The sequence below is a fragment of the Parambassis ranga genome, chromosome 6 (genome assembly GCF_900634625.1).
Source record: "Parambassis ranga chromosome 6, fParRan2.1, whole genome shotgun sequence".
Classification (NCBI taxonomy): Eukaryota; Metazoa; Chordata; class Actinopteri; family Ambassidae; genus Parambassis; species Parambassis ranga.
The window spans coordinates 13,447,179-13,557,533 of record NC_041027.1 but is presented as its reverse complement, the minus strand read 5'-3'; the positions used below and the strand labels follow the sequence as shown (position 1 = coordinate 13,557,533).

Genomic DNA, 110,355 nt, shown 5'->3' with positions numbered 1-110,355 from the left:
AATAATAATTAGTTTCTATTCAGTGTGATGTGTTATTGCTCTTAATGTTGTGTACTCACCTCACCACCTTCAGGAACAGAAAACAAAGCATGAGGACACCGAGGGAGAGGGAGGACGCTTTACTAACAGATTTATGCTTCTTTTTTTTTTTTTGCCTTTTTAGTGAAATAATGTGGTTTTGTTTTGCTTTGAACAAATTAACAACAACAAAAAAAGTCCATTCCATTTCTGACTCCTCGTGGATCGTGCATTGGAATTGACCTTTTGTGTGTTGCTGCATGTACGTGCTGACACTCTGTTGTGTAAACCTGCTCCTGTCACAAGCTGCAGTCTGCTGTCGAGCTACAAAAACAACACGCTTCTCCAGCCTGGACACACACACACACACACTCACACACACACACTGCTCGGATCATGTCCCCGGACCAGAGAGCAACATATGAGAATGCAAATTACTACATCTTGTGACAATCTCTGACCTCATCGGCAGCCGTCTGACTCAGAACAAAGGGCGTCCTGATACAGACACTGTAGCTGTGCTGTTGACCGTGTCACATGACCCCATCACGTCATCCTTCTGTGCGGTTTTCACCACCAAACACCTCCACCCTAGCTAGTGCTAAAGAAAGCAAGAGGAGCCGCCTGCTCTTTACTAAAATAAAAATAATTTCTTATTAAATCAAAATATGAAATTTCTTCCTGTTCTATTACCTTCATTTGTTTGTAAATTAGCTTTAAGCAGCTAATTTCCAGCAATTGTTGACAATGTAGCATTTTCACCGTTAGCCAGTTTACTAGTGTGTCGTCTCAGAAAGTACACAAACATAGACAAGCTAAACAAATGCTAACTTATGCTAAACTGTCAAAATAATGTGTCAAATGAATAAATTAGCAACCCAGAGCAGAAACATTAGCGTTAGCATTAGCAATGCACTGCAGCCTTAGAACGCCTGAGCAGAGTCTGAGTCGGCGGCTGCCGCCTCCGCATCTCGCCCACAAACGTGACGTATTGTTCTGCAGTTTCAGTATCTTTCTGTCCGGTGACATTTGAAAGCATCATGACTTTTAGTGGAGTTTTAGTGAGTAGATGATCACAGCACTAGAACCCATATCTGGTTTTGTCTCTTGCAATACAACTGTCTTCCTGTAAGCTGAGATTTAGTCAATAAAATGAGAATTCTTGTTGGAGTGAGACCAAGTTTTCTTTGTCTTTTTTTTCCTCCCACAATCCCTTTGCTTTTCATTACAGCAAGTAAGAGACACGTCTAAGATCTATGTTGTTTCAGTTATGTTTTCTTTAGCAGTAAACTAACAGGAGAAATTATGCTTTTATCATATGATGGGATCAAAGCAGGAATATTTTTACTTTAACACAAAATGATCCTCACTCGTATTATTTTGCTGTTGCTGCCATATATTAAATATAGCAGCTAAATATAAAGCTTTAAATCAAATCAAATAATAAATAATTCTACTATTGTTGTTATGGTTTCCTGTTTTATTTTGAAAATCTAGTTTCCGTGTGTGTTGTGGTTCGTTGTACTTCCTCCCGGAAGTTGTGCTTAATACACGCACCCGACGTCATCACGTTGATCACGTGTGCGCCGAGCTGACGCTAATGAGTAAATTAGCTGCACCTGCGCAGCTCCTCACTCGCAGGAGCTTCCGGTTCAGACGCCGGTTCAGTTCAAGTCTTTAAACCGCGCTCACAGGTCGCAGTTCGCGGCTTTTCAACGTGGAGCTGCAGCGTCTCCGCTGTTCAGACGTAAGATTCACCAACATTTTACATTTATCTGGTGCGAAGATGTTCTATTTTCCACCAGCTCCCTACAGCTTTGCGGGTGTTTCTCTCTCCCCCACAGGTGAGGACATGAGACGCGGGAGTTTCACGGTGTTCGGGACATTTGGACACGGCTCTGTGGTTCAGCCCAAACTACAAAATGAAGCTGAAACTCTCACTTAAAGGTCAGTGATGCATTCGTTGCTAACTACGTTAGCCGGTAATGCTAATCAGTTGTTGCCAGGTGTGTTAGCTTGTTAGGCTAATTTTAAATCACTGCTTCCAATACTGTAAACAGTCTATAGACGTCTTTATTCTGAGGTTTGAATGTGCTTTAAAGGGAGTTTCGCTGCTTTCCCTCCTCGTCTGTTAGATCATGTCACAAATGTGTCCTTTTTCCATTTTGAGAAATTAAAAGTTTGAGGTTAAAACTGCGCTCTTCTCTTACAGGAGCTGCGGGCTCTCTTGGTGCAGAGGTTTCCTTCCAAGCCATTTAAATTGTGCTCAGTGTGCACACTAGTGGCTTGTTGGAGTGGAGCTGGCAGCGTCTCTGATGTACAATGTAAGAATCACATTTTACATTTTAACTAGTAGGATGAAGTTTTGGTTCCATGAGCTTTAGCACACATGCTTAAAGGCTTTTCTCTCTACCACAGATGAGGGCGGCGATGAGACGCGGGAGCTCCACGGTGTGTGGGGGACGTTTGGACACGACAATGATTCAGTCCAAACTCCAAAAAGAAGCGGAGGCTCTCAGACAAAAGGTTGGTGATGCCTTGATTGTGAGCTACGTTAGCCATTAATGCTAATCAGCGGCAATTAGCTGTGGTCAGGTGTCCTTGTTGCTAATTTTAACCGAGTGGCATAAATGTTTTTTTTTTAATAAAGTCATAAACTAAATTTAAAGCCAACATAAATAAAACAGGAATGAAGCTGTTTTTATGGCTATAAATTGTTTGCTTCAGCCTCAACACTGAATCTCTGATTCCTGAGTTAAGGGATTACGTTATAAAAGTTACCACATTTTAAGTAAAACCCCAGATACTTTTAGACGATATTTGAAGTGATGTATTGTATTTGTGGAAAACCCAGAATCGGGAGCTTGTGCACCTATAAAATACTAAAGGTCAACCAGTAGTTTAGAAATGCATCTCTGCTTCAAGCTTTGTTTAGTTTGCATGAACATGCAGAGCAGACATTAAAAGGGAGAAACTACAGTGGCTTATATTACACTTTAAGTATCATTGCTCTGCATTGGAAGGGTTAGGGTTAATTTAATCGTCTGGTTGACAAGATATTCTGTGGTGCTTGATATTAAAAGCTTTGTTTTTGTTTTTTCCTTTTTAGTCTGAACTACAAGCAGCGACTCAACACACAGTAAGACAAATGTTTTATTTAACTCTTGGTTTTCCTTGGCTGCTGTGCCAAACCTTTTCAACAACTTTTCTCTAATTCTCTAATGGTTCTGTTGATTTTGTGAATAAAGTCATCCTAAAAATGTGTCTTTTTTTTGTACAATTTTGCTCAGATAATGATAACTAGTAGTAATTTTAATATTAAACGGTTAACCCTTTGCGTCAGCCGCCGTTTTATTTCTTAATTTGATGATCTACAAAGATGACTGCCGCCTGGAGACCTGCCCTCATCCATCCAGTGGAGCCACCAGTAGTAGTAGCAGCGTCCGTGCTTGCGTCGACTAGGTCAAATGTACGTGTGCGTTCGCCTGGTATAGTAAGTACTTGTGTTTGATTCTGTTGGGGGGTGGTGTGGGTGGGGGGGGTGTATGGCTGCCACGCCATAGCTGTGCTCTTTGGCCCGTGTGCCCCTTCGATCTATCCCTCTCTCTCCCTCACCCTGTCCCGTTAGGACATTAGTCCGTTTTTATTTATTTTTGCGCGAGTTAAATTAACCCACAGCACCAAAAATAACAGTTTTATTCTTGGTGGCAGGGGTTAATATGGCTGCCAGGCCATGACGGAAGCAGTTTGTTCTTAATTAAACTTGCGATCACCCGTGTTCACGTTTACGCTTTCGTGCGCGCTCACACATGCACTTGTTAAATTTAAACCCCAATGTAGATCAGGGCATCAGGGTTTAAGGGATCTCAAAATAAATGTTGATCTTAATTTATTGGCGGCCCATTTCACAAAGCAGGTTTAAGTGGAAACAAGCGACCAGTAAAAAGTTACATACTTCATTGTTACCTGTGCTATTTTTGAGAATACTTGACCTCCTCCCACCACTTCTCTGTCCAGAGTCGACTTAAATGTAGTTTGCTGAACCTCCTTCCTGAAGTGGGCCGCTGATCGCTTACTGTCCTCTTGTCCATCATGGCCTCTGTGCCGGTTTCTGGCTTTTCCTGCTCGAACACATACGTCTTGTTCAGTTATCTTTGAGAGCACCATGTTGTGTAGTTTACCTTTCTGATAAACGAAAACTAAACTACCCAAATTGGTTGTCATTGATTGCTGCACAAGAACACACACACCCTCACATCAGCTGTAATCAGTGTTGTTGCAATTCCTCCTAGGGAAGTCTGCGAAAGGTAAGACGAAGTTTATGTTTTTTTGTTTGTTTTTTTCTTTGTGGCTGCCGTGTCGGCCAGTGAGACTGTTACTCTGCCCAATGTGCCGTTTGTCTTTAAACCAAAGTGATTGGCAACTTAGAATTATTTATATATTCAGACGAATTTGACTTGGATTTTCATCTGACGAATTTTATTTGAATTTCACCTGAAGTTTGACGTCCCGAATTTCACCTGAAGAATTTGTCGCCTGAAGAATTTGACGTCCCGAATTTCGCCTGCAGAATTTGACGTCATGAATTTCATTTTAAACATTTCTGAACCATTTTGTGAGTGGCGGGGGCGCATAAGAAGGTGGCCAATACAAAAAGGTTTGTAATTTAAGTTCTCTTTTATTTATATATTCAGTTCAAAGTATCTGGTAACATGTGCATCTTTTGTTTCTGACCTTGTAGCCATGATGTCTGGATGCCACAGGGATCTCTTGATGGGGATATTCTAACAGGTGAGTAAGCTAACGTTGGCTAAATTACCCATCACGCATGCTCTCCAGATAAACCTAATGTTCGTATGTTCCTCTCCCTGTACTTTTGTTTTTCAGACTCAGACCAGCACATGTTGAACGTTTAGAGACCTGCTCGGTCTGCTGCAGCGAGTGATCAGGGTAAGTTTAATGCTGCAGTGAATTTGTTCACAGGGCAGCAGTGTAGGCTCGTCTGTACTTTTAATAAACAGTTTTTTTTTGTCTTTCTGTTACAGGTGGGTTGGTTCTCTAAACAAAAACATGGATGCTGAAAGAGTCATCTACTGAGACGGCTGCTTCATTCAGAGGTTTGTACATCACACAATTTAGGTTGTAAACTTCACATCAGGAATACATTCAAAGTATAGATGTATGTAAATATAAGTCCCTTTCCTGCAGACACATTAGTCACATGCACTATATGCATTATACTATTGTTTACATTAGGATGTTTGTGTTGTCTTGTATCATGTGTTTGCAGGTTCCTTCTTGGAACCTGATGGCATCAAATGATCAGCTGGAGATCCAGAAGGGAGGGCCGGCTTCAGAGAAGAGCTTAAACGTCACATGTTGCTGCCATGCTGCTAGATTTGTAGTAAGAATGTAAAGATTTTTAAAATAAGTTAAATGTAATAGGTAATAGGGAAAAAGTGGTTTAGATGATTAAGAACCTTTGTAATGCCTTTGTAACTTTCCATGTAACCCACGAGTGTAATCAAGAGTTTGGTTATTGCAGGTGACTCTAGCAAACATTAGGACAGGTAATGATTCTTAAGAACAGTGAAGTGATGTTGGTGGTTTATAAAATAAATATGAGAACTGTTAATGCACCTTTACATTTTCTTTTATCAGCACAACATCACAAAACTTGGACATTGCCGGACGTCAAATTTGCCTTAATTGCTCTCTTAAACTAAAACGTCATAACTCCACCCACTTAGTTCATCCGCCTTTTAAACAATCGTTACAAAATGAGATTTTTGGAGCAGAAGAGAATTTTTAGAAGAGCCATTTGGAGATTTTCTGCTTCCATCCAGTGTGGCCTGTATGGTGAAGATCAGAGGTCTTCAGACGGTGAGTGTTTTGGGGGTTGGGGATATCCTACATTGCTACACATCAGTTTGGATCAGTGTTGATGAAATGTAGTGTTTTCCTCCTAGGTTGATCTGCAATCTAATCCATACTGTAACATACACAGCTAATAAATACAATTGGAAGAAACTGCTGTGCATCTAGACCAGGTATGTGTTTTACTCCACAGGATATACAATGTCAACAAACTGTGCTGCTGTGATGTCACGTGTGTCTTTTGTCTTGTCTTTTTTTCTCCAAGCATGCAAATTTTTACCACGTTTTTCTGATTTTAATACAAATTGGCTCCCGTATGACCAAACCTGTAAAAGGTGGTGTCTTAAAATAAGGATTTGATATTCTCGTCTGTAAGTGCGTTCTATAAATATTCAGCAAAAAGTACCAAACTATTTAAACACAAACTTTTAGTTTTATAACTGATTTATCAAAGTAAAAACTGACGATCCCAGTGAATCATCACATGTGGTTTTAGTGCTATAGCAGATGTACTGTAAAAGACATCTGAAATACACTTGGCAGGTTTAGGAGACTCCATGTGTTTATGGTGCAGTGCATACAGCTGTGTAGCATTACTGTACATTTAGAGCCAGGCACGTTAACAGAATGTAGGCTTTATTAGGGAAAGACACAGGAGTCCAGAAAGTTGTAAATGCATAAGGTCATCAAGGTTTGTATGCACACATTATGGCATAAAATGCATCGATTGCTGTAGTGCATGTGTGAGGTTTCATTGCAGGTGCGGGCATGAGAACGCTGTGACTGAGGGGGGCAGCTGCTGGCATCAGGTGGTGAGTAACGGTAATGCACAGAGGGCTTGATGGCATGCATGCATCTGTCTTAACTGTCATTGTCACTTTATTTTCTTTTAACATTTACGTTTTGACCATTTTGGAACTTTAAAACTAAATTCCTCCAGTATCAGACATGTAAAAGCACTGGTGTCTTACAAAATTCAGATTTGATATCCTCTACTTTTTTTGTTCATTCTGGTTGCTTCTTTGTCTTTAACTCCTGGTGTGCTCTTAAACTCATGCTCAATACTAAAATAAACACTTTACACTGCTTCTCACAACTGATGCCAGTGATCGTCGCCATCCTGTGGAGGTATGAGAAGAGTTCCCAGCTTCAGATGGCTTTAAAGGTTTGTATGCACACAGCATAATGATGCATTGATTGCTATACTGTTATATAGGGACAATAAAGATTATATTCTCTTCTAAAGGATGCACTGCAGGCTGACTGTCATGGAAGAGGGCGTGGCGAACAAGGACGCTGTGACTGGTGTGTGATGGCTGCTGGCATCAGATGGTGAGTGAACGATGACACATGAATGAAAATGTAAACTTTAAACAGGTTGCTGACTGGAAGAGTAAATTAATTAAAACCCAGTAATTCAAGAAACATTTGTCCATGGTTTTTTAAGGTGTTCAAAGGTACAAGAAGGTCTTGATGGGTTAATTGAATTGTGTCATAAAATCAGGTGTTTTGCATGATTCTGTGTTGGGTTTGTTGCCACCAGAGCAACAACAGAGAAGCATCAAATGTGGTTCAAAGTGACCATTATGTGTTTAAAACACAAATGAAAGGGTGTCTGAAAACCAAGATGTTGATGATGTATGGTTCAAAAAGGTTCCTAATTCAAGAAACATGTACACAAATGGTAAAAATTCAAAGGTTCAAAAAGGTCTTGATGGGTTCATTGAGTGATGTAATGAAAACAGGTTTTTGCATGTTTCTGTTTGGTTTGTTGCCCCAAGGGTAAACGAATTGTGGTTCAAAGCAAAAATCATGAAGGTGTTTATGAAATATGGGTCCATGCAAACATGTCTGAATTTCATACAACTGGTTTTTGCAAGTGAAAGCGTGTGTGAAGTGTTGAAAGTGTCTAAAAATGAGGGTCAAGAGGGTTTACAATGTGGGTTTTGTAGCTTGGCTCCTTTCTACTTCATGCAAAGGTTGAATGTTACTGGGAGAAAAGTGCTTTTTAAAACTGAGGCAGGATGACCTCAACATCTTCCATATTGGAACAGGAAGTGGCTACTTTGTGCAACATGAGCTCCATCCAATCGGTATAACTTAATGTCTGAGGAACAGCTGGATTTTGCAAATGGAACTCATTGGTACATGCTACACCATGGTGTCTACCATCCCAGGAAGGATCCAAAACCTCACCAGTTCTCTGCTTGGAATTTATTCAATTCACACAGCAGCCTCTGGCGTTTGTGGATGTTTCACCAGACATGTCCTTTGTTTTATCTGTTGGCCAATGGGAACCTTCAGCTGAGAGCTCGGGAGTACAGACTGCACTTATTGGAGCATTTCATCCCCCAGGTGTGCTGCTCATGTGCTAAGGAAAACTACAGTGGACAAGAGATGAAGCTATCAAAACATTGTGGATGATTGAGAAGGTTTGAGTTTACAATCTTCAGCAGAAATGTGCATGTTGCCTTCCAGAATTGCACATCTGAAAGCTATTCCACAGTTGGAGTTGACTGCTGCCATCTTTGTTGCCCGAGTGGATATAACGGCTACAACTTCACTTCTGCATTCCCATAGAATTGTTGCCAACAGGATCACTGCAGATGCATTTCAAGGGCAGTTTCTTCAAAATGCAGCTTCTACAAAGCAAGAGTGCTAGATCAAAAAACAGATGTTGTAAAGGAGAGACTTTGCCTGAGGTCCACCTCCTTTGAAACGGAATGTTTTGTACTATTTATTACATGTCAAGCTAATCTGTGAAGTTAAAAAAATAAAGATTTGTTTTTTTAAAAGGAGTACCGAGTGTAATTGGGTGGATGTTGACCTTTGACCCAAAGGGCCTGAGAGATTCAAGGTTCTAAGTATTAAAACAGTGGGGGGAACAAATGGTGGCAGTGTCCATAGAATCCTAAAAATGCTTGAGTTGACATGCCTGCAACCTGCTATACCAGTTCAAAGGGTCTTGATCTGTCGACTAAAACAATTGTTGGTAACAGTGTTTATCATCCATACGAGTCTCCAGGACTAAATGGAAAGAAATGAACTTGGTGATCTGACGTGTGTGATTAACCCGTTTCTTTTCACAGAAGCTGTTGCCTCAAAGTATAAAAGAAGCTGTTGACTTTCTCTAACCATTGATTTCTAATGACTTTATTTGATGCAGGTCCTCAAAGGAGGTGTCATAGTGGTTGTTTGTGTGATTATTATGGGATCTTTGCTGGCTCTTGCATTTCTGTCCTCAGGTTCCTGATGACCTCCAGGATTGCTGCTCAGAGGGTCAGGCCTGGTGACCTTCCTTCTCACCATGTTGGCGTCCGGTGACTGAGGACCAGAGATCTGACCCAGATGTGAAAACTAATGACTGCTGGCTGACCGGAATGAAAGAATCACCTGAGGTGTACACTGAACACTGCCCCTGTTTTTACAAGAACTTAAGAGAAAAATCTGACTCTTTGGAGAAACCATTTCAGCGTTGTGGCGTGCAAGCTGAAGGCTTGTCACCACCGTGAGACCGTTGTTGGAACGACGCCTAGGTGTAGATTAGTTTTTTTTTTAACTTGTCTTTAATTTCATGCTGATAGTGAGCTTCTGTTTTGTTCCTGTAATTGTTGCTTTTTTGTGTTTACTGTAAGTGGCACACTGATCGCTCATATAAAGGGGTTGTGGGGGAATTTGTTTGGGGTGCTGGCCCCACACTTGTGTGCTGCTACAGATAAATGTCCTTCATAATTTATTTTTTCCCCCCCATCTACTGTTAGTCTTTCATATTTCTGCTGTACATAATTCGATGTATGAATTGTGTGTAATATCTTCACGTTTGTGACCCTATTGTAGTAATTATATTTTGTGAATATAACTTCATGGTTAATGGTGTTTCTTGCTTTAAGCAATTGTTTTCAAACCGTTACAGATGACTTGTGTGATAAGAAGTACATGATGAAGTCAATGACCTTTAACCTCTACTTGAGGATAGTATATTATGTTAATGATATTAGCATGTTTGGGGAATACTTGTGTTTTTTGTGAACCACTTGGAACAGACACTGGCATGGATGAAAAGATTGGACCACCTTATGCATGTCAAGTGTTAAACTGCATCTCTGTAATACTTGATGTGTCTAAACTTGTAATGACTTAACAGTTCTCTCTCCTGTGGTTATTGTTTGCTCAGTCACATCTTCAAACTGACAAAGACAAAAGGGAGCCTCAGATGCAGGGTTAGCATGTTTCCCCAACAAAATGTTTGGGAAGGTGCTTGGAGCTCAGTTTGCACTTTTTGTTCCCAGTTGCAATGCTAAGGTTACAGATTACATGCATCTACTTCATTACATATCTTACATTTTGTATATCTACTATACATGTAATTTCATGTATTATGTTATACCTTTCACATTGGTACTCAGACATGAAGAGACCTTGAAGGCAGGCGTCCCTCAGAATGATGCTGTGGAAGTGCTGCTATCTGCTTATTGACGATTGATCAGGTGTTTCGATGTCACTTTGAAACAGCACCTGATGTTTCCTGTGCCAGGAGGTGCAGCTGCAGGTAAACACCTCTGTTTAGTGCCAAATTAACTTCAAATTTCTCCACAGTCCTGAAGTAGATATTCGTGAAACTCACTGTGAGGATAGAGACGACCTTCTTTAACAATAATCCAGTGAAATATCTGCTGCAGATGTGAAGGATTATCTATAGTGATTTTTTTTTTAAAAATGCTATTTTTCAGAGACAAAGGAAGGAGGGTGGCCTAGCACTTCTGAACCTAATGAGTTATTATTGGGCAGCAAATTTGCAAAAAATTGTGTATTGGTTCCAAACTCCTGAAGCAGACTGGTGTAGTGCAGAAGCAAGAACCTGTACACAATCATCTCTGGCGGCACTAATTACCTCTAAACTTCCCCTCTCCCCCTCACGTTTTTCTTCCAGCCCAGTGGTGAGCTCCACACTGAGGATCTGGGTGCAAAGTTAAAAAAGTTAACAGACTTGTCCATATATAGTCCAATCTGTAATAATCACCTTTTCCCCCATTCCATGTAGAGGAGCTGCAGTATCTAGCAGTAGAGAGAATGCGATTGCTTTTCAACTCTTATAGCACGAAGGAGAATACTCATGGAATGGAAATCAGTGAACCCTCCAAAGGCATCTGTATGGCTTTCAGATACAATGATGTATTTAAAACTGGAGAAGACAAAACATTTCCTTAAAGGATCTAACACCCAAACATTTTATAGAACCTGGGGCCCTCTACTGTCTTATTTTGAAAAGCTAACAACGCTACCTTCCCAGTAATTAGGTGGTACAAAGTGTAGTAGTCAGTAATGGTCTTGGTCGTAATAAATGAGCCTTTAGCTTTTTTTTTTTTTTTTTTTTTCACACCCTGGCATGAATGTTTGGGGGTGGGTGGGGTGAAAGATGGTAAAAGATGGTTATATTGTACTTTCCTGTTGTATTGTACAATGATATCTTAAAATAATAAAAAATACTTGAGAAAAAAAATGCTATTTTTCAATGAGTCTATGGGAGATTAGTGCCAAATTAACTTCACATTTCTCCACAGTCCTGCAGTAGATATTCACATGTAGCTTTTCAAAAAGTATAAGCATCCTCGAGTGGTAACGACATCTCTTGTGGCCCATGGACTAAATGACACATTGCTTGAGAAGGACATCTAGTGGTGAATAAAATGAAATGCAATTGAGGTGTGTGACACTGGTTGGGATTTGGCACGCACATAGTTTGGCTGCTATAATGTTGAATAGTGTAAAGCACGCACGATATAGGGAAAGATATTTAATATGTGGCCTTGAGATGTTGTGATGTCCCCACGGGACAAAGACCACCACGAACCCACAATGCTGAACAAAATATTTAATTTGAACTCTTACATGACCTCTGATGGTCCAAGAGGTGAAGGCAGTACAAAAGAGTTGCCACAAAATGACAAAACTGTGACACAACGACTTGGCAGTCTGATGTTAAACGAAGGTACACCGCAGTGCTGACACACAGACACACGAAGGAAGAGTTGGAATGTGATGGGCACTGTCAACAGGGGGAAACAAAACAAATTTGCATCTGAGGAGATGAGCATGTCCTGCTACATGTTTCACTACTCCAGTCAAGAGGAAAAATTATCAGAATATCTGAGATTCCGCCCTGAGATTAACACACAGACAAATTATTTAAAAAAAAACTAAACAATATTAAACATGTTCCAAAAAATTCAGTATTTGGTACGACTGCTTGTAAATGAAATTTCCAGGCTCGTCTTTAAAAAGTCCATTATGCCACTGCAAATAAATACAAAATACTAAAAGTTTAACGATGGCACAGGTGGAACAGACACGGAGGGGGTTCTGGGTGTTTGTGTCCTGCTGCTGCTGCTGGTGAGACACTAAGAGGACGAAGCCTTCAGCTGCCTCTGTGTGGATATCTGAGTCATGGCTTAAGTAGACCTCTCACACCGGTCTCAGACGGCACAACGCTGCCCCTAATGGTGCTATGTAGAAGTACACAGACATGAAACACCAACACTGATCACATAAGACTCAAAAACACAAACTTCCTGGAAGGCCGCAGAGCTCCGACCTCCACACGGGATTCAACACACCGAGTTAAACTGTGTGTGTGTGCGTTTCAGCAGGGCTCGCTGCGCCTGTGTGTGTTCATAACAACAAAATGTGCAGCAGAACTAGTGCATGCAAGCTGCCTTCAGTCGTCAGGATGTCCAAAGGAACGCAAGGTACAGTACATCCACTGATTTGTCATTGCACCACAAGATAACAGAGAGACAGACTGTGTGTACCTCTGGTGTGTCAGATAAGGCTTTTTTTCCAGAAAGGTGCAGGGGCACCCCGCAGGCCCAAAGGACACCAGGAGTCTTAATACTAACGTGGCTGTCGATGTAAACCAGCACAGAATAAAGAGGGAGGGCCCTGTGTATTGGAAACAGCTTTCCGTAACTTAAAAGTTCTGTTACTATGGCAACTGATTGAAGGGCCGAGCAGGCGAACACAACGTGAGCACGTTTAAATGCTTCCACCGTGACGTGGAAGGCCAAAGTGCTTTCAGCCAAATAAACAAAAAAAAGTCTCATTCTGACGGTCGGATCCGACTCCTTTAAAGGAAGTCTCCTATGAAAATACATTCAAACACACACTGTTCCGGTGTCGTCAGTGAAAGCCGTCAGAGAAGGTTCTGAAGGATCCCTGTTGTGTTGACAGTAATCTGCTCTGAGGCCTCTTATTTTCTGGCTTGTCATGAAACCAGCATCTCACTGACTGGTTTAAAACTTTAACGTAAATCTGCTTTTCCGAAATAACTTACAAATTTAAAAAAAAAAAAACAAAACAAAACAAAAAAAAAAACACAAACACAATCAAACCTCTTCGACAACTGCAAAAGAATCCGATAAGAAAAAAGTTCAGGAATAAATAAACCAAATATAATCAAATACTTTGAAAATCTTTTAAAAAAAATTAAATAGATTTGATTGTTAAGTCATATTTAAGCCAGGGAAAAACTTCCCATATAAATAACTACACAAAAAAAAACTAATTCAGCTCTTTATGAGTATTTCTCCTCAGTCCACACTGCTGCTGCTGCTGCTGCTGCTGCTGCTGATGATGATGATGATGAGTTGTACCGTCAGACTGAGGAAGGACTCGGCGACTGGGCTCCTCCAGTCAGTGTGTTTTTTGTTTTTGTTTTTTTTTGTTGTTTTTTTAGGGAGGGGAGGAGGGGGTTAACAGTGCAGTTTGAAGAGCAGAGGGTGAAGTTAAGGTTTGTGGGTGCTGGCTGTCAGTCAGAAAAGAACCTGGTCCACTGTCACCATGGTTACCAGAAGAAGGTGAAGGGGGAGGAAACCCCGCCCCGAAGGATGCTGGAGAAGAAAATGTTTAGATTGTTAGAAGACTTTTTTCAAATCCAAAAATGCCCCAAAAGGTATGTCGATTATATTTCTGCATAAATATGATCCAAAACATCCAAACAAGTTTTCACAAAAGTCCCAACAGTAGAAAAGGAGAAGCCAATGAAACAAACGAAACAGAAATATTTCACTTCAAAGGAGTCATCAATCAATGGAAGATGTCGGTGAGTGCCTTGTTTTATTTAAACAAGTTATCCATAAAAGTCTGATCATAAAGGCTCCTCAGTCAAGCTCTGAGCTCCTCAGTCCAAATAGCTTGGACTCCACAGACGGATATAAATAGATAAATCCTCCACAGGACTATGAACAAAGATCACACAAAAACAAGTCATGTATTAGTCTGCAAGGTAATAAAGGAAGCCAGTGGAACCTCTGAGCAGCTGGAGGTCTTTCCCACATTGGCTAATGCTCATGAAACCACCCTCAGAAGAACAACCAAAACTGAGAAGCCTTGTGTCGGGATAATTAATGACACATCCTTCCAATATAAGAACTGATCCCATCTGTAAACATGGTGGTGGTAGTATCATGGTGTGGGCCTGCTTCTGAACCAGGACGACCTGGCAGCACCGATGGAACTTCTGATGGAACTTCTGATGGAACTTGATTCACTGGTGTGAATCAGAAGTTCCATCAGTGAATGACCTGCTTCATGGAAGTTCTGATTCACACCAGTGAATTTAAAAAGGAAAAGTCAGACATCAGTCCCAGAGCTCAAGACAAAGTGGATCATGCAGCAAGACAAGAACCACACACGTTGTTTCACAAAACAATGCTTCAAGAGGAACAAAGTTCATGTTCTGAAATGGTCGAATCAAGCTGTTACTGCTGCACATGAGGCCACACATGACACTAAAGGCAGTTTATATGTGGATCTTTTTTTTAAATAAGTTAAATATTTCTGTTTTATTTCTTTCCCTGGGTTTTCCGTTTCTACTGTCGGGACACTGTGCAGCACGCAGTGAAAGAAGAACAGCCTTTACTCACCTGATGGGGTTCCTGTTTCTGTCACCTGTCGTCCAGTCGGTTCCCCAGAGGAGCTTTGAATGTCTTGTTCTGAGAAAAGATGTTTTTTTTTTAATACTTTAATTTAAAACTGCTAAAAGCTTCCATTTGGCGTGGGGCTGTGTGACTGCTGCTCACCTTGTGCTTCTTACACTTCATGGAGAAATTCTCTTCAATGAGGACGCAGTCTGTGTGGACGAGAACAGAACAGAACAGGTGAAGACGGCACACTGACTCATCTGAGAGGTTCAACCCGCCCACACGGGCGGGTTCAGGCTTAAAGGAAGTTTCAGCAGCCGGCAGCGCTTCACAGAGGAGCTATTTCCAGACCGGTGCTCACAGAAACTCACATGAAACCACCCAAAGCACCATGAGTCACAGATTTATATATTCAGGATTTTAACAGGTACAAAGTGAATTTAAATAGAAGATAAGAACACAACAACAAAAAATTATGCAGGATTAAAGATGCGGTGAAGACAGACACCTCAAAAGCTCTCTCCTGCAGGACAGCAGGCTGTTAAGGTCGCGACAATGATCAGTGTTCTTGCTCTTATTGTCCTTTTGTCGAGCACTTACCCGACTCCAGAGAACATCTGTAGTGATATTTGTTGGGACAGCCTTTGAAGAAGCAGCCCAGTGTAGCGCCCGGACTGTGGCAAGCTGAACACATCTGAAAACACAGAAGACGTCATCTACACACACACACGACACCTCTGACTCACAATATGTCTGCATACACAGCAGATGATTCCAAACCACAGCAGAACACCAGTGGGCATTCACTGCACCTTCTTAAGGAAATTAAATTAAATTCCTTGTTATAATAAAATGGCATTCTTTGTGTATTCAATGGTAACAGAAGCTGGTCTTTTATAAACAAACACTAATCTCAATGTCTTGCTAACCAGCAAGCTCTCAACTGCATCGTGTGGAGTTTGCTCTGTTGTCATGGAGATCATTCTTTCAATGAGATAAAAATGGTACTTTGATCACATGACGACACGCGGCTACAAGTCATGCCCCTACTGGTCGATCCTGAAGGACATTAATTCAGAAGACATAAATGGTGGTCTATGGAGCTGCACCCTGAATTACACATGTGAGATCTGCACATTAAAGAGATTAATTCACAGATAAAGCTGTTGAAGCCGTCTAAATATGTAATTGCTGCTAGCTAGCGTTTTGGGTTGCATCTATTAATGTACAGAATTTTTCTCACATTGTTCTATTTAGCACACTCGCTTTGCTTCACATCTCTTAAATTGTCAGGCATCATGTAATCAAACCTAGATGGGACTAAAAAAAAAAAAAATCGGACAGAAACTACTTCCATACCTTTTTCTAGAAGAAAGACCAGGTCTGAAGCACATGTGCCTGAAGCTAATGTCACAAATCTCCCCTCACCAATGATGCCCAGCCCTTTTCTTTCCGTTAATGCTTCCTTAGATTAGATAAAAACATCTGAAATCCATTAGCGTGCTAAAAGGCCGACCTCAAAGCATTAACATCTACAACGTTTTGTTCAGTTTCAGCTTCATCATATCAGCCACATCTCCGTGTGTATGTTCTAACAGCTTAAAGTGCAGCTTTACCGTCTCCTGGGCCACCTTCACCGCCTCCTCCAGCCCGTACACTTTGCCCTTCACGAGGAACACGCCCGCCGACCAGATGCCACAGTCCTCGTGGAGCCAGTACTCACAGGGCTCCAGAGGCAGCACGGGAGGGCTGTACCAGTCCTCCACATCTGCAGACCCGGCATCTGACCGAGCACACTTGGCTGCAGTGCCGTCGCCTGTCCATCGCTGGCTCTCTAAGAGGCCCTTCTTCTTCAGCTGTCCTCCAGGCCGGAGAGCCCACGTGGGCGGAGCAGCACGCTTCCTCCCCCTGCCCCTCACGCTGCAGGAAGAGGAGTCAGAGTCGCTGAAGTCGTCCTCATCCTCTTTGAGGCCTGACGCACTCGCTGGGGTTTTGGTGCTAGGCTGGTACCCCTCGGGGTAGTAGGGTCCATGTAGGTCCCCCAAGTCCATGGCGTTGGCCGAGTGTCCGCAGAGGCAGCAGACGAGGGAGCGCTGGTGCTGGCTGTGCATGGACCTCCGGCCCAGCTGCAAACAGGAGGTGCTGGGTATAACGGCAGAAATAAAGACACCAATGTGAGCCGGCTGCGGCTGGCCCTTCTTGTGCTGCACCCGTACGTCCTCGGGGTAGTTGATTACAGTACACAGTGACGGAGACGACTGCTGGCGCTCCACGTGGATGAACGGAGAGAAACTGTCCACTCTTAAGTCCCTTTTCTCCTCCTTGTAGTTGACATACTTCAGTTTGATCTCAGGCTCCTTGGGAGAGAACATGGAGGAGGACTGGCCCTGTTTATGCTTCTTTCGCCTTCGTTTGGGTGTGTGAGCCGCTTTCGTCTTGGCGGTGGGGGATGTTTTGCTACCAGCAGCTTTACTTTTGGCTTTGCCTTGGCTTTTCTTTGGAGATTTGGATGGTGGTGGTTGTGAGAATCCCACCACATGAGTTTCCACTGAGGCATCAGGCTGAGCGAGCAGCTCCGGATCCTTCTGTGAGTCGTCAGGACTTGAGGAGGGTCTCCTCTTTGACTCGGCAGGGCTCGTCTGGGATGGGTGAACAACATTCACTGGTCCTTTTTTTGACTTCTCGTGCACAGCAAGCGGAGGACTTTTTGGAGGCGTGCTGCTGTGTGACGTCTTAGAATTATTGATTTCGGAATCAGAGGTAGAGTCAGTGTTAACGTTACTAGTTTTTCCCCTTTTGGCTGGAGTTTTTTCTTTTATTGTTTTCACTGAGAGACCAGCTTTCACTCTGCCCTTCTTGTTCCCTGCTGAATCATTCGTCTTGTCTGTGGTGGAATCATCTGCCGCCGATTGGGAAGCATGGGCTTTCTTATTAGTGCGTATGCATCCTGAATCTTTGTACTTGCTAGAATTTATGTTCATGACTATGGCCTCCAACCGAACTCCCCTTCCTGACCGTGAGGGCAGTTTCTTTTCTTTTAAAGTCCTCTCGAGCACCTTTGCATTCCCGTTCATGTGAGGAACGACAGGCTTGGCTTTGTTTTCCGAAACGTCCGACACGCAAACATCTTCCGTCAGATTGATTAACGGCTCTAGCACGGCCTTCCGCCTATTGGCTGGCTGCTTATTTACGTCGCTTGAATCTAACTTCGCATCACTGCTGCTGGAATTTGGCTGAATGGCTCCTTCTGTGCTCAAGCCATCACTCGCAATATCCTCAGCCGCCTCCAGATAAGAGTTGTCGCCGCTGGGCGAGCTGGAGGCCTGAGGCAGGACGAACACATCCTCCACATCGTCCAGTGAGGTAGCAGAGGGGGAGATGGGGTCTTCAAGGGGACTGATGTACTCCCTGCTCAGTGAACACAGGTCTCTGTCTGAAACAGCTGCTGGGTCTGGCTCCTTAGACATGAGGAAAAGCACCTCAGAGCCTCCTCTCTCCTGCCCTGTGACAGGAGTAAGAGACTCAGACGAGGACTCGGCACACGCTCCTGAACTTAACCAGCAAGCACCTTGACCGTTCTCCAAAGGCCGACTGTGCTCCTCTTTCTCTTGCAGAGACATTTCTGGAATGACTCCACCATTTAACTCTTGCGCCGGACATCCTTCACCTGATCCCACTTGAGCCTGAGACACTGACTGCAAAAGTTCAGTCTGTGTGGCGAGGTCCACGGGCCCCTCGCCCTGCTCCAGGCGATGCTGGTTGTGTGAAAAGGCAGCTTCCACGAGCCCTTTATCTGCGTCGCAAGGAGGGTGGAGGGAGAACTTGCTGATAGGCGGCACGCTGTACAGGGGCGAATGTCGAGATAAGGAGTCGTGGGTGGAGAAGACGTGAGACCTGCTCACATAGGAGAGGGTGACTGTAGTGTGGGACAAGGCATCGTCTGGTTGAATTTGATCCCCTGACTGGAGCGTGACGTCCGACGAGCCTGTCTCTGAGAACTGTAATCCAGGGTTGCCGGCGACGGCAGAGTTCGTGTACCAGCCAGGACTCTTGACCATCCGCAGGGCGTCGAGCGACGTAGAGCCGAGGACGCATTCCTCCCCTTTCCTGGTTAAGTCGATCACAGTGGGGACGCTGGAGGTGGAGAGGTCCTGGGGCTGTAGATCATCTACGCTCCCAGGTGGCTGCTCCATAACAACTGCAAAAGGATGGAGAGCAGAAAAAATTAAAGTTAGAACTTGCATTTTCCAGCTCCTGATATACACAGATGTGCCCATTTAGAACACAATAAACCATTAAACCATAAACAGTTCATATTTACAACTTTTAAGTGTACTTTACTGTCGTTTTTCTTTGATTTTAAGACGTCCAGCAAACGATTAAACCACGAATCATTACGGCTAAAGTCACACTGCTGACTTTTAGCTAGGAAAATTTACGTGTGCTTGATTTTCATTAACGCTGTGGAACATTAATTTACTGACACTTTACCTTTATTATTAATTTCGATTAAATTCGATCTGTATCACATCTCTGGACTGTTGTGTTGTTACGCTCAGTGGATAAGATCGCTCCAGGACACCGGCTGACTTTTTTTATCACCTCACTGACAGGTCAGGCAGCTAGCTTAGCTTAGCTTAGCTTTAGCCGCTAGCTAAGATTAGCAAGCGCTAGCTAGGCCCGGCGTAGCGCCGGTAACGTTTCCCCCTCACGTCGAACCGCGTTGGAGATTCGGAAGCTTTTAGTCTTTTTCGTTAAACACGGAAGCGCAAACAATAACCGACATTTTTTAAACAGCTTATACGAACCGACAATAATCAATCTTCTTTTCGGCGACGTGTAACTGCTAATAAAACATCACGATTCCGATCAAATGTCAACTTCTATAGCTCAGGTTTGACACCGTCCAATACGGAAGATAGTAACTTTGTCCCAAGAGAAACGGCTGAGGCGGTGTTAAAATGCCACATTTTAGTACAAAATACTGTTATTTATTGTTTTCTGTGAATTCCGAATTGGAGCCTGGGTCGTAACGATAGAAGTAATCTCACTTTTATTTCACCTAGAAGTGAATGTTACACCACAAACTTAGCGTTGGTCGATTCTGAGCCACTTTTCATGGACTTTGGCAACACGTTCTGTCCATTAGAGCGAACGGTGCGCATCGGGGCGAAGGCCCGGCTGGGTGAAACAAAGACGGAGCGCTGCGCCGCGCAGCACAACTTACCCGGACGGGAGAAGCCGCAGCGGGGTTTTTTTTTTTTTTTAACGTCCAGTTAAGAATCCGTTCCACCCGGCATCTCTTTCAACAACCACGCCGCCGTAAGAACGGATCCTCATGGAACTATAGAGAGAGGAAAAAGCCCTGAATTAAATCAAACATCCACACACACTTTCCAGGAACACACTACTACTCTGGTGGCAGCAGCGTTAAGTTGTTTACAAGGTAATCTCTGACTTCCGGGTTGCCCTTCAAAATAAAATAACGCGTTGTTTTTCCAAATGACACAAGATAAAACAGAAACTTTAATAAAACTTAAACAGTAGCAATTAGTAAAGTTGTTAAATCTAGGAATAATCAGTCTACACCTATATTTTCTATTTATCCAGCTGTTTTTTTTTTTCACAAACCCCGGACCAGTGTGTGATGATGATGAGGATGATGAGGATGAGGATGAATGTGTCTGTTCTTTTCTTGCCATTATTTGGCACTGCCTTCAGCTGTGTGGTGTGTAATTCCGGATTAAATTAAGCAGCTGTGGAACAGAGGCATCATGGGAATTGGGGTCTCAGGGGTCCTTAGGGGCCGAACACATTTACACTTTGTTTTTTTTGTGTGGTACTAAACTGGATGTTCCCAAACGTGGAGTCTGGTCCCAAAAGGTGCAGCATCTGTAGAGGGTCATGAGATGTTTAGAGACTAGAAGTGGAGGAGGAGGGGAAAAAAGACAAGAAAATTCAGACATTAAAGGGTGCAAAAATATTTATTGCTAATAAACCTGTAGTCAGTTGGTGTATATTTGCTTTATATTTACAATAGTAGAGTACAGAGGAATGTGAAAGAAAAAAAAATCCCAACCATTTAAATAAATACAAAGGGACTGCCACTGAACAAGACTACAAACATAAACCAACTCCCACATACTCCTAGACAGCTGGACCGATGATTGCAGTGAGGAAAAAAAAAACTATATAAATTTTCATATATATATATTTAAATTAACGTCAGTGACTCCTGTCCGTATGCATTCAGCTGTCGCCTTTCCTCCAGGATCTCAGATTGTTTCTGCAGAGAACATCTTTGATGTTAAGTCAGGCGATGGGTGGTGGTGGGGTTCTTTAATGCGGACGAGCACTTTTTGTTCCATAGCTTGTTTTTAATGAGCAACACTTCCATCTGTGCTGGAATGGTAGCAGAGCGGTGGAGCGTTTAACGTGCAGACCCGTTCCTACTGGGTTTGTTATGCAAGTATCACTCATCCATATGTAGCTGTGTGTTTTTAGCCTGCTGAACGTTACATTCATGCTTTTGGCTAGCAACAGTCTAAGGAGTTAAAACAGTAGCTTACACAGTCATAGTTTTAGTGTACGCATGACAGATTTAAAAACAGTATTTACATTAAGACATGGCAACAAAAAAAAAAAAAATCAACACAAACAAAAAGTCACAGTTAACTGAAGTGCATGGAATGCAAACTCTAGACATGAAATTCAAACTTCATACCATGTTTTTTTTTTCTTTTTAATAACATATGATCTGTGTTCGGTGACCAGTGTGTAGTGTTACTAGGTAAGTAATTACAGAGCTAAAATATAGTGGGCTTCTAAACATGCAGCAAGGAGGGCGGACGTGAGGGCGTCACTGTCAGAACTCCTTAGTGTCTTTATTTTCAAACAGGTGGAGTCTCTGCTCCGCCGTCAGCCCTTCCTTCAGACTCTGGAGGAAGGAGAGAACAGATGTTAGTGTGCTGAGCGGAGCTTTGTCTGGACAGATGTGCAGATGTTCCCGATGAGCAGGCAGTGACTTAAAAAACCCCCCCCCACACACACACACACACCACACCACGTTTGATAAACTGCTCCCCCATCATGCATGCTGCAGCCACAAACCCGACAAAAAGGCAGTAAAAGGTTAACACCCGATGCAGCTTTCAAATTTCAATCCTTAATTTTTGCACATCAAGGACTCTAAATCCTGCTTTCAACAAGACACTGGTTTCCTGGTGTATTGCTACATGGCTAGCTCACAGTTCTGAAGCTAAAAACACTGTAGCCTTACTGCTAGCTGCTAAGCTACAGCTAACCTAGTTTGTCATATTCTAACTGTATATTGTCTTATAATTTAAGAAACAAAACAAATGAGCTCATGCTAAGTTGGAAGTTTAGCCAGGTAGTGTCGAGTTTTGAGTCAAATGCAACTAAAAGCAGGATAAAAGGTTTCGTAGATTCAGTTAAACATGCTTAGCTGTGTTGTGTGGGTGCTAAAGTGAAAGGAAATTAGTAATCAGTCAGTCACACACTGCCAGATCAGATTTCATTCGTCCTTCACCACCATGCATGATGTGCAGTAGTCACTCCGGTAGTTTCAGGTGGAGGACAAAGTGGGTGCGCTCATTTAAATCACCCGTGGGTGCATCTGGTTTGGTTTACCTAAAGGAGGAGGAGGCCTACAGGTCCTCAGCAGCCCTAACTGTCCCAGGGCATGTCACGACTCACAGACTGAGGACAGAAGGGGGGGAAAAAAATAAACACACCAGCAGGTGTGTGTGTGTTAGACTACTGCGACACAATCCCAAGACTGCAGGTCAGGATGGAGTCACAACATGGGTCAGTAAAAAAAAATGCAGCTGGTGGGCATGCGATGCTGCATGCAACTCTGCAGGTGACCTGTAGGTGGCAGCAAGTGACTGGAGAGTGCACTGCATGTGGCCCATTATGGTGTCAATCTGGCTGACATAATGGGCGATACAGTTCAATGAAGGATCCTGAATTAGCAGCACGGGTGAATGGAGGACTGACTTCACTCATAACGCTCCTTCAGACCTACCTTTGACCTCATGGTGCGCTCCGAGCGCTTGGCTGCAGCCGCCGCCATCTTCAGAATGTCAGGGTTGCTTTTGGACTTCATGATATCTATCGCAGAAGTTTATTCATTAGAATACAACCACGACAAGGATTTTGTTGTCACACGTTTTTTTTTTTTTTTTTTTTTTAGATCTGGTACCGTATCCTCCTCGCTCCACGTCCTCCAGTGATGGCTCCCCAAGCGCCTCGTGAGCCAGCTGCAGCTGGTCCCTGAGCCGGCCCAGATCCCGCTCCGCTTTGGCCTTGACGATGCTCAGCTCTGTGTAGATGTCCTTGTACTTATCTGTTGCATATTTCTTGTCCTGAAACCACAGTGTAGCAGTTTAGATAAAGGATGTGATCACACATCCAGCAGGGGGCGCATTTAGAGGAAAAAAAAAAAGAATCCAAAGTTTACTCTTTGGGCTGCTTGGAGCTCATCTTTGAGGGAGTTAATTTCCTGCTTCAAGTACTGCACCTCCGACTCCTTCACCCTCAGCATCACCTGGAAAACAGGAAGTAAATGAGTTGAGAGCAGCTGTTTAAAACCGGTTTTATATGCAGACTTTGATTTTAAGCTGACCTCTAACTCATAGAGCTCTTTTCCCTGTATTGTAGTGTTTGTGTCTCCCACTCCGTCTTCAGATGTCATGGAGCGCATCTTTGTGATTTCTGCTGCCAGACGGTTGTTCAGCTCCTAAAAAAAGTATGTGTGAGTAAAATGGCGGCTCTGGCTGTAGTGCACTGTGTGAGCGGGCGGTTTGTTGACAGGCACCTGGTTGTGTGCGTTGAGCTCCTGGTTCTCTCTCTGACACTGCCTGAGGGCCTGCCTCTCGGCCTCCAGCGCCTGGGCCAGGTGGGCGTTTTCCAGGCACTTCTGGGAATACTGCTCCGACAGCACCTCGATCTCCCGCTGGAGGGAACACAGCTCCTCCCTGAAACACACCGCAACGCCACGCTGAGACAAAACAAAACAAAGAGCAGCAGCAGCACAGCTCAAAGAGATCCTTCAGCCTTCCATCAGCCTGTCCAAGACTGACAGGTGAGCGTCAAACACACTGCAAGCACCAGCAAGTCAGCAGTGACACCTGTGCATATTTAATACAGATCATCATGAAAAAACAGATGTAGGAGGCAGGAACAGGAACAGGTGTGTATGCAGAGCGAAACATGGACAAACACGAGGAGAACGCACTCATGCTGTCTGCGGATCTCCTCCATATCAGCGTTCTCTGCGTTGCTGTTGGCCTTGCGAGCCTTGTCCAGCTCCTTCTCCAGCTCTGTCCGGTGAGCGTTTTTCATCGCTTCAATTGCTGAGAAACACACAAAAAGCTTCATCATCAGTAACTCGTGGGATGAGATTAGAACATCCTAATGAAAATGGCACGAACCGGCGATGGTGGCCGCCGTCTCCTCGGCCAGCAGCCTCTCCTTCTCCTCCTGCAGGTTCTCCAGCTCTCTCTGGTGCTTCCTCTGCAGCTCGTCGATCACCTTCTGATGGGACTCCTCCATGGCGGCGAAGCCCCTCTCACAGGTGGCCTAGGACAAAAAGAACGAGCGAGGTGCAGCTGTGAGTTTACAGGTCATCATAAAGAGCAACCATTTTAATTCCAGCAAATTACTTGCAAGCTACAGCCTGTCAGCCATGAGCAGTTTGAGCCTGTGTGAGTACAAAAAAGGGTTAAGAGGAATGACGGGGTACACGTTACACTGAAGAGACGCGCAGACAATGACAGAGGAGGGCGTGAGGACGAAAAGCTGCCATTTCCTGTTCACAGCACAGCATCCAGAAAACCTTTCCTCCAAACAGCTAACGTACAAAAAGCTAAGCTGCCTAGTGGGCAAAGCTTTGATGGAATGTGGGGTTAAGCTGATTCTAATTCAATCACAAACGAGTGGCTGTCTGAGACACTGCAGGTACATGCACCATCAGCATGGAGGACTGTGGAGGTGAGCACCTGTGGCCGAGGAGAATAATCCTCATCCCAGCACAAGCGTCCACACGAAGGGACGGCCGAAAACGTCCTCTGTTCACTGCCACTAGTCTGAGTGGGCTGCAGTGTATCCTCTCTGGCCACACAGGGGGAAACGGAGGCCCAGTGTGTTTTCACTGGGATAAACAACCCCCGCGCAAGCTCAGAGCGACAGCCCACATGGTGCAAATGTAAACTTCCTGCTCTGACATCAGACCAGGCAGCAGCTTTATTTAGAATCTGTCAGGATATGAATCTTACATGTAAATAGATCCTAGGTCAGCGGCGAGGGCGCGCTCTTATTACTCTAAATACAGCGAGCAACAAAACACTTGAACTAATCATTGGTCTTATTCATATCCTGTCTACATTTCCATTTGTTGTCAGCCAGAGTTTTATTTTCACAGACGTACAGAATTAAGAACATTTGTCCCTGTGCGATCACATGACCTACAAAGCAGCTCAGAAATAAACACCTGACCACAAATTCCATTAAAAAAAGCAACAATCAAGTTCAGTATTCTTCCTCCTCTGCACCATCAGTGTCCTGCCAGATAATCTGAACCATATAAACACACCAAATCCACAATAATCCGCTGCTGAACCTGGTTCTTACTGAACACATAACTTCCACCTGGTGCTCACAGCTGAATGTATCATCTTTAAATCAACCTTCAAACACTATGTGATCAATTCTGGGTTGAATGTTACAGACAATGGATGAGACACATTAATGATGATTTTCTCATGAGATTTGCTACCATATAAAGTACAGAATAACACCAGCCTCACCTTCTAAATCCACTAAACTTTAAAGTTCATTCTAACCACAGCATAAAGGGTCAATTACGCAAGTTAAAAATCAAGTTGGATTTGCTGAAAAAACTGCTGAAAGGAAGCCGAGATTGACAAATATTCATCTGGCTGATCTGTCGGCTTTTGTACAGTTGACGAACACACTGTAAAAACGTACCTAGTTGCATGTTTTGTGGCCCAGATTGTGTCGTGACCCTTTACCGTGGTGAGAAGTCACTTGACAAAGCCTGGTTTTTAGCTTTTTTCTAATGGCTCAGTGGTCATGGGCACAGAGAGGGTTCAGAGTTGAGGTACGTCATGGCAACTAAGAGAAAGCTAAAGAGTGGACCAAGACTACTTTATCAAATATGATGTATTTTAAAGTGGAAATAAGGATTAAAATTAAAACTGTTAGTAGAAACAGCAAAAGGAAACGAGGTCAAACAAATCTTATGAATAAAAAAAATGTTTCTTTGATCTTAAAATGCTTCAAAAATGTTGTAAAGGTGTAAAAGGAGCCGAGTTTAGATTAGTAAGCAGACTGAACAGAAGAACTCATTTCAATGTTTCAGTTAATTGTGATGAAATGAAATGAGTTCCTCCAAACACAGCTACAGCAGCAGAGGTCAGTTTTCATGCAACACAGAGGAAACAAAGAGCACAAGAGAGGGGTGAGGATGGGGAGCAGAGGCTAAGGGGGGAGGGGGGGGAGGGTCTGGGAATGCCACAAAGGAAGACAAGGCATCACAGATGGAGGACGGTAAGGACTTCCACCTTCAGGTTTTCCAGGTCTTTCTCGTATTTCAGCCGCAGAGTGGTTATGTCTCCCTGCTCTTCGCGTCGCCGCATCTCCTGCGTCATGACCGAGACCTGGGTCACCAGCTCCTGAATGCGCTCCTTCAGGGTTGAAGAGGTGGGATGGATCGTTTCCTCGTCTGTCCCGTTCCTGTCTGGGCTGGCCGGACTCATCACGCTTCTCAGCTCTTCCATTTCTCGCTCGAACCGCTCCACGAGGCCCCTCCTCTCCGTCTCGTGCTTCTTCTTCAGGTTCTCCATGCAGTTGGTCAGCGAGTCGATCTCTTTCACGTTTTCTTCTGAACGGAGGCGAAGCGTCTCGCCAGCTTTTGCTATTTCCCGTCTCAGCTTCTCAGTTTCCTGCTCATAGACGTCTTTCATGTCTCGTAGTTCCTTCCTGTGCCTGGCTACCATGTCTTGAAGCTCAATGGTTTTTTCCACTGAATCTATGGGTTCTCCTTCAATGTGGATCTGAGTCAGGGAGGATGCTGACAGCTGATTCTGGAGGTCTGACAGTTTGGACTGAAGCTCACTGACATCCTCTCTCAGTTTAGGACAATTTGGGCAATCCGTGATATTCTGTCCTGTAGCCTGAATTTGCTTTAGGTGTTTCTCATGCTGCACTCTGAGCCTAAGGATCAGATACGACATGTACGCCTCTCTGAGAGACTCACACAGATAGTCTGGTTTCGGTTCTCCTCTATGACCAAGGCTTGCTAGAGCCAAAGACAGAAGTTTGTCGTCTTTTTCCAGCTTCAAAATGGACCCAATCTGCTTCAATCTCTGCGACTCTGCCTGCAGCGCCCCTGTTAACTCCTTAATTATCAGAGCGTTTGTTTCATCGTCCAGCCAAGTATACGCTGAACCGAAATCTACACTCTCACTTTCTGCCTGTGGACACATCCTCCTACATAGGAGCATCAAGGTCTTCTGTGCTATCATCTGTTCTGCTACTCCTCTTTCCCTGCTGAACCTGACTTCTGGTTTGATGCCCAGCAGCCGGCTCCAGAACTCCCCCTCTAACACCACACTCAAGTCTCTCGGGCTCACGCGCAGTAGTTCCTCTTTCGCTGAACCAAATAAAGTGCTTTTTAATTCACAGAGCATTCTCTCTACACTAACATCTACCTTCCCTAACATCTCTACCACCTGATTCGTCGCCTCAGACCTCAACTCAAACTCTTCTACTACATGCTTTATGTCATCGACCTCCATCTCTCCGGTCTCACCAACATTCTTCTCATCTCCACCTGTTTTAATTTCCAATTTCTCTCGTAGCATTCTTATCTCATTTTCTGCTTCTGCTAGCTTCTCTCTGCTGACTTTCTCTAATTCCTGGTTTAGTGTGACTAGCTCACTGTTCCTAGCTTCTAGTTCCATACAGCGCTGCTCTGTGTCCAATAGCTTTGCTTGTGAGGCCTCCAGAAGATCCTTGTTTTGCTCTTTTTCAGGGTGTAGCTCCTCCTCCTCATAATCTGCCTGGAAGCCCAGACCTTTCAGCGTGGCTTCTTTCAACTGTAGTTTCTTTTCAGTGTCTTTCAGGGTGCTGCCGAGTTCCTCCAAGGTGACGAGAGCTTCATGGAGCCTCAAGGACTTCTCATTCAGCTCCCTTTCGTAATACTCCCTGTCTATGGCGTTAGCTTGGTTTTCAGCCAGTTCGGCCTTCAGTCGCTTGAGCTCTTCCATCAGGAGATGATGCTGTTTCCCTCCCTGCTGATTGATGAGTTCGACTTTCAGTCTGTCTATTTCCCGGTCGGCTTCAGTTAGCTGGTTCATAATCTCCTGACATCGTTGTTTCAACGCTCCGTTCTCGCTGGTTAAAAGTTCGACGCTCTGAGAGAGCATCCCGATGGTCACATCACTGGTCTCTGAATGGTTGTCCATTTTGGAGAGGGGCCCATACGGGCTTCTTTCAAAACTTTGCTTCTGAACTTTGCCAACCATGTCCTCCATGGTTAGAAGACGGGTTTCGTATTCGCGGATGCTCTCTCCAGCTCTGGCTAAACTCTTCTTGATCGTTTCATTTTCTAGCTCCTGCTGGTACTTCCAAGTCTCCAGGAGCTTCTGAAGTTGGTGCTTGTCTGTTGTATCCTGATTACAACTATGGAATCTCAACACTTTTCCGAGCTCCTTAAGACTCAGGGGTTTCCCAGTAATCGTGTCTTCTAGTTCTTGAATAGCCTCTGTGCTGTCCAGGAGCACAACACTAATGGTTTTCTGGATGAGTTCACAGGGAGAGCTTTCCAGGATGGATGTTCTTTGGGGTTCAGAAAAGTGAGACTCCTTGATGGGAAGGTGAGAAAGCGAGAGGCCAAGCTGTGCCTGCATATTGCGCTTTTTCAGCTCTTGCAGCTTCAGGAGCTCTTTGGTCTCCTGGTACTTCTTTGTTAAACTCTGTGCTTGAGAACTAACCAGTTCGGGCCTCTTCATCTGGGGCGTCACATCAGCCTCCAGACCCAAAGGGTGCTCCAGCTTGGAAAAGGGGACCAGACAGTTGGTTAACACACAGCAGGGGAGACACAAAGCTTGCTAATAATTCTTAGCGGTAACTACCAATCACATCCCTCTAAATTTATTTTAGAAAATGACATTACGACTAGCATTCCCATGTCATATCTAAAAGGTATGCATTAATAAACAAAACAGTGATTAAAAACAAATTCAAACGTCCCTTCAGTTTGTGGAGTACAAACGAAAAGAAAAGAGATTAAAAAGCCGGGGTTAGTTAATCACAAGAGAGCATGCGCATTAAATGGTTAAAAGGTTACTTCATGTGGTCAGTAATGCAATATTAGTTTCAGCTGGATGGTTTTACTCCAGGATGGAAGGCATACCAGGTCCGACAAACACACATTTTTTGAAGTTTCTGGTCCAACCTCACCAGTGCAACTCTTCTCTGTGAGGGGATAGTCAATTATTATCTAACACTAAAATGTTTCTAAAACAAAACAAACAGAGAGAGAACACAGAAACGGCAGCAAGACGTCTAACTTAAAATAAAATATAAATGATTTCATTCAGCCTGTCTGGCAAATCCATCACACAAGCACAGACAGTCATCCATCACACACGTATGTCATCACATGGCCGTATACAACATTTGTTAACAGGAAAACACATGGATGGTCTGTGTAGCAGTTAATAGAAGATGAGAACTTGACGTCCATGCAAATAATTAGAATACAAGCCAAGAGGTTCAACAAATGAAGCTATAAAGGATGATAACACTCAAATACAAAGTTATTTGTACCCTTAAAGTTATTAGCAAGGATGCTAAAATGCTAAAAAAAAAATACTTTTATCTTCTACTCATATTTTCTCATATCTCATTCTGTGACTGCAGGCTAGCTCTTCAGCTAATAAACACGTCACATCAGCAAGCCCACAACTCTTTGGTCCATAATCAGCACTGAAAAAAAAAACTGCTGGCATGAGTTCACATACAGACCTACGACACAGAAAGACAGATCAGCTAGTAGAAGCAATGGAGTAATAGGATCTCGATGTTTTTTTTCACATGCAATGAACTCATGCAAAGGCACATATCTGAAGCCATGTCGCTGCTTCCATGTCAGTTGGTTTGATGTTTTCTTACATTAAAATGTAACATGCAAAGAATGTTACAAAATGAAGTGGAAAAATATTGCTCAGTTCAGAACATACTCATGAGATTTAATACAGGACTTCCATCAAACAGCGCAACGCAGCTGCGCGTCTACAGAGTGATAACTCACCGGAGAGATGTAACCAGTCCGGATATCCTGCTCTCTCTCCAGAGCCGTCCTCAGCTGGACCTCCAGCTCCTGCTTGTGCTTGTTGGAGTCGAGGAGCTGCTGGTGACAGCTCTCCAACTGCGTCTTCAAGTCCTCAATCTGCAGGTGCAGCAGCCACAAAGATGGATTGATGATGAATTTTGCAGTTATTTCTATGACAAAATGTGCTGATGTAAAGTGCTGATGTAAACCACAACAACAAAACACAAAACTCACCCCTTGCTTGTAATTGTCCAGCAGCAGCTCCAGCTCTGCAGTCTCTCTGGATTGTCCTGACAGCGGCACCCTCCTCTCCTCCCGCATGGGTGTCTTCTCCACCTGTCGCCAGTGTTCTTCAATCACCTCCTCCACCTTCTGCTGCCTCTCAGAAGGTGTGGGACTCAATGAGTCCATGTGTCCGACCCCCTCTCCACTCTCACAGTCTGTCCTTCCTTCTTCTTTAACAGACGACTGCTCGGAGCTTGTCACAGACTCGTACCTCTTCCTCCTCTCCTCTCTTCTCCGACTGCGCTCCAGCTCTCCCATGTCCACCTGGAGGCTCTCGGCCTCTTGCGCCCGTTGCTGTGCCAGAGCCTGGGCAATAGGCCTGAACTCAGCCCAGTCGAAAGTCTTAGAGCGCCCTTCTCGTCGGCGTTCCCGTGCTCTGCTCTTGATGACACCTGCGGTGGATTCTCTCTCGACAGACGAGGCCTCGGAGGAAGGAGAGTCCTGAGTGACGTCTGGTCTGACCAGACCCTCCAGAGGTGAGAAGGAGCCGTGATCCTCAGTGGAGCTGAGAAAAAGATGTGCCGTCATAAAGACCTCATTGCTAGCATACATTCATTATCAACACGTGATGTGACTTGTACTGACCTCGCTACATCAGGGGCGGTGGAGGGTCTGACGTTCTTCATGACTGCTTGAATCCAATTTCTCCGAATGCCTGCTGTCATGGCCGACAGTGTGTGCACTCCTTCCTGGGTCTAAACATGTTAAACGCACCATTAACTGAGTAACGCACTGTGTGGGGAGCATTCAGAGTAGAAAGAAGAAAAGCTTCTTACATGAATCTGGAAGCCATAGTTGCGCTGAGCCTGGTATTCCGTCACATTGTAGCAGGTGGACAGGTCAATCTCACCATCCAGGTCAGAGGCCTGTGACGTTATACAAGGTCAGGACATTAAGCGTCTCACACACACACACACACACACACAAAGGCGTTAGCATGAGCTAAAGGAGCTCACCTCCTCTGCTATCGAGTCCTTGTAGTATCTCAGGCTGTGGTCCGTCAATACGAACCAGTACTTCTTCCACTACAAAAAAGGAGAGAAAGCATATTGGAGAGATGAAGCAGTAAACACACTGTATGCCCAAGCAGCTGTCCCTCTGTATATAGATGTAATTTAAAGCCTGCAGGCTCCACCCTTGTCTTTTAAGTCCATTGAAGATGGAACATCAAAGTATGACCACAGCTCTGTAAAGGCCATAGACATTCAGCAGAGCTTTAGGTAGACAGTTCAGATGCTGTTTGAACTGCCTTCGACTGCCTTTTTTGGATCATTGCAACACTTTCTCCTCGTAAAAAAAACCTTCAGGATTTAGACTCTCCATTCATTCATACTTTTTTATTAATCTGTACCTGGCCTTGCTCGTCCAGCTTTACCATCCAACCTTTCTTGAAGTTAAGTAAGTCCGGCTAAAAGAGAGAGAAAGAGAAACGGACATTGAGAAGCTGAAAAATGTTCCTTTTTCTTTGTAAAGTTGCAGCAGCAGCAGCACTTACCTTAAAGCAGACTATAAAACTGACCAAAAAATTAAACTTCATAATCTTATTTTCATTGTTCAAATAAATAAAGAGCAGCAGTAACACATGCTCACACAGTCAGCTGAGGGTAGAAGTTGACCCCACCAATGGATCAGACTAATTAAGGGTTAAAGATCGAAGAAGTAGTTTGTAAACCATCGGCTAGGGCCAACTTCTGCCGGCTGCAGAACCCAAGTGCTCAACACTGCCGTACTCTGCTGTGATTCCACACAGTGGGAGAAATGCTAACACTCACCCACACATACACACACGTGAAGCAGTGTTAAGTTGTGACAAATGCTCACGCTCTCACACACACACACACACACACACACACACAGTCTCTCTTTCCCATATGACATCCAGTAAAATACACACGGCACAGAATGGAGTGCAATAGACACACTTAGCGGGCAAAATCTGCACAAAGAGGGAGCAGAATGAGGAGTATAACCTGGAGAGCAGAGGGAGAGGAAGGGGCTGCACTGCCCCCTGCAGCTTGGAGGTTTGGCCTACAACAACTGCACCACCAAGGAAGCATTAGACATAAATCACACATTGATAAAAAGGCTTCTCCAAAGAAACACACATTAAACAAGGCATCACTTCAACTGGCAACACCCTCAGAAGTCAAAACTTGTTTTCTGAGCAAAGCTGTGATGAAAATCCACTGGCATGTTGTTTGGTGACGTCCACTGACGCCTTTCCTAATGTTTAATTCTCCAATTTCCTAACCAAATCTAGCCTCTTAGCCCTCAAAAACAACCCGTCGCCCTCTTTCCTCCGAGCTTGAATGCGGCTGACCCTGGATCCTACGGCTTAGCAGAACAGGCAAGGCTTTGTTTGGGAGACCAAAGACACAGGCGAACGCACTGACCTTTCAAATATTCAAATGTTAGTACGGTATCTGATTGAATTGTATTGATTATTGATCATGCCTTTAAAAAGGGATCAGGCTCACACATGTAGGTGTGGTATTTTTAGTTATGTGAAAAACCTTTGACCTCTGGAGATCTCTAAGGCAGATGGAAAATCCCAGGTGACCAATTTCTGTGTTTACTAACTAACACCTTTCACGCCTCTTGCTTTTGACTGATCTACAGCATATTTGAAACAGGTTTGTAGAGTCTGTAAAAGTGGAAACGATAAAGGAGATGAGATGCTCGCACCAAAAGATTCGATGGTTTTCTGCCAAGGGAACATTTGTGTTTCATCATGTTCCTTTACAAATAACTATAAACCTATTATACGACAGTCCAGCTGTACCCAAACACGCATAAAAACACCTTGAGCAAACAACAGAGGCTGATCTGAGTCTTGCAAATTAGCAGGCAAGTACGGAAAAAACACACTGTGATCACACTGAAGGCTCATTTCCTTTACGGAAACATTTGGGTAATTAGTGTGACTGTATGTATGTTTACAGTCGCAGTGGATGCTGTAGAGAAGTTGGTGAGGTTCCATTTTATAGAAGGCAGAGTGGAGGAGACACTAACCGTCATGACAGAGTCAGTGGTCCTTCTGTCCAAAGACTTGGCTCTCCTCAGAGGAGGCAGGGTGGAAGGAAAATCCAGACCCTGGCCCACGTCACGCTTCTGATCCTAAACAACACACACACACACAGACACACTTAGGGTTTCACACCTGTGTGAGGAAATACATGAAGAAGAAAAGTTGTAGTCCATTATTAATGGATGGTGGAGACATGTCATGAGAACTATGTCAAACTAACAGGAGGGGAACATGGCAAAATCAAATACACAATAGAAGACGGTGTGTGAGCTTTAAATCTGTTTCAAAACAGAAGCTTGGTGTGTGCGTGCAGTACAAGGCACACGAGAGGCTTGGCAGCTTTATCTGAGTGTGTTGATATTTTCATCTGTGCATGACTGACAAAGATCTACGATTGTGTGCTGGGTCGTTCCCTCTGCTGAAGTCTGAGCCCCTCCGACTGAGCACAGGGGTGGGAAAAGGGAAGCGTAATCACCAGGGGAATCCCACCACAGAATGGAAAATGGAAATGAATACAGCACATGCTCCTGACCTCTGAACTACAACCAAAACAAAGACAGGACAAAGAGAGGGAGAGGATGGAGGGAAGAGGGCGAGGGTGAAGGGAAACAAGATAGAGGTGGAGCAAAACCAGCGCTGGTGGGCTCACATCTGTTCTGCCATGTGATTCTGGTTCAAATCACTGTTTACGAGTCTTACATTATCTATTGTAAACCGTTACACACACACACAGGCAGCAGTTACCTCTCTCTGGAAGCGTCTGTGCTCGCTTCGGCCTTGTCTGGATCCACTCCTCCCAGACTCCTCCACCTCCATTTTCTCTGGATTCTCCAGCTCCAACGCCTCCAGCTTTTCAATAACACCGGAACGACTGCACACAAACACACACACACACAGTTTAATTAGTTTCATTTTTAATCTTTATTCCCAGTTTTTCCCACTCTCCATGCTCTTGAGTGGGAAAAATGGTGACATCAAGCACTGCTACAAAATACATGTGACTAGGGGCCAAATTAAATTTTACTGGTCATTTTTATCTGTGGCAGTCTTGGTCAATTCTGGTCATAAGACCTAAATGTGGGATGTGTGTTCCCAGCTTCTGATTAGCTGTGAAAAGGTGCGTCAGAAATTAAAGAAAATGAGATCAAGCATGTGAATGCAACATGAAGGCGGCTTCAAAAACAAATATTAAGCTGATATAAAACAAAACAATTAAGTGTAGTTTATAATTCTTTACCTACCCAGACTCTCCACTGTAAATTAGTTTGAATGCTGCTATGTCAGGTTTTTGCTTATTTACTCAATGTACTTCAGACACAGTGGCTAAAACTGAGTCTGTGACGCTGCTAATAAAAGCTGCACCGACGTTACCAAGAGAAAGCTGAATTCTTTGCTTGTCTGAGGTTATTTTGGGGTGTTGCCAGGTAGGATTTGACAATTCATCGTCTTTTATTAGCTCCAAATTTAACAGGAGTTTAACTTCAGCAGCCAAAAATGTGTAGGCGGAAAAGCTACCCATGATTCCAAGCAGCATAATCTCAGTACTTGCAACAAAGCAGATGCATACTTTAGACACATTTAACTGCTGGAAAAACATGACATTCAGTGTGCGATTTTAAAGGAATTAATCAACAGAGAGCTGGAAATGTTGCAGCATTTTTCTACTCGTGCAGTAACAACAGTGGAAATGTCAAGATCTACAAGAGTTTAAATGGCTGCAGTTGTATGTTATATTAAAAAAAAAGTCCTCTAAAATGTGATGGAAAGCTACATCATCTGCTTCCTACAAAGATCCATCTCGAGGGTACAATGAGCAGATCCAAGAACAGCCCACGCTCTCCAGCGTCCATCTGTAACCTTCCTTATTCTGTGACACAGTACACCGCCTGCTCTGACACATTCCCACACAGGCCTTTTGTTCAATGACAGAGGAATCTGTATTACAGAGAGGAAGAGGGTAAGAGGCAGCGGGAAATATTGTATTACTCTTTTGCCTAAACGCTCCCTTATTTGGGGTCCCTTCAGCTAAAACTGCCGTCCTTAAAAGGGAATGAAGGAGAGGGGAGGAGGACGAGCACCCAACTGTACGGCTTTCTTTTTTGTCTGAAGCCATGTCCCAGACGTGAAGCTGCCACAGTATACATTTGATACAGGCCATCAGTACTTGCTGATTGCTGCACTGAGTTAATGAATGATTCACCTGAACCTGCCATTTACATAATGAGGTAAATGCTGGAAACTGGCTCCTTCCTGGCTGCTGTATGGGCATAGATGTGCTCACCTAATCCCCAACGGGCTCAAATGGACCAGTAAAGCAGTGTGTTTATGGGGCACTCCTATTTTCCTCTCCTCTGTTTCCTTTCACGGCTGGCATAGATGGAGAGATCTGAATGGCACAGGAAGCTGGCTCTGAGAGGAAAAAGATGACCCCCCCCTCCAACCTCCACCTAGAATTTGTTTGAAATGCTGCCGTAAGACCGGTGACCCCTGCACCAAGAGCTCCAGAACCCAGGAGGCAGATCACTGAATGGAAAGTACAGAAGCTGTGTGTTTATATAATCTGAGACTGTTGATAAAAACCTGACAGAGAGCAGTGATTATCAAGTAAAACAAGTTAATGTCATCAAATACAACCTTTTTTCCTCCCTTCCATTAAAACCACACCAGTTGTCTGAGCGAGCACATCAAAAGCTTGGTGCGTCACTGGACTCTGTGTGTGTGTGTGTGTGTGCATGTGTATATAAATGCCTTTAAAAGGATAAGCCAGAGGCTCAAGTATTTCCAGACCACGCTGCCTGCAGCATGGAGTGGAGATTCCAAGAAAACAGCCCACTAACCTGGTTCATCAGGTTAAATCAGACGCTGATTAAATGCTTCACCTGTCAGCAACATAATCACTTCTGCTGCAGTCTGACCTGCATGTTGTTCATCTTTCATAACAGACCTCCTGACTACATAGGATATTGTCAGAGACCTGTGATCACCGAATTAAAATAGAGGTGAGCATAGAGCGCAAAAGAAAAGGAGTCACTGACCTCCTGTCAGGGCTCAGCACCGCCTCCCTTTCTTGCCTCTCCGGGCTCCTGAAACGGCTCCTCTTCTCTGCCTTTCTAGCTTCCGCCTCCAGCCGCCTGGACCGCGGCGTGTCATGGTGGCTGTAGGAGTGTCCGACCCTGTGAGTGGCCGGGTGGCTGTCGGTGCTGGTCACCGTGCTGCCGCTGGCGTCCGAGTCCAGAGAGCTGACGGAGCCGCTGATGTGGGAGCCGTTTGAAAGCAGAGAGCTGCCGGAGGGGAAAGGGTCGCTGGGGGCCGGGGAGAGGCAGCGCGGTACTCCTCCCAGGCTGGAGCAGGAACCTGTCGGGGACAGCAGATCATTGGGGGGCTGGGGCGCGGAGCCATGCAGCGGCAAGCTGCCCTGATCCACGTCATCACCATTCACAGATCCTGCATCAGAGCCCTGGCCCACAGACACGGCGTCACCTGACAAGGAGGCAAGAGAAGACCATGAGACAGGTTGTTTGCGTTATGTGCTTGTGCTGATTTGATTCAATCTATTCTACAAAGAGTGAAAGTGTTATTCCTCCCTACCTGCTGGGGGCAGTGGTGATCCTGGAGGCAGATCAGCAGCAGCCCAGACTCCTGCCCCTTCAGTCTCCCTCTGGTTCAGCTCCTCCTGCCAAATGATAGAGCTTGAGTCTGGAACCTTCTCTGCTTCTGGGATACCAGAGCCTGTCACCGCTACCTTTGCCGGACCTGGCTCCTAAAGGGGAACACATGAAGAGGTAAAAACAGTGGAAATAATGTGTGACACTGAGCAATGACCCTGTGTTTGAGGAGGATTACCTGGGAGGTTGCAGGCTCCACTTTTCGCTTCTTTTTCTGGTTCTGTTTGTTGGTGCGGGGGTACACAACCAGCTGTTCGCTCCAGCTGCAAACAAACAGACCTCTGTGCATCAACATCCTACTGTCATTCAAAGCATCAGCACACACATATGAAGGCCACATACCCATTGATGATTTCTTTATTCTCTCCTCTGATGAAGTACTCCTGCTCGGGGGTGATGATGCACAGGGAGTTCTTCTGGCCCGTCTTGGGCTCTGCATCAATGACGTCCGTACAGAGATTCATGTTAACCGTGCCCTGAGGCAGCGTGCTCGGCTACAAAAGACACATGAGAGAAGAATATTAACCCACATATTAGCCTATGTGATTTAAGTCAGAATTGAAAAATGTGGACATGTGAGAAAATCATTTGCAAGAGATGCTCGAGTCCCTGGGTGACTGCCCGACTAAACACTGATATCATTCTGAATCATGTTCCAAAACTTTGAAGGAAAACAAACCGGCCACACTGTGTGTAAGGACACACCACTGTTATCACCAGGTCACCATGGTAACTAGGCAATCTTTTCAGTTGTAGCACACAAGTGAAAAGAGGAGATGACAGCAATGGGATGCCAGACTAAAGCTGCTTTGTGTTGTGATCAGTGAAGAGCGCAGCGCTGCGAAAATCACCTAAACATCTCTGAAGGAAATTCAAAACAGCCACAGATGAATGCCCGGTGTGACCTCACTGCACGTTTTGTGACTAGATTGTCATTTGAACTTGTATTGTCATGTTAACATCAGAGTGTAGAAAACCCCCTAAACCTCCTCTCTCACCCTCTCTGTCTGCTCAGAATCCTGCTTCTCTGCTATCAGGCTTTGCTGGGCTGTGCTTGCTACAGATGTAAAACAGGTGCTGGGTCTCTTTCCAGCTCCTTTTAAGGCCACTGAACACATATCCAGCTTTATTAAGATCTGCCTGTAAACCCCCAGGGGCTGCCAAATATGGCAATCACACGGCGTCATACTTCAGACGCTGTGGAAGAATTTCCTCAATTAGAAAGAAAACGATCAAGTGTGAGCAGAAGAAGTAGCGATGTCTGAAAAACGACGCGGAAATCCCACAGAGAGAGAAACTAATGTCACATTCATAATCAGAGATAAGATGAGAAAAGGCAACATCCATGCATGGGAATTCTTGTGCACTCTAGCAATCTATGACCACCCTTTCTGACTGAACAGTTCCAGGAACCACAGGATCAGAAACTAGTTTGTGTTTTGCAAATCCATTTGGTTAATAAATCAGTGGACACAAGCTCCTACTAGTAAAAAACCCACTAAAAAGCTCGCTGTGTGCAGTGGGAACGGGTACAATCTGCACAACCTTCAGTGGTCTTCAGGGTGGATGCATCAGCTCCAACTGGCAGCAACACAACATCCAAAACGGTTTTGCTAATTTTAGCTTTTTTTCAATTCAGAAACTGACTGATCTCAGCCACAAATTCCATCGTCTCCAGTTCAAGCAGCGTTCATACATGACTGACTGAAGTTAAAGATTAAAAAACTGATACCAGAACGACGTTAACATGACTCCACGGTGGTTTCTTTCCTTGTGTGAGAGAATAGTTCATGACTTTTGGACAGTTAGGACACTGAAACGCTGTTTTCTAGCATCCACTGTAAACTCTGTGTCTGGATAAATACCTTAGTAGCACAATTCAGTTCTCTGTCCGCAGCAAAGGCCCCTTTTAAGAACTGGATCATAGGATTTGCTCTACTAAACAGAGTGGTGTTTGATCCATCAGTTAAGCACGTGAGATCAAGCAGAGATGAGGGTGATGCTCACTGTGTCCGACGGCCTTTCTGTTTTATTTGCTGCTGTTGAGGTGGCGCAGGGATTACTGCAGTCCAGTCCTGATCCTGGTGCTGACAGTATAAAAGCAACTTGTTGCTTAGAAACTGCCCTCTGCTACTGGCACCAAAACAAAGGAGATGTATCTGCCAAGGCTGCCATTCAAAAGGCGAGCGAATTGTCCTGGGTTTGATTTCTACACAACTGGGCCAATTCCATATCCTGCAATTGTGTCTGCCTTCCATTGGGGGGTGGGGGGGGGGGACTAATTTTAGCTGTGCTATGAGATATTATTAAAAGCAACGTCTTTCTCACAGACTCCTCTTGAGATCCTTGCGCTAAGAGGCATGCTAAAAGATAACTACACAGAAACAATACAACCCACAAGAGGCCGACAATTAAACTGCTTTATACTATAAACAAATGTTAGCGTCTGTAAGGTAATTGTCCCATGCTAACATCTTTATGTTTTATTACAGCCAAGGCCCAACAGTAAACTGTAATAAAAAGCATGGAAAAATAAGTGGGCCAGCCTTAGAATAAAGTGGAGTACACCCACTCTATAAATGATAAATCCTCCAGGAGGCTTTTTACGGGCCGAGCCAAAGGCAAGTCCGCCACAGCAGGCTCTGGAGAGGAGACTGCTTTTTTTTTTTTATAAGCAGCATGTTCCTCCACGCAGTCCCCCTCTTAACAGACAGGACTCCACTCGGTCCACGCTAGGTCAGCCATGATGGAAAATCAACAACCAAGAAGTCTGTTATTCCAAATAAAGCATGAGTGACATCTAAAACATGATGTGAAACAGAAGCAGCTCTGGATTAAAGCGCTTCCCTCCCTATTCCTCTTCAGCATGTTCTCATGGTCATTGACCTTTTGACCTTTAAAGCTGTCAGGGTGGTCTTGATCACAACAATTTCTATTCTTCTGGAAAAATCAGTTCTTCTCAGACTGCCTGTCTCATTTTCAGTGTGAGAGTGATGCACACGCTCAACTACTGCCGTCGACCGTTTGAAGCATTACGATCGGCAGCATCAGCGGAGCTGGGTGCTTGCTGTGGCAGGTCGTGTGTGAGGAATGTCTGGGTCTGGGGCATATCTGACGTTTGCTTTGTGGTTTTTTTTTTTTTTTTTAGGGGCTAGCTCTCCCCTCTCTCCTGCTCTCCGCAAGTATACTGCAATTCACCAAATAAGGGCAGTGAGGGAGGAATGCTGCTTTCGATGGGAGAGCATCTTTCCTTCTTTTTGTGGTGAAAATAGTTCAGCTTTAAGGGGCTGCTGCTTCAGATAGACTGCTGTCTGCTTGGCAGAAAATAGCACAGAATGTCATCACTCTCCGGACCTTGTTTGATGTTCCGATACAGATGTTGAGAACATCAGTATGTACATAATCTCTAGTGAACACATACACATCCTCATCCTCGGTAAAAAGGCAAAACTGTGATCAACGTGGTGTCTTATCTAACAAACCTAATCAGCCAAGATAAGGTTATTGGTTTTTGGATCAATTATATTGGATTTAACAGTGCAACAGCACAACTGGATTGCCATGTTTGCCATCAATAGTGCATCCCCGAGATCTAGGTATGCTGTTCTTAAAGGGGAACAACGCTGTTTTTAGACAGAAAAGGTTCTGCTCACCAGTTCTACACGATTAACACTGACGGATAAAGAATTGGGGCTCTGTAGGACCCAACAAGCATAACGATAAAATGCTGCTGTTGATGTGAGAAAACACTGCAGCTATCACTCCATGCTAACTACAGCATCTGGCTATTTAAAGTTTGTGTTTAGCCATCGTCTGTTATCCAGAAGAAACTGGATGCTGCAGACAGCAACTCCACCAGCTGTCCCTGCCCGGTACCAGGTCACCTGTTATATAAATAAGTAACGAGCTACGAAAGCAAGCTAAACAGTGAGAGGAGAGCCTTTATTCATTGACACAGTCTAATGATACAAAGCTAGTTCAGATTTTCTGGTTTTACCCCCAGCTGAATCTGTAGCTGAAGGATCAGAGAAAACTCCCAGATTTCCTGGAAATCACAGAGAGACCCACTACTCATCAGGTTCTTCTTCTGGTTTTGGTAAGTGCACATGTGAGCGGAAAAGTTCCTAGATAGCGCACACAAGCCGGGAAAGAGGCCAGGAAGGTCTCAACAACAGTTGTCACCACAGGAAGAAGCAGCAAAAACAATGACCAGGTTGGAGCATGGATGTCATAAAGCAGATAAAATGTCCACCTTGCCTCAGAGTTGGATTTCAACTACAGCTCGTGTTATTAAACGTCCATCAATGAGTACAATCATTTAATCACAAGTTAACTCCAGAAGGGGGAAAATGTTTCTTTCCACTTCTGGCGTTTTTCTTCTGACATCTTGAATAAATTAGATGTTTCGAACCACAGTCAGATTCAAAAGAATTGTTTTACTCCTACTCAGCAAAAAGTAGGAACACAGAGACTTGGCTTGAACTGAAACTTCGATAGGGCCGGGTTTTACTTACATTAGCATGAACATGCTTGTTACAAGAGAGATGGTTTGTTGATGAGATCAACTGAGTAGTAAGACAAAGAGTGGGTGTGTCTTGTGTAAATCTTTCCCCTTTTTTATATAAAAGCCACAACAGGGGAATAGGAATGTATGAATGGAAACCACAATCATGGCCTCAAACACATCTTATCTGTCCTTCCACTGGTGGCTTGAGCCACTAAGTAAACAACGATGAGCATGATGAGATCACGACCATTTACGTGTAGTTATCTGCTCCAAAAGTCTCTGAGTTCCTATCCTCGGGGTCCGGAGCACAAAGCGGCCATTTCCCTGACCCACTTTTTTTTCCTGCCTTGTGGAGGCAGATGAAAAGACTAAAGGACAATGAGGCAGACAGTTTTGGAATCAATGTTACAATGAGAGGAAACCACAACTGCACAGCAGCTTGGGTGTCACTGGAAACACACACACACAGTGGAAACACGCACTCTCGCAAGTTTCCTCCCATTGTCATCACTGGCAACACACAAAGAGATTCACCAAACGTGGCTTCAAACGCCTGGCTTGTGCTGCAGAGGCACAGTCAGGCTCATCTCCTTTCCCCTCACACCGTCCGACTCGCCACCCGACGCAAAAGAACCGAGCTGAAAACACTCCTCGGGTGTTATCTGCGATTTCTTCTTCATAAGAACGTCTGTGTATGTTTCTGGTAGACTGGCTGGTAATGTGTGGCCCCCCCAGCATTTACACACAAGCAGTTTAATCTCCAGTCTGATCAGCCAGTATGGGTTTGGTCACCCGTGTCACATTCCCTCGGCGACACACTACTACCACAAACACAGGCTTACAATGGGTAGAGGTGACTTGCCAGCTTTTCTCTGTAGTTCTCTGCTTTTTAATCATCATTCGTCTCTCACTACTTTTACAAATGTAGCACCATTTAACCCTATATGTAGATAATACTCTACATATCATGACAACAGACTGCACACAAGAGAATTTTCCAAATTGGAAATGTGTGTGTGTGTGTACAAGTTCCACCGCATGTTTTTAAGTACCAGCACAATGACGTGCTTCTGCACACAAACTTTAAAGTACCCATTAGCTGCATGGTTGTCTACAATATGCACCAAGGACACTTTATACTGAGGGTTAGTAACACTGTGTGAAGTTGGGTCAATCACACTGGAGTATAATCAGGACTTTTATAAGAAGCCTGGGTTTTATATTTTAAACCACTAGCAGCAATCCCCAATTTATGTATCCAAACATCACAGTCACAACCTGGCTTCCATCCAATGAGAGGACAGTGTGTGTGTGCAACAGGGAGCACTCACCGATTCATCCAGGGCATAGCGCAGGCAGCCATGTTCATACAGCACAAAGAACCTCCGCTGCCATTTCTGTCAGAAGAAACAAATGCTGTCAGGGTTCTATTCCTATTTTCTTTTGTCTGGACATCTGTCGTCATTAAAGAGGATGTATTAATGTGTATATATATTTGCATGACGTGTCACGTCTGTGCACCTCTTTCAACACACACATATGCTCTTACCCGGGATCTCTGCATAGGATTGTCAAAGTCAGTTCCCTCGGGCGCTAAGCACAGCCATCCGCCATAAATAGGTTTAGCCTGTAAAATAAAAGAGAGGGAGAGAAGAAAAAAACAACAATTTAGGTAATTATTAAAACTTGAAGGGAGTGTGAGCTGAGGGTGGGGGGGAGGGGAAAAGTGTGTGTAAATAGGACGAAAGGAGAGAGAGAGAGAGAGGCTTTGTGGATCCAGATGTGTTTGTTCTTGCAGTACATTTTTTACCACCAATACAAACAATATACTGAGAAAGACTCAGCAGTCAGGCAGATTAAAACGGCTGCTCTTTGCCCTGCGTTGACACCGACACTCCTTCTGCTTTAAATGTTAACCATTAGCACAAATCCAACCGAAGCCGTCTCTGCTGGAAGGTGAAAGGAACCAATTATTGGCGTGCTCGTCTAATACTGGCCCCTGTTACTGCATGCCTGCCATAAATCTATACATGCCAGGTTGAACCTGTATGAACGTGCCTATGAAGGCAGATGAGCTAAAACCATTAAAAAAGGACATTTTTTAGAGAGGCAGCATGGAACAAGCAGGTAGATCAAATCAGTCTGGGGATATGACCAAAGATGATTAATGAGGTCACTTGTGTCCTGATGTCAAGCAGCATGAGGACAGAACAGTGGGAGGGAACCAGGGAGCAGCTGTTTCAGATAGGAGGAACACCATCACGCAACGCACAATTACCAAGAAAAAAAAACACAACCTCCCTCTGCTCTGAACAGCCCAGCACCACTGTTCTAACTTGGTGTGTTCAGTTTCTCTCTCTACACAAAGACAGTGGTCGCATTTAGCGGACCAGCTGATAATCTGATCAGGGTCTAATCCTAAAACGCAGCTATAAGAACACTGATTTATAGTTGTGCATTAAGGCGTTATGGCCTCACAAAAGTGCTTATGCATGTAGAATACAGTAGCGTAGATTAGTTGTGTCATCAATGGCCACAACGAGCATGGTAACGCCGACCTACACAGGCTGTGCATTCACACCATCGGGCTCACAGCTAGCCATCAATACGTTTTCAACACCAAGACTCACTGCTCTCCATCACATCAGCAAATCTTCCTACCGTCATTTGTATATCAAATCATAGAATGTCAGGTAGAACTCATAGATAGATAGAGATCTACAAATCTACACCCATGCACTAGGAGTATGAGGGAGTACGTGTAGCCTAACAGAGGGTATGTACCAAGCGGCAGCCTTCAGGGCTCAGACTTGAAGCCCATGCGGAAGTGTCAGAACTTGTAGTTCACGCTGCAACCACTGGGGGCTGGCTCCAGAAGCGAGTCCCATAGACTCCTGTGTTAAAATGGCCGACTTCACAGCAGAAATGAACATGTTTACAGCCTGGTACAAAAAAACATTCTGGTCTCAAATGATAGGTTCTCTTGTAGAGTCAATTGTATGGCCAACATGGCGGCGGTCAGAGCGTCCCGGAGCCTTCCACCGAGCCTCAAAACGGCTCTTCAGAAACAAACGGGTGATGTCATGGAAGCTCTGGCCATAGTTTTTACTGTCAATGGTATGTACTTGACGTCATGGTATGTGGAGGTCACTCCAGTTACACCCACTCAGTGGCAAAAAGCTTGTGTCGAAAACTGTGGCCCACACATCTAAACATGGGAAGAGGTGTCGTGTGATTGACTATATAAACAGATTCTAAGAGAAAACTGACATCTGTGAAATCTACAGAGAGAAGAAACAGTCAAAACAACTGGAACCCAGCAGCTGAAACACATCAGCCTGTCATACCTAACGGGCCTTTGCGTTCAGCTACATTTTTGTTTCTACTTAAGTAGAAATGTTGTCTATTATTATCATAATAATACAGGTGCTGATAATACACAAACATAAGTTCTATTTTAATCCCATTTTCAGTTTGTTTTGCCACTCTGAGTGAAGTGGGAGTGTTCCTGTGGAGAAGTGATGTCTGCACGTACCTTTTATTTAGCCTTTAAGCTCGCTCTGATCAAATGTTTTGTACACACTGTATGTGACCTCATTAACAAAGCTTTGTACTGCTAGACAAGTGCGTAACTACTCATGATCACAGCTCATAAAAAAAGCTGGGCTATGTCTGTTCTGGGCAGATTTTTAATCACTTCTGTAATTGGTCTGGCGCCTGGCAGTGTAAACATGATCATATAACTGACTGCACCGTTTGGTGCGATGCTTTATGTGACATCCAAAATGAGCCGTCGTCATGACAGATGACATTGAATGTTGCCTACTTAACTTTGCTGTTACGCAGAAGTACTCAGCTATTGGCGACTTTACGTCAGTGTCAACAAAGACCACTGTTTATCTTCATTCAATTTTCAAATCTCACCAGAATTAATGTCCAAGAACTTTCCCCAACAGGCACACCACTGTTCTTCAAAAGTAGGTTAAACCTCCAAAAGATTAGGTTAAACCCTCTGCATGACACCGACTGTAAAAACACCCATCGCTGTCCAAGCTAGTGGGTGACAAAAACAAACGCAGCTGGGTGTGACTACAGGGGACCGGTGTGAAAGTCCTCCCATTATCACAACAGTGACCCTCCACAGAAACACTCCAGCCCATTAGGCCCCGTTCACACTGGGGAAAAAATGTGGCTTAAGCAGGATTTGGCCGCATCCAGATCAATCCAGATGTGTTTTTTTCCGAGTGTGAACACCTCCAATCCGGCTGAATCCAGTTTGATTTCAAGCCGGCTAGATCCACCCTCGAGAGATGGATCTAGCAGGATTGGCTCAAATGTGGCTCAGGTGTGAACGCTAGCCACATTATTAGCCATATTACGAGGCGCCACCTAGTGGTTTGGAGGACAGCAAACACGCTGGATGAAGCCGGATTGAGTGCGGACACAACTGTGTGCTAGCCAGATTTGAAAATAGGTCTGAACGCATCCAGCTTAAAGGCTGTCTGGGTTCAATCCTACTCTAGCTGGAATGACTTTCTCCAGTGTGAACGGGGCCTAATAAGTGCAGCCTGCAGTCAGTGACTGTATTAAATCTATAGGCTGGCTCATAACCTCACATATAGTGGGACGTTCGTTAGCTGCCTCTGGGAAACTCTACTCTGATTCACAAACCCTGCACTTCCTTTCTCTCTCCCTGTGACTCCTGCTCCCACTCCTTAACTCCCATCGCAGCCTAGAGCCTGTCTTTCTCCGCCTCTCCCACGTATGTGTAAACCTTATCCTGGCCTGTATCCTCCATCACTGTCCTGCCTCCCACTGCCTCTCCCGGAGAGCGTGATGGCTTTTCTCCAGCAAGAAAGAGAGAGAGAGAGAGACGCACTCTGTGAGGGACAAACGAGTAAAAACCGTGACAACAGACAGGGAACTTGTGGGGAAATAAAAGCCGCCAATGGAGCCCACTGACTGTAATAAAAGAATTCGTTCGGGCTCCAGCAGCAGCAGCCCCTCCCCTGCAGCCCACCTTTTATCCCAGCAGTGTTGAACAGAGAGATTGTTTATATTGGACGGTGTCTTTCAGACGCTCGGCTCTCTTCCCTGTGCATGTTTCAATGCAAGCTATCTGTTTCAAAGCTGAATTTCAGCATTTAATTTAGGACTCAAACTCCCTTAACTAAATTATGTATTCATGCTGTCACTGGGTTATTGAGTTCATCCCCTCGGCCGGCCTGTATCACTTTCCAAACACTGGGAACATTTCACAAATCCTCCTCCTCTCCTTGGACAGGCTGAACACAGCTCAGAAGTTTTAACACTTGTTTATGTGGTGTTACATAACACAGCTTTAGGCCCGTAATGGTCTGGTGCTGCATAGTCCTAACTAGTTAAGAGGACTGTCCAGATACAATCCTCACAAAACCTGCTTGTGCAACTGTGTCCCTGTAAACTACTTGGATCGCTGATCGAGTGAGGCAAGCAGGGACTGACCATCATTCTCTCAATGTCAAGGCGGTAAGCCTCTCTGGGTCTGTGTGTCATCTCACCAAGGCTGTGGGAGAAACAGCCACGGGGGCGCCCAGGTCACAGAGAGAGAGAGATCAGAGGAAGTGATGCAACTGTAACCCCTTTATCCTCACTCAGGTGTCTGAAAGGTTAACCTGCGCTAAAAATCAGCAGAGAAACCAATACACACACACACACACACACACAAAAAAGACCGAAAACGTCACACTCGCAGGGGATGCTGACGTTGCCGTTTGGCTCTCAAGTCAGCGTTCAAGGGCCCATCTGGGCCTCATCATCTGGGATCAATTACAGGATACAACAGAGACTAAACTAATGATCTGAGAGAGAGAAAAATGGAGACTCAAAAAATGCGTTCCTAAAGAAATCACAGCTGAATGGAGCCTCAACATGTCCCGCTCACACTTTATGCTTCTTCATGCATGGTGGCCAGTTTGCATGGAGTGTGTGAGTGTGTGTGTGTGTGTGTGTGTACCCCACAAAAAACAAACAAACAGATAAACAACAGCTGAAGCTTACACATCAGTCACAATCACAGAGACCAAACTGCAAGGAAAGAGCAAACTGTGCAGTCAGAAGATGCTCAGATAACTGAGCCAGAGCTCAGAGGAGGTGGAGGACCCTCAGATAACTGAGCCAACATAAACACCCAGCACAGCACGGACTGTTTAATGACCTGCTGCTGGTCATTACAGCTCACCTTGGAACTATTGATAACTTTATCAAATGTAATCAGGTGTTCCAGCTGTCTACATTCCTATAATAACCTTAATCAGCTGTCACATAACCAGCAGCTGGTGTTCAATGGAAGACTTTCAGCCTATGAAAAGCAGTGTTTGTGTGTGAGCAGCCTTTTGTTTACCTGGGTTAAATCCTGATCCGTCAACAGATGCAGCTCCCGTGGTTTGAAGCAGTTCTGACATTTACTTTTGTTGAAGAAATTGGCTTGGAACTTCCTGCAGGGGTTTTCTTTCGCGGCAGACATTCTATTTTAGCTCTTTTTTTAAAAAAAAATATATATATATATATATGTATATGTGTAAGATAATTTCTCAGGGAGGACTTTCTTCTGCGTTTCTTCTCTATCCAAACTTTGAAAAAGCTCCAGCACTCCAACGCATTTTCAAGTTACAAAAACACAAACAACAACAACAACAAAAGAAAAAACAGGAGTTCAAAACTTCTTGTTTAGCTCTATCCAAATGCTGCCTCCCAATAAATAATTAGCTGCCATCAAGCCAGCCTTCTCCTCACTCAGGTCAACGATGAGTTGCTTCTCGGTCCATGGCCTGCAACCACAAAGCGGAGTGGCGAGAAGGTGGCTAATATCCTGTTAGCTTGCCAGTGGATTTCCAGATCAATAACGTTGTTGTGGCGCAAGCCACAAAAAACAACATTTGCACACTGCTTATCGCCTTCAAGCTCCGGGCCGATAGTGTCCATTAAGTAACAACAAGACTCCCATATGTGAAGGACCGAGCCCGAAAGGAAAGCTTGCAGTCCGGACAGCAGGGCTACTATCCCATTCGCAGCAGTCAGTCCATGCGAAGTTCATCCAGTGCTCCTGTGGGCTAGCCTGGTTAGCTAGCACGCAGATCGGCTAGCTAATGAAATCCTCTCCAAAACTGCCGTCTTCAACTTGACTTTAAAAAAAAACAAAAAACGAGTCGGTCCAAAAAAATCCGAACCCTTCAAGTGCTTTACTCCGAGAATGAGCCGCTGCGCGCAGAGCAGGCACTTCTGGGCCGGTCACTGACGGCAAAAGGAGTATTTAGGGTTTGGTCCCATAACTAGCCTGGTTAGCAGCAGAAGGTTTATTTTCTTCTCCTCCAAACAGAGAGAGAGGGGGAGAGAGAGAGAGAGAGGGAGAGAGGGGGAGACACGGGAAAGCGCCTGGAATTCTGTGGAATCTCGCGATAACTGCTCACTGCCGCCGCCTAAAGACAGAACACGGTTACTGAAAGGTTTTTCAATGTGTTCACAGTTTTAATCATGTTTAATCACGTTTTATATGACGTGTCATATATATATATATTAAATATATATATATTTAAAAAAAACCAATATTTTTTATTTTATATATGACACGTCATATATATTAAAAATTATAAAAAGTATGTTTTTATAAATAAAATAAAAATTAATTACAAATAAATTAAATTATATATAAAAACAAATAATATATATTATTTTATTTATAAAACCATATATTAATACATAGCCTATATATTTTTTTTTTAAAAGTATGTTGTATTTTTTATTTTGTTAAATTTTAAATTTAAACCCAGTTAATGGTTTTTGTAAATATTTAAGTTCTATATTTACAGAAAACATTAACTATATATTAAATATATATATATTTTTTTATATTTTTTATTTTTATATTTATATATGACACGTCATATATATTAAAAATAAAAAAGTAGTTTTTTTATGAATAAAATAAAAAAACATATTATAAATTAAATTATATATAAAACAAATAATATATATTATTTTATTTATAAAACCATATATTAATATATAGCCTATATATTTTTTTTAAAGTATGTTGTATTTTTTATTTTTTAAATTTTAAATTTAAACCCAGTTAATGTTTTTTGTAAATATTTTAGTTATATATTTACAAAAAACATTAACTGGGTTTATGTTTTTGTAAATATTTAAGTTATATATATATATATATATATATATATATATATATATATATATGTGTGTGTGTGTGTGTGTGTGTGTGTGTGTGTGTGTGTGTGTGTGTGTGTGTGCACTAGTTTTTGTTTTGTTTTGTTTTTTTGGCAAAACAATTTTTTAAAATTTCTTTCTAAACATTTTTATATGTATTCAACATTTTATCAATGTTATATAACTTAAACAGTGCCTACAAGATGCTGTAAAGAGAGGTATACCTCAGAGTAGATTTCCTGTTGAATGGCCTAATTAATAAAAATAAATCTATGAGTCAGCTATGGGAATGTTGTGTGTTTAAACAGGGATTTAAAATGTTCTTTCTTGTTTGTGTTTTAGTGCTCAGCTTTAAAAACGTTACTGAATATTTGGCTTTAAGATAAAATTTAAGAATTTCCCCTCGGGGATAAATAAAGTAATTCTGATTCTGATTCTGATTTAAAATAGCAGCATCTCTCCAGGCTGGCAACAAGGGAGCATGCCTCAGATACTGTGTGTGTATTAATGGCTGACTCAAGCGGGGGGCTATTATAAGCAGCAGGGTCCAGTGGACAGCAGTGGGCCAGACACACACAGACACAGAGCCGTGTGAATGGACGAGGGACACTGAGGGACAGGAGACGGACCTCTGTTACCTCACTAAACCCAGAAAACAACACCAGCCAGTCCTGCTGAAGGATTAGCTCCCTGTCCGTGGTGTAAGTGAACCAATAATAACACAGATTACAGGTCCGTGTGTGTCTGTCTGTGTCTGTTTTATCAATGTGCACTCACAGGCGGACTAACTTCAGTCAGTCCAAACATGGGGCTGAATCGGCAGCTGGATCTCAGCAGCTACCAGCAGCTTTAATGTGGATTAGAGGTTATCTTAATGTGTTTCCACCAGTAAAGTGGGACAAGTAAGGTCACTCACTGCTTATAAATGTGAGCCTTCCTAGCTTCCCCCTCTTGGGGTGTCCTATGACAATATCCTGGTGCAACAGTGCAGGCAGAATATATTTAGCTGTTCTCCTCAAAACCACTTTACATGGTGAGGCAAAGCCTGTGTTACCTCAAGAGTCTGAACACATTTGAAGACGCACTTTTATTTACCCTTTAGGTCATAAAAATACCACTCTTTAAGTGTTTTACAGTATATACCGGGCAGCAGCTAATTAGCTTAGCTTATTGACATTTTAGAAAATACATATACGTACTTGTTTTGTGCTTAGAATTAGATGCAAAGATGAAGTTTTCCTGAATCTACAGCAAGCAGGCTGTTAGCATAGCTTAGCTTAGCTTAGCTTAGCTTAGCTTAGCCTTGGCTTGACACTCTCCAAGTTAGCTACTGGTGTTAGCATAATACTGAAAGGAGTAATTTTGAGAAATTTGGCTTGAAGCTATACAGTCAGCATCCAGTTAGCCTAGCTTAGCACAAATGGCTAGCCTTAAAAATAATTGAGCAGCTAGCGTAAGGTTCAGGCTAGCCTCCAAGATAATTACACAGAACAGGCTACTACCTTTGCTAAAGCTGTATACAATTAGTGCATGTATTCTTTGGCTATAAGCTAAGCTAACTAGCTATAAACACACATGTATATAGTTGTAAAAAATAATATTTATGTATTGACATCTCTGCTTGATCTCCGTGATGAAGTCAGTTTTCACCTTTCAGATGATTTTAAAATCTAATGTTCTTTCTGTAACCAACACCGTCGAGCCAGGCTGTGGGAGGCCTAACCTGACCCGAGCCGTGCTGTCAGCAGGTCTGACCGCTCTGCCTTCTCCTTTCACAGACCATGGGCCTGCCCTCGGTGATGGTTCTGCCCCTGCTGATAGTCATAGCAGCGGGCCTGTACTACATCTACAACGAGGTCATGCAGCTCATGTCCAAGTCCCTCGTGAGAAACAAAGTGGTGGTGATCACCGATGCCGTGTCCGGGGTGGGGACTGGTAAATGATCCTCTGTGTTTTCAACGTTCTGTGTTAGCTACATGAATGTCACATATCAATAGAATGGTAGAAAACAGCAGATTAGCTTAGCATAAGCTTAGAGTCTTTAATTTGTAATCAGCTGTCCAAAAAAAAACAACCTATGGTCGTCTATTTTAGCTATGCTAATTAGCTCCAGATAATCAATACTGGTGATATATTCATGAAGCTATGATCAGTGATAATTAGATATTTTGGGAAATAAGCTTACTTGATTCATGATGAATCTCTGCCAGTTAGCATAGCTTAGCATAAAGTCTGGAAACAGCTAGCTTGACTCTATCTGAATTAGCTGCTACTGATAGGATCCATTTAAAGAACTACGTAGATATTCTGGAAAACAAGCTGACTCTTCTGCTGAGAAGCTGTGAAGGTGAACTTTCATTAAACCAGTTAGCTTAGCTTAGCTTAGCTTAGCATAAAGACTGTAGCTTGTAGCTGTGAGCATATTTCACAACCAGCTGATAAAATGTGTGTTTTTGTTTGGTTCTCTGTTCAGAGTGTGCTCAGCTCTTCCATAAGGGCGGTGCCAGACTGGTGCTGTGCGGGCCGAGCTGGGACAAGCTGGAGTCTCTGTATGACTCTCTGACGACGGACGCCGACCCCAGAGAGGTTTGGAAATGAAATATAAGAAAAGCATCTTATCTGTTTCAAACATCATACACATGCTGCCAAACTAATATCATTACTGCCTGCCAAGCAACAACTCTTTCACTACGAGTCCTCCAGCAACCACCATCTCATGTCTGTTATTAGACGCTGGAAAGCTCTGCATCCTCCCTCCGATAGCCAGCAGCAGGAATCAACATGTGACTCTGACACATGTCAAGCTGGGTTTGAAGTTTTTGAGCAGGAGAAAATCAGCTTCTGTCCTTGTTTTTAATCATAATCCTGTTCGGTCGAACCTCCCTGATCACCGCTTCCTCTGGTCGACACAATAGCAGGACATCCTGTCTGACAGCACGCTGTCCTCTGTGTGTGTGTCTGTGTGTGTCTTCAACACACAGAGGACAGAGCAGATGGCAAATACATACACACAGACAGCTGACAGCAGATCGATGTCTGTAGACATTAGGGTTGTTGTTTGGAGCATCAATGCAAAAATATATACATATACCTTAGTGCTAGATGAGAATTAGCTTAGCTTTACAGGGACTGTCTTTGTAGGATGTTGTAACCTCCTGCAGGAACAAACAGTTGCATATAATAACTCATTTTAACACTTTTTTTGGCTAACAAGCTTGCTGAGCGTCCATTTTTATGCTAAGCTAAGCTAATATTTGCATATTTAGCGTGTTCTTGTTGCTACTCTGCAGACGTTTGCCCCAAAGCTGGTGATCCTGGACTTCAGCGACATGGACAGCATGGAGGACGTGGTGGCGGAGGTGGTGGACTGTTACGGCTGCGTGGACGTGTTAATCTGCAACAGCAGCATGAAGCTGAAGGCGCCGGTTCAGAGCGTGACTCTGGAGGTGGACAGAAACATCATGGACATCAACTATTTTGCGCCCAGCACTCTGGCCAAAGGTCACACGTCAGGAAATCATCTTCAAATGTCATTAATTTGATTCTTATTGATCTCATCTGCATGTGTGTGTGTGTGTGAGACAGGTGTTCTTCCAACAATGATCTCCAGGAGATCAGGGCACATCATACTGGTGACCAGCATCCAGGGCAGGCTGGCCGTCCCCTTCAGGAGTTCATGTGAGTGTCCAAGAAACATCAGATTAATCAGCTTCGGGTGGTGACACACACAGGGCGGCTTCTACCGACGGAGACTCGCCGCGTCTCCTTTGTGGTCGTACAAACATGTGTCTTTGTGTCACACCTGTCAGACGCCGCCTCCAAGCACGCGGCGCAGGCCTTCTTCGACTGCCTGCGGGCCGAAGTGGAGGAGTACGGGATCATTGTCAGCACCATCAGTCACACCTTCATCAACGCCTCTGAGCCGCCGCTGCCGCCACCAGTGGAGGAGCCCGCCCCTAAACAAAACGCGCTGGCTGCCTGTGAGTAAAACAGCTGAATGGGTTAAAACAGCAGGAAAAAAAATGGAATGTTCCTTTTATACCCCGTTTACACTGGGGAAATCAATCCGGCTAGAGCAGGATTCGGGCCGTATCTGGATATATCCTTTTTTCTAAGTGTGAACACTGCGAATCCGGCTATATCCAGCTTGATTTCAATCCACCTCTCGTAGGTGGATCTAGCCGGATTGGCTCAAATGTGGCTCAGGTCTGAATGCAAATGCAGCTAGCGAATCCAGCTAGCGATGTGCTACTTCCGGTTAGCGATGTGCTGAATGGACTCTGTATATTACGAGGCACCACCTAGTGGTTTGGAGGACTGCAAACAAGCCGGATTAAGCTGGATTGAGTGCAGACATGCGTGTGTGATAGCCAGATTTGAAAATAGGTCTGAACGTATCCAGCTTAAAAACTATCCAGATACAATCCTACTCTAGCAGGATTAACTTTCTCCAGTGTGAATGGGGCCTTATTGAGTTTAAAGGGACCCTCTCCTCCACAGTCATCGCCAGCCAGCTGACCCACGGTGTGCGCCCATCAGTCCTGGCCAATGAGATCATGCAGACGGTGAACAGGAAGAGGAAGGAGGTGGTGCTGGCCCACCCCATCCCCAGGGTGGCCCTTTACCTCCGCTCCCTCTTCCCCCCCGTCCTCTTCGCCGTGCTGGCTGCTGGAGTAAAGGACTCAGTGCTCATCGAGCAGCTGTAGTCTGAGAAGGAGAGGCAGAGAAAGAGAGCGATGAAGATGAGTCCGCTGATCCACCCTGCTTCCAGCTCTGGTCTCCACCTGCTGTCTTCAACTTCACTCTGTAGGGATAGTTGCTAACTTTGCATTTCTGCACTCAGTTCAGATGAAAAGCTTCACATATGGATCAGACTGGAGGAAACCGTGATGACGCCTGTGGGGAAGTGCAGCAGATAAGTGGGTCTGATTAAGAGCAGCTGCTGCAGATGATTACTGAGGAAACAGCTGATTAACTGAACGTCATGAATATTCATCTGGATCAGGTTTCACAGCTAATATTACTCTAATATGTAACTACTAACTGAATAAAGCCCTGATACAATCTAATAACATAATCAATCATTAGTGACTCATCAGTGTTGAATGGACTGTCAGTCAGGAGGTGTTTTTTAACCCCAAGGTGTGCACAGCAATCTACAAATAAAACATTGCATGAAAGAGTTAATCTGTCGCCCCGTGATGATGAATCGTCTCTAATGTTCATATCATTTTGTCGCTCAGTACACAAAATATAAATAATATGTTATAATATAGTCAGAGTAATGCATGTGTTTCTGTGTGTGGCCACTAGGTGGCAGCATCATATAGATGTTGATGTCAGCGTATGGCTTGTGATGCTGGCCTCCCTACACACAATGAACTGTGTGTAGTGTGTGTGAGAGGGTGTGTGTGTGTGTGTGTCTGTGTGTGAGAGGATGTGTGTGCGTGTCTCTGTGTGTGTGTGTGTGTGTGTGTGTGCATGCGTGCGTGCGTGTCTCTGTGTGTGTGTATGTGTGTGCATGCGTGCGTGCGTGTCTCTGTGTGTGTGTGTGTGCATGTCCCTCTGTGTTTGTGTGCGTGTGCGTGTCTCTGTGTGTGTGTGTGTGAGAGGGTGTGTGTGTGCATGTCTCTCTGTGTGTGTGCGTGTCTCTGTATTTGTGTGTGTGAGAGGGTGTGTGTGTGTGTGTGTGTGTGTCTCTGTATGTGTGTGTGTGTGTGCATGTCCCTCTGTGTGTGTGTGCGTGTGTGTGTGTGTGCGTGTCTCTGTGTGTGTGCATGTCTCTCTGTGTGTGTGCGTGTCTCTGTGTGTGTGTGTGTGCATGTCTCTCTGTGTGTGTGTGTGTGTGTGTGTGTGTGTCTCTGTATGTGTGTGTGTGCATGTCCCTCTGTGTGTGTGTGTGTGTGTGCGTGTCTCTGTGTGTGTGTGTGTGCGTGTCTCTGTATGTGTGTGTGCGTGCATGTCTCTCTGTGTGTGTGCGTGTCTCTGTATGTGTGTGTGCGTGCATGTCTCTCTGTGCGTGTGTGCGTCAGGTCCAGCTGGTATGCGGGGGCCTGTCCTCCAGGTCCCTCTCCTCTGGGGACTGGTGCGTCCTTTGTCTCCGGGGCCCGGGGCCAGGAATGCAGCTCTAATGTTGACATGAATGGATGCAGCTCTGTGACATTTCCACGTGTCACACAGGAAGGATTTCTCAGCTGGACTCTCTAAATTGGCATTTTGATCGGGCACATTTACATACGTCAGGCAGAACTGGCAGATCATGTATGTTTCATTGCGTCCAAACGGAGGTCAGGTCCTCATATGAATAATGACTGAACAGGAGTTTCATATCAGCCGTTAAACTGTCAGATCTATTTCTGCTTGAAGGTGAATCACACAGAGGAGCACGGAGGTGTGCAGCCATATCTGTGAGCGATCTAAGCCTAATAGCTTCCCTCAGTCATCTGTCTGAGCGTTGTTATGTTGATAAGGCCCAAACATGGCGGCGCTGACTGTCTTGAAGCCACGCTCAGAGCGACGCCTCCTGAATGCCCGCCATGACTTATATATGAGAATCACCTCACGGGGACGTCTGCTGCTCAGAGATGGGCTTTCAATGAGCGGGCTGATCGCCTTTATCAATGTTTCAAGTCCAGGTTATTGACACTAACCTGACTTATGGAGGTTATTCGGAGGCCATGGTAATGATTCCCTGAGCCTCCACATACAGCACCGGAGGGGGGGGGGGGGGGGGGCTGCACTTATGGACTCCAATACGCTTCAATTACTGCTCCGATAAGCATCACTGGAACGTCCTCTTTGTCTTCTGGACTTATTTATTTGTATAATAATAATAATAATAATAAAGCTAAAATATAACATGAACATGTAGCAGAATAAATGTATATGTTTAGGCCTTATTGTGATTTATTACATTTAAAATGTTGAATAGTATAAATAATAAATAAATTAATCAATAAATAAACTACTGTGGATTTTTTTTCTCTGAAACCAGATAACTTTATAGTAAAATTACATAAATTAATAAATATAAACATTATTGTAAATAAACCCTCAACAAGTAAACATTTAAAGAAAGAATACGGTTGGAAATAAAATAGTAAAATGGAAAAAAATAATATATATGTGCAGTTTTTTAACAAAATAATGATCTAAAAAATTATGAAAATATTTTACAAACATAATTTGTGCATTTTAGCTAGTTAATTTAGATAATATTAATCATAAAATTCTGAGAAAAAAATCTAAAAAGTTACATAAATTTTTTTAATGTAATTTTTTAATGTAAATAAATTAAAATATTAAATAAAATATAGATAATATCACATATTTGTAACCTAAAGCAATAAATAATAAACAATCAAAAATTCAGGCAAATTTTCCTTACAATTACATAACACACACACACATTCTTTTAAAAGTGTGTGTGTGTGTAACCTGTCAGCAGCATACAGGATTAAACTTTTCTCTCAAGGTATAATCCTAACATCACATGTCAGAAGAGAAGAGACCTTTTTTTTTTAGTCATAGAAGTCTTCCTAATCCCCCAGTCTTGTTTGGTTTAAAGATTACACATATTTAATCTTAAAGGGAAAGTTTGCCTTAATCTCTCATAAATCCCAGGGTGCACTGCTCCTCGTAGTTTCTCACAGACACGGCGCTGCCAGTTACAGATTACAGACTTTTAATGTCTAATCCTTCAGTTCTCCTGCTGCTGGGTGGAAAAAGCATTATAATGTTTCTCATGACCCTCAAATCAAAGGGGGGGGGCTCAGATTTACAGTAATTATGTTACCGTGGAGACGGGACTTCATGTGCAAACAGCACCAATCTATGAGAATAGATTAGGATTAATGTGATAAGTGTGAGGCTTATGCTTCCTTCTTAGAGTTTGACCGTCAGTATCAACTCTCTGTTAGAATGTCGGCATGTTATTGATCCAGCAGGAGATGTTAATAAAGTTTGAGTGTCTCTATTGATCGTCTGCCTATTGTCAGTCAATGTATTGGGTGCTAACTCAACGCTCAATGTCAGGGAGCTGATGTGTGTGAGGTGTTGGCTTTATTGCTGTGCTTGTAAATAACTGAGCCTTACTTTCCATTACACACACACACACACACACACACAAAGGAACTTTATGTGTTATTTTATTACCCATTCAGAATGGCTCCTGAGCCTTTTACTGTAGGTAAATCATGAAAGAAAGTGTGAGGAAGAGCTGAGCAGGAGTGTAAGGCAGCTTTTATCCCACACAGCACATCGTAAATGTACATGTGACCTAGAAATATTTAAAAGGACCACTTTTTATTTTCTATTTCAAACCAAAAGTTGATTGGTTGTCATCCACCCTAAACCCTGATTTTTGGTTTTGCAGCGCCACAGTTCAGATCAATGTTCAAACATGACTTAAGAAGCTTCATCTGACACATTGCATAAGCACAGACTGCAGAATAAAGCAGATGTTGGTATCAGTGTTCTTCCTCTGGTATTGAGTTCTGTTGAGCCATCATCCCTCTCTGTGCATATTATATGAGAGCTATGGGACTCTGAATGCAACAATATTGACACTGTGCAATTAGAGTGGGGTCATTAGGTCTGCTGCTGCTTCACAGGAAGAGAGGCAGCACACACACACACAGACACACACACACACAGACACACGCACACACACACACACACACACACAGACACACACTCACACACAGACACACACACACAGACACACACTCACACAGACACGCACACACACACACACAGACACACACACACACACACAGACGCACACACACACGCACACACAGACACACACACAGACACACACACAGACACACGCACACACACAGACACACACACACACAGACACACACTCACACAGACACACACTCACACAGACACACACAGACACAGACACACACACACAGACCCACACAGACACACAGACACACAGACACACACAGACACACACAGACACACACACATACACATAGGCACACACAGACACACAGACATACACACACACGCACACAAAGACACACACACAAACGCATACACAGGCACACACACACTGACACACACGCACAAACGCACGCACACAGACACACACACACGCACACACACAGACACACAAACACGCACACAGACACACACACATACACAGACACACACACACAGACACGCACACACAGACACACACACACAGACACACACACACAAACACACACACACGCATGCACATACGCACACACACGCACTTACAGACACACACGCACACATACAGACGCACATACGCACACACACACACACACACACATTCACGCACACACAGATGCACACACAAACACACACACACAAAGAGTCAAATAATAAACTTGACAACACGCACAAACAGGCTCTACCTAACACCACCCACCCCCACCATCACCACCCCCTCCTCATCTAAATTAGAGTGGGGTGATAATGAGGAGGGGGGGGGGCGGTGGCTAATAACACAGAAGGGGCACCGGGCTTCCAGGGATTCACTGGATGCCTTGACCCGGCTATCCTGACCCAGCAAGGCTTGAAGAGAGATTAGACTCATCTCTGAGAGTCTCATCTCTGTTCATAATGCAGAAGCAGCGTGCAGCATCATCTTGCACAGGATCAGGTCTGAGTGACCCTCCAACGGCCGAGGACAGCAGCCTTACACAAAGCTGCACACATCTGTGCACACACATGCTCGCTTAAATTTAACCACGTGGCACTCAGGCACACATCACAGATCTGATTTGATCCTTGAAGACACTCTGACTGTATAAAAAAGTGGAATGACTGCATCTTATCTGTGAGACAATGCTTTGTGTCTTCTCTGCGCTGCATCACAGTCTGAAGCTAAGTGCTTCACAAACACGCTGAAAGGTGAATTATTTCCTTACACTAACATTTCTGTTCCACAATAAGTGCATCTAGAAATCACAAAAATGAACCAAGACACCAGAGGCACAGAATCACCATAATGGGTAGAGCCTGACAATATCCAGGGGCCGCGCTGTGGAGACACAGTGAAGTGTCACCGGGGGAAACATTAGGGCAAAATTGCTTCTGTAAAACACATCTTCATCAGGACTGGATGGGCTTTACAGCAACCAGACTGCCTGTCAGAGAGAATTTACACACTGCAGGGTGATTCACTTCAGCCGAAATGCTGCGTTCAGTCACATCACCGGGTCTTGTTTAACTTCTTTTTTTGTTGGTGTCTTTGCTTTGAGCTGACAACCTAAATGAGGAGGAGTTCAGGGGGTACAGAGGGGGATCAGAGGGGGACATGGGAGGACAGCAGAGAAGGCATGCATGGATGTAGACAAGAACAGAGGCAGGAATCCTAATTGTCTGTTAAGAACACTTTTGTTCTCCTGCACAGGGCTGACAGCATGTTCTTTATGTACCCGTTAAAAGGTCTGAGTGTGTGTGTGTGTGTGTGTGTGTGTGTGTGTGTCTTTTACATGGCCACTAACAGGTCTCGGATCACTGCTTATGAAAAGAGCGGCTGGTAACCGCCGTGGTTCTGCCTGTGGAACTCTGCCCTTTGATTGGCTGGCTGAGGCTGCGCCGACCGCTGCAGGCAGGACGGGTTATTCTGGATTTGTGAATGGAGGCCATGTGGGCTGTTGGGTAATCAGTGTAACATTGTGATGCGGAGTCCTGGTGTATAACAGAAGGAAGAACGTGACTTCTGTAGTGTACATGTGCTCCCATGTATGTTCCTGAGGGCCATTTTGACATATTCTGTATGAACTGTGGGTAAAGGGCAGCAGTGTGGTAGAGCAGGGTTGTCCAATAACCAGAAGGTCGGCGGTTCGACCCCAGCTCCTCCCTAGTCATTGTTGTGTGTCCTTGGGCAAGGCACTTTACCACATTGCCTCCAGTGTATGAATAAATCGGCGGTGGTCGGACAGGCCGTAGTCGCACCCTGTGGCTACATCTGTAGTTTACCACTGTGTGAATGTGGTGTGAATGAATAATGCATCTGTAAAGGGTCTTTGAGTGTCCTAAAAAGCGCTATATAAGTTCGATGTATTATTATTATTATTATAATGATAATAATGAAACGTAACATTGTGGTTCTTCAGCATTTCAGGCTGTCCGAGTTACTGCTGCATCTGTGTAGTGTTGTTGGGATTATGAAGAATAAACAGTGTGTATAAATCTAACATGCCCCTGTGGTTGGCCACTGTGTCTCCCCAGGACACAGGACATGTGTCTCTACGGATGGCAGCTGAAAATGGTGACCAGCCTTTTAAAATGTGTCTAATATTATGAAGTTGTACGTTTTAAGATGATCTCTAACCCTCTTTTTTTTATTTAACTTCAACCACAACTCAACACTAAACTTAACACAGGGCGAAAACAGAACAGCTCGCGGTGTCAGGGGGGACTGCGACCTCAGACTCCCTCACAAGTTCACGCAGGCCTCCACATTCCCAAACCTGCCTCCTTACTCAGACTTTTTTCATGGCTGTTTGTTCCGTTACCATAAATGTGACATAACGTCCAATGGTCCGATGTGTTAATTGGGGAAAGGATGGTATACATGGGAGGCGTGGCCTAATTTAGTTGAAAATCCATGTTTATGTTAGCCTTTAGCGTAGCATTTTCCAAACATTTCCCCTGAATAAATATGTAATAACTGTGTCAGGACACGCTGTATGAGCATTTGATGAATTCGGGGTTGTTATCAGTCCTGATGGAGGCCCCACTCTAGTGGTCACCACGGGGACGTTGGTGGAAGCAGCATCAGACTCAGGGGACGAAGAGGATCGATGGAGGGCCTGCCGGCTGTGATCGCCTCTGCTCAGCTGAAATAATGGCAAGAGGCTGCGGTCTCTGTGGGAGTATTAGAGTATGTAGATGATGGCGCGGCTGTTTCCGAGCAGCTTAGATGAGTCCAGACACAGAGTATTTTTCTACGCATACACTGTAATTAAAATGTTTTCCTTTGGATCTCCAGTTATTGACTCTGAAGGTAAATATTGGGATTTGGATCTCAGATCTGCACACGTTTGTTTGACAGGAGTCATTTTAGTTCGTTTGAATTGTGTGTTTGTTTTTCCACTAAATCCACGAGAAGCGACTGCAAGGTGCTCAAATGTCTGCAGTGATTCTCTCCTGCAGCTGAAGACGAGCGCTCCGGGTCTGTGCTGCCTCTCACTGCCAAGTCCTAACCAGCCCAGCTGCTCTCCGTGTCTGTGACGTCATAAAGTCGTCTTTTTTTGATCAAATTAATCAATTTCATGCCTCATTTCTATACATATACAAATGAAACAGATGTATGTGTGCATACATCAGACAGTTGATGCTGGTGTTGCATTCAGGTGTCCGAGCCTTCCAGTGTTTACTTTGAGGAACAAATGAGGCGAAGAAGAAGAAGCCATGACTCATGTCAACATTCTCACAGTGCTGTCCTCAATGACCTTCTGTCACTGATGGCTCCTCATGAAGACAATAGAGAGAGAGACGTCAGGCTGTGTGTGTGTGTGTTCATTGTCTGCTCATTGTGCACGTACAAGTGTCTGTATGTGCGGGTCCATTAGATGAGAGCAGCATATGTCACAGCTCAGACTGACGAGCCGGCGTCTCAGTGGGAATACACACAACGTACAGCTGGTAGTCACACACACACACAGGACAATTTTCACTGTGTAATCTATCTATCTATCTATCTATCTATCTATCTATCTATCTATCTATCTATCTATCTATCTATCTATCTATCTATCTATCTATCTATCTATCTATCTATCTATCTATCTATCTATCTATCTATCTATCTATCTATCTATCTATCTATCTATCTATCTATCTATCTGCTGATCATGTGTGTGTCTTATTAGGGCCAATGACATGTGGGCCTCAGGGGGCCTGCTAGATGAACACGGTGATCAGTCTCAGCCTGCTTGCTGCTGTCAGGGCCGACATTCAGGGAGGGAGGGAGGGAGGGACAAAGGGGGGAAATTTGGGGGACGATGTTTGGGATGGAGGTGTAATAACAGGGTGAAATGAAATGAATCTCCTGAGTGGATTTCAGAGTTTCTGTGACTGAGGCGTCGACACTTGTAAGGCGGGAGGTTTTGATGGATGTCAAAGGTGGCAGTAATCCAGTGATATGAGATGCAACAGGGAATAAAATTTAATCTCTGGTTCAGTCATGCACGATTAATTTTTACTTAACGTATCCCGTTCATGACCCATAAATACGGGCTAATATATGACACGATCTGTTATGAGAAAAACACAGTCAGATGGAGCGCCAACGGGTCAGACGAACACATGAATAATAAGTCAATAAAAGGCCTATTGTTTGATGATTGACAGATAATTATCCCGTTAATGTGTCTCTTTAGAAAAGATACACAAACTGTGCTTGTTGATTTAATAAAAACACACTTTACATCAGGTGAAAACAGGAAGCTGGATGGGATTATTCCCATATTGCCGTGCTCTCTCTGTCTTTAATCCCCCTTGCAGAGAGTATCCCTGTACAAGCCCGGGATAACAGATTTATCTGGGATAACGTCCATGTCGCTACACGGCCTCGCCTCCTCTCAGAGGCCAAGGGGAGCAATAATCTGTCTCCTTTTTTTTACAACGGGGATGTTAAACAATGCTAGCAGATGTGTCTGCGGAAATGAGGACAGGCTTTCCAGCAGGTAGTCCTAATCTCTTCTCTGTGCCCTGATCTGCCTCTCTCTCTCTCCTACGCACTCACACGCTTTATCTCTGCAGCCTCTCCCCTCTCTCTGAGTGCCACGGCATTAACCTGTTGTCTCTGGCAGTTAGAGCTCAGCGGCTGGATGTGTGTGTGTGTGTGCTGAGCATTCATGCATGTGTGCAGAGAAAACACCAAGGAAAAATACATCACATGTTTTTTTTTTTGTAAATCAATACGGAATGCGAGGTGTTCATGCTTCAGCTGACTGCAGACCGGTCAATACCAAAAATGCATCAAGACCCAGAGAGAGAGAGAGAGAGAGAGAGAGAAGCTCTCAGCAATTACAATTCATTATGATTCCATTAGGATCCATAGAGGAACACTGCAGTCGATACAGGCAGCACCTGCAGGCTTGCTCCGGCCTCTGAAAGAACTGTAAATGTTCCGTCCGTCCATGCAGAACAAAAAGAAGAAAAAAGGCTTCATCCCTTCAGCCGTGTTAATCTTGTTACTTAGCGGGGTTAGAGGGTGTGGCTCTGCTGATTAGCTGTGGAGACGCGGCCGTGCTGCTGATAGTGGCGTTGGCGCTAGCAGCAGGGCATTAAGGGCAGATTAAGGACGGCCTATCAAGCCCATTAAACCCCGCTGACTCTTCTTGAGCTCTAGAAGCACGGAAACCCCAAACCAAAGTCAAGATATCAGCTGAACGGCTCGGCCTCACACCCTGTTTACACCTGGACTAACCAGGTGACCTCGATCTGGATGATGATGATGATGATGTCACAGAAAAAACAGGAAGTCACGATAAAATGAGCTCATTCACAAATCTTTTGGTAATAAACAAAACAAGCCCTAATAAACAAAATGCTAACTAGCCTAGCTTAGCTAAGTATCTCTGAAAAAGCTAGTTAGCCTAGCTTAGCAGAGAAGTCTGTATATCTTAAGTGATACTCTAAAAATTAAAGTAGCCCTAAAACACAAGGGCTAACTAGCTTAGCTCATGAAATGATACAATAATAAACAAAAGTAGCCCTAATAAACTAAACGCTAACTAGCCTAGCTTAGTTGAGTAGCTACCTCAAATTAGCTGTAATAAACTAGCAGCTACTTAGCCTAGCTTAGCTATAGCCTCCAAGTGATACTGTATACAAAACTAGCTAACTAGCCTAGCCAAGCTGCTATAAAAGCTATTGTGGCATCGAAGCTAAAACTAGCCCCAATAAACTGAACGTTAACTAGCTTAGCTTTGCCGCATAGCCTCAGCTAGTCAGAGTCTGTAGTGCCATGGTAAAAAAAATGGCTACCTCCTATAGATGTAAATGAAGCAGCTCAGTGGACCATGATCTGTTTTTAATAACTACACAACAACCTCATCAGTGCGACAACATGAAGAGGTCAAAGAAGCACATTGCTCATTAAAGTCCAAACCATATAGCCTACACATGAAAAGGCCCAAGGGTTCTCACAAAGGAGCCACACACACACACAGACACACACACACACACCCTCCCCAAAGCAGCCTAAGTAGAGCTCATCCTTTCTTGGAGAGCTCTGATCTGATCTGGCATCTACCTCTGATCCCTGTTCACCCTATGGGTCAAACGCACAATCACACACACACACATACACACTCTCAGTGGCTGCTCACCGTGGGGCTGTGTGGCTTCTTGGCCAGTGTGTGATCAATGACAGGTGGAGAAGGTGCTGGGTGAGCAGGAGGTGCAGCCCTCTGATCAGGGTGTGGTTCTGGCAGGACTGTGAGTGAGCCAGCAGGCCTCCAATTCAGGAGCATAAGCAGGACATGGACGGACAGAAGAGATGTAGACAGTTCAGATGTAAAGTGTGTGTGTAACACAAATAACATAATAAAGGTAGTGTACATTGACCATGGGTCTGAGCTGCTCACAGGCATTCAGAGTGGGTCGTCCTGACCTGCACTGATACAAACAGCAGAACACATGCTGCTGGTGTCAGGCTGGTTTTAAAAGGTCAGATCAACCAAATCATGGAAAAAAACAAAACATATTTTGGTCATTTGGGTGAAGCGACCTTATAAGTGCTGCAGTAAACCCAGTCCAGCGCGGGCTGCGCTGCAGAGACATGCTAACTCCAGGTCCTTATGTTGGAAATGGATGCTGAGGTCAGCGGTCAGAGAGCGAGGCTCATTAGTCTATGAGTGGCTCGCAGGTATGAGGCTCTCTGCTGAGTGACTTATGGCTGTAATTTAGCCTTGATTACATACACCATTACTTTACCTCTAATTAGGCTGTCAGTCAGAGCAGGGATGAGGGATGCAGCCACACACTGGCTGTGAGGGATTCGGACGACAAATATATTTAGAGACTAAAATACAGCTGAGGATTCATATTGTAATAAGTAAACACTTCATTTCATGCACTGTGATGCAGGACTGTATTAATCATTTCTCACCCCGTCCTCCATGTTGGATAATGAATCACTGCCACCGCTCCGGCCCTGACCCCGGGGGGTCACATGTTTATAGGCGACCACTTCATCACAGAACAATCTGCCGGGGCGACTGCAGACAAAAGACTCACAGCCTCACCTGATGACCTCGCCTCGTGATCCATGGAGGGAGGTCAGAGGATCAAATAAACAGGGAATAATAAGGATATGCAATCTATAGCTGCAGACCGTCAGACTTCCACCAGAAATGATGGAAAGAAGCAGATGTACTGAGTGGCTTTGGTGGGATCGAGTCTTTTGGGCAGGTAATGGTTTCCTTATTTCGGGCTCAGTTGAGCATCGCATAGACTGACACATGAGAAGCTTTAGACATATCTGAGTATGTTTACCACCCTCCACGCTCCACCATCATCATCATCATCCTCATTTTTTACACAGTGTCAGGTCTAAAGGATACAGGGACCAGTTTCTGAGGACTTTATTCCCAGACTCTGGATATCTGGATATCTACGTGATGAGGAGTGGTGTAAAATGACTCAATAACAAGGAAATATAAAGTTTGATCTTCTGAGTCACTGCAGGACAATGCAGTAGTTTTATAGCACGGGTCACATCTGCTGTGGGATAATGACAGGAGGGGGGGGGGGGGGTAAGCCAAATGGACCAGCAAGTAAGTATTTGTGAGCAAATGTGTGTGTGTGTGTGTGTGTGTGTGCATCCGCTGGTGCACGTGTGGTTGGGGGGAGGGCGGGGGGACTAATGAGTCTCCTATGAGCTATTATCCGTACCTTAGCTTTGCACTCGGCACTAATAAAAGCTAACATTGCAGAGCTCTCTAACATGGGGACTGCAACACACACACACACACACACACACACACACCTGGGCTCGTGCAGGTGATAAAGCAGCCTCCTCTGATGTGCTGCTCTTGAATAAAGTTTGCAGACGTTTCTGAATGAGTGCTGAACGTGGCTTCACACAGACTGTCCTGAGGGGTCCGGACCAGCCAGCTACTGGCAGCTGCACTCGGCCTAACACTGTCTGACCGCTAAGCCAATGATGCTTCAGAGTGCAGAGTGTGATAAACCCACATCCAAATGGCACAGAGCTCTGTTTACCTACTGATAGATCCACTGATCAGTGGTAGAAACAGTAGCTGGGCTGGTATGTGGCACAGAGGAACCATGCGTGATGGATAGCTGGGTATGAATCAATCTGTCAGATTAGACTGGAGTTATTATGGTCTGTGTGAGGGGGTCTGCGCACCTATCAGTTTTGTGCCCCCCCCCCCCAAAAAAAAAGAAATGATGCAGGAATGAAATGCGCCTCAGGCCATGACCCTCAATTCAGAGGTATCTGAGGAGGGAGAGAGAGAGAGAGAGAGAGAGAGAGAGAGGCAGATCCCTGGTGAAGCTCTGTGGTCACTGGTGGAGAGGCGCAGCGTAATCCCGTGGCCGAGAGAGAGAGAGAGAGAGAGAGAGAGAGAGAGGGAGGGAGCAGCGCCGCGCAGATATTACAGCTTTATTCTTCACCCCACGTTGCCATGGTGGGCAAATAAGTGGGCGCACATCCTGGATGTCACGCAAAAACTACATTTACTGAGTCGTCAGCGGGTTCGGGTGTCAGAGGAGGGGGGCTGAGTGCGCTCATGACGCGCAGCATGAAGGAAGCGGAGAGCAGCGGAGCGCGCTGAGAGCGGACTCTCCCAGAGTTAGCAGCATGTTCACGGTGTTAGGCTGTGAGTGGAACTTGTGGTAGAATGGCCCCTCATCGTGCGTGGATCTCTGAGGGATGGCAGCTTTTCACCACCACCACCATCACCACCACCATCACCACCTCCACCATCAGAGCGCGGACCTGCGGCGGCTCTTCCACCGGCTCACCATCGCGTCCTCTCTGAGCATCCTCTGCTTCTCCCTGGTCTACCTCCTCACTGGTTGCTGCGAGTCAGAGTTTACAGAAAACATCGAAATCAAAGCGTCCAGCGGAGACTTTCCTGCGTCCGGGTCAGGATGGCCGTACGAGAGAAACGGGACCGGCGTTGCCAAGGAGGCTGGCACCGGGGTTGGGGAGGGCGCGCTGGGTAGCGGACACCCCGGCCTGGAGCCGAACAGTACAGGGAAGGAATGGACGGCCACCCGGAGGCTGCCGCAGGCTCTGATCATCGGGGTTAAAAAGGGGGGCACCAGAGCTCTGCTGGAGTTTCTGCGACTCCACCCGGACATCCGCGCTCTGGGGTCCGAGCCGCACTTCTTCGACCGGCATTACGCACGAGGGCTGGACTGGTACAGGTACGCGCTCTTTACGCAGGGAAAGCAGCCGTTTCAGCATGATGGCTGCTGTTTATGTTTATTACAAACTTGGTGCTCTTTACATTTAGGAGAATCACACACGTGCTTTGTTTCATTTGAATAATAACTTAGTGTAAACACAAAGTTATTGTTTCATCAGAGTCTTCCTCCCTCTCCTTTCTGATGAAGCGGATCTTTGTGTTGTTTGCATACCCGAACACATCCGCAGCTATTCCGCGGAGGTTTAGGTGACAGTCAAAGAGACTCCGCCATCTGGCCATGCAAATCTGTGCATGCGTACATGTGTGTGTCTGCACTTCTTACTGTGTGTGTACAGTACGGAGAGAGAGAGAGAGAGAGAGAGAGAGGGAGGGAGAGAGGGAGGCCTCACAGGATGAGTTTTCACAGAGCAGCAGAGTAATCATCTCTGGAGCCGGAGCCAGATGTTACTGTTGTCATGTGGCTCTGTTCTCGGCCTGTTCCATGAAAACTTGAAAACATGAAAAGAATTTGGAACACACACACACACACACACACACAGAAGTGTTTGAGGACAATAAAAAGGTGCCTCTACAGCCACAGCTATGCTCCAAATATGACATTATACAGATTAAAAATGCATCCAAATCTGCACTGTGTGGCACGCTGTTAGCCAGCTTACAGTATATTATGGGACTCAGTGGTGGCTCAGCTCTGGGAGCCAGTTTGGCATACCAGCTGCCTATAACAGAGATGAAGATGAGAGGATGAGTATGGTCCTTCCTGGGTGGTGGTTTTACATGAATGTCACAGTAAAACAGAAAAAACCTGCCTGCCTGCCTGTGTGTGTGTGTGCCTGCTGTGTGTGTGTGTGCGACACCAGGTGATGTGTATGTGACGCCAGATTGTCACGTCCCTCCCTCGGGCCAGATGGGCCGCGCTGCATGTCGAGCCACTTGACATCACTGTCAGCTCTGTCAATTGACCTCTGACTCCGGGTCACTTTACGCTGAGAGTTAATGATGTGTTCACAGCACTTCATAACAAACAGCACACACCCAGAGCACACAGACCAACAATGGACGCACACCTCTGAGTTTTTAAAGTTAGAAAAGCAAATATTTTAGAATTTAATGGAATTTATGTCCGATTTTGAAATTTTGATATATATAATAAAAAATAAAAAATACTGTTTGCATGTATTATTAGCCAAAACAGGCAAAAAAATAACATAACATTTTTTACATGATTCAGCTGGGAGACAAAAGGCTGAACCAGTTAAATCAGTGATTTCTATCAGCTAACCTCAACTGGCAAGTGAGCTGAAAAGTAGACAGAGGTAGATGTAATTTCTACTGAAGTACTAAATAAATAAATACATTTAATAAGTATTTAGAAAGTAACAAGAACCTATTTGTTATTCAAATATGGGGATTGCCTCATTTACGAATCAAGCCCCTAGAGGCTGCAGGGTGAACTACACTTGCTGGTTCAGTTCTGGTTTGTGTTGAAACAGACCTTGTAACATTTGCAAAGCTCAAACAGCCTTCTACACTGCTTGCTGGGCTACAGCATAAAGGACCTGCACTTAGTAACTTGTCCACAGGAGGGCGCAATTTTGACAAAAAGCCACTTTAAAGGTTGTTTTCACTCATTCCTTGTGAAAAAAATTGCCACATTTGGTCGATAAAATATCAGCCAGATACAAAACACGGTTACGTTTATGCTAACAGAACATATGATCAAATTGCTGGACGTCACCCGAACATGGAACCGATGCAGCCACAGAAGCACAGGTGCAGGGTGAGGAGGTAGTTTTTGTTTTTTTGTTTTTTTTTTTGGGGGGGGGGGTACCAGCAGTGTGGTGGCCCTCAGGAGTCCAGGGTGTGAGTCCTCCCTCTCATGGACATGTAGAGATGTGGTTGGAGAAATGCGCACACATGCTCTTGTTTCTTATGCTACCTGGTGAGGACAGGCTTGGTCAGGTGTTGCTGGTAGCTTTGTGCACGCTGTGAGCTTTGTATGAATAAAAGGATCTGGTTCAGGGTCGGGTCTGGTTCCTATCACTTCAAATGAAAGAGGATGTTTATCTGTGTATCTTCCTCTGAATCACTTTTTCAGTTTCAAAGTAAAAGAACACTTAGCTTCACGGGGCCACTGACAAAGATCCACTAATGGCATCTGGGGTGGAGATTGGATCTGGAGCAGCGCAGCGATGAGCCCAGGATGGACTGGAAGCTTCCTCCTCGCTGGGCTGTCTGGGATCGATAGCGCTATCTCCTCGCTCTGACCTTGGGTTGACTCCAGCATTAGTGCGGTTAGCTTCGGTCAGCTCGGCTTCTGTTACAATTAGCAGGAAGCTTTATCCTACATTGGCATAACCGCCCCCCTCACCCCTCCCTCACCCCTTCCTCACCCCCTCCTCCCTCACATAGGCACACAGGGGTCATGTTACACACAGCTTTTCCTCTCTGTGCAGCTCCGGAGGAATCCATCCCATCTCACTCATGGTGGTGTCTACCTGAGAGGGAGGGAAAAATGAGATAAGGCTCGGATGAGCTGGAGGTTAAAGGGTTAAAGTCAGTGTTACTCCAGCCTCACACATCACTGCTGACCTTTGGTTCAACCCGAGGGACTGACATGGCGCTGGCCTCCCGTGTGTGTGTGTGTGTGTGTGTGAAGGCCGACTTCTTCTTCTGGTCTGGAGATCGTTTTTTGTCCCGGGTTGGTCGTATTTTGTTCTTGAGATTTATCAATATTTTATTGACTGTGAGTTACGGGCACAGCTTTAACCTGAGAGGCTGCATCGTCAGTTATTTCCAAGAAGTCACAATATTAATAAAAAAAAATAAAAAATCTTAGAGAGCTTGACCTTTTTTTTTTTTTGCTGATGGAAGGCTTGTGTCTGGAGGCTGGCATGCAGCTAGCTGACACGCTAATGTAAAAAAGATGCTGCTAAATGTGAAAAAAAATATATTTAGCTTAAGGTTAGCCTCGAACATCATGGCTCTTACCCCTAAACTGCTTCTTTTCATTAGAAACAAACAGAATTTGTGATAGTTTTTGACCTTGGAATTCTGAAATATCTGGAATTAGCTAATGACACGTTTGGGAAACAATGCTGGGTTATTGCGGCTGATAGCTAGCTAAGTAGCCAAAAAGGCTAATTAAGATTAGCATCGACGCAGCTGTACATTATTCAGAAACACATAATTATCTGTTTGGCTTCCACTGGGGAGGATTTTAGTCCCAAAATGTAGCGTTAGCAGCTATCACTGTGTCATTTTAAAGTTGCCATATTTGTATTGATCTATGTTTAGATTTTGAGGAGCGTTTAGAAGAATTATTCGTCCTTGTAGTTTGTTTGAATTAACCAGAGATGCCGCTCCTCTGAGGACGCACAATGACACAAACGGGCGGCTGAAATGACTCTGATGGCACCGATTCATTTGCAATTCATAGTGCAGTGGTTAAAGGAGGCTTTTAAATTCATACCCATACATCGCCGGCTTTGTCCTGCAATGACACAGCACATGGTGCTCCGTGTGTTTTTGTGTTTGTACAATGGAAAATAATTGGCATGCAAATCACAGAAGAATGGCTGCCAAAACATTTGATGTTCAGCAGGATGCGGTGGGCGGTGAAGAGGAGAGGCGGGTCGCCTGATGAAGCAGATTTGTTGATACTTTTTTTTTGTGCTAATGTGTGAAGTGAAGTATATTTGAGGCTATGATGCGGGTTTGGGTGTAAAATGGGGTTCAGGTGTCCCTCTACTGTACTGGAGGTGATCACCATAAGGCCCAGACGGGTGGGGCGATCTGGCTCTCATTAAGGCCCTCCCCTGGGGCTTGGAAAGCAAATGCAAGGGGTAGGGGTGGGGGTGTCTGGGGCCCCTCTATGATGGATGTCTCCTGGAACTGGACAGGGCACAATCACAATGGACAGACCCCTTAATGGTCCTCAGCATAACACACTCACGCATACGGACAAACACACACACACACACACCTAGATCTCATACTAATAAATAAGCAGTCAGGTGTGTATAATGATCAATAAGCTGCTGCGCTCTGATTGGCAGAGGAAGAGCAGAGTCTTCCATCTTTGATCCTGGAGCCCCCACAATCCTCTGCTGCACATTACCTGCTGTACGTCTGATGAACACTGCAATTGCTTCACATTTGTTAACACCCACCCACACACACACACACACATGACACAGCATGCCTCTGATGGGACTCCAGGCCCCCCCCACTGGCTCCCCCCAGTCTCCACCTGCCACTCTTGGCCCCAGCTGAGGCTCGGTGCTGCATTACCATCCCCTCAGACCCACACCAGCACCTCCTCACTCCATACATGTAATCCCAACTGCTCCTGGTGGTGTACACCATTCACACCCACACCTACATGCAGTTGCCCTAAGCCCCCCACAGGATCAATAGCCAGTGGCCTTGGCTGGCCCGAGGTAATCCACCAGGGAGGTGCGCCGAAACATTGGAAAATGGACGACAAAAGAGAGGTTCCTCAAAGGCAAACAGAGGCTTATTATAAGCTGCTGGATAATCCCCGTGTTCATCAGGCTGGATGTTTGATCTCACTCTCGACAGTAAACGAGGAGTGTAGGGACGCAGGTTTAAACTGACTAATTAATTCTGCGATCATTTTTTTGGGGGGATTTCCTCTGTAACACATGGTGTCTCCACCCGGGTCAGGGTTTAAGGGTCTGTGTAGGCGCCCGGTGAATCCAGCAGGAGTCACTGCTGTGGAATCTCACCGACTGACTGACCAGAGGGCCAAACATGGACATGTGGTTGCTGGCATCAGTACCCTTAGCTTAGCTTAGCTTAGCTTAGTCAATGGGGTGCTGCCCCCTAATAATGGTAGTAGGAGTAAACACTGCAACTGTGCAACTCTGGTTAAAACCCGATCGGCCTGCCGAAGGGCCGAAACCGTACAGGCACTATTACTTCAAGTTCTGATCAAATTCTGTCACGGCTGCAGCCATGTTTGTAGTTCAATGAAAGAGGACAAGCTACTGAATCGAATGGTACAAAAAATCAAAAGGACTACAATACCCAGCTGACGTAAAATCCCTGCGTAAAGACTAGACGCAACGATTGCACCTTTTGGCCTATAAAAGGGTAAAGGATGGCTGACCTGGCCATCATCATGACATGGAGCACATCTAATAACTGATAACCCTCTATTGGGCTGAGGCTGGCTTCAGTCACTGTCTTGAAATAGATTAACCTATAATATGAAAATTATAATGTATAATATAAAGTACCTCTGACAAGAGAAGATCTGCGTATCCTTCTCGTTCCTGAGGTTCATGTGTGATCCACCGAATGATGGCCTCAAACACAGCTGCCTCCTGTCTCACATTGAGGTCGTCCCTGCTGATGATGTCACTGACATCCTGGGCCAAGAGCTGCAGGAACTCTTCGCTGAAAACCACTTCCTCAAAGTGACTGAGGACATAGTGGAAAGCCTTGAGGTGCAGTTCAGGGGCGTGGTAGGTTTCTGTGAACTGCCAGATGCCAATACAGTTGTCTGGGCAGAGCGTCTTTTCAAAAAAGTTGCAGCATATTTGCACCAGCTCCACTATTTTAAGGGAATCAGCTGCCATGAAAAGCCTCCGTGCATTGGACTCTGTCACAATAATAGAGCCGGTGTATGCAAACTCAATGATGAGCTCCATCATGTCTGAGGATAGGTCAGGGATAGTGTAGACTTTCTTGTCAGGTTCAGACGAGCGTGTGAAGAGAGCTCTGAAAGAAAAAGTTCCACTGTCACTGGTGGGTTTATGGGTAACTTTATTCAAGTCTAGTTAAAGGTCTAAATCTGATTGCTGTAATCTAATTCACTTATGACTTCTAAACTATACATCAAGTTTAAGTTTAAGATAAAATAAGTTTGAGCCTATAGAGGGAGAAAACACTATTAGATGCTTTAATGTCAACATGTCAAACATGTCCTATCATCCAAGTCCCACCTGGGGCCAGCAGATTAACACACACTTGTTTACTGGTTGTTTTTATCATGTTTAAACATTAAGACTGCTGCTGCTTTCTTTATGAGGTCAGGCTGACAACATTTTCCCCTGCTTTGTATGCCTCTGTGTGTCAGCCTGTCACCATGGTAACAGCAGAGGAGACCTCAAAACCCACTCCAACTTTGAGAGCCTGGCGCGTGGAAACAATTCGGAATTAGAAAATTCTGAATACCAGTTTGATAGAGCAGCATCTAATGAGCGTTTTAAGACTAACATGGAGTCTGTAGCTTGAAATTTGTAGGAGGAGATACATTTGGCAGATGACCCTCGTTGAAGGGCTCTCTCATAGACTCCCACGTTAAAATGACACCGAAATTGCTTAAATAAAAATGAAAATGACATCTTAATACAATTAAAATGAGTGAGTTAGCAAGTCAGCAACTTTCAGAGGCAGCTAAATATTTACGCCAAATCCAACTACATTTTAAAAACAAAACTTTCACCTGGTGAAGACTAAACAGCTGGTGGTGTCAGGGGGACTCGAACCTCAGACTCCTGAGGGGCACTCCACCCTGTGGATTGTCGCCATCTAAAGTAGCCTGATGGCCTGTTAGCAGTTCTTGTTATCACTGACTGCGCTTACTCCGCTCACTCAGCTGTACCTCCACCTCTCACATTGTGTCTGGTTGCATAACTTTGCCTCCACTTTTCATTTATTCCTGCATCAAATGGACCCGGACTCGCAGATGTTTCCTCAGGACCACAGAGTTTCTAAGCTAAAAGTAGCATCAGGGCATATTTAGCTGTGTTAGCTGAGCTAACAGCTATTTGTCTGTCAAATAGTGTGTGTGCTAACCTCATAGCAGAAGCATATTTATAATAGATCTTTTCTTTTGATGGTGCTCTTAGGGGCAGTAATTAGCTCTTTGTGTATGGAGCTCTGGGCTCGGAGGCAGATCGCTAATGGAGGCGGTGTTTGTATCCAGTCCCATCATTCCTTCATCAGTCACCCGTCCTTTCATTTAAAACACTCTGACACACACACACACAGTCTTTAAAAGGTCTGGTAAAATCCACCACACCCTCTCCTTTTGTCTTCAGTTTGTGTACATATGTGTGTGTGTTTAGTTGTGAGAAATGGGTCCACTGGGAGAGCAGAAGCATGATAGCAAATGGTTGACTAATGAGTGAATAATGAGTGCACATTTGTGTTTTTTGCATTGTGTGTCTGTGTGCACGTGCATCCATGTGTGTGTGTGTGTGTGTGTGTGTAGCAGACTGTGCGGCTCCTCCTGTTCAGGGTATTGGAGTTAAAAGGGAAGTCTTCAGGCTAAGTGGTGGCGAGTACCGCCTCACACTGATCAGATCAAATGAAATCTGTGTGTGTGTGTGTGTTTGTCAGGTTTATAAAAGTGGGGCCATGGGGGGGGGGGGGGGGGGGGGTTTATTGACAGGAGGTTGTGTTGCAGGCGCATCTGTAACCTGAGCAGATACCAGAGGACAGTCAGAGCATCCTGTCCTCCCTGTTATCAGCCATGTGTGTGTGTGTGTGTGTCCCTTCTGGTCCATTCGTCCTTCTTTTATGAATGTCTCATTTCAAACTCTTTGGGAACATTTCTATTGGCTCTTTGTTTTCTGATACGTCCCCAAAATAGGAGACAATTGTAGATAAAACAAGGACAACTTACAGTGACAGTGACCGTCCGCTCCATCGAGCTTTTTAGCATTTTAGCTCATTGTTTTGGTTTTTACATGGTGTTCATACACCTTCAATAACCTGATACTCATCACCAAACATCAAATCAGACTGTTAGCAAAAGGTTGTAATGGAACATTTAGCTAATTTTTTGTGTGAAAATTGAACATTTGTGTCACAAAAGTCTTTACACTGCAGTTCCAATAAGCTTAGATGCTGTGTGTGTCTGTGTGTGTGAGGTCAGTCTGTCAGGTGTGTGGCAGGTGTGCTGGCAGATGTCCCTGAGTCCCCAGCCGGTCCTGCAGGGCCTCCTGAGTCATTTATCTCTAAATGAGTCCCATCTGCTGGGCTTCTGGCTTGGAGGTGGAGGTGAACAGAGCGAGACACATTCGAGGAAGCAGCGCTGTGTTTACGTAGCGCTGCTGTTGTCCGGCTCATTAGAGATCCACTGCTCTAATGGGGTGTGGGGTCATATGAGGACATGTGTGTGTGTGTGGTCACTGGATGCTCTAAGACAGCGTCTTTATTTCTGAATCTACCCATAATGAGCTTTAGTGCTAAGCTAATGGCTCATTTTTCTGCATGAGTTAGCTGAGAAGATCAATGAAGTTCCCTTTTAGGGCCATTTGAAGAAATTACCTGGAGATGATTAGCTTAGCATAGTGACTGGAACCAGATGTTTAATTTTCTACATCATTCACTACACTGTCAAGTTTAATGCTAAGCTAAGAGTCCATGTTTAGATCAAGGGGTGACACACACGTATTTCTGTGTTCTTGCAGGAGCATGATGCCCAAAGCTCTGGATGGCCAGATCGTTATGGAGAAGACGCCTCGTTACTTTGTCACCGTGGAAACGCCAGCCCGAGTCCACGCCATGTCGCAGGACGTGAAGCTGATTGTGGTTGTCCGTGACCCTGTGACCCGAGCCATATCCGACTACACACAGATCATCTCCAAGACCCCCGATATCCCTCCCTTCGAGAGCCTGGCCTTCAAGAACCGCTCCACAGGTACATGGTGATCAGATGCTGCTTCTGGGCTAAAAGCTACAGTACTAACTAGTTGTGTTTTCGTACCTTTATCTGCAGGTCAGATCGACTCTCAGTGGAGCCCGCTGTGGATCGGCCTGTACGCCCAGCACATGGAGCGATGGCTTGCCTGGTTCCCCAAGACTCAGATCCATCTGGTAAGCGGGGAGAGACTCATCTCAGACCCTGCTGGAGAACTGGGCAAAGTCCAGGACTTTCTGGGCCTCCAGAGGATCATCACGGACAAGCACTTCTACTTCAACAAAACCAAGGGCTTCCCCTGCCTGAAGAAGCCGGAGGGCAGCAGCAAACCTCACTGCCTGGGGAAGACAAAGGGCAGGACGCACGCCTCCATCGACCCAGAGGTGCTGCAGAGACTGAGGGACTTCTACAAGCCACACAACCACCGCTTCTATCAGATGGTGGGGCAGGACTTTGGATGGCAGTGACCCTTTGACTGAATGCGACCAGAAGCTTTTTCTTGGGTAGAAGCTGCTCATGTCAGCAATTTCCCCCTGGGATCAATAAAGTAATTCTGATTCCGATTCTGATGTCTGCTGCCTGATTAAAACAGGCTCAGAGAGAAAGCCGGGTATCTGCATCTGTGCAGCAGAACAGCAGCTCAGAGACTTGATAATGAAAGCCCAGTGTCAATACATTCAACTCTACCAATCAATCACATGTTCCAGTGCTGGAGAGGCAGCCATGTCATTTTATATACCATAGATGTTCAGTGCAGGTGGTTAGGTGAAGTCTGTCTGTGAGGCGGTGGTGCTGTAAACATGGCGTAGCTTTTAGTGTCTCTGGTCTGCAGTGTAATCCTGATGCTCAGTAGGCTGTAGTTTCTTTTCACACTCCTGAATCTCCATAACTTTCTTCTTCTACCTGTTTGTTCTCACCAGTTAAGAATTTAAGGGCAATCACTGCAGACACATTGAGCCCCGGCCTCTGAGGATCGGGGATGAATCTTTCATGTGGCGAGCAGCAGAGAGGGGGTTAGCCAGAGAATCTTTGTATGAGCTCAGATTTGACTGAGTGCTTTTGTATTCTTGAATAATGAATGTGGATAAATGGATGAGGATCACTTGCCTCTCGGCGCATTCTTGTGCCCCGCTTAGTTTAGAATCCCACTGCAAGAACCAGCCAAAGTGAAGGGACAAAGAGGGACAGCGGTAACAAGCCCAGGTCAGATGGACGACGTGGAAGGACGAGGTCTGACCTGTGGACAGTGTGACGTGTGAAACCTTCCTGCTTCTGCTTACAGGGTTGTCTGTTTTCAGTTTGCATGTATTTGCACTAGTTTGAAAGTATAAAAAAATAAAACTATTTTTAAGCAAAGACATGTACGTTTGGTGCCCTGCTTGTCATGTGTGCTTCTTTATAAAGTGATTAAATACAGATTCTATAGTCTGTGTGTGTCCCTGTGGGTCAGAGGAAGGCAACACTGCCATCTAGTGGACAACAAGGAGAACAACATGGGAAGAGACATCATGGTTAACACAAGGTCTATATTAACCTTAAATGATTAAATCTTTCGATATAAATCTTTTTATTCATATTAACACGTTAGGTTGCAAATAATTACCCACAAAAATGTTCCGTAACTAAAGGAACACTACACAAAAACTCACACAGATAAGACACAACGTTCCATGCTTCGGCACAGTCTGCAACCCGGGGTGGTAAAATAAACCTGGAACTGAACAGAGTACACCAACTGATATTTTCAAATGCACTTATATAACAACAATCTCTCTATCAGTACAAGAAATTTTATTATCAAGTAAATATCGAACATAAAAAGCTTCATATGAGGCATCGCTCCCCGCACCGATGAGTTTTGGCAGTTTGCACAGACAGCTAGAGAGCATGCTGTGTGACTGGAGGCATGCTGCTGGAGTAAAAAAGGCACTCAGCACGGCCTAAAGCATCCTCCACACACGGAACATTCTCTTTTTTTACTGTTTTTACGTTTGTTCACCTGCAGAGGGAAAAAAGCAGAATTGTCAGGTCCACATTGTGTTGTTAAAAAAACATTGGTCATCCGTCTGAGGTCTGCTTTAAACTTTAAATTGAATATCTGGATGCTGTAGTTGTATGATCACACTGATGTCACTGGGCTGACCAGCAGTGAATGTGAAAAACAGCTTTAGTGACTGAACGTCTTCCTCTATTCTCAACTATAGAGCCATAAGACGTGACACTAGAGTGTTGAGAGAGACAACACTAGAGTCTAGAGACATGACACTAGAGTGTTGAGAGAGACAACACTAGAGTCTAGAGACATGACACTAGAGTCTAAAGAGACAACACTAGAGTCTTGAGAGAGACGACACTAGAGTCTAGAGACATGACACTAGAGTGTTGAGAGAGACGACACTAGAGTGTTGAGAGAGATGACACTAGGGTCTGAAGAGAGACGACACTAGAGTGTTGAGAGACAACACTAGAGTCTTGAGAGACAACACTAGAGTCTAGAGACATGACACTAGAGTCTAGAGTCTAGAGAGAGACGACACTTCACACTCAGGTACACTTCAGGTAGTGGGCTCAAAAACAGGTTCCAACTCTAGACCATAAGGATGCTACGTGTAGCATTTAAGAATCAATAACATGGTTAAAAGCACATTAGGAGTATCGTAGTTGTAGAGTTGCACAAGTAGACATTCCAGTTCCATAAATCCAAGATAAGGCCTCATCCCAGTTCTATGAAGCCTGAATGTGCTACCTGGAGCGTGAAGACACAACACTGTGGCGCTGACATGGTGAGACATTAAGACACTGCTGAACACAGCTCGGAGGCTGTTAAAATGAGACACAGAGATGATAAGAACCAGAAATCAGCATCATCAACTGTCGACATTAGTGCAGTCGCTGCTGAGGAGAACACACATTTATCTTGTATCTTGTAATTAACATTGGTGTGACTGGCTTTGGTTTTCTCAGACAGCTTTGCAGCAGCGGGCACCGATCATTTCAGGATCTTCACTATGCTGTCCACTATAGTCTTTACCAACGTATGAGTTTGATACTGTCACAGTAGTAGGCTTACATTTTATCACTATAAAATATAATAAATGATATGAGCTAGCAACATTTTGAGATCCTAGCCTTTTGGTAAAAAGCAAAAAAAGCGATATGAAATAAAATTACTTTAATTTTATTGATCATTTTTGTGGTAATTTACCTTGGTTTAGCACAGCCTGGTTGTGCTGCATCTTTCCACTTGCTTCCTTTTGTCCTACAGTAGCTAGTTAACATGATGCTAGTTGTTGTTTTCAAGCTACTATTGATAAAACCCCAAACATGGCCTGTTTGACAGCACTACAGACCTATTGATAAAACTGTTGAAACCCAAAGCTTGTCCGGTAAAAAATATCATATCAATACCAGAGTCTGAACCACGGTGCCATTCTGTTTACAGTATTTACACCGTTGTGTCACTTTGACAACAATGAACTGATGTTACAAAACGCTCCACGCCGCTCGTCTAGCAGTACTCCTCTCCCTGTGGGTCGGGCAGGTCATTGAGGTCCAGGAAGATGGAGGTGTTGGAGACTTTGCGGCCGTTGGACGACAGGTCCAGCAGCTCCTCGGCCGTGCTCGGCACAGAACTGATGTACATGTCCCAGACCTGCTCCGGAGAGTCCAGCTCCAACAGCTTCTGCTTGATCTTCAGGTTCTTCTCAATGTTCCTGCGCTTGTGCTTGAACTCCAGGATGGTTTTGGTGTAGCGGTTTATGGTGGTGACTGAGGATGCCATGCAGGCTGTGAAGGAGCTCCACGCTAAACTAAAAGGAAGGAGACACAATGGACGGATGTATCGTCATATTAAAAAAAGGAAATGAATGAAAGCAGGACGGTTCATTTAACTGTCAATTGTCATAAAAGTTTTTGTACGTTTACATTTGTTGTGATACACAAACTTGTTTTTTAATCATAATAATAAGCCTCTGAATACAGATTGTCTTTTATATTGGAATAACTTGACAGAACAATTACCCCATGTCAGAATAAAGCTGTCAGAAATGTTTTAGACGTGATCGCACAATAATTACTGTGTGACAGCGAAACAAAGATTATATAAAAACATGCCTGTTTCTGACAAAAGTAGCGAAGGACCGCTTTCCACAGTTCAAGCTCCACTTTAAACTTTGAAGTCAACAGCGTCCGAATAAGGAAATATCTTGAATATTATTATTCTTATTATAATATGCACCTACAAGTGCACAACAACACAGCCTGTAAAAAATGAAAAGAAACGTCTCTCACATGTATGACCAGCTGTAGTCCCACGTCTGAGGCTTCCAGTCCTCTGGACCCAGACTGACAGTCAGCTGGAAGGCTGTGGTGAACATCATGTGGGCCACCATACCCAGCAGACCTGCCACACACACACACACACACACTCATTTATGTGAAGCACACGCTGCTTTTTAAACTGAAACACAGAACAATCTGTCACATGGCTGAGGGTAAACAGGTTTAATATTTTTTTTTTATTTGTTTTGATAAATTGGTGGAGCTGTATCCTTCTTCCATGACTGCTGATAGCGAGGAAAGGTGAGTCATGCCTGCTTTTCTATAAACATTTTAAGTAGCCGTAAACATTAGGATGCTAATGTAAGTGCTTCAAGCTTTTTGAACATTTACATTAGGCTAATAAATATGAGTGTTTTTTGTAGGTTTTCTTTTGTTGTGTTGACATTCGGGTTTCAGGTTTTTGTAGTGAATGAGGATTCAGAGGATGCTCGGTAGTCTGAGTACACGGAAGGTAAACAGGTTCTGTAAGACTGATGGTCCTGGATGTGAGACCCCTGGATGTAACATCCAGACTTATTTAAACACTATTTATTCAGTATGGGGAGAAATCCAGTGTTTTGCAGACTAGCTGTAAATTGGACGGCTTCAGGCCTGTCAGCTGGTCAGTGTCCACTGAAAACACAGCTGACAGCAGGTATCGGAGCGGCTGATCATCTTCTTCCGATCGGAGCTTCTCCCTGCCTCTTCCTCTCATCTGGCTCTCATCGTCTTCTCTTCTTCCATTCATTTATTTTTCCCCCCCTCACCTCATGTGCCAGATTTTGTCCGCTGAAGCTGAAGCTCGCCCTCCGGCTCTCCTCATGTTGGACATGTCATCTCTCCAAAAACAGAGCATGAATAGAAAAACCAGCCTTTAAATCCGATTACCATGTAAAGCCTGCCCAAAATCCCCGGACTGAACAAGAGTGCAGCAGATTTCACACCAAACACCTAAATTCCCATCTCATCCCTATCAATGCTCATGTTTATTCCTGAAGATATCCCAGTGCTACATTATCATAATGTCATGCAGATCAGAGGCAGCAGCTCCGTGTCAGGGCGAGCGGAGCACAGCACAGATCCGAGCCTCAGCATGACGTGTCGGGTGGAAATGATGCGACTGGTCCTAACACAGGGTCAGTAATGTCACAGCAGGTTGTTTAATGTTGATGCTAAAGCACTTAACATGGACACCAGAGATGTGACACAACGTCCTGACACAATTCAGCGGTACTACAGAGACCGGAGAATCTGTTGGTGAGCGCTACTAATCCTGCATCAGCCACTAGAGGGCAGCATGGTCACAAATAACTTCTACTGGACGTCTGGAAGCCCAGAAAGAGTTAAACACTGTCTCCCCTCCACACACTCCTCGTTTCCATCCCTGCCTCCTCATCCTCATCCTCATCGTATGACCACATGATTGACAGCTGTAATTAAGGTTAATCTGGTGCCTTCTATTGTTCTCTTGGACCTCATTACCAAAGCCACTCTCAATTTATTCACCCCATTAAAAACAGAAACACCTGCTGCTTAATTCAAATGTTTTACAAGCCTTTGCAATCTTCCAGTCCAAAACAGATGATGACAAAAACGACACTCACAGTGTGAACTTCACCTCCACCAGCAGCTCACTTCTCCAGACAAGCGAGCGAAGTATAAATAAAACATAAACACATGCAGACAGGGCGGAGATCGAAAGTTAGATGGGAACATAACTCAGTGAGGCCTCGGTGACAGCAGAGCACGCTGGGTTCATCTGCTGACAGCTCTGAGAAATAAAGAAATAAAGAAGAAGATACCCCCACAACAGCAGGACTGAAAGCGGGTCGGCAGGTCCTTCTGGTGGTGGGACAGACTGGAGACATGAAGCTGTACATTGGGCCTGTAGTGCGTCAGGAAAAAGCTTCCATGAATCTGAAGTAATCGCTTCATTGCTGCCACTAATCAATCACTTTATCTCCATGTTGTTTGGAATGTTTACAGCAACAAGAATCCTCTAAAACACATGATGAGGTGATTCAGCTACTTTCAAACTTCATCACTTTGGTTCGTTCACCACCATCACCCCGACCTCATGGTCAGCAGCAGCAGGCAGTGAGGTGAGTCTGATAGACTAACTTCAGCTGCACCAGAGAACCCACAGATAAGTTAAGCTATATGAGTGAATATATTTCACTTCATGTTTCTGTGTCTTTACAGCAGGATGACTCAGGATGTTCTTCTTAATTGTTTCTTAGTAACAACTTCAGGCTTTAAAAAAAAAGAAAGTACAAACTTAATTGCCAGTTCAGTGTACTGCAGCAGCCGATAAATGTTACGACACTAATGAGGCACCAAGCTAGAAGACTGTTTAACCAGTGCGGGCCCGGTGTGATCACTGCTCCACGTGCCAGCAGATCAAAGCAGAACCAGCTGATCCTGTAGACAGACTGGGAGAGTTCAGCTCGGACTTCACACTGATCAATACGCAGCCTGTGGCTCTAAACGGCCCATACATCTGAAAAGTGTTTGTAGGAAATACACGTCCTGCAGAATGCATCAGTAACAGAAAGCATCTTTGACTTTAATGTAGTCTTTAATGTAAGCTAAGCTAAGCTAACGGCTGCCTGAGCTCCTTCTGACGGCTGTAGCAGGAGGTGTCATTCATCAGCCCGTGGCTCTTGTGGACGCTTCCCGGGTTTGAACTGTCCTCTGAGTAAAACACTGCAAGAGTCCGCTGTCTGTTGCTCGCCGCTGATTCACAGAGTGTGGTGGTCGGGATCATTTTCACAGAGTGGATTAGAGAGAAGGTCATTGTTAATTCCTCCGCCGAGAGCAAGAGGCAGGCTGCAAACTGCCTGAGAATCTTCCCGGGAGCTGAGAGGCTGCAACTGGCCCTGTGCTTGGACAAATGCCAGCATGGAAGCAGGACTAAAGACTCAATTGTTTTAGAGTTAATCTGAAATTGAGTTAAATCGGTAAGTAAGTGAGTGTCCCTAGTGTCTGTTTTTCAGTGCACTTGACGCTACTGTCAGCGTGTCCACACACACTCTGTGCTCTATAGAGGGCAGAAAGCTTTGCTGGGGTTACACACAACGTATCAGACTTCTATCGGACCCCGTTCACACTGGGGAAATAAATCCGGCTAGAGCAGGATTCGGGCCGTATCCGGAATTATCCAGATTTTTTTTGAGTCCAAACAACGTGAATCCAGATATATCCAGATAGATCTCAATCCCCCTATCGGAGGTGGATCTAGCCGGATTGGCTCAAATGTGGCTCAGGTTTGAACGCTAATGTGGCTAGCGAATCCCACTAGCGACGTAATACTTCCGGATTGAGCGTGGACACAAGTGTGTGCTAGCCAGATTTGAAAATAGGTCTGAACGCATCCAGCTTAAAGGCTATCTGGATTCAATCCTACTCTAGCTGGACTGACTTTCTCCTGTGTGAAGTGGCCTTACTCAAGAGTCTGGGGTTAACCCGACTGACACCACAAGCTGTTTTTAAACTCAACTGGACTTAGCTAAAATGACTGGTTAAGGTTCGGGATCAGATCATCTTAAAATGTCACGTTTACCATGTGAGAGGGCGCTGGCTTAATTCCAATCTCAAGCACTTCCTGACATCATCACTTTCACAGTGCACTGATTGGTCACTGTTGTTTAGACACAAGAGCATAGGTTACAAAACACAATGCTAGCAGCATAAAGTTTATCCGCATAAAAGACAATCAGCTAATGCTAGCTACTAAGAATATGTAGCACAAACTGAGTGTTGACAGGCTAACAGCTGAAAACTTTAGCAGGTGTTATCCTCCGGTGGCTGCAGAAAAAGACATTCCTCTGTGAAACCACCGAGTCACGTCACCGTGAGCTGATCCTCACCTGAGAGCACGGTGAATATGGCAGCGAAGGCGTTGAGCTTGAGGCCGTCGATGACATTGCCAAATTGACACACTTCTATGGACATGAGGATGCCTCCGGTGGCCAGCAGCAGGATGTACAGGCACTCGGCGACGATGCACAGCCACAGCACTCCTGTGGAGGTACAGCAAAGGAATATCAAGGAGGAGGAACATTTATGTTGGGGGGGGGGGGGGGGGGTTGAGTGACTGATGGATGGGTGAGGGAGAAGAGAGATGGGGGGTTGGGGAAGTCAGAGAGAGAGAGAGAGTGAAGGGAGGAGGCAGAGATGAGGAGAAAAAAAGGAGGACGGGGGAGGAAGGATGTGTGAAGAAGGGAGGACCGGTGACCCCCATCACCCATATCATTAACCTTCACAGTCAGAGAGAAAGGATGGATGATCCACCAGGAGACGCAGAGCATCCCGAGCGTGATGGGACCAAATATCATCCCATTTAAAAACCTCCGAATGTAAGCTGTGCTGTAATTGCATATAACACCCAAGGGCAGGTAGTTATTGTGTGGTCAATTAATCACAAGGTGTGTAATAAAAGTAATGTGGCTGTTACCCAAAATATCCCTGTATGAATTATGAATACAGTTATATCCTTCAGCTGAAAAAGCCTTTTCTACCTGCTCTGAACTGAACTCCCCACTTCAGGAACTGTTATTAGAGTGCAGTTACACTCATCTTATGAAAGGTCTGGACCACCCCTCGCTTTGATGTATCTAATATGATAAGTGCAAGTAGATGGATGACGACACCGTCCTGTTAAACAGCCAGAAATCCTTCACTTCCTGCCCACACGCTGGGTTTTCTCAGCAGGTTATGTATGCTAGGTGAACATTGTCAAGTGTGTGTGCAGCCGGAGGAAGAACCAGGCTCATCACAGGTGGGTTCAAAACACGAAGGTGCTTTTTTAAAATGATTTCCTTCACAGAAAAAAACTATCCAATCGTGTGTTAGTCCGTCCTCACCAGGAAAACATGAGACTGATATTTCCGTCCTTGAAAATAAAAAATGTGTTTTAAGATGATCTTTATTTCAGCCTAACCTTAACCACCTGGTGAAAACAAACCAGCTCATGGTGTCAGGCGGGCTCTAACCCCAAACCTGCCACCTAATATGGGCCTTTGCTGCTGTTTAACAGCTTTATTGGTCCCTTGATCTGATGATGTCAGACACACGACCATGTGTTCTGTTAGCATAAATGCTACCATGTAACACCCTATATGGAACGGGTAACTAAAAATGATCACTAGAGGCATGTAAAGCAGCAACTTCCCCCTCTTTATAACACATACATCACACAAGCAGAGCTCTCTTAGGAGTATTTATGCTAAGCTATCCACCTCCCAGCTTAGAAAGGCATCCGCATTAATTAAAAAACGACAGAAAACAAAATGGCCATTGTGAATTTTAAAGCGGCAGCGCCCTCTTATGGCTGTAGCAGCAGCCAGGTTTGTTACAGGCGGAAGCAGGGTTGGATGGATGAGCTGCTGATCAAAGTGAATGTCTATGGTCCATCTACACGCTGTGTTCAGAGTGTGTTGGCCAGATTCTGTCACAGCGGCTGAAGGAGCCACTTCAGGCTAAGCTGCTTACTGAGAGCGAGGACAGAGAGAAAGTGCTTTCTTTACTGTGACTCTTTTAGACTTTAGATATCAGAACAAACAATCTTACCTCTTTCATTTGATGGAGCCACATAAATGAAATTTCTGCATTTTTCACCTGTAAAAGAAAATCAGACATTTAGAGGACGCTCAGGGACAGAAGCTGCAACATCCTGATCAGTCAGACTGCTCCTGTACTCAGAGACAGAGACCTGTCAGAGGAAGGTGAAGCTGTGATGTAAGAGAGGGAGAGAAAATGATCCAATCTGTGAAGGGATTTCCTTTCTCTGTTTGTGGATCACACACACACACACACACACACACACACTCTCTCCTTCTATTATTGTGTCACAATCTCTTGTCTCAAACACAGCTTGTCCCAAAATGCTCCTGTCAACACAACAAAGGCTTTTTTATGGTGCCCTGGAGACCGACGAGCATCCTCCCATAACCTAATATCACTGGAGGGGGGGGGGGGGGGGGGGTGAGCCCCATAAATCATCACAACAACAAACAATATATTGGTAACAAAATGAAACATCACTCACTTTGAAGTGGAGCCATGCACCTTTCAGTTTACTGTTTTATTAAGACGTCAAAATCCAGATCCATGTTGTCACATCAGTCTCACCATTTTATTCAATTTATAATTAAAGTTCTGCTTTTAGAAGAATAACTGCTCTCTATGAATCATCTCATACAGTCCTACAGCAGGATGTAATGATCTTTTGTTAATTACATCAGAGTAGAAGCAGAAGTCTGAGGTGCCGGGGCCGGACTCTCTCCGTGCGCGCACCGCCTGCGCGCCCCGCTGCGCTCCGGTCCCGCCGCCGCCTCCTCACTACACACACACACAAACTTACCGGTCATGTTGATGTTCTGCTCGCAGGAGAACCAGATGCCGGTGTGGAACTTCCTCATCACGTACTTATCCTCCCCGGTCTCCCAGATGTACTGCACCAGCCGCGTGTCGTTGATGTTGGAGCTGTTGAACCTGATGCAGAAGGACTGCCTGGTGGTGACGGGGCCGGTGCAGAACGGCTTCATCACCTTCCGCATGCCCTCGCACCAGTAGCTGGTGGTGAGCGCCGACACGGCCAGGAACAAGGCGAGGAAGTTCAAGGTGAGAGCCAGCGACGCTCTCCGCCGCCGGTCTATCCCCATAACGGCAGACCGAGAGGAGTGAAGCAGCCTAAATTAATCCCTCGTCTTGTATGACACCGGATTCCTGCGAGCTTCCCCCTCCTCAAATCCTCATAATCCGGTTATTCCCGTTAATATATCCGCGGCTAATTATCGCGGCGCGCCCGGATCCTACAGTTCTCCTCTCACATCTGCTCCTCCAGCAGCGGACTCTCTCATTTTGTAGGCCCCCCCCCCCCCCTCCCTCCCTCCCTCCCCCCCAACACCGCCCCCCTTTACGCACCTGACACCCCCCCCCCCCTCTCTCTCTCTCTCTCTCTCTTACACGCGCTCACAAAAGCACCTCCACCAACCTCATGACATGGAGGAGGTGAGCCGTGGATGCTCCACCATCCACAATCTATCTCAGTTCTACTGTTATTGTTGTTTCCAAGCCCACCTGAGATTATTTCAGGACTGCACTTATCTCACAAAACAAAAAAAGAGAAAAGATTTTTAAAAAAGAACAGTCTCTGTTTGACTTGAAGTTGGAGAAAATAAACTGATAACAGCACAGTGGAGTTTGAGATGTCGTTAAGCCTCCTGCGTTGTATCACCAGAACCCAAAACAATGGATCACACTACATTTCCCACAATGCAACCTCCATTTAATATACCTGGAAGTTCAATACATTGCAAAGTTGAATTTAGCTCTAGTGAAATCAGGAGATAGACCAGTCAGTCAACACACCTGCTAGATAGGACACATGGCCAACGTCACCTGAACATGGGACAGGGTCCGGGTAAGGAGGGTTAAGCACCACGGTGGACTGTCACTCTGGACTCCGAGGGCAGTTCAATCACGGCTGGATTTGGCCTAAAAAACAACAGGTTAAGGTGTTAGGGAGTCCGGGAAAGATCGTCCTAAACACAACACTACATGGAAAACATCCGTGTCCCCATGAACACAGATGCAGCCAGACAAATATGCTCACATGTTCTCTTTTCAAGGACGGAAACGTCGACCTCATGCTACATGTTCCTGCCTCTGTGGGACTAATGGCAGATACAGCTCCACTGTTTAAGGTTTAGACATCAACACTGCAGGTTAATGCTATAACTACTAGTACTTCAGGCTAAAACACTTTACCAGCATATTCTACAGGGCATGAGCAGATGCAGCAGGTGTGATGGCACAGCGAGCCACACAGACCGACTCAAATATATTTTTACAGTGGAGCAAAATGTCTAAAAAAAAAAATACGTGATGCATTTTCTGGGCTGTAACATCTGAGACTGAGAGAAAAATGAACTGCTGACACTAAAAGTTTATCACTCCACACAGACAGATAGCCCCCTCCATGTAATGGCTACCAGGGGAATAGCTCTGGTGCTGGGCCAGGGCGGGCAGGACAGCTTTCAATCACCAGCAGAGACTCACAGGGAGTCTCTAAAGGTGGTGTGTGTGTGTGTGTGTGTGTGTGTGAAAATGTCCTGAGTCACTAATATGTGGCAGGTTTTTATCTCTGTTTGTTTGACTCGTGGATATTCAGAACACCATGATGCCCATCAGTAATTTCCTCTGCCTCCTCTCTACATGCTGATAATAAGTAATAGTGGAATGGTGTGTGTGTGTGTGTGTGCGCGTTAGAAGGAGGTTGTCGAAGATCCACAAACGTTTGTCCCATGAGATTGAAAGTCATCATTCTTTCTTTCATGTCCTCCCCCTTCTTCTGACCTACACCACCCCATCACACACACACACACACACACACACACACACAGAATCACTCATGCCCCCAGAAGCGATACAATATGGTCATCCAGTCTCAGCCCCCTTCATATTTTTCTTCCCTGAGTCAAAGTATAATCATCATAATTAATATCAGTGATGTATGCACCGCTGCTGCTGCTTCCCATCACATCCAGCATAACCTCACTGTGTGTGTGTGTGTGTGTCCCACAGGGCCCTGCAGATAATCAATAGCGAGATGCTGTGTCCACGCACTGCACGGATGACACACACACAGTTAGACCCTGCATCTCTGTCACCTTCAGGCTGATCTATATTGTTACTGTAGCAGAAGGAGGGACAATCCAGCTGCTGGGGGTGGGGGTGAGGGGGTGGGGAGAGAGACTTATTTCCTGCCTCAAAGCCGGAGAAAAGAAAAACCTGAGAAAAAGCACGAGAGTCCCATCACCTGAGATGATGACCTTGCGGGAGGAGGACCCTGATAACAGATCTCAGGTGTCGGTCGTGCGTTCATGAATATGTGAGGCCGGCAAGGCAGGGAGATAAACACCGGAGAAGTTTGCACTGTCAGCTCAGAGGGTGAGGGCAAAACGCAGAGAGGGGAAATATGAAACTCATAACATTTGTATATATTAACATGTTTATGGAGGAAAAGCAAGGCGGGATTATCAACCAGGCGAACGCACAAACCAGATGTTCTCTATGTGAGGCTGCATTCAGCAGCTGTTTCAGCCACGTTCTGTGAATAAAGATGGACGAAACTTCTATTTTCAAATCTGGCTAGCACACACTTGTGTCCGCACTCAATCCGGCTTCATCCAGCGTGTTTGCTGTCGTCCAAACCACTAGGTGGCACCTCGTAATATACATAGTCTGTTCAGGCCGCAGTAGGACCGCGTGTGCGCATGCGTCATGCGGTTTTTTTGTCCCGTGTCTCGCCCCGTGAACCGGAAGTAGCACATCGCTAACCGGAAGTAGCATGTTGCTAACCGGAAGTAGCATGTCGCTAGCCGATTCGCTAGCCACATTTGGGTTCACACCTGAGCCACATTTGAGTCAATCCGGCTAGATCCACCTCTCGTTGGTGGATCTAGCCGGATTGAAATCAAACTGGATAAAGCCGGATTCAAGGTGTTCACACTCAGAAAAAAACACAACTGGATAGGCCCGAATCCCGCTTTAGCCAGATTTTTTCCCCCAGTGTGAATGGGGTACAAGTGGCCACCTGATGAAGTGCAGTTTCAGACACCTCTGTCTTTTCTCGACCCTGGAGTGTGTCTGTGCATAAAATGACAGGAAAACCACCATGGTGCATTAGGGCCATATGAAAAAAAAGGTGGATGAGGGTGAAATTAAGGGTCAAATTTACATGTAAAAAACACACAAAGTATTTGCTGTTGCTGTTTAAAATAAGGAAATACTGACAGTTTTATTACAGTGTCTGAGCAGGTACTGCAGTCACAGAATCAATCTGACTGTAAGTCTGAACAGCTCCCAGTCGCATTAATGGAAAGGCACGCACAAGACTACATGATGGAGGAGAGACTGTCCACCTCCAGGAGCAGAGGGACTATGTGGACAAGGTTCACAGAGAGGCAGGGACACGCAGTGCCAGGAGCTGTCCAAGGCTCCGAAACAATTTCCAATCTGGTGTAGTGCTGTCTGTGTTTGTGGACAGAGGACCAGAAGAAGAAGAAGAAGTTCACCTGCTTTGATTAAATACATCACGATGGATCATGTTCAGTTTTCAAAGCTGCACTTTGTTACATCCCATAAATCACAGGCAGCAGGTCAGATGTTTAATGGTGCGTTCAGGTGACCACGCAAGTAATCCATTCATTTTCCTCCATGTAAAATAACTACTTCAGGCCAGTCACTACCTATAGTTATATTATAATTTCATAAGCACATTTAACCAGGATACAAATTCTGACAGATTCTGTCGCCCAATAATCATCAAATATCACATTCTGAAACCACTCGTGTTCTTCAGATGAACAAATCAGGACGAACCTTAACTTTGTGCAGTGGTTAGCACTGCTGCTGCTGCAGCACAGGTCCAAGGTTCCTAGTTCCTGGTTCTGGGTTGGGGTCTGTATGATCTCCACATGGGTTTTCTATGGTACTCCTCTCACATACCAAAGACAGGCATGTTAGCTTAATTGTTGATTCTAAATTGGCTGTGAGTGGCTGTTTGTCTGTGTTAGCCCTTCAATAGACTGGCGACCTGCCTCTGGCCCCTTGACAGCCCAGGTTATGGGCCCCTGGTAGAACCTGTAGCACAGGACAAGACGGGGTAAGAAAACGAATGGATGTATGGATTCTGTAGCTAATGTTACAAACGTCCTCGCTAACTGCTTGTGGTGATGCTAAACATAGCTGCTAGCTGGTGTGATTTTGGTAAGAGACTAAAATACAACATGCAAGTGTTGTGACTCATCAGGACTTATGTACCATTTCACACCATTAGCATAATCCGTCTTGGTTCAGTCATGACCTGATAAAAGATGGAGCCTGGTCCCTGTGCCTCTTCCAGCTTTTAGTGGATTGTTTTACTCCCTCTGGACACTCGTTGACAAAATGACTGAAATCTACTTTAAATAAAATGTCACAGCTCCCACTGGAAACTCTGAGTATACGATGACAAATGGGGCCAGATTAACCCCACAGCTGTGATTGTAGCCACATGGGCCCCAGGTAAAGTTGCTTTATACAGTGAGATGATAGAAAGAATGGAAATTAATATTACATACATAATGAGAACATATTATTGATGGTTAAATATAATTTTACAGTTCAGGTTTTACTGCTGAGGCACATCATGAAGATAATAACAGGGAAGGTAATCATGTTTTATGGTCGTGGGTATTCTGGACACATTTTTCTTCAATTATCTAACAGGCTCATTTGAATAAAAACGCACAGTTTATGTGGCTGTAAAACGCCTTAAGGTTCATTTAGCTGATTGGTTTTTACATTCATTACTCACTTATGTGCATGCCGAGTGCGATTTGCTGAGCGGATAAATATAAAGAGGTCTGTTGTGTTGTTTTTGTTTGATTAAAACCGCCTGACAGGCCTCCGCAGGCGGTGAAATACAGCGGCGTGCTCTGAGTGGAGGCAGGTGAGTCCTCCTCGCCTCCTCTTTCCTCCTTCCTCCCTTGATCCCTCGCTGTCTTTGTTGATTCACGTCTGAGCTGAATGATTCCGGGCTGTAACTAACAGTCAGACTGTGACAGATGCCAGCAGCCGACTCATCCCTCTCACTCTTCAAACACCTTCATTTACATAATTACTTTTACGCCACATATGCGACATACATAGTGCGTTCACACACACACAGAAGTCAATACAGAGTGTGTGCAGAATGGCAAAGCTGTCACACGGTTTGCATTAAGAAGCTGCACTCACAGGGTTATGTTGATCCATGTGGCTGCCCTGATCCTCACCTCCCAGCCCTCCTCTTCATCCTTCTCCTCCTCCTCTGTGCCTGGCAGACAGTGGCGGTGGTTTATGGAGGTAACAGAGAACAAAGGGTGTAGAACTACACACACATTTCAGGGAACTCGTTCCCAAAGAAAATGTGCGCGAACCCATAAAATCGACTTTAAGCTGGGCTTTGTTAAGTTTCAATTAGTTGGAATGAGCCCCTGTCACCTTCTTCTGCCTCTGACAGCGTGGAGTTCTTAGCAAGAGACATGGCAATGGCTGCCTTGGTTAGCATTAGCACTACTGTTCAGGAACCTGTGGGAAAATCACCAAGTGTTAGAAGTGTCTGCATGGCGCCATCAAATAAATTAGCATGTGGATTATGCAGAAGCAACTGGATGGATATTTTTGTTTATTTAGCAAGCTAGCTCGGGTGACGTTAACCCATTGGTTTAATGGTCAAAACCATTTGTTAGCATGTTAATGCTACCTGGCTGCAGAAGCTGACACATTCATTCATTCATTCAGTCAACATCACGGCACAGTTCAGCTTTACTGAAGAAATCTGTACACGTTGTGACTTAACAAGCAAAACATTCATGGAATGTGCTCAGTGAAGTGTCACAAATGTCCATTTCGTCCTCTGTTGTTTGTTTACTTTATTATTCTGTGTATTTTTATGGAAATTGTGCAGAATTTGCTTCTAATGCCACATATTCTCTGGACTATAACAGTGTGTGCTTCTGCTGAGGAGGCTCACTTTCCTGCAGTTCCCTCTTTGACCTAAATGTTCCATCAACCTGCTACCTCAATTATCTGGTTTGTAGAGACACAGAGAGAGAGAGAGAGAGAGAGAGAGAGACAGAGAGAGAACATGGCTCATCGCATCCAGTCCACCTTTGGACCTTGGCACTGCATCACGTTGGTTGACCACGACCTCAGAGGTCGCCCCCTCGCCACCGCATCCCTCTCCTCCATGTTTTCAGCTGCCACTGATGATGTCTGCTCTCTCCGGGCTGATGATGAGCACCTGTAATGATGCAGGGCTCTAATGTGTCCCATTTGTGGAAATGGACAATCATTTCGAGGTTGAGAAGGTGCAGTTTCACTAGGGGGTTTGTTTGTGCGCGCGTCCAGCTCCATAAAGGTCAACACAGCTGTATGGGCGGTAACAGGGTGCACGTCACCCTTTCACTGCTGAATGTCAGAGCTCCTCTTCCTAATAAACTCATCCCACCTAAGGTAGAAGCTCATCCTCCTTTAAATGTGATTTACTGCTGACAATAATGTCCAGAGTGCATCAGTGACTCGTTACCTCCCCGGCTAATGGAAGCGCTCGCCGCTGTCTTCCTCTGAGCCAGCTTGTTGGAGTTATTACTCCTTCTGCCCGAGCTCAGGCTCATAGAGGTCCAGTTCAGCACATATCATTAATCAATCCTGAACACCCTGCCAGGGTGAAGAAATCAGCACCCTTGTAATGAGTGCATTGGCTTTAGAAATCGTACCTATAAAATTCTGTTAAAGAGAGCAGATGGAGCCAGGAGTCACAATTTATAACTTAGCATACGATTAGCAAGAAAAGCTGTCCTAGACATCACATTTTACTGTGGAGACCCTCAAGAGGATTGGAGGAGCGGCTCCTCAGAGAATAAAAACACTCAAAGACATGTAGAGTACCTGAACACAACAAGCATCTGCTGCTCTGTGAAACATGCCTCCCGAAGAAAAACGCTCAGCCTCACCGGAACAAAACGTTGTATGTCCAAAACCCAGCAGCACATATCTAAAAGGCAACATGTACACCGAATCATAATCATAAGTCTATTGGCCTCTCTACACTGTGACCAATCTTATAAGACCATTGCATGACACACTATGCTACATGAATGTAATAAATTTTGGTACAACGTCAAGTTTGATGCGTGCAGATTGTACGATGACCATTCATCGCAGGCGATCACGATACGACGTACGTCAACATGTGAGGAGGAGGATGTGGATGCGCAGTGAGGTCTCAGCAGCTGTCACACTGTGAGACAGTCATCCTAAATTTTTGACACCGCTAGAATTTTATCTCAGTTTGTCTTTGGTCGCAAGACGCTGAACGGCCGTCGTCTCACAGCGCATTTGCACCTTAGCATAACTTATAACTCCACAAATAGGCAGCAGCTATATTTAGCCGAGACATTAGGAAGAGGCTAGATCTCATGTGAGTGTCATTGTCTTCTGATATGTTGGACTAAAAAACACATTTTTGGTGTATTTTGAGAATGTATAGCATGTGATGATATAGTTTAGAGATTATGGATTGACAGAATCACTCAAAATCTGTCATCATGTTCACTTCTTCCACTGTCAACGGGGGCAAGGCAGGGCAGGGCAGAAGACCATGTGACAGGAAGTGACTGCTTGTGTTGTGTTGGTCGTACTTTACACCAAGCACAGCTGAGTGATGGATTTTCTGTAGCAGCAATGGGCAGAATTTAAATTTCAACCTGGCTGAAGAGAAGGTGACACTAAAGACATCTGTGGTTATTTCACTAAGGGGAAAAAAAGCTAAATGAGGATCAGAGGCTTTAATAATAATAATCTGGCACCTTCCCTGTCAAATAAATGAATACATGTAACGTTAAAGAAATCATTAGTAAAATACTGTGGGGGGAGATAAATCTGTGTGCACAGACTCATGCTAATCCATTTGAAAGATTTACACAGCGGTGGACCAGCACACTCACAGCCATGGTGAAGCTAATAAAAATGAATGGAATGAAACAGCTTCAGCAGAGTGTGTTATGTAAGTCAGTAGTATGTGGAATCCTTTTGAGGACACAGGGATTATGGGAGATTTAAGGCTTCCACGGGGAATATGATGTAGTGTTGATGATTAATGTGCAATAAAATACTGTTAAACATGTTGCTCCAATTAATGTAAAACCTATTATCAGCCCAATAATTCAGCTTAATACACCAAATATGCTGAAAGTGCAATACACCATAAGTAATGTAGAAAGCAGCTGTGCAGCTGGCCTACTTTTCAACAAGCTGATTTTGTGGAGAACGAATCTCATCCCCCTCCTCTCACTCCTGTCTTGTTTTTTTTGGGAGGTTAAGGGGAGTCTCAGGTGGCGGGGCACACACGCCAATTACACAGCAGATAGAAGTGTAACAGGAAAAGCACAGGCAGCCATAGGACTGGGAGGAAAACAGAAAGCGAGGTTGTTATAGGAAGGGTGTGAGCGGCGGGGCCGGAGCCAGATGGAACAGACAGGGATTACACCTCCGAGACTGCGGCTTTACCAGAAATATACATGCGAGCGTGGAGCTACATACAGAGTGAAGCTGCTTTTATGAATGTGAATGATCTCAGGCAGATGGATCTCCTACACGATCTGACCACATGGTTGGCTGCTTAATGAAAATATACCAGTCAAGTTGTTGAGAGTGAAATGACGGACGGCGTAATAGATGATTGTGTCACAGGCTGTTAGAGCAGCACAGCGTCTGCTGTTCATTTAGGGTGTTCTCATTTTCGACACGACGGGCTAATAACCGGGGGAAAAAGATGCAGATAATAATATGGCATCAGATCTGATAACCTGGGCCATGTTCAGATCTGGTTCACTCACAAAAAGCTCCCTCATTCTCATCAAAACCAAAATCAGACTGTGGCTTTCATTTAATGAAAGGACAGCATCAGTGGAGGCAGTTGTAGCTCATTAATTAGCTACTACACCAACTCTTTTGAATATTTTTTTACAGTGACGGATCAGAAAACTGTGTTTTCCAAGATAAATTGAAATGAAACGTTCTTTTTAATCACAGTATTTTCAGAAGTAGGCTCTTTCACTTTGATAGAAAAGTTCTGTTTAACACATGTATACTAAAAAAAGATGATGTTCAAACTGGTGATAGAAATCACTATGTTAGCATGCTAACATCAACATCATAAATATATTTACTGAGAATATTTTTTTGGCTCTGTTCATCCAGCTAACTTTAATCGATCTGTCTTTAGGTGGTAGGAATGCATCGGTTCTGCCTTGAATTATCTAAATTATCCATTTAAAGATAAGGTGGGGCTAAAAGATTACATGAAAAGCTAATAATATAAGCAGCACATTAGCAAAGATGCTACAAATAACTTAAAATGGGGTGTAATTAAAAGGATTTTTTTGCAGAGATGAGTGGTCAAAAACATCTGTTGCTAAACCAGGACCAATCATTCAATCAATCAATTACCCCCCATCATTTTCTGATGTTGTTAATGATGTCATTGCTGCGGCATGAGTAAAATGTGACGATCTGTGACCACATTTGTGCATCACTACACATTCGAACAGCACTACAAACAAGTGAAGGCACCATGCAGGGCCATATATAGTGAGCAGGGGGTGATTTCAGACACAGCCCAAGCACAAGACCCGTTAACTCTGGGGAAATCAATCTGGCTAGAGCGGGATTCTGAACAATGCAAATGCAGATATATCTGGATTGATTTCAATCCACCTCTCGGAGGTGGATACAGCCGGATCGGCTTACATCTGGCTCAGGCCTGATCGCAAATGCAGCTAGTGAATCCCGCTAGTGATGTGATACTTCTGGGTACAAAAGTACAAAAGTCGTCTGTAAACAACCGCCGAACTACGACAGCTTTGCCCCGAGTTTATTTTCCACAGGGCTACAAAGGAAAAAGAACAAGTGACACGGGACAAAAAAAACATACATGCGCAAAAGTGGTCCTACCGCAGCCTGAACGGACTCTGTATATTACGAGGCGCCACCTAGCGGTTTGGAGGACAACAAACAAGCCGGATTAAGCTGGATTGAGCGTGGACACGCGTGTGCGTGATTTGAAAATAGGACTGGACGTATCCAGTTTAAAGGCGATCTGGATTCAATCCTGCTCTAGCTGGACTGACTTTCTCCAGTGTGAATGGAGATGCACTAACTACACTGAGAGGAGGAATGTCTGTTTGTACTTTGGCTGAATAAATACACTTTAGTGACTCATATTCTTACATCAACCCTGAATGCCAACATGAATAAATAAATTAAAATCTGAGAAATGTTTCATTGAAAACACTTTTCAGAGTGCTTACATAAGCTGTTTGTTGTGTCCTCTTTTGTTTGCTGCTCATTCAGGAGCCTGACGCCCCGTGCAGCTGCTCCAAAGCTTCAAGGCTGCAAACTGTCATATGTTACACAACATTTCGGTCTATAAAACACAAGCAGTATGTAGCGCTGCATGTTTGTGTGGCCAGAACAACATTAGGTGATTAGCATAACTGCATGGAGACAGATAGTCCTCAGCCCTGCCTGCGGTGATGTCCTCTGGGGCTGATTGAATCTCCTTGAATTTCCACCCAAAACAATGAAGCAAAGTGCTCAGACAGAAATGCCACCATTTGCAATTCCAGTGGAGTTCAGGCCTTCATTATGTTCATCAACTTCTTGCTCCCCAAAGGGGGAATACAGCAGCCTTGGTTTAATTGAATTAGCCGAGCACAAACCAGCAGTAAGATTGATACAGGAGTCCCCCATGTTACTCGGTCATACATCTCAAGCTGATGCCAGGGTCTAAGTGAACCGTAACTAAAAGCTTATTGACCCCATGTAGCTGCCATATTGGCTAATATCTCATGCGCTGCACGAGGGCGAATAAACAGAGGTGGTGGGCTGTGCAGCAGTGAAGTATGGAGCTTATAAAAGGAGGACGTGGAACTACACACTGTAAAACCAAGAAATCCTATATCCACAGTCCTTCTGCTGTCACACGACACCAAGGACAACAGCAGCTCATGATAAATTAAAGGGTCAGTTCACCTTAAAACAGACCAGAACAGAGTACCGTATTTTCCGGACTATAGGTCGCACCAGCCAAAAAATGCGTAATGAAGAAGAAAAAGCCATAGATTAGTCGCACCGGAGTATTAGTTGCACAAGCGGGCCAGCATAAATCACTACGTTTTTAGCGTAGCCTCCTGAATTTCTCTTAACTTAAGTGGTGCGGCTGCAGGACATTAAGAGTGAGACACACACATTTCAACAAGTCCTCATGTGGAGAAATGATTAGCTTCACCGCACAGAAATTCCTATAAACATCCTGTAAATGAGTCAAAGGCGACTACTGTGCGCTATAGCTGTCTGGAATTAGCGACTTATCGACCACATGCGTCACCTATGCTCAGAACGCAAAGTGTGGACAAGCTGGAGGTGGAAGAGAACCGTCAGGAGAAGGACAGAACAGCTACCGTTATATTTGTAATGGGACGTCAGGACACCTGCCTAAACTAATTGTATATTTTTTCGTGCGACTTCTTGTCCGAAAAATACGGTAGCATAAGTCTGGCAACAATTTGAGCATTGCTCTGTATCTATATTGATGGCATCCTCAGAAACAATATGTGCTCCAAATGAGCCAATTAAAGCCGTGCTGTTAGACATGCTGCAGTGTGAACTCAAAGGACGGGAGCAGAGGAAAGGTCACAGGGTCAAACCTAAAAGGTTTCCTCCTCAGAGACAGCGGCGGTGCAGAGAAAAGTTTAGCCCACCAAGGACATCCATTGACTGTCAGCCAGAGATAAGCAGGCTGCTGTCAGTGCTCCTCTGTGGATTAACAGACTGATGGAGCAACACACAAAACTCTCCTCCCCACACAGGTCATCAGTTTCCTACTGCAGCATCCTTCTCCCCCCAATGAGGAGATACTTTATTGTTTTAGGAGCTACCTGTTCTTGTGACAGAAGTATCAGCGCCTCTCAGTGCTACAGCAGCAGCAGCAGCAGCAGCTGTGCACCAGTCAACACTTTCTGCTGTTTCCCCAGCAGCAAACCCGCAGCCGTCAGCACATTAAGTCACAGAGGCCCTGAAGCAAGGAGCTCCCAGCTTTAATACTTCACCAGCAACGGCAGCGCTTCAGCTGAATACTGTCGAGGCGATCGTTTCAGGATGTTTACTGTCAATAAAAGCCTGGTGCAGTGTTGTTGACTGCTGCTATATTTTCCTGTGACACCACAAAAGGTAAAAAAACAAGCAAAGTCTCACATTATTTAAGTTACTAATGTCTTCCTGTGACCCAAAACTCCAGGCAAAAAACACATGTGTTAACAGCAGCAGCACGTATGCATCAGTTACTGCATGAATGCAAATGAATGCCGCCGCCATGTTTAATGTTTCATGGTGGTCATTATATGAAAGTGGCTCATTTCTGTCTCCATTCATTCTCTTAATTACAGTTGTATCAGCTTCAACACACGTTTCCCTGTGAGTTCTGCCGCCACAGCAAATGTGAAGTGAATGTCTACTTCAGTATCAGCGTAAGTTTGTCTCCATGTGGTCCTGCGATAAAAGTGCACCACGTCTCTCGTCCATTAAGAGCTCCAGGAGAGTACAGGACTGCACAGGATGGACGGATGGTTCCTGTAGCACTAGCATTTTCTGTTCCTCTAATCATTGAGAGGTTGTCCTGTGCATTCACATCCAGACATGAGCTTTGTTGTTGGACTTTTGAGAGACTCTTCCAGACAGGAACCAAGGGCTGAATTCATTTGCTGAAGTTGTTTATCCACTGCAGGAACTAACAGGCTATTTTAGGCACCTTTTGAGGTATCTCCACTGCTGGAACTTCATCCTAAAAGAAGCTCAAAAAAAAGTTACAGTTAAATTGCCAAACATGGTTCATGAAGGTGGGTGTGTCTCTCTCCACCTCCAGACTAACACTCAATAACTCTCCTGTTTGTTTGCATGTGCCTCTGCGCCTTTCATTGTCTCTCCCTAATTGCCGGCGGATTTCCAGACGCTGTCTGCACTTTGTCAAACAAGGACGGGGAGGGGATGCAGTGTGTGTGTGTGTCTCGGCATGCACAGACAGCTCTCAGGGTTGTAAGTCACCCTGAATTACAAAGGTGGGGGAGATATAGTGAGCCGACAGGAGAGTGCGACATTATGGTAGAAGGTACGAGCTGCGTAAACAGAAACAACGAGGTGAAGTAAAAGGAGAGAGTGGGTGTGACGGGGACAGAAGGAGGCACCTGAGTGATGATGGCAGCACTGAAAAAGACAAGTGAAGGCAGCAGTGAGCTACTCTAAAGCACTGAAATAAAAGTGGAGATGATCCTTCACAGAGGACAGGATGTGATGCAATCAGCCAGAGGGTGACATTTTAACAGGGGCTCATGAAAACAGTGTTTAGATGAGACAGTGTGTGCTGCCACAGAGCAGTGCACAGACTGTCAGGTAACCAAGCTAACTAGGAGAAGCTCACTGTCCAATAACTCAAGTCACAAACAACACAACTGCTTCCTTTTCCCCACTGTCGTGTTAAATCATTAAAACTAAATAATTTATGTATTTTTAGACGTGTGCAGCTAAATCAAAGGGCTTCGAATGGAGTTCACAAATAGCTTCAATTATAAATAAATAAATGCTGCAGAGACGTCTTCAAAATAAACATGTAAATTTAAACTGTAGAATGTTTAATCGTGATCGTGCAGATTAAGGCCCCGTCCACACGGAGACGAAAATGGACATATCCTCTAAAGTTTCTAAGGTTCAGGCGTTTCGTCCACACGGAGCGAAAACAACAACTTTTGAAAACGGGTCCCAGGGGGTGGATAAGTTTGAATCCGTTTCCATGTCTCCGTGTGAACGCCTAAAACGCTGCTTTTCTGAAATGATGGCGACACAGCTCCACCTCCCCCTCAGCCTGCATGTGCTCACTCCAACAACAACAAACTGCGGAGCTTGTTTTTGCTTTAACAGCGAACTCTTCTGCTCCTGGAACTATAAGAAGGTTTTAGATCCACGTTGTTCTGTTTACATCGCACAAGTTTTGTGTGCGTGCCCCGTGTCTTCTTCTCTGTTTTGAGAGTGCTTCTGTGGTAGCGTTACAGCGCCACTCACAGGCCTGGCATATGCACTACAGCGTTTTCAATGGTTTGTGCAGATTTGTGTGGACGCACCATTGACAGTAAAAACTATGGACAGAGCTTCCGTGACGTCACCCGTTTGTTTCTGAAGAGCCGTTTTGAGGCTCGGTGGGAGGTTCCGGGACGTGATGACCGCCGCCATGTTGGCAGCGTCACGTCCGCCAAAACTCCAAATATGAACAAAGAGGGGGAGCACGAGCGAGTTTAGAGGGGCGGGCGATTGTGGAAGCAGGAAACTCACTCTGTGATACGTCAACCGTCTGTCACTGAAGCGGCAACGCCCATAATTATGCGTAATTTTAAGTCCGAATTACAATTGAGTGAGTTGTAAAAAAATTCCCCCCCCCCCCCCCCCCCCCGTACAATTGACACTAGAAGAGAACCTATCATCTGAGACCAGAGTGGTTTTTTGTATCAGGCTGTAAACATGTTCTTTTCTGCTGTGAAGTCGGCCATTTTAACATGGGAGTCTATGGGAAATGACTCGCTTTTGGAGCCAGCCCCCAGCAGTTGCGGCGTGAATTACAAGTTTTGACAGTTCCGCATGGGCTTCAAGTTTGAGCCCCGAAGGTTGCCGCTTGGGACGCACACATTTACTGAAACGACGCCGACTTTACGGAGAATGCTTTGGAAACAAAAAAACGACTACATCTTGGTGTGGACGGGGCCTAAAAAATCTTCTACAGAACTGCACAGGGTTTATATTTTTCTATGTCCAGACACAAAGTGGTATTTGCCTAAATTTTTGGTTTGGGTTATGTCATGGTCAGAAATGATTAGCATCTAGAACAACGATTGCAACATAGCATGGTGCACAAACACTACCTTCTGAGACACAGAGTAGAGCGTTCAGTGACAGATGCAAGTTGAAGAAAATAATGTTAATGTTGATCATTAAATCAGAGCTTTCTTGGATTTATCTCTTAAAGACAGGACAAAGGAATCCTGCAGGTAATAGTCACAAGCATGCTTTTCATGTCTTTAAATAAACACCCAGTGCAGCAGAATACAGATGCCTGTAATCAGCAGAGTGAAATGTTGCTCGCCCGTGTGATCGTCTCATCAATCCGTCTCATTTCTGAGGCCATTTTCATTCATAACCAGGATAAAAACGCCCCGAGAAACTCAGCTGAAAGTGATGAAATGTGAAGACTTTTATCTGACCTCAAAAGCCCACATCAGTCCATCTTAATTTCCGCAGTAACGAGGCTGACACCGTGTCCGGCGCCGGCCCTGCGTCTCATTTGTCAGAGGGCTGACGGTTGGTATCAGGTCTGAAATCTCTCGGGTTAATGAAGCACCGGTGCGTGCGTCGCAGCGCGGGAAACGGTGGGAAGTTGGCAGGTTCCTGATAAGAGTGTTTGACTGGAAAAAAAAAAAAACAGGAAAGAAGATCAAGTTAGACGGATTAAGAGTTTGAAAGTGTGTCAGTGTGGAACACAGCTGTTATGCAACAGACCAAGGGTGAGTGGTCACACGAGAGCAAACAAATCTGTTGTGCAGTTTGACAACAGATATCTTTTCAGTTTGCTTTTAGATGCCATTTTGTTGTAGGGGTGTAAGAAAAAAATCTATTCTGTGAAATATCGCAATATTTTATTTGGAGATACTGGTATCGATTTAAGTTGTGGGAAGCTTTCCATACTCCTAAATATATATATTTAGGAGTATGGAAAGCTTGTTTGGAAAGCTTCATCTACTAGTAATACATATTTTACAAGAACAAGTAGAAGTGTTTAATTAATATAATTAATTAATATAATTAATTATTTTAATATATATATATGTATATATATGTATATACATATATATATATATATATATATATATATATATATATATGTATATATATATATATATGTATATATATATATATATATATATATGTATATATATATATATATATATATATATATATATACACACATATACATATACATATACATATATATATATACGTATACACATATATACATACATATATATATACATACAAACACACACACATGTCTATATATATATATATGTATGATATATATCAGGATCAAAGTCCAGCCTCGTGTGATGAGGAGAAGATGTGAGGAGCAGCCTGACGAGGAATGAAAAATGCCGTGTAAGGAACCAGCCGGGTGGGAGTGGCGAGCGGCGGCCGAGGCAAGATTATCTGGTCTAGACAACAGCAAGAAAGCAATCAGGCTCCGCTGACCACAAGGTGAAAGCTCAGTGACCGTGTTGGGACGTGAGCGGCGTGCGGACGCAGTGGGCGCCCTGATCCCACAGGGCCCAGGCTCTTATGTCAATCTCCACTTGTTTACGTACACCCTGATAATGTATTAAACTGGGAATGGACCTCGGCCGAACAGTGTTTGTTCAATCACGGCGTAGCAACTGTAACTAGGGACGGGCAGGCTCGTCATACAACGGATTTCATCATGTGTTTGTGTCCTGTAAGACACAGACTGTGTAACCACGTCTGCTCCTCCAGCACATCCACACACAGAGGTGTCTTCAGCGCTGCTTTGTCCTGCTTATCAGTTGGAGTTTACACTCCAACAACAGCATGCATGGAGCCAAGCATCAGAGAAATCACCTCTACATACATCAGGTGAGAAAATGCACATCGCCCTGGACCATCCAGCACCTGCTAATGAGTTAAAACACACACGTGTCGTCCTAATCTTTGGATCTTGAGGAACTCGTTGCTGTTTTCCCTTCTCTGTGTGTGTCAGTCTTTACTATATAAAAGCTTCATGGCTCAGCATCATTACTGAGACTCAGTCTGAACCTCAGCAGGAGAATGAATCACTGACTGTGGAGAAATCTTAACTACTGACTTTAGAACTTAAATTCTCCTCAGCATTGTTGACGGAATAAAACTATTTTTGATGGACGCTTGCAGCACAGAGCAGGGGAGCAGCTCTGCTGCTGCTGCTGCTGTGGAGGGCGCAGTCAATCACATTTTGCTATGTATGGAAGCAGCAGGGGGTGTCATGGCTACAGCAAAGCTGAATTATATTTGTAAGGCTGGCTGCTCCCATCCCAGCCCACACTGAATTCCCCAGCTGACTGGGCTGAGTGGGTGATTGCCTGAGACCTTTCAATTTACCAGTCCTCCACACCTGGGTCCCACATGGGGGAAGGGGGAATAAAAGTTTTAATAAGCTTAGATACATATAATGTAGCTCATTACAGCTTATAAACAGATATTAGTGGGGACCTGTGGTGCTTCCCGGAGGAGCAGAGTCGATCCGCACGCTTTGTTTTACACATCTCGTGCGCGGCGTGGTGCTTTGTAGATGATTGCCCTGCATGGTGTTTAACACCAGAGCACGCTCCCATCGACCACAGCATGAAGGAGACGAGATAAAGAGGCGGGAAAGATCCGCAGCGTGATCAGAAGGATGCTCGCACTCCCTGAAACTGTACAGCGTACGCTACACCCTGGGGTTCACTGCTGCTCTGACCTAGATAATACACTTAAGCTCAGGAGCACCGGGGCAATTACTGAAAAGAAGATTCCATGGGCACAATGTCGTAATTAGACATGCAGTTTTAACTGCTGGCTGATACTGGTGAAATTAATCAGAATAAAAAATGGGCTTCAAGATGGAGGAGAGGAGAAGAGGAGGAAGATTAAACACTATAAGAAAATAAGAGTGTTATTTAACCCTAGCTCTGCCAGTCAAAACAATTCATGTGTTTATAGCACCAAAGAGCAGCCCTGTTACTCCGTGGATTCCTTTTTTTCCTTTTCTTCCCTGTTTTTCTTTAAAATATATTTTTGATCAATACTACACAAGCTGAAAAACAAGCAACAAGTGCTTTTGTGAGCCTAAAGTAGGTCAAGATGGTTCCTTATGCCATCCAGAGCCACTCGTCTCTGTCTTTGTGTGAGCTCACTTCAGAAGAGTCGTCAATGCAGCGACCATGATCAATTCAAACCTAGACCGATTCAAATAAAGACACTTGAGGGTTTGAAAAAAAAAGGAGGGTAGAACAGGAACCAGGCGTGTGGATGGGAGTGACTATAAAGATTATAACCAAGCTTCATATGTGTATCTCTAACCAGACACTTCTAGCTGCAAGCTCAGAGGAATCACTTGCACACAGCCTGTGTGGAGGGCTCACTCAGACAGGAAGACTTGATGCGTTTGGCAGACGGCTGCCCATACTGTTGCCTCTGGCAGCTGCTCAGAGCAGCTGACTACATCTATTTTTTTTCCCTGGCTGTCTGTACGTAGAGTTGTGATAACTGGGAGTGACTATAGTGGCCGTTATTTGCTCATTACTTGCATGGCTAATGGCCGTTCATGGACAGTTTGATTTGCTTGAAACATGGAGATATCTGTTCCAGCGATACTGTTGGGTGGAGTGATTTGAAAGTGGCGTACAAATAGAAGAGAATCAGATCAAATTTGATTCTGTAATTAAAAAGCATGGCTGATTTAACAGTCATCACTCCACACTCCCTGCTGTGAACAGTTCACTGTCACTGCTCGGATATTAGCATAATAATCATCAACACAGCAAGCCGTTTGACTACAGTCAAAGGGCCACAAGGTCACAACTAACCGGCAAAGTGCTGATTTACACCCATGATAAAATACATCATATAGTGATGGTCATTGTGTCTTTAAAAAGATGTGAGATGTGTCTTTAAAAATGACAACAGAAGCTGAGAACCCAGCAGCCGAGATGTCAACATCACCTCTTCATCATCGCTCCAGGCGACAAACCGTCCAATACTCAGTATCCATTTGATGAACCTCAACCATTTAGACATCCAACATGTGAACCGCAGCCGTGGGCACCAACATCACTAGGCTAGCAACTAGAAGCCTATGTTTTATCCAACATCTCATTAGCATCTAGGCTAACAACAAGCTTTTCTTGACACTTTCGTTTTTCCAATTTGGCACAGGCATTCACTTCAACAAGTATTAACAGATTAGAATCTCCTGTAAGTTACATACATACAGGCGCATTAATCTTAGCTAACTGATACTGTTAGGTCGAGCTATAATATCAAAAATGGAATTGAATGGTGGGTTGACAGGGTTTTCTGAGATCTGACAGTAACAACGAGCACCTCACCTGCTCATGAATGATTGAAAGTTCTAGCTAGTAGCCAAGGAATGCTAATTTCTAGCGTAGCCAGTGATAATGTGTCGTGATGTGGCTAGTGGTGGCTAAACGATGATTGAAAAAGTTGCTCAAACACTGCACTTATGTTGACTCCTGATCCATCACTGGTGTGCATACATGTCTGCCGTGTTACTCCCACTCTTGTATGTCCTCCTGCTGGGCTTCTGGAGGAGGATCAGTGGAAGCGCTGAACAGGTGTGAGCAGGTGTGCTGAGAGGGTTTTGATCTCTCCTTCTCTGGCCTCATTCATCTCTCTCTGTCACACCCAGCTGTGGCTCCCTGTCGCTGCCTCATTGTCATTCTGGAGGGACGACCGTCCTCCAAACTTATCTGCGGCTCAGGCTCTTACACTGATTATACAGATCATCCAGGAAGAGGAACTCACAGCCAGACACAATCTCCTTGTAGTAGGTGACAAAAAGAAGCACTGCACAAAATGTTGGGTTTTTATCTGCCCGTCTGATGGGAGATTTAAGACCAGAGAAAGTACTGAGATGTTCAGACGTTGAGACAGATTAGAGGTTAGCACGACCAAAGGACTGGACGACGCAATGTGTCACTACACATCATTACACAACTGTGAACACACTGTATACAGCACCATATAGTAGTAAGTAGTAGGGATGATTTCACACACAAGAGAAATAAGTTTACAAATTGCTCCTTTATTTGAGCCATCAACTTTTAAATAATACATTATTGTTCCTTTCCTGAACTGGACTGAGCTCTGATCCAACCAGCACTCTTCCAGGATTTCATTCGCCCTGTGGCTGGTGTCATATGACGTCAGTTTGGAGCCATATGGCCGTCTGAAGGGCGCTTTGTTCCTTCACCTACTTCTCCTTGCACACAAAAACACTGCTCTAGTCTGAGGTGTCAGATATCATCTTTAGACAATGAGGGAATAAATCTGCGTTTGTATACAAGTGGAGCTTCGGCTCTAACACCATGGCTGTGGTCTGTAATTATTATGATAACATACAGTATGCATATCTGCAGCATGCTGCTGTGGCAAAATGCATGATGATGGTGTACCTCCACCTCTACCTAATCTGACCTAAATTAGATCCTGTCTTTAGACGGCTGTGTGACGCAATCACCAAAATGGCATCAGTGTCCAGTCAGCACATTTTTCATTTGAGGATTAGCCCTGTGTATATGGCTGAAGCCTTCTGCTCAATATTAATGGATAAACATTTATTTCCCATGAGACTTTGAAGATAAGGCGAAAAGCAGACATACCAGTAAAGTCTATTTCTTCAGGCGTTTTGTGCAATGAATTATTAAGAGGTTGTAAAAAAAACAAAACACAAAAAACCCTGTGGGCTCACACACTGTGGAGTCATTAGGTGATAAGTACTGGCTAGTTTGTCTTCATCATCCTCAGTGATGATTTTTTATTTTTACTCTTATGCTGTGTCATAAACATCTTTTAGCTGATCACTGTCACTTGAGATGACCTTTGACCTTATTTCTGCCCTAACTTCCTCCTCTTTTCAGTGCTGTAGTCTCTGTGTGGTTGTTACAGCGGTTAAATATAGTCTAATCATGAGGATAAAGCACCTGCCTGCCTGCCTCTGCACCATCATGTCACTAAGATGAAGAGGTTCAACTCGCATTGAGGTACTGTCAAGGCAAACTCAGAGCAGAACGACCAGGCGCTCCTACCACGGCCTTGTCCCGGGGTGTGAGCCAAAGCCAAAGCTGAAGGAGGTTAATCTGAGGTGCAGCGGTAGTATCGGCGTTATCGGGAAGGTTTGGCAACATTCCAGAGTCAAGGTCCTGGAACTGGAGCTCCAGTCTGCACATGAAGCAGCCCCTAAATCACTTTAATGGCTTGCACTTTGGCAAAGAAAAAAAATCATCCTGTGTGGGAGGGAAGTGTGTAGCTGCTGTTCCAGTCAATCAAGATGAGTTTAAGATTGTCCTGTGTGCTAATGTGATAATGCGAGCAAAAAAATGGCCTGGTGCAGGTTGGGAGCCACGGGATTAACTGCCCTCTTTTAGCCAAAGCCTACAACGAACCCACTATTTTAAGAATATCACTCTGTAAATACCTTTAACTTCTGATCACAATATTAGACGTTTCTTAGGAAACATGTTTGATCAGTTTGAACACTTGAATCAAAGCTGATGTAGCAATTTATGCCAATTTATGCATCTGGTCTACATCGTCTCCATTCCAGGCCTGTCGTACTGCCTTGGCTCCTGGGTTTTGTGCGAACGGATGACGCCGTGCAACATGTCATCTCCTGTCATTAGTCATAGCAGCTACTGTTGGTGCAGAGGCAGGAAACAATCATTATTAGATGCTGCTGGAGCATTAGTACTTTAGTGTTACATCCGGCTTGTCAGCTAACTGAATTAATTGACGGTGCTTCATGCCGCTCTTCCTGTTTAGGTTGGATCTCCATGTGTTGCGTGTATGCAGGTCCACTTTCTGGTCTTTGCTGTTGACGAACTCTGAGAAAAACTGTTTTTTTAACACTTGTGCTGACACTTGATGAGTTTTAGTGTCATCACATTTGTTGTAATAACTAACATTCTAACCCATCAAAAAATACTCCTCACCCGATTGCCAGCCGTGTCTAGTCTTCAGAGAGGGAATGATAAATATCAAAGGACAAGAATGAGTGTAGAGTGCCAGAGACGCATTTCATAAGACTGAGACCTCAATCAGTCAGCAGTCAGTCAGATAAATGAGACAGAGGGATGGAATATGGCAGAGCTGCTCCTCTCCAAAAAGGAGGTCGCACTGCTCACATCAGTGCAGAAATGATGTCAAAGCTCAAGCAGGTATTTTGCAGGCGCCATGACTCACACTTGTAAATATGTTTCTCATGAGTCAAAGATAAGAGGGAGCTGCAAACAATCCTGGACAGATGGTATCTGCACATGGAGATAGCTTCCCCCCATTCCTCACAAAGAAAATGTAAAGAAGGGTTGATACTTCTCGGCCACAGAAACAAACATCATGTATCTGGCGCCGACCTTTGGTTCCATCGATAGGACATATAAAGTTTGACGTTAGGGTTGGGATCTGTCACCATGGTAGCCAAAAGTGTCAGCACGAGAGGAAGCCATCCACAGACCAGAATGTCCTATTTAACAGCCGCTTGTGGGACCTTTGAGGTGTATGAAGGACACACATCCATAGACAGGAGTAAACCCCTAAATTAGGACACAGCTAGT

The 110,355-nt window shown here is 44.6% G+C and overlaps 5 protein-coding genes across 7 annotated transcripts; 2 read left to right on the top strand and 3 right to left on the bottom strand.

The window, feature by feature from the left end:
- Window positions 1–11,814: 11,814 nt before the first annotated feature.
- LOC114437660 (transcription factor 20) lies at window positions 11,815–20,243 on the bottom strand. Its single transcript, XM_028408483.1, has 6 exons — window positions 20,041–20,243; window positions 16,430–19,011; window positions 15,414–15,507; window positions 14,973–15,022; window positions 14,817–14,885; window positions 11,815–13,781 (listed from the first exon to the last, which is right to left on the bottom strand). The coding sequence occupies exons 2-5, from the start codon at window positions 19,004–19,006 to the stop codon at window positions 14,838–14,840; spliced, it is 2,769 nt and encodes a 922-aa protein (XP_028264284.1). The 5' UTR covers window positions 19,007–19,011; window positions 20,041–20,243; the 3' UTR covers window positions 11,815–13,781; window positions 14,817–14,837.
- Window positions 20,244–20,778: 535 nt separating this feature from the next.
- Window positions 20,779–49,033, bottom strand: LOC114437188 (myosin phosphatase Rho interacting protein). Of its 3 annotated transcripts, XM_028407710.1 has the most exons (25): window positions 48,063–49,033; window positions 43,230–43,307; window positions 43,012–43,077; window positions 37,516–37,667; window positions 37,352–37,436; window positions 37,097–37,268; window positions 36,544–36,988; window positions 34,253–34,379; window positions 33,493–33,597; window positions 31,832–31,888; window positions 31,437–31,505; window positions 31,257–31,346; window positions 31,066–31,175; window positions 30,430–30,985; window positions 30,175–30,312; window positions 28,853–28,912; window positions 24,269–24,416; window positions 24,073–24,190; window positions 23,653–23,812; window positions 23,461–23,574; window positions 23,296–23,382; window positions 23,038–23,200; window positions 22,861–22,946; window positions 22,464–22,532; window positions 20,779–21,750 (listed from the first exon to the last, which is right to left on the bottom strand). In XM_028407710.1, exons 1-24 carry the CDS (start codon window positions 48,183–48,185, stop codon window positions 22,500–22,502), a joined length of 3,342 nt encoding a protein of 1,113 aa, XP_028263511.1. In that variant the 5' UTR covers window positions 48,186–49,033; the 3' UTR covers window positions 20,779–21,750; window positions 22,464–22,499. The 3 variants fall into 3 exon arrangements, with proteins under 3 accessions (XP_028263511.1, XP_028263510.1, XP_028263512.1); XM_028407709.1 differs by lacking the exon at window positions 22,464–22,532; XM_028407711.1 differs by lacking the exons at window positions 22,464–22,532; window positions 28,853–28,912.
- A 1,345-nt stretch (window positions 49,034–50,378) lies between these two features.
- Window positions 50,379–55,069, top strand: dhrs7cb (dehydrogenase/reductase (SDR family) member 7Cb). The gene is made up of 7 exons (XM_028408023.1): window positions 50,379–50,583; window positions 51,661–51,817; window positions 52,356–52,468; window positions 53,173–53,383; window positions 53,468–53,560; window positions 53,692–53,862; window positions 54,383–55,069. The coding sequence occupies exons 2-7, from the start codon at window positions 51,664–51,666 to the stop codon at window positions 54,586–54,588; spliced, it is 948 nt and encodes a 315-aa protein (XP_028263824.1). The 5' UTR covers window positions 50,379–50,583; window positions 51,661–51,663; the 3' UTR covers window positions 54,589–55,069.
- A 12,488-nt stretch (window positions 55,070–67,557) lies between these two features.
- On the top strand, window positions 67,558–78,163 carry hs3st3l (heparan sulfate (glucosamine) 3-O-sulfotransferase 3-like). The gene is made up of 3 exons (XM_028408009.1): window positions 67,558–68,284; window positions 76,737–76,966; window positions 77,045–78,163. The coding sequence occupies exons 1-3, from the start codon at window positions 67,785–67,787 to the stop codon at window positions 77,431–77,433; spliced, it is 1,119 nt and encodes a 372-aa protein (XP_028263810.1). The 5' UTR covers window positions 67,558–67,784; the 3' UTR covers window positions 77,434–78,163.
- A 1,207-nt stretch (window positions 78,164–79,370) lies between these two features.
- On the bottom strand, window positions 79,371–88,107 carry gsg1l2b (gsg1-like 2b). Its single transcript, XM_028408074.1, has 5 exons — window positions 87,651–88,107; window positions 86,858–86,905; window positions 85,156–85,308; window positions 81,257–81,368; window positions 79,371–80,775 (listed from the first exon to the last, which is right to left on the bottom strand). The coding sequence occupies exons 1-5, from the start codon at window positions 87,949–87,951 to the stop codon at window positions 80,475–80,477; spliced, it is 915 nt and encodes a 304-aa protein (XP_028263875.1). The 5' UTR covers window positions 87,952–88,107; the 3' UTR covers window positions 79,371–80,474.
- Window positions 88,108–110,355: the final 22,248 nt, after the last annotated feature.

What these genes read in the sequence shown, in the direction of transcription:
- gsg1l2b (XM_028408074.1), bottom strand. Translation starts at nt 87,951, where the DNA reads ATGGGGATAGACCGGCGGCGGAGAGCGTCGCTGGCTCTCACCTTGAAC. An exon ending in GGCTCCATCAAATGAAAGAG is followed by an intron (nt 85,309 to 86,857) that starts GTAAGATTGTTT and finishes GTACCTCCACAG; the next exon opens with GAGTGCTGTGGCTGTGCATC. An exon ending in CATATTCACCGTGCTCTCAG is followed by an intron (nt 81,369 to 85,155) that starts GTGAGGATCAGC and finishes TGTGTGTGGCAG; the next exon opens with GTCTGCTGGGTATGGTGGCC.
- LOC114437188 (XM_028407709.1), bottom strand. Translation starts at nt 48,185, where the DNA reads ATGTCTGCCGCGAAAGAAAACCCCTGCAGGAAGTTCCAAGCCAATTTC. An exon ending in GTGCTGAGCCCTGACAGGAG is followed by an intron (nt 34,380 to 36,543) that starts GTCAGTGACTCC and finishes GTTTGTGTGCAG; the next exon opens with TCGTTCCGGTGTTATTGAAA. An exon ending in GAGATCCGCAGACAGCATGA is followed by an intron (nt 23,813 to 24,072) that starts GTGCGTTCTCCT and finishes GGTGTGTTTCAG; the next exon opens with GGAGGAGCTGTGTTCCCTCC.
- hs3st3l (XM_028408009.1), top strand. Translation starts at nt 67,785, where the DNA reads ATGGCAGCTTTTCACCACCACCACCATCACCACCACCATCACCACCTC. An exon ending in CGAGGGCTGGACTGGTACAG is followed by an intron (nt 68,285 to 76,736) that starts GTACGCGCTCTT and finishes GTGTTCTTGCAG; the next exon opens with GAGCATGATGCCCAAAGCTC. An exon ending in CTTCAAGAACCGCTCCACAG is followed by an intron (nt 76,967 to 77,044) that starts GTACATGGTGAT and finishes CTTTATCTGCAG; the next exon opens with GTCAGATCGACTCTCAGTGG.
- LOC114437660 (XM_028408483.1), bottom strand. Translation starts at nt 19,006, where the DNA reads ATGGAGCAGCCACCTGGGAGCGTAGATGATCTACAGCCCCAGGACCTC. An exon ending in TGAAGGTGGCCCAGGAGACG is followed by an intron (nt 15,508 to 16,429) that starts GTAAAGCTGCAC and finishes CTGTGTTTTCAG; the next exon opens with ATGTGTTCAGCTTGCCACAG. An exon ending in CAGATGTTCTCTGGAGTCGG is followed by an intron (nt 15,023 to 15,413) that starts GTAAGTGCTCGA and finishes TCGTCCACACAG; the next exon opens with ACTGCGTCCTCATTGAAGAG.
- dhrs7cb (XM_028408023.1), top strand. Translation starts at nt 51,664, where the DNA reads ATGGGCCTGCCCTCGGTGATGGTTCTGCCCCTGCTGATAGTCATAGCA. An exon ending in CGTGTCCGGGGTGGGGACTG is followed by an intron (nt 51,818 to 52,355) that starts GTAAATGATCCT and finishes TTCTCTGTTCAG; the next exon opens with AGTGTGCTCAGCTCTTCCAT. An exon ending in GCCCAGCACTCTGGCCAAAG is followed by an intron (nt 53,384 to 53,467) that starts GTCACACGTCAG and finishes TGTGTGAGACAG; the next exon opens with GTGTTCTTCCAACAATGATC.